The sequence below is a fragment of the Trachurus trachurus genome, assembly GCF_905171665.1.
Source record: "Trachurus trachurus genome assembly, chromosome: 5".
Classification (NCBI taxonomy): Eukaryota; Metazoa; Chordata; class Actinopteri; order Carangiformes; family Carangidae; genus Trachurus; species Trachurus trachurus.
This window is the reverse complement of record NC_139896.1, coordinates 33,454,878-33,581,431: the sequence shown is the minus strand read 5'-3', so window position 1 is coordinate 33,581,431 and position 126,554 is coordinate 33,454,878. Positions and strand designations below refer to the sequence as shown.

At 41.1% G+C, this 126,554-nt stretch overlaps 1 protein-coding gene across 2 annotated transcripts; it reads right to left on the bottom strand.

Annotated features, from left to right (window-relative positions):
• Positions 1 to 19,857: 19,857 nt before the first annotated feature.
• tox2 (TOX high mobility group box family member 2) lies at positions 19,858 to 123,115 on the bottom strand. 2 transcript variants are annotated; one of them, XM_083971413.1, is made up of 10 exons: positions 122,898 to 123,115; positions 88,147 to 88,239; positions 68,823 to 68,882; positions 51,320 to 51,601; positions 33,998 to 34,264; positions 32,311 to 32,541; positions 27,029 to 27,109; positions 23,025 to 23,435; positions 22,775 to 22,923; positions 19,858 to 22,016 (listed from the first exon to the last, which is right to left on the bottom strand). In XM_083971413.1, exons 1-10 carry the CDS (start codon positions 122,988 to 122,990, stop codon positions 21,974 to 21,976), a joined length of 1,710 nt encoding a protein of 569 aa, XP_083827539.1. In that variant the 5' UTR covers positions 122,991 to 123,115; the 3' UTR covers positions 19,858 to 21,973. The 2 variants fall into 2 exon arrangements, with proteins under 2 accessions (XP_083827539.1, XP_083827540.1); XM_083971414.1 differs by lacking the exon at positions 33,998 to 34,264.
• Positions 123,116 to 126,554: the final 3,439 nt, after the last annotated feature.

Here is a 126,554-nt window from a genome sequence, read left to right as displayed (position 1 = left end):
GGTCATGACACTTTGTGATGGCAAGCTGTACGGTTATGACAGCTTGCATCTTAATGTTTTTAAGCTTGAAGTCCCAACCATTTGATTTTTTTCCCCTTTTTTTTTTGTCCCATTGTTCGGTTTTGTTTTGTGAGATGAGTCACAGTGGGCCTTTGTTATGAGCATTCTTTCATCTTTCAATCTTTGCTTTATGTGCCATGAACAGTCATTAAAAAGTTATCACACAAATGTCCTGATTGATGTTGGACAAGAATTTCTTTCTGAAGGCAGCTTCAGTGGAGTGACAGGATGACATGACTGATCACTGCATGATCAACAGTCTGTACTGAACAATGTACAGAATACGACTGTAACAATATGCTGTTTATGTGGATACTTGAGTTGCCTTTACCCCGAATGTTAATGAAAGAAGTGAAATGCTTTTTGTTTAGACAATTTACAATCTGCAAATGGCAAATCAAATTTATTTTCACTGCAACTTAACATCGTACTTTATATTTGTCTTGTTCCTCATCTTCCCCTGTTTTGAGCATGCTTAATCCATGGCCTAACAAAGAGAAAGGACTAACAGAGTATGATATTATTTGGCTTTTTTTTTATTGTGTTTTTTTTTTTTTTTTTAGCTTAACCAATAAATTAGATAAAACATGTATCTGGATGGCCTTAGTCCGACAGTGTGACTCTGCAGTTTCATTTGATTTCAGCCCATGTGAAGTAGAAAATGTGAGCTCTTGAGCTTTTTGGATTCTTATCAACAAAGGTTGTCACGTTATCATTTATTGATAGATGGCAAACAGTTGGCTGAAGGAGTGCCGATCCAGCAAAGCATCTTCTGTATGAATAAGCTTTTCAAATAAAATACTGAGTCTAGCTCTGAAATAAACTTATTTTATAGTACTATGTGTTTTTCTTTGTAATTAAGTTAACAGGGAGAACAGAAAGGTTTTATCCTTGAGACCTAGTGGTGCATTTTACACAATATGTCCAACATCTAAGTAAGTTCATTTAAATATGTCAAAGATGTTAAGTTGTTTACATCATGATGTGTTTGGTCTTTTTTCTTTGTTACTTTTGTCAGCTGAACATCTACAACTTGGGGCCTTCTCTCTCTGTCCAACACTAAACAGACTTGTATTAATATATTTCAAAACTAAAACATGTTTGCTTTCAAGAATAAAATGTATTGTATATTCTTATTTAAACAAAGGTGTGCCTTGCAGGGTTGTTTGTATATAAATATAATAAACTTTGTTAACTTTTATTGTTCACCTAGAACGTGTTTTATTGACAAAGCATAAATGTCAGTCTTTGATTTTTATCACTTGATGATTTGCTTTAATGAAGATTGATGCTCAGCTCAGAATACAGGTTATTACACTCACAAAATAGTCATTTTCTCTTCAATATGAATCTCTTAAATCATACATAAAACAGGATTCATTTCAAATTATGGCACTTTTTAGATGTAATTATTTTGAGTTATATGCTTTGCTGAAAAAAGTACTCTACACTTCTACAAGACTTTTTTTTTTTTTTTTTTTTTACACATTTTACGATCTGAAATGTCTCTGAGGCTGACCAATCACAGCCCAGTGTGCTCTGATTGGTCAGCTTCCTGGAAACACACCTTCACTTGATAGCATGTGTTTTAAACAAACATTTTGGCGCGCCCATGCACCAAAAAGCTGTTTACAAAGGTCATTAAACAACATCTGAGACAGAACAAGGAGAACATTAAACAAATAGTTGTTGCGCAAAGCATCTTTTGCATGAATTGTTTGGGTCATAGTCCGATCCTTGAGAAGAAAACGATAGTTTCTAAGATGAACTATGGGAGCCACCTGCACCAAGGAGAAGCATGGATGGAAATGGTGGACACATGCCACCAATAAAGTCTGGATAGTCTGCACGGAATTTAACATCACACTGTTTATAACTAGGAATACTTGTCTTTTTCATCTGTGGACACAAATGGACTAAAATGATGCAAGTAGACTGATCCAGGGATGGACATTCACGGGACCTCATGAACCAAGGTAAGTCTACATGCTTCATCCTGCTGGTTTATGATGCTGATATATCTGAACATTTGAGCGCTTAGTTACCAAGAAATAGGCAGTGTTTAAATATTGTGGATAATTCATTGGAACTAGCGGCATATGGCGTCAATATTGCTGTATATGTCTTTGTTTGTGTCATTTATGTGAATGAATATTAATATCATAATGGATCTTCTGGTTGAATATGAGACATTGGGTTTTTGCAGTTCTGTACTGGGCTCAGAGTAGATCCAGGCCATTGTTTTTCAGTGAAGGGAGTTTTACTGGCCATTCATTCTTCACTCTTCAACTACGGTAGTTGTGTGTTGTTGTGCAGCTTGCATGAATTACACTACACTGAAGGGTGCTCTGATGTCAGTGCTGGAGGAAGTAAGGCCTAGACCCCAACAGCTGTGACTTTGGTGTTTGCTATGAGCCTTGTGACTTGTGACTGGCTGTTTACGTAACAGACAAGTGGAAAAGGGAACACCAAAAGAGCACGATAACCAATATTCTATATGTATTTATATTGTATGAAAGAGTAGGCTACATATGAATGGGAAAAAGAGCATCATGCATCATGATAGCTGACAGAGAATTTTCACTTCACTCTGCAATTCATCCGGGACAGAAACGACAAAATACCAAACACATGGTAATATTGCGTGTTTGCTGGGTGTAACTATCAGACTGTTTGCTACTATGTTTGATGAGTGATGTGTTTTGAGCTTGGTCCACCCCCAACAAGTGGAAAAAGAAAATCAACTCATGCAGCTTTGTGCTCTGGAGAAACATGAACATACTGTATAGTGTTGGTGACCTCAGGCTCTGGTTCCTGAAGTGTTCCTATTGTTTTGAAGCTTGAAGCTTGAAGCTTGATTCACTCAACACCAGTGTCTCTTTTATCTGGAGAGAGAAAAATCAAAACTGGGTCAAAGGAAGAGGAGGTGTAAGTGGAGATGACACCTGTCAATCAAGCATACTGTCAAATCACATACTGTATGATCTCTACATGAACTCCTTAACCGACTGGTTGTTCTGACTATCTATCTATCTATCTATCTATCTATCTATCTATCTATCTATCTATCTATCTATCTATCTATCTATCTATCTATCTATCTATCTATCTATCTATCCATCTATCCATCTATCCATCTATCCATCCATCCATCCATCCATCCATCCATCGTTCTATCTGTCATTCTATCATTCTATATGTTCTATCTTTCGTTCTATTATCGTTCCTTCTATTGTTCTATCGTTCACTCTATCTATCATAACCCCCAACAGCCTTGTATTGTATTGTATTTTTATTAGCACATGGAAGATATATAAAACAGCATATTAAAAAGTAGAATAACAACAACAACAGCAAAAAACATACAAAGTATACAATTACAGTATAAAGCAAATGTGCAGGAGAAACCAAAAAACCCTAAGGGCTTGTCAAGTGGTCCTCCTAAAGATAAACATTCAACATACATTTAATTTACAGTAATGTTAAGAATAACATAAAACAATTATAGCTGCTGCGCAGCGATGGGTCGGGTCCGGGCTACTTTTGGGCAAATTTAGGCAATTCTGAACAACAAACAGGAGAATAGGAAGACAAGACAGTTGACCTTGTAATGTTCAATTTGCATCAGTTGAGGATTGAACCCACAACCTCGGGAACCAAAGACCGTCGTCTATCGCACTGAGCTAATTGACAAGTGGCAGATCAACAGTGGCTTCACAAATTGAGTAAGCCATTCACTGTCGTGTAGGCAGATTTGAAACCACAGTAAAAAGAAAAATCAGTTTTTGAGGTAAAATAATGATATTTGTCAAACATCTACTATGAGTCTAAGATGTTAGGAGCCTTCGCGCATGGACCAGTCCAAGCTATTTGTTTGTTTTTTTTAATTTAGAGGCTTGCTGTGATGCCACCATTAGGACAATTGTCTTGTGTTTCATATTGAGGTCAACTGACATTTTGATCTGTCATCATCACCATCACCCTTGCTGGGTCTCGAACTCACAACCTCTGACACCAAGAACCAGCTCCTAACTCGCTGAGCTAATTGGCTGGTAGTGAGACCTGCTGTGTAGCTTCATTTATCCACTCAGGGAGTCAGTGCCCAGGCAGCTGTTGTCAAGGCAGATTTCAGAAAGTCAGAAATTCTATTATCCAAACAAAAATCTGTTAATAGGCTACATAAATTGCATTTAGACAGCAAAACAGCTTAAGGACATGTGACATTTTGATCCATCATCATCATCATCATCACCCTTGCTGGGTCTCGAACTCACAACCTCTGACACCAAGAACCAGCTCCTAACTCGTTGAGCTAATTGGCTGGTAGACAGACCTGCTGTGTAGCTTCATTTATCCACTCAGGTGAGCCAGTGCCCGGGCAGCTGTTGTGATGAAATAGTCAAAATGTCAATAATTCAGTTATCTAAACAAAAATCTGATAATACATAAATTGCATCTTGACAGCATGGAAATGTTGGTGATTTGTTTTTAATGATAAGTGTTTTGCTTCATAAGAGAAAATATGATGTTTAAAAATTCCACACTCACATTGACTGCAGTTGTTCCCATGAGAGCAGAATTCAAAATGTTCTCAAAAATTCAGTTTTTGAGTTAAAATTCTGATATTTGCCAAACTTCATCAACCATGACTCCAGAATATTCTCATTTTTTTTCAGGAAGATTGAAAATGTATTTATCAAGAATTTGATGGTATATGTTTACAGTAGTGTTTACAGTCAAACGTTTTCATGTACTGTAGGCTCAATTTTTGCTTAATCAAAAATCCGAGAAACAAGTTTTGTGGAGGACGGTCTGGAGATGCTCTGTAGCAAGTTTGGTGACAATTGAGCAAAAATTGTGGGAGGAGATACATTTTAAAAGTTTTACAGTTATTGAAAAAAACAGAGTGATGGACTTCATAATTTGTATTAAGTTTAAGTGGACAAAAGTTTCAGCAGTATTGAGGCGACATTGTGGTGAAGTTTCAACACTGTAGCATCTACCGTTGGTTTGGTAGGAATTTTTAAAGTTTTTAAATTTAAACGCTTATTGTGCCCCCCCTAGGAGGGGGGGGGGCATGTCCTTGGAGTTGAGTGAATCTGGCATGGGACTGAACCTTTGTGCAAAGTTTGGTGAGTTTTCGCCCATGGGAAGTATGACTTCCTTGGAAGAAGAAAGAAAGAAAGAAGAAGAAGAAGAAGAAGAAGAAGAATTCCTAGGAATACAATAGTGTCCTGTCAGCTGCGCTGCCCGGACCCTAATTAGAAAAGAGAGAGAGAAAAGCAATATTGTGTGGTGATGTAAAGAAAAAATATGTGGGTTATGCATTGCTCAACTGGGCCAATAGAAAGTGAATTATTTGTTTCTTAAATGAATTTATGCTTGTGCAGTTTCTAAGGTGAATTGGTAATGAATTCCAAAAGTGCAGACCTCTAAATCTAACTGAGAGGGAATTGAACTGAAATACAGTCTGGAAACAGATTGGAAGTAACTTGTGAATAGATTGATAAACACAAATACATAATTGAAAAGTATTTACAGCAAAAATAGGAAGAATACTCAGGGATTGAAACAGGGCTGTGGATCTAGTGAGTCTGTTAGAAAATGTTATCATTTTGATGAATCGTTTTTGTAAGGTGAGAATACAGTTGAAAGTACTTGCCCAAATAATATTACAATATGAAATGAAAGGATAGATCTTAGTATTATATAAATTAATCAAGATTTTACCCGGCAGTAGATGACGTATTCTTCTGATTACTCCAATATTCTTTGCAATCTTGTTTGAAATAGACGGAATATGACTTTGAAGTCCTTTTTTTCAGTCCTAATGCACTTCACATCCAGCTGCAAATTTTAATGTCATATCTTACGGTCTTTAACGAGTCGTTCCACTGAGCTGCTTCAGACAGCAGATCTGGCCTTCATGCCGTCTTTATTTAACAGTCCCAGTTGGTGGTCTGACAGTTTTATTAAGTCCAGACAGATCTGTAGAATGGGCAGAGCAAAAGATGATGATGAGATGCTTAAGTCAGTGGGGTGTGTGATAGAGACAGTTAAGCTCGCTGCTAGCCATTGTAAAAGGAGCAAGCAAACAGTCCCCTCTTATATGCCGTTGCAGCCATGAGGCAGTGTTATCAGTGAAGCGCAGATGCTGTTTTGTTAGTGTGCAAAGTGTGTGTCTGTGTGTTTGCACGTGCCTTTTAAGCACACAGGCATTTGCATGTGTGCGCCTGTACAACAAATAGAAGTGGGAGAGTCGAGTAATAACAAACCCAGAGTTGTATATCAGCCTTTCAAATCAGAATGGAGTGTTCACATTTGATCATATCTTTCCTCCCTCCGTCTCCCCTCCCTCCCCTCCCCTCCCCTCTCAGCTCTCCGTCCTCTTGTTGAGATGTTGCCATGGCAACGGCAGGGAGCTCTCAGATTGGCTGTGTCCATCTCCTTCCTCTGAACTATGGTTTTGCTGCCGAAATTGCCAATCAGCCTCTCAGATCCGCTGGAGAGGAGGAGGAGATTGTGTGAATATATTTTGATTAACAAAAATGGAAGGGCACTTAGGAGGAGGAGAAAATATGATGTTGGGGAAGGGGCCAAGAGAAAATGTTGCTCTGGGTGGAACACAGTCTACAGCTCTATTCTTTTGTGTTGAAGGCAGGAAAACAAACATTATGACATACAAAGAGAAGGAACATTGACTCTAAATAAGATCGGATATGGCACCGTTACCTTCTAACCAATGGGGTATTACTGTCCGTGCTTGAATTCCCACAATAAGCAGGAATATTGTGTGGATGTTGACATGAAAGGGTGAAGAGAACAGAGAACAGAGATCATGCACAGTCTGTTCTAAAAGGACCATAGTGCTGTTTTTATGTTTGACATGAAAACCAATGCTTTTTCCAAAGAAGATTCTACATTTGTTTTCCTCTGTGGACACAGCTGTTAGTTTTCATTATTTTTTACACTATGTACTACTCTGTCTATTTGTGTAACTTGCAGTGCAGATGTTCCTCGTCATTCATTAAAGATTATTAAATAACCACAGTGGAAAATGGATTCCTGTTGACTTTGGGAGACAGCAAAAATGATAACAAATGTAGAGAACACAACAGCTTTGTAAAATGTTTGACACAACAGGATTTTGAATATAATTATTTATAATTTTTTTTTAAAATGCAACAACACAGTGATATGGCCCGACCGTGTTCCATTTCTGTAATTGTGTCCATCATATAAACAAGGCATCAGTGGATAGAAGAAACAAATTTATTATGTTGTGCATTTTAGTAATTGGTTGCACTACTAGCAAACAAACCAGATTATCATTTGAATGGTGAAAAGCACCAGCTGCTGCATATATCAACACAATGTTTCCATAACCATAACTGTGGCTTTACTCCCTCTGTCTCCCATCCTGTAGATGTTCCCAACTCCAGACCTATGACAGGTTTTATGTCCTAAATACTTTATGGCTCCAGTAAAAAAAAAAAAAACAGTCCTACGTGCACTTCTGCGCTAGGTATTTAAAGGTTTAAATGATTAAAATCAATGACATTTTTACATGTTCCTTTTTGTTTATGATAATTTGTACAGTGTCAGATTCTTTGTTAAACCACTAAATCACACAATGATGAACACTTTTATTTGAGTGAAGCACGATTGCAGTGGCTATCTCATTTTGACGTGCCAAAATGAAAATGTCTTCTTAAACAACTACTCGGGAAACACCCTGAGATGGCATAGGTCCAGCACGTCCATTAGGCTTCATCTTCACACCAGCTTGCTCCACTAGAGTTTCAAGTGAGCATTGCATTTGTAAATTGGCCAAAAAAAAAAAGTACTGGTAAAAGTAATGATGAAAACCACTATAGCACAACTACTCAGTTGGTGTGATTAGTGTCTCTATTACTTCCCGTCAGCCAGTGTAATCACTGTGATCATCATCGTCATTATGAAAGCAGCTCTTCATCCTATAGGGTCTGACTAATACACATGGTTGCAGGCTTTCCTCAAAATGCACCGTATGGCTGTGAATGCAAATGATCTCATATAATAGAAACATTTATAACTCTGCAGTGCATGCACCTGAGATCAGTGGTGGACAGTAAGTAAGTGCATTTGAGATACTTGTGCATTTTTAGAGGCATAGCTATTGTTTTTGTTTCAAAATCCACTTCATTTGTCTGGCACCTAATTACTTGGCTCGTGCACATTTTGCAACACTTGATTTAACATTTACATTTAACAATACGGCTGATAGTGACACAGACAGGGGCCTGCATAATACACTTTTTGAATATTGTTTGTATCTCTCTAGTGAAGTACACTTTATTGTGACATACACATACAGTTCATCTGTGAACGTGATAATTATCTTATTAACAATTTTAGTCAGATGCACTATGTCTTTAATCAGTTTAGATATAGGATTTGATCCATCAGATGTCTTGTCTCATCACTAAGTGTTTTTCCTCAACTCTTCTGATATGAAAACATTGTGAAAAGATAATAAAGGGTACTCTTTTCAGAAAAGTGTACATTTTTTTTATACATAGGGGATTAGCTACTATATATTTGAAGATATAAGTGATATAAATGTCTCGTGTACATGAAGCATGCACCAATTCTTGTTTGCAGCACACTCTGTTGTGCCTTTCACAGCAGACAGATGGCAGTAGAGTATTGATGGAGCAGAGGAAGGTAGAGATCTGGCAGGTTTTAATGCACCATCAGAGACAGTAGGGGTCTCTGTTTCTCCATACAGAAACATCACAAAGAGAGTGGGGGGGGGAGAGAAAGAGAGAGAGAGAGAGAGAGAAGGGGGAGAGAGAGGGAGAGCATTTAAGCTTTGATCGGTTCTGACCTAATTCAGAACAGGACATCCCACAATATTCAGTACTCTATTTCTTGTTTTTTCTCTCTCCCCCTATCTTTTTTCTCCCTCTTAACACAAAAGGACTAGAGAGAGGAAAGGGGGCAAGAGATTAATACTAAGGCTCAAGCCGTGCAATTCATATTCCAATTGGAAGAGCATGTTATCTATTTTCTCACACTCATTCATTGTGCTCTTCTTCGTGACGCATTGGAATCAAAGGAGGATTCAACAGGAATCAAACAGGGACTTTCAAGGAAGTGAACAATGGCGACAACGTTTCGTCGAGGTAGAAACATTTCAGCAGAATCCAAAGGAAAAGTGCGCAATCACTTTTCGCATCAACTCCTCAATAACCATGTCAAATATGAACAGAGGGATGGGGGTGAGGCTACAGCTGAATCCTGTGTCATTGGAAAGTCATTCATCCAAGCTTAATCAATGTACGTTGTTTGATTCAATTCAAACTGCCCCCCAGGCAGAAGAAGAGAGGAAAAAGAAAAGCAGAAAATGAGAGTCGAGCTGAGCTGACTCTTTCTAACTTTGACAAGGCTCCTCTCCATCTCTTGTGTCCTTCATTTTGCCCCCTTTTCCTTCTTCTTTCTCTCTATCGTTCTCTCATCCTCCTCCTAGAGGCACGAATTATAGGTACTCATTTCATGCTATGGCATAGCTTGGATTTTTTTTTTCTTCAGTCCCCAGTATTTTTTAATATTGTTATTACTACTGTATGTCTTAAAGACCAGGTTAGGGTTATTAAATATGCCAAAGCGAATTGTATTTTCGCTCAAGTAAGCTCCTTGGAAATATTCCATCAGGGCACCCTTTTATTCTTTCCAAATGTAGTTATGAATTTTAAAGCAGACTTGTATTACTAGAGGAGAGGGGAGTGTGATCAGAATATTGAGCAAAGCCCAGATTGGAATTCCTTGTTCGGACCATTGAAAGGGAGACTGTAGCTGTCAACAGTGCTTGGAATAAATAGATAAATAAAAAATAAATAAAGGGTAAATGGAGGCTAATATTGGCTGCGGCTGATGACAAGTACACTTAAGTTTTCTTTTCCTCTATTTGAGGCATTGGGAATTAGACACATTGCTTTCAGGAAGGTGTAAAACCAAAACACTGCAAGAAAAAAAGGAGGAAAAAAAGCATAATACAATAATGAAATTACAATAAAATATGTTTGATTTGTCAAAGCAAAGCTGCACATTTTCATTTCCGCTTGTGCTTTCTAGGGCAGAAACAACACCATTATATAGACATTCTGATCCAACATCTCCAACCACCCCACCCGTTCCTGTCTTCATTTTTTGGTATTCATGAGCATATGCTCCTGTGTGAAGTCCCCTGTCAATAAATATGCACAGTCTTAATTGTTCCCATCGTAATTAGAATACAGTTCTGTTCTTTTTGGCTCAGGTGTATGTTAAAGCTCTTTCTTTTGTCTGTGGTTTGGCGCCTCTGATGATTTCCATGACAATGATTTGAGTGAGCGAGGAAGTGAGAAAAGGGGGGAGAGAGAGAGAGAGAGAGAGAGAGAGACAGAGGGAGAGAGAGAGAGAGAGAGAGAGAGAGGAGGTGAGAAACAGTTGCTGGAATAAAGCCCCATCTCAATCTGAATAGCTTATTAATAGAGCTGGTCCCAGGCAAACAGATGGCAGCTGCCAAAAACAAACACAGAAATCACAGAAATGAAAACTCTAATTCAATTAGGTGGGAAGCATTCCTCACTGCAGCAGTTATTGAGCAGTTTCCATTAATTTGATAATCCATTTTTTAAAAAGAAATGTAGGCCTATTAAAAAGTGCCTTTTCCCGAACGTTCTCATGTGTTTATTATCTGAGGCTGACAAGCAGAGAAAGAAGAGGCCTGGAGCTGCATGTATGTGGGTGTGAGAAGAAAACAGGATTTAAGTCAATGCAATTAAAGTTACTAATGAAATAATTCAATTGCAGTGTTTCTAATATGAATTTATGGTTCAAATTAAAGTGGCTCTCTCGATTAGCGAGTTATGTTGTGGTATTTCCACATGCGCTGGCATCTTACCTTATTAATTTCCTAAGTATAATACAGGGCTGTCCATATTGAGGTTTTTAGTCTTGATGTGATTATCAGACACTACACACCATGGAGCAGCGTGATGGTTTACTTGTGATTTGCTTCTATTTCTGTCGACTCTTTTCCTCTACTGAAGTTAGCATGCTAACCAGCTAGTCTCATATTGTCACTTTGAGTCACTGTCGCGTTCGGCCGCCTTCAGTTCAGCATGAGAGGATGAAGAATTAGCTAGCGATGCTAAGAGAGCGTATTACAATATCTTGTCTATAGATCTGTGGTTAAAGTGCTCTACAACACCAGCTACTCCTGGCAGCAGCAGACAAATTGCACGTAGCCTTGCTGTAGCACCAGAGGCCTGAATCCTAATGACTTGTCCATTCCCTGACTGTTTCATCTTGCACCACCATGAGGTCAGTTCAGTTTGTTTCATTACTGTATGATTTAAAAATGTAACACATGCTGAAATGCTAAACGTTCCACAGACATTTCATTTACTCAACCTCAGCATCGGTTAGTAAAGCACTCACAGTACAACATTAACTCATCCTCAAGGAGACACTAGCATGTCTGATACTGACGTGACCTATCACACCTAGGTCAAACATGGAGTTTTCAACTTTCCTTCTCGCTCTTTAGAAACAGCTGCAGGTGAAACAACCATTCTCAAGATCATGCAATATTACAGAAAAGCCGAGCTCGCTGATAAATGGACCATGACCAGAGGTTGTCATTTTTTCTTTTCAAATTCAAAAATGAACTTTGAAACTCAACTTTCAAGCCAATATGAAAAATAAGTACTTTCAAATTTAAAGGTATATTTAGGAATTACTGCCATCTAGCGGTGCGGTTGCATATCAGAACGTATTCTTGATGTTGCATTCACGTGAAATCGGGCAGACGTCAGACTGACAACAGACGCTGCATGTAACAGGATAAACAAGCCTCTATGTAAACAAGTGGTCCTCCAGCACGAGGCAAAACAATACAGGCGTGACAATATGTTGTCATGGTGATGTCGTATTGTTTACCTGACCCACGTTTTACCGTCTTTCTCTCGTCGAGTAAAATGACATCCGGTTGGTTTGCCGACGGCCGTCTGCCTGACTGCACCTGAATGCAACATCAGTGCCTCCGTCCTTCCTCACACTACACACATAGACTGTAAAAAGAATGGACGTAGCGTCCGTGACGTCACCCATTGGTTTTGGGGAGTCTGTTTTGTGCCGCTACTACGGGGGTTTGAACCGCGCCATGTTGGATTCTACTTGCCATATTTTGAGCGGTGCGGCCGTTGGCCGGCCGAGAGCCCGCCCACTGGCCTCGTAACAGCGGTCGCCGGACCTGTCACTCAACGGTTCTGCGCCCTAATTGGCCAGAGCTTTAAACCTAATAATAGTAAAACTGTAGAGTTTAAAAAAAATTCACCCCCCTCAGAGTGTGTGCGGGGGTAGAAACTATCGATTGAGACCAAAAAAATAAAATGTACCAGGCTGTAAATATGTTTTTTTAAGCTGTAAAATCGGCTATTTTAACATGGGGCTCGATTGGAGTTGCTCCCTTCTGGAGCCAGCCCCCAGCGACAGCCGAGGGGATTGCAGCTTTTTGAACGCGGAAGTGAGCTTCACTTCTCAGACCGACAACTGCCCCCTTGACTACACAGTGGTGACAGTTTTAACAGGCCGAGCCCACAGCTCCGCTGAGTTTCTATGGTTACCTACAGTCACACTGCCACTGAATGTAAAAAATAGCGATGCAACATGGCCGCCTCGGTTCGGTGCGTCGCCCACTTATGTATTTGTAACGACTTGTAACAAGTCATTCTAAGGTACGAGAAAGCTTTCATTTGTATGCGGGTGTGATTCGACTTCAGTGAAATACGTTTTTATGAAAGCAATATTTGATTTTTGCTGATAAAAAGCCAAATAAGTTACATACTGGGGCTTTAAAGTGTTAAACTTCAATCAGGAAGACATCCTCACCTGGCATGAGGATAAAAGTAGGCCTATCATATGGCAGTAATAGTGATGATGTGTTTACTCAACAGGTTTGCATGTAACTGCTGGCTGGATTGGTCAATTAAAAGATTGGATAGATAAGGTCAGAGGAAGACGGAGGTCTGGGTTAAATATTAACAAAGTCATTACATCCTGTTTTGTGTTATCGCTGGAATCGTTCCCCAGCTATAACCTTGAAAATCAAGTGAACGTTGTATAGCATGAGCAGCTGTTGTTTTGTATTTTCCTGAACTGAACATTTTGAGAGTCAGCGCTCTCTCAAAACGCATTTGCTGTTTTTTGGGCATAAACATTATTTCTGGGCGATAGCAGCATTAGAATGTTTTCATACTTAAGATCAAGTTCACATTGGGCAAGCCAGTAGAAAGTCAGTAGAAAATCAGTTACAGTGTTTCTCAAAACTTGTGAAAACTTTCCCAGTCTTAGCCACACTGCACATGAACTCTGTACCTGTCACACACCCAGGTGAGGAGCTGCAGCTCCAACGGCTGCTGCCCGTCTCCATGGCAAGCCGGCTCAACACTGGGAAGGAAAAAAAAAGTAATTCTGGTGCAACTTTACTCACTGCACTGACAATTTAAGAAATGGATTGAGAACAGTGAGAAAACAGGTAAAATGCCTTTAACAGAGAACAAATATTTATTTGTGAAAACACACAACTTGTCACCATGTGTGGCCTTCGTCTTCGTTTGTGTAGCGGTAGCTGGAACTCTCTGTGGAATGATTTCGCCCAGGATGTTCCTTTGAATTGGATCCAAAGTTAAAATTCAATCCACATTTTTCACCTGCTCCAAGTCTTTTAAGTCCATTTCTTTAAAACTAGGGAGACTGATTGAAAACACTTTAGAGTGATAGAAAGTATCATTACTTGGAAGAGAGGCACAAAGGGAGGGAAGAGGAGGAAACCATTCTTGTGTATTTGATTCTAATGAATTGCAGATGCACCTGACAAAAATAAACGTCCCTTGGGTAGAAATAAAAAAGTTTGTCACTCACAGATAAATAGACTGAGTGGGTTTACAGATAGAGGAGACACAATATATTTCATTTGCAATATGAAAATTGCCATCATGCGTTCTTGTTTCTGCACGTACGTACACACCGTAGGAGAAAACTAACTTCCTTTCAGTTAATATTGACAGGATTTCCTTTTTGTCATGTTCTACAATCTTTTGAGATAAACAGATACAATGAAAAAAAGAGTACATTTACACAGATGTCAGGTTTATCTTGGAATAGCAAATGTTAGAGAAGCACACTGTTGTGTTGGTATAGCTGCTAGCCAGAGCTAGCATCCTCATAACAAAATGCTGCTTCATTGTCGGAGCTGGCCGTTTGTGGAAAGAAGGATGTTCTCCACCAAGGGACCAACATGCATCATTGCTTAACCATATACGGCACGCTGCATGGCAGAAGCTGATTGTTTTCCCTGCACAAATAAGCTAGCTGCACAAGCTCATTGTGTTATGCCCTAGAAGTCATTGTGGTTGTCTGCTGCTATTGCTGAATCTCCCATTTTCAAATAACCATTTGATAGATCTATTTTCTTAAATGGCTCCTAAAGATTTTGCACTTGCATGAGTAGATTTAACTGTCTGGAAAGTAAACCAGCAGTGTCAGTAAAGGATAAGTCAGTCAAGATTATTGTGAAGTTACATTTACTGTACATTGGCACACTATGTTCCAAAGCTTGGTTGCTATGGTGCTGCTTTTAAGAACATGGACCTCCTTTTTTTTTTTTCCATCAACCAAATGCCAGGACTGTGTATTATACAACATGCCAACATGTTGCACTGTTGAATCCTTTCCCAATCTCATCTTCAAGCCTGTTTAAATAGTGTTACATGCCATGTGCATGACGGAGCTGAATAACTAACTTCCTGAGTAACTATATTGTATTTTCATAACAAGCCTTTAATCCTGAACATCTGGACCAGAACCTTATTACAATAACACAACCATTTCTCTCTAACACTCTCTCCAACATGCAATTATTGGGGGATCTAAGGTGCAGCATGTGTGGGCGATATTGCACAAATAGAGCAGCTGCTGTGTTTAACAAACATCTGAAATGACTGCGTATGGCTGTTTTTTTTTTTCTTCTTTTTTTTTGTGGCTCCAGTGTGAGGTGATCCAGGCCATAAAGAGACCTGACTTTCACAGACGACTGCACGGGTGATGAGAAAATAGTTACGTGTGCGGCTCTCAATCTGACTCATCTCCACTTCAAGTCAGGACTTAGGAACTGCTGAGATGGAGAAATGTGAGGCACCATTATTTTACCTCTTAGTCAGTGAGCACCGCAGTTTCTCTATAGGGATGTAGGCTCCTGCCCTGTACAGCCCACAGCCAATTGAGAGAGAGGCCGAGAGAGAGACAGAGAGAGGGGGAGACTTCACTTCCTATCAAACAAGTCTCTCTTCTGGCCACCGTTTGCTTCGGGCTCTCCACCACGGTTTCCATGTATCCATAAAGATCAGAAGTGCAGGATCAGCCTGTTCGCGTCACCCTTCTTTTTCCTGAACAAAGAATCCGCTGCACACACACAACCTCTTAAATATCACATTCATTTAACACAATCGCATACAATAGAAGTGAAATATACAGTATGTATGCCACCACTGATTATCATCAAATTATCATCAAGACACAATGTGTAATTTGCGTCTTCTGAAACATTTCTGTGTTTTATGTTCTTCTGAAGATAGTGAGATCATGGTGTTAAACCTGTGGCTGTCCCTTTAAACAAAGACCGACGATGTGATGGCGATTTTACAGTATTATTGGATGATTATAGGGTAGACTGCTGATATATTATATATAGTTTGAATATCAAATCTTTTCAGCAATTTCATATTTATTTTTCTTTTTTTGTCATTTGCTTTTTATTGGTTTTTGATTTAGCATGAACGATCAAACAATCAACATGAAGACCTATAGAGAGTACAAAAAATATCAAGAAGAAAGTAAAAGCGTACATAAGAGGACTGGTAAACACCTCCAGTCGTGAGAGTGAAAAAAAAAGGTAAAGAGAAAAATAAATACATAAAAGTATTCTGAGATCTGAGATTACCTGAAGTCTGGTCTCATATTTATTTTTCAGCTTCATAAAGTCATAAAGTTTTAACATCATAAAACCTTTTGCTTATTTCTGTGTCTAAACCTGCAAAAAAAAGAGAAAAACAATTGTCTATATTATTTATATATATGCAGCTCATATCGCAAACTTAGTAGTTACCTCCAGCATCACATACAGAGCAACATTGCTGTTCATCTGGTTTCTCATACGTTCATTAATATTCACTCTGTTGTAGCTCTGTGTTTGGTCTCCTTAACTCCTGTGAGACATGTCTGTCCTTATAGCAGCACTATATCCACCAGCTATAGTCATTAAGTTTGTCCGTCTGCTGTTTGGTGCAAGGTGCAAGATGGTTTTTTAGACACCTCTCAGTGAAAACAGCTGCATGTTGAAGACAACAGTCAAGCGAGTGTTGAGAGCGAATAAAAACAATGAGCTGAAACAGTGTGAAGCTCGGCACAGCTGAGGAGAACTGATGCAGGTGATAATCCTCTGTAGGTTTATCACTGCAAACAACTGCTTTCACACACAAACAGCCCATTACTGACAAAGTGATATTGATTATAGTAGCATTAAAGTCTGGTAACTAATATACTCGATGAGGAAAATACAATGTTGTTAGGTAAACTTTTGAATTTTTTCCAGAAAGTCAACGTAATGACCTGCCATATTTGTTGCACTAGTGACTTTGTGCTTTGACAAAGAGAGAGAAAAGCACAAACTGGAAAAAGGTATTAAAAAACTGAGAAAGAATGACTGGGCAAAGGGGATTCTCTTCAACTCCGAGATCACTCAACCACAACTAAAACCAAGAGAGCTGTACAGAAGATGACCAGTGTGCCTGACCCTGCACCACTCACCAGATTGTGAGGTTGTCATCCAAAAACCTCGAACTTTATGTGAGTTTCTGAAAAGTAACTGCGTTATTCTTGGACACAAGATGTCACAAATGTTACCGTCTTTATAATGACTCCGCAAGTTTGTGAAGAAGAGCAGCCAGACTGATATTGAGACATTCAAATTTGGTTTATACTAGTCATAGAGAGAAAATCTTCATCACCTGATGTTTCACTATGAGTGTGGGGGAATGTTATGCACACACACACAAAAAAAAGTCAGCCATTGCCCTCACTTCAAACATTTAATCATGTGTGGTGTTAGAAAACACAGGAAACGGACTTAATTTCGGCAACGCAGGCCACAACAACGTGCACATGCTGGATTATGTATGCAGGTGTGAATCCGCAAGTGTGCTTTGAGTCTTATCTGTTAGTTACATGTTAGGTCCTGTTACATTTCTCACCCTTTGTTCGCTTCAGTGTATTTGAGAGAATTTATGAGTATGTATGTATGAAAGCTGCAGCTGTCATGCCAAAGTTTATTACCAAAAAAAAGAGGAATCTGCTACACGAGATATTGTGACGAAATGATCAATAACGTAACGCTCAACATGTTAAATCGAGAGTATTGCAGAAAATATTCTTGTGTGGGCTTATTGCACGTATTCTACAGGTAATATTGTGTTCTGTACTGTACTATTTATCGCAGTACAGTCAGCATAAAAAAGAAACCTTAACTGATTCTGAACACAAAGCGAAACCCATTTCTTGTTAAAACCACCCACATTTCCTGCTGTTTGTTGCTCCACCGCAGCACCAAAGTTGCAACTGAAACGCTTTGCCTCTATGTGCTCTAGTAGCTCGGCGTGTTTGGTGTATTTCAGTGAGTGCACGAGCCTTGAGTTCAGCCGCACCACTGACCTTCTTGCCTGCATCAGTTTTAAATTCAAAGGACAGAGAGGCCCCGGCTCGCTTAGCTTTGTCATGTGGCCAGATTAATCACATTTATATTCACGCTTAGTGATGGTGCACACACCCACCACAACAACGAACAAATAAAGTCCTTTTTTTTCTAAAAAGAAAATAAGAAGCTTTTTTGACAGAGTGGCTCTTACATGTTGTTTCTGATAGAAATTGTTCCACTGTTGGCTGAGAGAGTCCACAAACAAACATTCACACACTGAGGTTGACCTCACATTCATTGTCTACTCAACCTGTTGTGTATTCATGCTTTTATTTTTGATAGTCCCCCACAAATAAATTCACTGATAACCAACAACCTGAAAAGATGAACAAGAAACAGTTCAGCAGACTGTTTTGTCATCGGCTTGAATCATTAATTTCAAAGGGCATTAGATACTTTTTAATTGTTTTAAATTTCAATGGAATAATGTATTAATAACCCCTCAACTCTAATTAAGGAATCTAAAGCAAAACATGTAGTTTTACTTGTTAAATATAAAACCTGATGTCCGTATAAAATATGTCCAAAAAGACACAAAATAAGACAGGAGGTGAATTTAAATGTCAGCTTTCATTTGGATTTGGTTAAATAATTAAAAGCTAACCAGCAGAATGAATAAATAAAAGTGAACTAATCTAAATCCCATTAAACATCAACTATAATAAATATTTAATTAGAATATTTGCACTTTTGATCTTGTATTAAACGGTGAGTCTATTGCAGGTTTGTGTGACTCTTTATTCTGCTGTCTCCTTGATGGACACCACACTGACCTCGTCTTTGTCAGCCCGCCCGCTGTTATTGATGTCATCCATTTTGTTGCTGCACTGGTCTTTTTCAAATCTATGGAAACCAACAAGACCAATGCATTCACCTCTCCTCCGCCATAAATTGTAGCTTTTCATTCTCCGTTGGCCTCATGACTTTGACTCTGAGACGAGGGATGGGATTAAAGGCGCTGACAGAAGGTGTCAAATTGATACTGTCTCCTGGCAGTATTTACTACAGTATTACTATAGACAATGACTGCCACGCTGCTGTTGATGGCAGAGAGTAAGGTGCAGGAAATGAGTGAAAAAAAAGCTATTTTGTCTAAAATGAGAAGAGAAGAAGTGAAGTTATTGTGACTAGGTATGCACAAATAAAAAGCACCGGCAGCACCTAAACACAGAAAAGAGGAAAATGCGTAATATCCACCTATAAACACATGACTGTATGTACACAAAAGGCACAGAGACCGAGCTGCGTGACTGCACCCAAAACCTCTTTTATCTGCCACTGCATTAAGAATGTATGACTGTGATTTTCATATAATGTGTGTCATATCACAAAGTGGCAGGTTTTCCAATTGTCCAATAATGATCTATTTGCCAATTCAATACTATTGAAGAAGAGACAGCAGGCAGACGTAAAATGAATAAAACATTGAATGGAGGGATCGTGACAGTTCCATTTCAATCTCTCCTTCTCTCTCTCTTTTTCTCTCTATCTCTTTCTGAAAAGTCTCTAAGAAGACTTGTGTGCAATTGGGGTAAAATCAGTACTTGGACGGTTGCCTGAGTTTGTGTGCACATTGCATTTCTCTGTTCTCTTTATCTCACACTAGACGCCTACGATGCACCACTTTCACAAGCAAAGCAAACGTCTTCTCGCATCTGCTCTCTTGTTTGTTAAGATAGTTTACTGGCAATATCCACGCTGGCTGGTGTAGACTGTATCCATGGCTAATTAGCTAATGCCATCGGAGCCCTGAGCTAAATATAAATATAGGATACAAACGCAACCCTCTTAAGTGCAAATTCACTGTAAGGTACAGAAAGTTGGGGGTGTTAGTGGATCTTTAAAACAACGATTACCCTGTTCTTTTTTTTTAATCTTAAAAAAAAAAGGTGTGATCGTCTCATTAGAGAAAGGGACGAAAGAATAAGTCAGCAGGGGAATTAACAGACATCAGGCGTATCCACTTTTTAACTTTTTTTTTATTATGCAGGTTTGAAATAAAAGAAGCATTGTGACACAAACAGATGCTGCTGGCAAGGAAAGAAAGGAGCAGCATCCAAAATGTAAAAAATAAAAAAAATAATCATTGCTGTGGTCATCATCATTTTTATCAAACCAAAGGAAAAAAGAACAAAACAATAAAATAAGAATAAAAATACACCTCCATTGTAAGAAGCAAAAAAGTGATCTAATTTCTTTCATAAATAAGAAAACCTGTCAAATGACTGATGGGCAACTAGCGAAAAACAATATATTGATAACCATTTAAAATATTTATCATTACTGGCTTTACAAATAAAATAACTACAATTGGCAGGGTTTTTTTTTTTCTTCTTTTTTTTTTTACACAACTTAAATTTTTTATAGTTCTGTAACAACTAAAACTGAAATGATGCTACAGTAAAGAGATAAAAACAGATGTCTTTGTCAGCAAAATGCATTTCTGTTAATCACACAAAAGTTAAAAAGATGAGATCAATACAACCAAACACCGACTACAAACTTATAAAAATCACTGGTAATGTGGATGTGATGGCTCCATTCACATATTTCATTACTTCATTTCTGCATGTCGAGGAGACAGAATTGACATTATGGTCAGACAAAAATAAGAACAGGGAGGGAGTGGTGGAGGAGGGGGAGGGGGGGGGCGCATTTTGAGGCAATATCTTTTTTTTTTCTTCACCTGCAACATTATATCTCATTTTATCTCCCAGCGTTTCTTTCTTTCTTTCTCTCTTTCTATGTCCTTCCTCTCCATCTCTCACCTGGCTCTTTCCATTTAATGATCTGCAGGACACATATTGTGTATTCAGTTTTAGATTGAACTTTATTGGAAAAAACACACCAGTGAGCACAGATTTAATGCAAGAACGAGAGTGTGAAATACTCCTCTGAAATCCAGCTGCACAGGGCTGTTAAAATTCACGAGAAAGACTCGACACTCGAATACTGAGACACTCTCGCACGCAAAGTGTGTGTCCGCGCACATACACACACGCACACTCAGCTGCACACCGTTATGAATGGGGTACATTCTAACGTCCAGACGTACACACACACACACTCACACACACTCACACACACAAAATGACTTACATGTAATATTAAAGAGGAAACAAATCTATCTGGACTTCCAATTCCCAATTTGATCCCATAAAAGTGATATTTACAATCACACTGTGACAGCTCAGTAGACCTAAACAGGTCTTTAATATTAAAAAAAGATTCTTTTTGTTTTGTTTCTGTTCCCCACCCAAGCTTTTTGTATTAATTTGCAGGCCCTTAAGCAAAGCTACTATAACATCAAGGCCTGTGCTGAACCTACTTGAAGTTAATATTTCTCTACAGTACAGGGCTCAACGCTTATTGGCAAAAAAGAAAAAACAAAAAAGGGGGAAAAAAGAACAATTTTGCAAGCCAGAAATAAATAAAACAGCAATAACAACAACAACAACAAAAAAAGGAGAAAAAACACAAAAGGAAAATTAAAATGATTAAAGAAGAGGAAGAGTAGTTATTTTTCTTCTCATTCTAATTAAAGCTGGATGGGGTCCCTGAGGGGACTTTGATGGTGACATAGAAGAGGAGTGCTCAACGGCCCGGCCTGTATCAGAGAGGGCACAGACACACAACTCAAGAGGGGAGGGGGGAGGGAAGGGTGAGGGTGGAGGCAGCAGGAGGGAAGTGGAGGCGGGGAGGGAGGGGGGGTTTTATAAGTGCTTGGCAAATTTAAACAGCAAGAAGACTGCTAATACATTAAGTGGTACAGACAGTAGTCATCTAGTCAAAAAACTCTGGTCACAAATTCTTCTAGAAACTGAGAGAAATGATAGTTACATTGACAAAAAAAGGTGGTGGTGATGGTGTTTGGGAGGCAGAATAATGTGTGTGTGGGGGTGGGTGTGTTGTGTGTGTGTAATAGTATGTAATTGTATGTTGAGTGTGAACTGTATGTGTGCATCAGAAGAGGGTCGGGGGCGGGGGCAGGGGGGAAAGGGGCGAGGGGGATGGGGATGGGGAAGGGGGAGGGGGGGTGGTGGGAGTAGACTCCTCGGTGTCGTATGATCTTCAGTTTCAGGTGAGGTAGAGTGGCTTGTCCCTGCCTATCATGCTGCCACTGGAGGAAGGGAGAGAGAAAAAACACAACACAACAACAGGCACAGGTTAGATTACAAAAAGAGAAAAATAGATGATGTTACAAAAGGGGACGGATAATACATTTCATGCCCACAATCTAAAGCGAAACACCCCCATTCCCTCTCTGAGCTTTAACCTCACTCTAACCAAAGCCTGTTAATAAATGCAACATCTCATACAGTGCGTTAAGCGTGCTCAGAATATCCTCGGTGTGCTGCAGGACGGCACAGCCCACCAAACCATTTAGTACAATAACAGTGAAAACTTGTGGTGGGAACATCTGTTTTTTTTTACTGCTGTCTGACAAACACATGACAAGCTCTATTATCTCACCATTACCTCTCCAGCTGTCTCCCTGTCTCACTGGAACAGAGCTGACAATTTTCAACACTCGTATTGTGAAAGCAGTGTGGAGACACGTCTGCCATGGAAATACGCTATATGCTTATTTCTAATGGAGTTCTGGTCTAAGGTTCAGATTTATGGTAAAAAACATTCAAAAGAAAACATTATAGCCTATACTTTCATTATCTTAACGTATACGGTTTTTGTTTTTCAATATATTTTGCCCTTTTCTGAGCGTAAATGAGCCATGGTTGTGCACAGTTGGTTCGTTCGTCTCCTTTCCGTGTGTTATTATTCAAGCCCATGTGATTTGATGAGTTGCAGTAACAAAGGTTATTGTGGAAAAACAGACTGTGGGAAGCAAATAAAACTGTCTCCTCAGTTTCCACTGACCTGCAGTGGTTGCCACACTCCCGATTGCAGTATTCACTGTCCCAGTCATGGCTCTGAGCCACTCCAGGGCCTGGACCAGGGCCAGGAGCTCCTGGAGACTGGGAACCCCCAATGCTCTTCTGATACTCTGACTGGAGGTGAGAAAAACCCTGGAGGAAGGAAGAAAGAAAGAAAGAAAGGAAGATGAAGCTCAAGACTTAATACGCAAGCTGCTCCACAGCGGCAGGTGTGTCTCGGTTTGTTACTCTACCTGCTGCCCAGGAGGGGGGGAGTGAAGGGAGGCCTGCAGCCCCATCTGGTGAGGGATGATTGGCTGGGACTGGACCTGCTGCATGCGGATAGGCTGGTTGAGGAGCGAGCTCTGGTGCAGGGAGAGCTGCTGGTGGGGGTGAAGGGGGGGGCTGATCTGGAAGGAGGAGGGGGGAGAGGCACTAATGCTGGGCAGCATCTGCGATTGGCTGAGCGTCTGCGACAGGGCGTGGCGAGGGGCGTGTCCGGCGTAGCTCTGCAGGTCGGTGAGGGGGAAGGCCCCGGGCCCCAGGTAGGGCGATGACGGCTGGGGGGGAGGTGGCACGCTGTACAGGGGGGGGTTGGCTGGCATCATATGTGGAGAGGCCTGGCTTGTTTGGGCACTTTTTGTCTCCACCGGATCATTATATGTCTAGACAGGAGAGAGGAGGAAGAGGATGTTTATGCAACACCTTTGTATACTTCACTGTATCTAATAGAATACAGATCAATGAAAGCATGGAACTCCTTAGCACTGCCAATAACTAAACTCACACACAAACTAACATTCAAAAAGCAAATAAAAAAACATCTTGGAATTTTATATCTGTAAAATAACATACGCACACATACACATGCACACACATTCACACATAAGGGTTTTATGTAGGGTAGTAGGGTTTCTTGTTGTCATTTTCATTTGTTTTACCCTTTTATTTTATTCTCTTTTATTTCATAACCACTGTACATTGGAGTATCTTACATACGTTCTTTGATGTGGATGGCCATCCGATTGTGCAGATTTAATGTAAGTTTTTGTTGACTTGTCTTTTTCGTGTTGTGATTGTAGATGTTTAAATGTACTGGTTTTAAATGTGGGCCCCAGGAAGACTAGCGATGCTCTAGAGTGCAGCTAATGGGGATCCGAACAAATAAAACTATTCATAACCTAAAGTCACATTTAGCCATGTTAAAGGGACAACGAGGAGTTTTTGGAAAAGCGAAGCGTTTTCACACTACATTTATGAGCCTCCGCGCGCACCGTACATTTCTTTGACCGGCGCAAGACAGACTCATGTTTTCATTCATCAAGAATTAAAGTCAGAGGTTCGAAGACGATCACATACCGTCGTAGTTCCGACCATAAACGGCGATTCGGCGGCATTATTCTCATGACTCGCCACGAAACCGAAAGTAAAGAAACGCTGGTCGGCTCAACCAGCATTTCCGCCACCACTAATAATAACAAAATAACGATAGAGACAAAACGATATATTTATCGAAAATGGACCCATTAACAAGTGTGGGTAGCGTAGATTCATCCACATTAATGTGAGACTTTTTTATAACCAAATAGAAACTCCTCGTTGTCCCTTTAAATGTGGACCCCAGGAAGACTAGCGGTGCTCTAGAGCACAGCTAATGGGGATCCGAACAAATAAAGCTATTCATAACCTAAAGTCACATTTAGCCATGTTAACGTAGCCGATCAAGTTAACAAGTAACGTTAGGCTAACGTTTTTGCTAGCTAGCAACAATGTAACGTTTAATCGGAAAAGCACCCGTTGAAACAGGCTCCCAGGATCCTGACAGCACACTTACAGTGGTGTAGCCTGTATATTTAATTGCATAATTAATTATTCATTTTAATTTCGATATCCACAGTTATCCCTATTGATTTAAATCAGTTTAAACTCAGTTTAAATTCAGTTAAACTGAGTTTTACTAACCTGAGATTAAAGCAGAAGTGAGTGATATATTTGTGTTAATATAAGTCTTAAATAGTTATATCTTCCGACAGCAATCACTTACATAGAGTGTTTGGACTGAAACACGGGTCTCTCAGTCCCTCTGCTCTGCTCTGAGCCGAAGAGAAAACATTTATCGTATCCTACAGTTTTTATCCAATGAGGAGAGAGAACGGCATGCAGGGCTGTGTGTGCAGCCAAGGAACGCTGTGAATGTGGTGACGTAGGGACGAGGACTGTTATGGTGCGTTCAAGGAAACTCGTATTTTTCCGACCGTGAAGTCGTACCAGTTCGATCTGGTACGAGTTCACCGGTCGGAAGTTACGAGTGGCCGTTATAGTGACTTTCACCGGTAAAACAGGTCGGAAAAACACGAGTGGGTTGCCTGAAACGCTACAAAGTCGTAAGTTGTGACTTGAAGCTGTAATTTACGATTTCAAAAGCCTGCCTGGAACGCAGCATTAGCGAAAACGACCGGACCACTTACTTCTGCTTTAATTTTAAATGGTGCAACAGAGCTCTGCTTAATTTTAAACCTGGATTAACTCATTTTAAACATAGTTTTACTAATCTTAGATTAAATTAAACCTTGTTGGTGCAACCCAGCCTTAGTGGAAAATGCTAATGGTCACTGTTCTGTTCTTCTTCTCTATTCATTCCACACAAACCCTGTTGATGCATAGAGACTTAACACACACCCACACTCTTATTCTGCTGGGCTTGCTGTCTCGCTTTTTTTTTTTTTTCATGAGGTGATGTGTGTATGAAATACATCCAGTGTTTCTCATTAACTGTCAGGCTGGCTGGAGTGATGTGTGGTGGTCTGCTATTTAGTAATGGCTCACATCCATCCCTCTGTACCCCTGAAATAATCAATGGAAACGGGGATGGAGGGACGGATAAAGCAGAGGGACAGACGCAGTTTGCAGGGACACGTGGGGGAGAAGGGGGAGGGTGAGATGATGGGGGGTGATTAATGTTAAAGCATTGCAAAAAGGGCTTTCATATGGACGGCATATATTTCCCATGTTATGAGGACTTGTGTTTTTCATCGAGGACTTTTTCAAAAACACATTCTGTACTTGGGGAGTTTTTTGGATTTAGCTCGACACAAGAAGAAGTGCCATGACTTACAGTGGGTAGCAATCAAACTTTTTTTTTTTTTTTTCATCTTCTTCTTCTCCCAAACAAACCGACATGCGCCACAAAACAAAAAGGCAACAGGTGCACACTGAAGATGTGAATCCTTCAAATGAGACTCCAATTACCTCTAATTCCACCCACCCCAATTCACGTTGAAAAGACTCCTTCATTGGTAATTAAAAAAAAAAAAAAAGTCGTGTTGAATCGGATTGGCTGGTACTGAATAAGTGAAAGGGGGGGGTGGTGGTGGTTGGGGAGTGGCAGGTTTATTTTTGTCAGTCAGTTTTTTTGACTGGCAATCTCCCAACGTATAGTATCAATCAAATCTCTGTATAGGGAGCTCTGACGTGAATGTCTAATTGCACCAAAGACAAGAGATGAGAATGGTCTTTTTAGTTGAAAGTGCGCCACAGTGAAGAGGCTGATGAATTAACTATTCATGCTTTAATCAAGGTGCTTGTTTTCAGCCCATGAGCGTGAGAGGAAGTGTGGCGGTGCGCGGGAGGGAGGGAGGGAAGGAGGGAGGACAGAGTGGGGTGAAGGCGGGAGGGAGAGGGGGAGGGGGAAGGAAAGGAGGAGGAGCTTGGCATATGCTAATGCAATTTAGAGTTGTGTTTCAGAAAAACAATGTGGACACTGAGAAGAGAAACGCTGCGCACCGAGTGAACAGGCGCGCTACCCCCCCTATTACTGTGGTAACGCTGGTAGAGGCATTGCAGATGTTGGTCGGGGGTGGGGGCTTTTACAATGTGAATATGTTTTTTTTCACACAAGCTTCTAGAAAAGTATTAATGTTCAGGTCTAAACTGGAGTAACCTGCAGCAAAGAGAGAGCAGTAGGTGTGAGTAAAGCTCAGCCAACACATTAGCAGCCCATCAGTAATGTCCACTTCTGCTCATCTGCTACTTTTCATTTCTCCCCAGGTTGCAAATCGGGTTGTGTTTGAGGCCTAATTTTCACAGTTCGCCTTTGAGCACATGCACACGCACGCACACACACGCACGCACTAACCCTTTAGTGCAGCAAGTGGACCCTTTCCTTGGAATAAAAGTGAGAGGAATTCTCTGTCTAATTTATCATCCCTTATATCGCTGCTGACCCATGTATATCAAAGATGTGACCCCATGCGGTTACCTTGGAAACCAGGCTGGCTCTGTAGGCGGCCAGGGCTTTCAGGTACTCCTTCTTAGCAGCCTCTGTTTTCCTCTTGTAGTTCTGCAGGAGCAAACACAACAACAACAACGATTGATTACAAGGTGATGCCAAAGGCTAAAATGACCGTGTGATCCACACTGACTGATGTAGACGTGGGGGGGTTTAGGAGCCATAGTGTGATTGTTGTGACCTGACAGTGCACCCTGCAATGAAAAACATATAAGATGCATTCACTTTACACTTATGAAGTCAAGGAGCTTTGACCGTCCGTGCGATGTTGCTGCGTTTGAATCATTTCTTCCTTGAAAAACGTCCAGAGCGAAAACCTGCAAGCAGTTATGTTGAAAATGGGAGTTATTAAATATTACAGAGCTAAATGAGGAGTGAGAAGCTGTTTGTCATTTTGTGTACTGCTTTTCAGCCTTCTCCTCTGTCAAGGCTGTTGCTCATCTCTTAATCAGAGCTGATGTCCCAGCAAATCATTCAGACGAGGAAGGGGGAAAAGAAAAAAAAAAGAGAAGAATTCAAAACAGCATTAGCAAAGAGGCAATCTCAAGCCTTCTGAATGAACCTCAAATGATGCGTGTAGACAGGGAATTCGAGTTAATGTCATCACATGTCACTCACGGCCTCTTTATAGCTGCCATTGCCTTTCTGATGCAGGGAAAACAAGTTGCAAAAAGTCCACCCTTAAATCGATGAGGAAGACTCAGATCTCAGCTTCTCTCTGAAGCATTTTAATATGAAGGAGAATTTGTGTGTCTTTGTGTGTGTGTGTGCGCGTGTGCGTGCGTGTGAATGCATTGGGTAATTACTGATCCTCAGTGAGAGACTGTCTGTGGCTCCATGGATGGGGTCATTTCTTTCAAAGAGGTGGGGTAGAATAACCATTAAGCATTCATGTGTTGCTGAATGCACATAGGCAGAGACGGCCGCTAGCTCTCTCTCTCTCACACACACACACACTCTCTCTCTCTCTCACACACATACACACAGTACAGTCAATAAACAAACAGACATACACACAGAACAGCAAACAAATGGGGATGAAGACGGATACAATCTCCTGCTCAAACAGCTGATGTTTATCCCCTCACTCATCCCTATTTACATTATTATTATTATTACAGCCCCCCTCCTATGATATACATGGAGATATTTTGGACGGAGACTCGTTTGAATGAAGAACTCTGAGCTACAGATTTCTTAATGGAAGCAGACAGTATGTACTCGCAGATTAATTGGAGTTGTAGTAAAGAAAACATACACAAAAAAGTGACAACCTTAGCCCTTTCTCCTTAAATATTGATAGAGCCATGGCTGCCTCTTTAATGAACCCCAAACTACTCCCAGCAGCTTTAATTTCAAATTAATTTAACACAGCTAATGATTTGCGCAACGACGGATACTTTTAAATAAATTACCATGCCTAAGGATGTCTAATTATTCCAAAGTGAGTGGATTCATTAGCAATTGAAGCCGTCAGAGGCTGCAGGTCAGTATGAATTAAAAATAACAAAGCTGCAAGGAGAGAGCATATGCCTCCATCGTAATCCTGACACAGAGGTGTCCCGCCTGAATTAGCCCCTAATTGTACCTTAATGAAATGTTCTTGTTTGATAACCAGTTAATTACAGGAGACAATAACTCCGCACCCTGCTGACACTGAAGGGAGTGATTACCCCTACGACCGAAAGACCGAGCAACCGGTGAGAGGAGGAGGAGTGGGAGGAGGAGGAGGCGGTGGGAGTGGAGGAGGAGGAGGAGGAGCAGAGGAAACGGACTGGAATTGTAGAGATAGAGGAGAGTGGATAGGGAGGGATGAGAAGAGAGGAAAGAAGAGGAAAGGATAGGTGTTTTGTAAGAGGAAATGGGGACGATTACAAAAGAAAAAGACATACAGGAGACAATGAAGCAGGAAACTGCAAAAAGAAAAAGAAAAACAGATGGATTGATACTATTGAACAGCTACTAATACTCAGCCAGGATGAACTGTTTGCTCCATTTAGACAAAGTGACTGCTTTTATTTCCTTCTACCTCGGTCCTTCTACCTTCACCAGTTACACAACGCCAACACAGCACACACAATTAAATAAAGCTACTGTAAGGTCTCTCCTCCCCCCTCTCCGGCTGCATTATCATTGTTCCCTCCCTGCTCTTGTAAAAACCGAAAATTGATCTTAATCTTGAATAACAAAAACAAGAAAAATGTTCTTTTGTGTTTCTGGGGCAGCTTTAACATGTAGTCACCTTGAGGAATAACACAGCCCAAATAATACACTGATCTTGCACAGTAAAGCAAAGGCCTTTGGGAATATATAAAAAAAAAAAAAAAACGAAGAAGAAGTGTATAGCGTGCAAGCTAAGAAAACATCTTAATAAAAAAGAAAATATGAACATAAACATGAATAAAAAAAAACTTTGTTCTCTGAAACTCAAGGACGGCACTGGAGAATACACAAGAAGAGAGGAGGCAAAGGAGGTGGGGGGTGGGTGGGGGGGTAGACGACAAAAAGAATCACCAAAAAGAACAGAATACACAGCAATGAAACTTCTGATCATTATTTAAATACAATGCAGCAATAACCCGCGTTGCCTTGGCTGCGTCTGCGTGAGTTGGGCTGTGCAGCGGTGCGTTTGAGGAACCCTACAGGTAATTGGAAACAGGGGCCACTTTCTAGTTAAAACAAAGATGTGTGTAGGGGAAGGGTTGTGTTTACATTCTGCTGCTCCTGCGTGGCTCCACAGGGTCTGACTGTGACATTATAGAACACACCTCATCGGTCCTATAGAGATGACGTGACAGACAGTGTTGTGGAGGAGGAGGGGGGTGGGGGGCAAATAATGGCAAATTCATCCACTCATCATGAGCAGGGGGAGATAGAAGCCTTTAAGCTATGAGATGTCGTCATGGAAAGTTTTTACATATTCCATGTGCATTTTTCTGGCCAGCAGTTGGGTACACAGCAGGCTGTGGTAAAATATGTTTTTGGATTAAACCAAGAAGAGAAGATTTATCGTTTAATGCGTGTTAACATGCAATTGCTAAATTGGTTACACTCTGCAAATGCACAGTTATCAAGTTTGCCCATTTGTTGTACTGGAATAAGTGACAGTGTTAGTCACTGAGAATAATTAGAGCAATCACAGTGTTATTGCCCAGAGAGGGTACTACATTTCAGTCCATAATGACATCATTACCTCCAGTTAATTATGTGTCTTGCGAGGTGACACGTTTGATTAAACACATGAATGCACAAACAAATCAAAAAATTAGCTGTGGAATGACACAACAAACGGATGGATTTTTAATGGCGGAGCTGCCCTTTTGTTCGTTTCAGCTCTGTTCCCAGGTAAAACTGTGAAGGACAAATGCATTTAGGGGGAAGAGGGAGAGAGACAATGAGACAGGGAGAGAGCAAGAGAGGCAGAGAGAGAGAGAGAGAGAGAGAAAGAGAAGGAGAGAGAGAGAGAGAGAGAGAGGGAGAGGGAGAGAGAAACCTAAGGTAAAAAAGAAGCCAGGACACAAAGGGTTAAGAAGCACAAACAATAACATTTCAGGAGCAGATGTCCTTGAGGCGAAACCAAGGACAAGGCAATTGCTAATCTTGTATTCCCAGCATGATCAAATCACCAGGCAACAGATATAAATAAAAGGACAGGAAATGAGGAATTCACATTCAAGGGTGTCAGCGGCGAAATGAAGATTCATGGTGAAGAGCCCCGGTGAAGGCGGCAAAAATTAACTGCAAATAAAAGGGACAGACGGCCTCCAAAGTCCAGCGTATAAAGTAGGTTTGGTGGGAGAAAAACACACACATGCTAGATAGGGTCTAGTCGACAGTGGCTGGGGTTGAGGAGAATGGGCTGCACTTTGTCATCGAGACAGGTGCTTTTATTTGACATCCAATAGGCTGCGCCCTGACTGGATATTCTAAAAATATGAGTCTGCGCATGATCATCAGACTGTCTCGTTTTCCATTCATTTCACACCATCATTTGTTACAACAAACACATAGAAACCTTTTTTTTTTTACTTTGTCTGTTGTACTGAAATGAAACAGAATATGTGCTGGACAGAAATGCTTTCCACAAATGTTACTGCAGTTCCTTATGTGCAAGTGAGGCTTCAACAAAATGAAATTGACTCCTGAAAATATGCTGTCAAATATGTCTGCAGCTAATGAAACCAAACTATTTATTTCGGTCACTATGTGATTTTTATTTTATTTTTTATTTTTTTATTGCATTCACACAGGATAGTGACAGTATTTGATTGTGTGCTATCAGAATCGTTCATAGATGCATTTAGAGCTAAAACAAGACAATAGACACATAGTTTCAATCATGGGCCGGAAATTATTTAGCTCACAGTCACAAGTTTAACTGTTTTTGCCAACAGTCACCACTCAGATGGAACCGCCATGTTGTTATTTGAGCAAAAATGCAGTGATGCCTCTGGACGTCTTTCTAGACATGATTTCTCTTTGTTCTGCTTAATACATAGTAAAGTTACATTTGCTATAAGACATGGGGGGGTGGGGTATGTGAATATGTGAATATGTGGAAAATGTTCACATTATTGACAAAAACTATGCCTCACTTTGGACCCCCTTAGCTAGTACTTTTATAGGCTGTATTACATCAAAATGACCCACAATTATATAAAGTAGACTTAGACTTTTTATTCTTATTTTATTCTTCTTAGTTATGAAAGGAGGCTACCACATGCTTGAGCTTTACACCGCTTATATCAGGACAGAAATGTCCTGTGGTTTTCAGCCTTTAATGATTATATTTAGCCTACTGTTTACAGCTGAGAACATCTTTGTTCCCTCTCCATTAAATAAAGTGCAGTGAAAAAGTATTTACCCCCTTCCGGATTTCTTACTTTCTTGCAGATTTGTCACACTCAAATCATTCGTTTTATATTTTTTTAAAGTATTTTGGTAGGGCAGCCATCTAGGGAAGGTTTTCACCACTGTTCTGAGCTGAGCTTTCTCCATTAGTGGATAAAGGCGCCTCTCACCATGGTTCACTGGAGTCCCAAAGCTTTGGAAATGTCTAAATGTCTATATTTGTTTTTTCATCTGTTCTTGAATTTCTTTAGATGATGTGTTGCTGTTTGAGATCTCTCAAACAGCGCATCTGCATTGAAAGTTATGGATGGCCATGCCTGTAATACATTAGATACACAAATACTGTACGGCATCATCAATTGGATTAGAGGATAGAGTAAAATGCTAAAACATGACTCTACCTGTTTCTGCTCCTCTCCCAGTCCGTCCCACATGGAGGCCACTATCTTGGACACGTCGCCAAAGGTGGCATTGGGGTTCTGTCCCTTAATGGCTGCCTGGGTGTCTCTGAAGAACAAGGCGTAGGCTGACACAGGCTTTGTAGGCTCATTGGGATCCTTCTTCTTCTTCTTTTTTTGGGGTTTGGGCTTGGGCTTCATCATCTCTGAAGACGGTCGTTTCTCACCTGTGATCTGGAAGACCATCAGAGAGACAAACACACAAAAACAGCTTTATTGACGCTGCAAAAAAAAAAGAAAAGCTTTCACAATTGAACTGCCTTTGGAGGGAATAATTGCATCTCTGATGAATGCTTGTAACATTGGGTCCAGGTGAAGCATGTAAACTTCATTAAATCCATAATTCAATCTCTCCGTTCGACAGCCGTGTCGTCGGCGTTTGAATATTGCGGCGATGTTTCACTGACAGTCACACTCCGACACAGGCGCTGGTTGACAGCAGTTTTTCTCTTCTGCCTTACTTTGTCAAAAATAACATCTGTTAGTTGAATTTATCAAACCTTTTCAAATCTTTATTTTTGAGTTGTTCAGCAAGTCATAAATTCTGACTTTTCATGCCAGGGGTGAAAGGAATTTTAAATCGCCTGCTGTATCTGCTCTGGCTTTGATGTGGTTTCAGAATGAATTGGAGAGAGCAAATGGAATTACTTACTGATAGGAGAGATGGTAATCATTTTTATTCACACACACACACACACACGGTGCGAAGTACAGCAGAGATGTATGAGTTGGGAAATATATTTTTAAAACTACAGGATCCCCCTTCTTGTTATACAGTGTCACTGCGACCCAGCATTTAAATACACAGATGGATCTGTAACACTGTGGACCAGGCAGATTAAATTACACACTCATTCACATTTCCCTGATAGAAACCAAGCAAATCCATGGAGACACTGGTCTGTGTGCAATTTATGAAAGCAGTTTTTACAGATTTACATAAACCAAATGAATCTAAACAAGTATCCTTCTCTTTTCATTTGGATGAATGAGTGATGTAAATGGAGGCGTGGTAGGTTTCAAACAGGGCTGTATGTAACAGAATTAGATGGGATTGCCAAAACCTTGTATCTGCGAGGATGATCAACCCATTAAAATATCCTTCACATCTGTAAATAACATTCCTGCAGCTATACACACATTTCAACAACTGCATCGTGTAAAGAGATTTCACATGGTGTCACGTGCGTGTGAGGCATGCTGTGGATTGTCAGCAATTCACAAATGTGTCAATTTGTCTGAGGGTGAAATTATTATTTTTTGCACAAAGAGAAGATTGTGTCTGAATCATATTTAAGAAAAAAAAACTAATTCCTAATGTTGCTTTTGATTTAACTGTGCAGCTCAGAATAAAGAAAAATGGATGGAAAAATTAAATTCAATCATGAGCTATATATCTCAAAGCAATTTTCTTTTCAAACGTGAGAGCTAACTGCACCACACCACTATATATATATATATACTATATAGTACACTGTAGGAAAAACCATAGCTAGAACTCCGACTCCCAGCAAATATATTCAACCAGGTCTGACTGTCCCTGTTTTCCTACAGCGAGCATGCAAACACTGTCGGGGCCGACCTGCCCCTGCTACTCCACAGCTACAAGCCAGACAAGCCGCACCAGTACCTTCGAATGAGGATCAGTCTCCTCTTCCTGATTGGAGCTGGAGGGGGAGGGTGTGGCCGATTTACTTCCGGGAGGTGAGGGGGAGCCATGAGGCAGTGCGCTCCGGCTGACCTGAGAGTTTAGCTGGGACAGTGCACTCATAGGGTTGGGCAGTATCGGAGGTGAGCTGTTTATCATGGGGTGGTTACGGGCAGGGTCATAATGAGCGCCGTCTGGGTGCTGGTGATGGTGTTGCTGTTGGTGGTGGTGCAAAGCCATCTCCTGCATCTGGGGCGAGAGAAGAACACCAGCTTTACTATCTTCTCCTCTACTCAAAAGGGATAAAAGTTTGCCAATCAGCCAAATATGCAATTACTCAAAAGGTGGAGATGACATTATCAAAATTGGAGCAAATGTGTATATGTATTGGACAACAGCTAAAGACAAAAAAAAAAACTACAAAAATTTAGATGTGAAGAGGGAAATATGTCTGAAAAAAAAACAAAAAAACGGCTCTTACAGGTTTTGCAGTTCAACTTAGGCCGGTGGTTAGAGAGCTTCTGTCCTTTTCACCGCTGTCTTTTCTTAGGACAGTAACATACGCTATACAGTAGCCTTGTGTGGTCAAATTTATCTGTTGCTTGTTTGGTACCTGCCTTCAGCACTGACCTTATTAAGCACGGCTATGAAGGTTCAAGGTTTTCGGTAAGCTCAACCAACTGAATAACTCACAAAAATAAGACGGTACCACTTCTCAGCTCAAGCCAACGAAGATAAACTCACTGCAACTTCATTTTAGACACTCAACGCTGCACCGTATAGTATATTTGTCTCCTGGGAGCTAATACATCTAAAAAAAAAACCCCATAAATGTATCACCTGTTACACCCATTCTTACAGTAGTTGTCTCTAGTCTCATTTTGAAAGATGGAGGGATCTGTGCTTGTTGCCTGCCACAGTCTTTGTCGGGTTACAAGATGTGAAAAAACTACATTCTCCAAGAGGTGGAGCCGGGTGGAGGCCTCATGTTGGATACCATGACTATGCGATTACATGCTGTCAATCAAGCAAATGTGACCCTCACATGCCCTTTTTAAAAATTTGATTTTTTAAAATGATAAATTATCTTTAAAACTATCATATGACTACGTGCATTAAAAAAGCACATGACAAGACTACGGTTCCCCTCAGCTCATTGTTTTGGTTTTCCAGGTCACCATCAATAATTATTGTTTTTGCAGACCAGATTATAGAGTAAAATGCTCCCACAAACCTGAAATAACAATTCCTGTTTAGCACCAAATAATGGACAGATGCAGTTAATGACTAGAAGAAAGTGGATCATTTGCCAGTGAAAGATAGAGATATTTTTCTAGTGGTTAACCAAAAACAGAGCTAAAAGGAGAGTGAATGTAATTCATCAGAAGGCTAAGGAACACGACTGTGAATCAGTGCTAATGTTGCTGTATCTGGCAGATGTGAAAAACGAGCGGCTGTTTGCTAACAGTTTCGCCACATAAATTCAAAAGGTGATAATATGTCAGAGTTGTGCTCGGTTGTTTAAGTGGAAGAGAAAAAAAAAGTCAATTATTGCAGGTATGTCCGTGAAATAAAAACTACTTTGCAGTTTGTTCCCCATACTATTCACATTCTCCACGGTTATGACTCGTATCTCAAGGCACTTTTGCATTGCTTCAACATTCGCCCACATACCACACAGGCATATTACCACTTAACTTAGAACGATTTAATATTTTACAGGAGCTCTCTCTTACAGTGTAAAGGTACAATCCATAATTTCTATTGACTTCTAATGACCTCCACAGTCGGCCACAAAGCTGCGGCCCCTCCGAGATCCATGAGACACAGCGGCCAGGTCGGTGCCTTCAGTTCTGAAAATTTAATTTCTTTCTGAAAAGCCAGAGTGCCCAGCAGATGGTAAAGCGATCGTTGAGTCAATGGCATTGATCAGAAACCCTATCAATCCCCTGCAGATAAATTAATACACCGACGGCCATGTGCCATGAAGGAGAAAAATATAAGAACACCTTTTGCAACACTCAAGAACCACGAATAGAAACAGAAACGGCGCTCGCAGCCGGAGAATGACCCGCACACTGAGAACACCCTTCAGAGAGATTACAGAATCAGACTCTCACAAAGTTCTGCTCTAAGCAGCCTTAAAAGATCTTAAATAATAACTACATCAAAAGCTTTTCTTCAAGATTCATCAGGATACAACATGAACACGGACCAAAGGATGCTTTTAATGCAGGCATAAATGGGAATGTTTGGCAATTTACAGATCAGAAAGTGATGAACTAGCATTTGTTAGCTCTTTTAAACATTTATGAGTTAAATAATACATTACACATTAGTGCAGCGCAAAAAAAGATCAAATTGAAAGGGCCCGAGCATATGAGGTCTTGATAAACACAAGTTAGAGGTTCAGAGATGAAGGCTCAGCTCTCTAATCATAATTGGTCCCAGTAGATTGCCAGAATAAAAATGCACAACAAAGTAATGTTGTACGAGGCCCTGGCCTGCTTTGAAAACTCATAATATTCACACGACATTAGATTCTGTGTTTGCCTCAGCAGCTGCTCACAAAAGGCAGCCATGAACAAAGACATTCCTTTTGCATTTCAAATAACGAGCTCGAACCTCCCCCCCCAACCACGGCAATCTCCAACTTCCAATCATAATTCAAAACACCATCACTATAGTTCTTAAAACATGAGGAAATAGCTTCAGCAAAATAAGTAAGACAGAACAGAACAAGAGGGGGAGAGGGAAATAGAAATCCATTAATTTTCCATTTTCCATGGACTTGCTCTTTAAGGGTCCTCTTCTCACAAACGAGGAAGCATTGAAAAACCAATTAATCAAACATGAATGGCCTATCATAGATATAGCAGACGCATTTCCATAGCAACAGCCTCCAGGCAAAATTGTCACCTTTTAATCTGAGCCACACCATGTTTAATATAAACAAGAGGGAGACATGCAGAGAAGTGGGAGTTCATGGGGAGGGAAGACACCGTGTCACCATGGCATCGTGGGTACCGGGTGCTATCAGCCTGGTGAGGGTGTGATTGGGTAAAACCCTGGCAGTCGGCAAAGGCTTTAAATCATTTAGGCTCCTGGTTTTACGTAATTGATTTCAGACATAAATTGTAAATTGTGACAGTATGTTCTGTACCGAGTCATCTTAGTTTTTGGTTGGAGGGAAAAACACGAAGGTGGTGCAGAGTGTTTGTTGATTTGTTCTCAAACCGAGGACATATTTTTTCTGCCATTATTTATAATCGCTGTCATGTGTCATCGCATAAATTACATTTCTATTGGAGCTCAGTGCTCTGTCCTGATGAACGGAGCAGTTGGTCATTGGAACATATGGAAACATAGGAACTACTGTACAGTGTGAGGTCTATAGTGGGAGTCTGAAGCCAATAGTGTATGTTGCATTGTATAACTGGGATGTAAAGCAGAAAGAGTCCTACTGTAAGTATGAAAGTGCCTGTTCCATTATTACACATACTAAAAGCTGCTATATGCAGTATAAAACCTAAAGGACTAGTGCTCATTACTCCAAACGCTCCTACTGTTATAATCTACTTCTAACAGTCATTCCTGTGGCCTTTTTCTTTTCTTTTTTGAAAATGTCTCAGAGTGCTTTTAGTTGGTGCTTTCACCTTTGCAAGACTGAAAGAGCAAGAAGTTATCACATAGTGCCATCAAGCCTGAGCTAAATAAAGCCAGCGGCAGACGGCTGTACAAATATTATGAAAGAATCTGACAAAGGTTGCTGGTTGCCATAGGTACTGTATGGTAATTCCTAATGGTATCATCCAAATGGCCAAAAGAGAGTGAGTGAAGAGGGCGAATAGAAGAAGGGGGGCACAGTGAGTAACAGGATTTAGTTGGTCACTGCTCTCTGCCTTTAGCATGTAACACATACTGACTTTTCATGGATTCTCAGTGTGGACAATGTGTTTTTTTTTTGCTGTGTTTTGCGGCGCAACTACCAAGTGGAGCAACATAGTGGCCTAAATTTGTATATTTAGAATATTTATAAAGTTGGACTCTGAGTTCTCTTGGGTATAGTCTTGACTATGCTTAACCTCCTAGCAATTTAGCTGTTTGCTGTACTGTAAAGCCCCCAGGGATTAGGGTCCGCTCATAAACAGGAGGAGGAAAAGTAGGAGGAAAGGAAAGAGGACACAGGAGAACTCCAGAAACGACAAAACAAAAAAAACACCTCACATGACCTAAGGACTAAAATTCATCTCCAAAGTTAGAAAGGGGACAGTTGGATATTGCTTTTTGGTGATGAGCAGCCAGGCAGACCTAAACTGTGATGTAAAGCCAGGAAACTCAGTGTGAGCGTGTTCTCCTGCCATCGTTACGCCTGTCGTGTTTGTATTCACATCTTGTACATCATAGTCAAATGGGAGTCAAATAACAAAGGCTTTCCAATTATGTGTAGCACATTGTGTGCGAGATGGAATATCACAAAGCCATTGTTCCCCTGCTCCTGCTGACCTTACCTTTGAAATGGTTTCACGGCCGCTCCAATTGCCTGCACCATTTGATTTAGCTAAGGGGATTTGACCACCAGCACCGAGATGAGAGAAGGGGAGAAGAGAGCTCCGAGCAGCCACAAGGAGAAAGAGAAAGAACGAGTAAAAGCAGCTAACCTTGCTTCATCCTCATGATGATTATACCAGAGTGGCATCTGTTTCATCAGTTTAAATAAGCAGGCTGATTGCTGTGTAAGATTTTATTGCACTGGCATCATAATAAAGTGGCCTGTCCATGCTAAAGAATTGGTAAATGCTGTGGTCATGTTTGAGCTTATTAGCACCATTTAAAGGGACAATGAGGAGTTTCTATTTGGTTATAAAAAAGTCTCATATTAATGTGGATGAATCTACGTTACCCACACTTGTTAATGGGCCCATTTTCGATAAATATATCGTTTTGTCTCTATCGTTATTTTGTTATTATTAGTGGTGGTGGAGATGCTGGTTGAGCCAACCAGCGTTTCTTTACTTTCGGTTTCGCGGCGAGTCATGACAATAACGCCGCTGAATCGCCATTTATGGTCGGAACTACGACGGTATCTGATCGTCTTTGAACCTCTGACTTTAATTATTAATGACTGAAAACATGAGTCTGTCTTGCGCCGGTCAAATAATTTCACGGTGCGCGCGGAGGTTCATAAATGTATGAACGCTTCACTTTTCCAAAACTCCTTGTTGTCCCTTTAAAATAAATCTGTCAGTAATACATTATGAGAGGTCTGTGGAGCTGGAGTTCATTCACTTCTAGTTTACTCGCTTGAAAATGGGACTATAGTGTAAATGGGAACTGAAATTTCCTTAATAATAGTGAAGTGCTTTTTTTTTTTTACCCATAATGCAGCATGGTGTCATCCAGTATTTAACATCACCTGCTGATGGCTTTTAATCTGACATTTGGACCCTTTGTCTACCCCGCCCTGCCCTCTTCCAGGCAGTAATCAATGCTCCTGTGAGTCCTGAGACTTTCCTCTCCTCACTCCCTGCTTGACTGGAACCATCTTGTTTAGAGTGATGGCTCACTCACACAGGTTCACGGCTGCTATTGTAAAATCACCCAGCGTTTAATTGAAACAAATGACTATAATAATAGAACATTATCCCTGCAGGCACCCAGCCATGACAGCTTTAATTAGAGGCGCGTTCAAGACTGATCCTTCAAAAGCACAGCCGCCGCGCAACACGGTGGTAAACACGCCTTTAGGTGGGGAGCCAACCCCGGGCCTCACAGCCCTCAAAGCTACTTCTCATTCACCCTGAGGGCAAAGCACTAACAACTCTGTTCCTCAAAGAGCCTCCGAGCCTTCACCCCTCCCTCACCCTCTCCCTCTCTCTGTCTCTCTCTCTTCTCTGTCCCTTCATCCATGTCTTTGCTTTATCAAGCTTATATATACCCAGGAGGGTCATTTACACAAGCTGAGGAGAATTAATAAGAGTGTGGATTTATGAGTCACACGCTACTTAAGTATGAAAGCAAAGGCAAAACGCTGCTTCTGCCTACTTGTGACATCAGACAGATGCTAAGTAAGGAGATATGATGGGCATGCTGGGATGTTTAAGTAAAAGGAAAACACAAGTGTTTTAAGAATTTGTTAGAGCCTAATTGGAGATGTTTTTAGGGAAGTCAAGATGAGTTTATTAAATATTTTTTAATGCTAGAGGCAGATTTTGATTCAAATGTAATGTGATGTTATGATCCAGGTGTAGTAGCAGCCAACTGCATTTAGCAACACGCCATTAAAACCTAATTTTGCTTATTAGCTCAGCAGTCGCTCCACATTGCCAAAACAAGACACTATCAGGTCACTTTCAATCGTTCCAATTACATGCTAGACGAACGGAGGAAAAAAAAGAAAAAAAGTGAAATACTTGCTCCTGTGCTGAACTGTGATCAAGTAATTAATCTGGCAGAAAAAAACAGCAATACCTCACAAAGCAGCAGCATAAGGAAATAATTATGAGTTTTCAGCAGCAACTTTAAAAGAGAGAAAAGGCAATTTATTCCAAGAACGGCTTTAAGTAGCCACACTGTTGAAATGAACTCTGCCACCACCATCTCTCAAAGCCAAACAGACTCCATGCCAACGCACCTGATATTTTCATAAAAATGTGGAAAACAACTTTGAAGTCGTGCCATATACAGATAAACTTTAGAATAAACAAACACACAGAAACAGAAGTCATAACAGGAGTGCATGGTAAAAGGGTCAAATTGTAATTTTAGAGACCCTTTTGTTGCATTTCCCTTTGTGTGTGAATTGCCTTTTTTTTTTTGCTTGTGGCTCCAGCTATTGTTATCATCGCTGTCGTCATTATTGGTTATTAATATTATTATTAAAGCGTAGCTGGGAGCGTTCGCACAAAGAAGCTGATGTTCTTGGTTGTGATTGACTGTCGGTTTGAAAAGTACAGTACCACCCTGAACGCCTCTCAGAGTGAATCTGTGGCAGCAACAAGGCTGTGGTTGATTTGCAGATAGTAATGTCATGATGTCCCCCTTGGCACCATCCTCCATGTTCCTCATTACTGCTAATGTCAGAACCTACTTTGCTTTTATTCTCTCTCTCTCTCCCTCTTCTCCTCTACCCCCCCTCCCAACAGTTCTCTCTCTTGTTCCTCAGTCTTTTTTATTCTCTCTCTCTCTCTTGTTCTCTCTCACTGTCTCTTTCTTTCTCCCCCTACCTCCTCCTCCTCTCGCTCTCTCTCTCTCTCTCAGCCCGGGCGTGTCTCCGCGCTCACCTCACAAAGCACAGCGTCAGAGAATCAGAGCCTTGGCTGACATGACATGTAGGAGATGGTTGTGAGGAGCGGTAGGGACACACACTCTTGACAGCAGAAGGCAAGGCTCCTCTGCTCCCACTAATGAGACTCCTGACTGCCGTGTCAAACGCACTTTGTGTATATACTATATATGTGTGTGTGTGTGTGTGTGTGTGTGTGCACGCACAACAAAAAAAATGAATGTAGATGCAGAAATAATGAACACAAAAACAAGAAAGAGCACGCAAAAAAAGAAGATGCAGACAGTTGTTGTATATATGCCATGCAAGCCGAGGTCATGACAAGGTGATTTGCATGTGTGTCCAAAACCTGTCAGACAAAAGAATTTCACACATTTCTGACAGGAACCACCTTCACCTTTATTCTCCAGCTTTGAACTATAATAAATGTTAGTGACAGCGGATTACCAAACAAATGAACCTCTTGTAATCACAGTATATGGGAAAAGTGGGGGTTGGACTTTACACTTTTAGTTTTTTTCCAATTTTCATTAAAGGGATAGTTCACCCAAAATTCAAATTACACTCATTATCTACTCACCCTCATGTTGACTAAGAGCTGTGAGAATTTTCAGAGTCCTCCGTGCCTTCTCTGAGTTACGGGGGGGGGGGGTCCGCGCAGCAATATTTGTCCATATAATGGTTGTCAATGGATAACCTTGCTTCATCCTCATGATGATTATACCAGAGTGGCATCTGTTTCATCAGTTTAAATAAGCAGGCTGATTGCTGTGTAAGATTTTATTACACTGGCATCATAATAAAGTGGCCTGTCCATGCTAAAGAATTGGTAAATGCTGTGGTCATGTTTGAGCTTATTAGCACCATTTAAAGGGACAATGAGGAGTTTCTATTTGGTTATAAAAAAGTCTCATGTTAATGTGGATGAATCTACGCTACCCACACTTGTTAATGGGCCCATTTTCAATAAATATATCGTTTTGTCTCTATCGTTATTTTGTTATTATTAGTGGTGGCGGAGAAGCCCCGACATGAGAATTTCTCATGTCGGGGCTTCAATACAAGAGGGACATTACAGACGAGCAGTATGGAGGTATTTGGATGTTTTTTGGTGTGTCTTTTTGGACAAAGAAAGTTGGTATTCATTGACAACCATTATGACAACCCCCCCCCCCGTAACTCAGAGAAGGCACGGAGGACTCTGAAAATTCTCACAGCTCTTAGTTGACATGAGGGTGAGTAGATAATGAGTGAAATTTGAATTTTGGGTGACCTATCCCTTTAATTTTATTGTCAGTTAAAGTTATATTACTACAGCGAGAGCTCAGAAAATACTGACAATTTGCCATAACTCTTGTCATAAAACTCTTCATACAGTGCCTTCAGGAAGTGTTGCTTCCATTTTGTTATGCAGCCTCGTACTAAGTAAAAACAAGGACAAACCTGGAATATTGAATTGGCATCAGTATTCAAACTCTTTTTAATGATAGCTGAAATTTAGTTCAAGTAACTCTAACTTGTCTTGATTGACTTTGAGGTGTTTCTGCACCTTGTTTGGAGTCAATTGATCTGATTTGGAGAGGCACGCGCCTGTCAATACAGAGGAGCTGCTGTCATTGTCTCACAGCTGACGATGCATATCAGAGCAAAAACTGAGTCATGAGGTCGAAGGAACTACAGTATCTGCTGAGCTCAGAGACAGGATTGTGTCAAAGGAATGAATATATAAAAGTCTGGTTTACACCTGATTTTTTTTGCTTCTCCTCTCCTCAGATGTCACCTGTTTCATAGAGACACCATATCCCCCTCTGAAATTGTTTTTCTATAGGGATCACTGTTGGTTGGGAGTGCTATTAAAAAAAAAAAAAACTGAGCTACCGCAAAGATACACTCAAGCTTATGAGCCAGGATTCTTCCCCGTTCTGATATCAACTGTGAGAATCATCTGTGAACATGTTGAGGATAAACCTGCAGCCTATACTGTATGGCTCTCTCTGGTCAGAGTCCCACCATGAACTGTGCTACATGAATACACAAAGAGTTTTAATCACCCTGGCTCAAGCCTCTCTTGTGCACATTAGCAGACAGAGTGGCAGTGTTATGCTGAACTGGTGGCTGGCAGCACAGCAGGGGAGACGTCCCTGAGTGAGATGACATGGGACGGCTCTCCACCGCCACCAGGGCCAAATATTCCTGGTGGTGAAAGCAGAATGAGATGATGGATGGTTGAGATAGGGCACAGTGCAATATGGACATGATTTCATGGCATGATAAATCTCAGCAGGGGCCCCTGGCTAAGTGTAATATGAAATCCCTTATCTATGTATCTGCTTCATAACACCAGCTATATCTGCTGCAGCTGAATCTGCCTTTGTTTCTTTAGCCTCTGTTGATCACATCTACAGTACAGAGGAGGACGATGACAACAACATGTGTGTGATAACGCTTTTTTTTCCTTTACTCTGTTGTTTTTGAAATATGATGTGATAAATTATCTAAATTGAAAATTGTCACTGTGGAGATCCTCCTCCATTACCTGTGATCACAGTGATAAGCAGCGTTATTAGCCCAGGTTTTTTGAACACAACGCGCCACGCTAGACAAGCTGCCCTGTGTTTGTGCAAAACAAGTTTAAATTACAGCTGCAATATAAATGAAATGCAATTTGTCTCACAGAAGTGATCTCTTTAAAGTTCAGTGTGTGTGTTATTTAATACCATCTCTTTAGAATTTCTGATTAAAAATAAAGAAATTAAGCCGCCACCGTATCCTCTGATTAGCTTAATCTGATAGGTTAATTGACTTTATCAAGCTGGAGAGAAAAGATGAGCTTTCATTCCAGCCTGCAATAAAAATCCCCCCAAAATGATGAAATTGGAAAATAACCTATATTTCTTTTAAGATATTTCTTAATATACAACTACAGTTTCATATCACATTGCCAGAGAAATAAGGCACTTTCTCCCAGGAGATGAGAAAAGAATTGAATTTTTCCTTATCGGTCATCTATTTTTCCACAGAATGCTATTACTTGCTGCCTGCCGTTGCTAGGCAACAGGAAATATTAATAGGACCTTTTATTAGCTAGGCTTTACCAGTGGAGTACTAAAATGAGGAAGTGGAAAACATGAATGTGTTACATAAATCTCTGAACCTTTCAGGGTTTGCACAAGTCTCTGTTTGTCCAGTGATTTATGGCTGTGATGGTTCATTTATGGGAGAGGGGGGTGTGAAATGCCAAAATGGAACATTAGCCCAAGGGACAATTTGAAAATAAATAATCACAAAAAATAAATAAATAAATAAAAGCAGAAGGGGGTGGGGGTTTAAGAACAGCCCTCCCCTTTCACGTAGATTTCAAGAGGCCATCAAACAAGCAAGTGATTTTTGTCCTGCCGGAAGCATTGATCATTCAAAATCATGTATGCCTGGATCAACATTGGAATAACTAATACAAGTCCCATTCTATCACTAAGCTTGTTGAACTGTGTAGAAAAGCGACAGACATTCCATCATTTTCCCGCAGACGCTCTAATCCCTTTTAAAAAATGACTGAAAATGAAGGTCTTTCAAAGGAGAAATAGGTTTTCTTCATCTGTATGAAAAGTATAGAAGAAGGAAAAGCCTCAAAGAGCAGAAAGTCTTTAAAGGCAAAGGTAAGACACATTTAAAGTCCATATTGGAAAAGTCTAAACACATTTAATTAGAATATTTCTGAGAAGTCACTTGATAACAGTGTGGGTGATATAATATTCAGTCTTTAGACTTAAAATTCGGTCCAAGATTTTTCCCTACGAATGCACCACCTTATCTACGTTTTTTTTTACCTGTTCCATGTTTATACAAAAACCAGCAGGTGTACAGTATGCGATAATACGTTCGCCGCGACCCTCCATCAGAGAGGGAACACATTAAAACACACCTCTGCTCTCTTATCATTAATTCATCCAAGCTTGTCTGTGACAAGTTCAGTTGACATTGCAGCTCATATTTCATTCACACAGGCTTGAGGAGCGAGCACCTGCCAGGAGCACTTAATACCCCGCGAGAAATAACACCAGAAAGAAAAGAAAAGAAAACGCAGGCATCCACCCAACTTAACATGGCAATCAGTGTGGGATTAATACTTGATAATTAACCTCAACAACTGTGGATTGTGAGGAAATTCTTACATTTAAACACCGTAACAAAGGAAATACGAGCAAGAATTTGAATATGAATATAGGAGGCAGATCTTCGGGGGGGGGGGGGCACAACCTTCTTTATAAATGAACTGACCCCTCATTCAGGCAGATTCCCGTCTTGTCTCGTGGAAAATAACAAATTAGATAATACCTGGGAGTTTGATGGAGCTAAGGCTGCGTCCGCATAGCTCTTTCTGCTAATACATGGCCATTATGCGTAACATCCCCCAGCTGATAATACATTCATCATCTGTTACATATTCACAACATCACACTCGAGCTGGTTTGATGATGGCTAATATTGCATGCATCATTGAGGAACATGGAGGAGGGAAAAAAAGGAAAAAAAAAAACTTAATCAAAGATAATTTATTCAGGTCATATGAATTTGAGAAGCGTTTTAAATATACCATAATTGAATCTCTTTTCAAACAGATTGCAGATGTAGTTGTCACAGTGCAGGTGTGAGGCTCTTATAAATATATCTATACAGCCGTTAATAAAATAGTTTAGCTTTAGGCCAGTTTCAGTGTAAGTGAAGATTCAACAGACAGCAACAAGGCCACTCGGCTTGTGAGGCCAGAAATGATTCACTAGAAGCAGTAGAGATGTGCATCTTTCTAGGCTGTATTGATAAGATCAATGCAACCTGAGCATGGCTATTAAATGTCTAATGTGTTTTGGAACTTGTAGATGCTATGACAGTGGGGGCATTAACAGAGAGAGGCAGAGAGAGAGAGGGAGAGAGGCCCTGCCAAGTGCATCAGAGCATCAGAGAAAAGAGCTCTCTGAAAGATATCAGGTTTGGCCAGGAGGGGCTTCACTCCACAACACACACACACACACACACACACGTTTGAAAAAAAAAAAGAACACGTATGAATTGAAAATGGCCTCTTTACAAAATTAGAAGAGCACAGTCAATGATGTCTTTCAGGTTTTGAGAGTCAGCAGAGTAGAGGAGAGAAAACCACAAGAAATGGTTGTTAGCTGTTTGTAACGTGACTTCCATCAGCTCCGGATTCTACTGAGTCTATATTTTATTAGTGCATTATGCATTATATTTATTAGTTCACTCCTCTAACAAGTAAGACTGCTGCTAACCACATTCATCTTCAGTGCTGATGAATGTGGCAAATAATTAAAGTTTCTCAAAAACCAAATGATATCATCCATTTTCTATCACAGTGGTATGAAAAAATGATTTTCACATTTAAGAAGTTGGAACCACTTGTATAAAACCTGACCAACAGAAAAACAACATTAGTCAGATCGACTAATTGATTCACTTGAAGCAAGAATTCCCCGCACAGATGAAGCCGAATACAGTTTTCCCCTCTGTGCCACAGACCTCCATTGTTGTCCAAAAACTATGAAAAACAATGAGCCACATTGATTCTCTGGCTAATGTGCTCCTTCATTGCCATGAACACATGGCACTGTCGTTTCCACATACACCATCCTGCTGCTATAAATACCAAATAGAGGGCAGCCAAACATGTTCTGAAGTCTGAAGCTGAAACTTAAGTCCTGAAAATGTTTGAGGGACATTCAACATGTGCAGCTTCTTTTTTTTTTAAATGTAACTACCACATTTTTCGAAGGAAAAAAAAACAAACACTAAACCTCCTTAAGCTTATTCTTCTCTTCGTCTTTGATTTGCATCTAAGTGGGAATCTTTCTGGTTTGAAGGTCCCACACCCACAACTCGGAGTCAAATCCACTGACAGATCTCAGTCTTAACAGCATTTAGTCCAACAGCTCGCCCCAACACCACCACAAACCCAACACACACTATCTGGTCTTCCAGCTCGCCCAGAATGATCAACTGCTGCCGTAACACTGCTCTACTCTAAATCCTTTCTGTTATATAATCGGCCTATTTATTTGATGTTTATATTGTTCCACCTGCAGTGGAGTACTTTCAAACATCCTCGTGCTTGAATCACGTAGGCTCCTATTTAAAAACCAGAGGCTCTCCGGCTTTTGTTGAGGCAGAATAACCTTATTTCACTCAACTGAATTATCTCTAAAATATCTAATAATGAAATCCAGGAGGTACAGAAAACCTGAGGTATATGCTCATTTTGAATAAGAGTTACCTCTTTCCACTTTGCAATTTCTTCTTGCTTTCCTCCCCACAATACCACCCCCACCCCCTCTCTATCCTCACCCCTCCTCTCTTCATCCAACTCTATTGCACTCTTTTCATTGCCCAGCTCACGTATTGAATCTGCCTGATGAAAACAGATCTCACTGCAGCACCACAATAGAATGGCTGATGCAGGAAAGATGAACCCTAATGGATTTTTTTTCAATGTGCTCAAGATTGAATATAAGGCCTGACCTCCAGATGTAGTGGATCCATTTCAACAGCAGAGATATTGTTTATAGTGAAGACACAGAAACACATAGACACACTTGGACATACACACATAACAGTGCAACGTCAACAGCAGCAGCAACATCCCCCCGAAAAAAAAAGGAACATTTTTCTATCTACATAAAACACTCAAACAGTATTTTTTAGCTTCCAAAACAGTCTAAAATTAGAATTAACCCTTGTTATTTATCTAGCCATGTCAAGTGAGGTATTCATAATGATAGCATCTCATGTTTGAACTGCAGAGTTTGCCTAATTACTCTGCGCAACAGACTGTGTCAAGGTGAGGCACCGATTTAATAGACACTCTGCTCTCAGCACAAATGAACCTCTGCTACGGTTTGGTAGTTTCGCCAGGCAGACTATTTGATTTAGAAATTTCTGAGTTTGCTTTATATGCTGCTTTCTGCAGCAAAGTTGAAGCAGTGCCCTGAAAAAAAAAAGACCTTCTATATTGCCGAGGAGTTTCTACTCTCAGAGCCCGTTTGAAATATTGAAATACCTTCAAACATCAAGATTTGGGAGGTTTACTTGCAAAATGTAACCACTGATCACTTGCTTCAAAGCATTTTTTGATTCAGTCTTGTCATTTTTCTTTCTTAATATATTTGCGTTTTGTGTCTTTACTTGCAGAATAAAAAAATAAAAAAACACCCTTTAAACCACCAAGGACTAGTTGTCAGAAGAGCAATCACCGGCATCTGTAGTATATCTTTTAAATATATTTCCATTGTATGCCAGCTGAGCATTTCACATCTCATGTATTTTTATCACACAACCTGCAGTATTCAATCTATGAAAACCAGCGAGTAGCAGTAACAAATATCCTAGACTGCCGAGTGAAAGACTGGCCAATCAACCACTGTCTCTACAGTAAAGGTCATGACCAAAATGTGAAATGGATATTAAGATAAATGGAACATGAATCCAATGCGTAGGAGGGTAATATTCCAACATTATATAGCATGTTTATATTTCAGATCTTTATCAAGCCATATTTTGGCTATGTGCTGACTCTTGTTTATCCTTCTTTCCTCTGTTTATGGTGAACATGATCATACACTCTGCTTGACCTTGATATCTATCTGCATTTGTTGAATGTATAGCGAAGATGATTGATCCTCTTTACCTTTCATTAACGCACCCAAAACACACTGCTGACTTATCGTTCCTGATCACGCCACAAAACAGAGCAATATATAAATCGTGTGTACTATATTATCAACTGCATAGTGGTAATCTATACAGTGCAGCTATGTCTGTATCTGTTTTTGATATCACAGTCAATATGGAGGAATGTACTGTATGAAGAAAATCTGACCTGAAATACCACACAAAAGACACAAAAATCTTTGTATATGTTAATATTGTTGACCATTATGTTCTTTCTTCTTCGCCTAAGTGACTTTCACTGCTGCAGCCCATTAAAAAAAAACCATTCACTTCTGTCCATGTATCAGATGTTATATGAACAGCATTGAGTGCACATCTAACACTATATTTACATTTTATAGAGTAGGATAGAAAAAAAAGCAGGCATTTATTTAAAACCCCAGCCTCAGCTTTACTCAACTACACTTTTAGGGCTACATGTGTTCCATAAAGAAGACAGCGAACTAGTGAGCCTTTGGTTATTGCAACCCATGCATTATGTCACACGCATAAGCTTTACATATATCATTTGTTGTAATAGAAACCTGCTCTATTTTCTGCAGTTCTCATGAATGCAATTATGGTTTGGAGATGCTAATTTGCTGTGGAGCAGGTCGGTGTGGAGCTGAGGGAGTAATCAGCGCGTATTCATGTTTGAAGGCTTGACAGATTGACTGATGCTTGCTGTCGAGGCAGATATGATGCTGATGGATTTACCCACAATCCTTTTTCTCCATGCATCAGAGCTGACATGGTGACCACTGAACAATCATTCAGTTCCTCACTCAGACCCCCCCCCCCCCTCCTGCCCATATTCATGTTTTGAAAATTACATCTACCTTATAAATTGTTTTATTAGATTTTTTAAATTTTTTACTTAAAGGGTGGACATCCTTTAAATAACTGGTTTTGGATGATTTGCAATATCCCAAATTGGAAACCTTTTCCAAAGTCACACTTGTCTGATCTCTCATGTACTCCATTATAATTGCAACCAAGTTTCTGCTTCAGTGTGTGTGTGTGTGTGTGTGTATGTGTGTGTACACATGAGGCCAAATAGTTTTTCTCTCATGTCATGCTGGATATCTCTGATACAAGCAACAAGGCCTTCAAAGTCTTAGAACCCTTTTTTTAATGATCTAAACTAGTGCTCTAAAGCACATTTAGGGTTGTGTCCAAATCCACTTTTAACGATTTAAAGGCGGGAGAAAAAAATTGTAACATGAACTAAACCAGTCTGAGTGCCTGGTGTGTCTGCACCTGATTACAATCTGACAGGGATTTGTCAGGTAGTAGTGAAGGAAGTTTTTGCTTGTGCACCGACAGGCCGTTTGCAGCAGCAGCAGCAGCAGCAGCAGGATTCCACCAAACAGGCTTGCAGTGGGTGTAATGCATTCTTTTACACCCTTGGTTTAATATTTTTGCACCCTCATTTGAAATTTGAATAATAAATGCCAAGTGCTCGGTGGTGGGAGCACAGACTGTGTGGGCATCTCCATGTAGCCCATAGTTACTGTATATGGAGTTCTAACCAACCAGTCTGATGTATGTAGAGGTGTGTGTTGATTCATGTAGCTGGCTGTTGTTTTCAGGTGATTTAATGACACAGTCAACTGTCATGTGTAGTGACACTGTGCTCTGCCTCAACAATGACCACACCTCACTTTGAGACCAACCAACCATGGATCTCAACATGGGAAACTGACGACTGTGTTGATTTGAAACTAGCAAAGACGCAATAGCCTTAAAGGGATAGTTCAACATTTTGGCAAATTGGCCCATTGCCATAATCCCTATAGTCATAGCAGTAGGTTTGCTACCTTTATTTGTCGGTGCAAGCTATTTTTAGAACGGCGGAGCAGAGCCGCGAGCTGCTCAGAGCTACGCTACGGAGGTTCATGGGATGTCTTGGTTTCCCTCATCAAACTCATCAAATACACAATCCAACAACTCCAAAACGCTCTGGTGGACAAGTTGTGACCTGCACATTCACCACGCTATGAGATAATAACAGAACATTACCAGACAGAGTTGTTTTAGAGGGAAATTGCACCGACAAATAAAGGTAACGAACCTACTGCTATGACTATAGGGATTATGGCAATGGGCCAATTTGCCAACATGTTGAACTAGCCCTTTAACCTTTTCCTAAAAAAAGGGTTACATTTAAGTCCAACCCTTTTTTCTTTGAATCTTTTCTTTTTTTTTTTTTTTACTGTCCCAAACATACGTGCCCATTACTGAGCTTTCTGGGCTCTCGGGGCAGCCATGGAACGGTCGAGTCCACAAACGCTACTCACCGAGGGCATTTGGCTGGAAACGAGGTGGCTGTCCTGTGCCAGCATGTTAGACATCATGAGTGTGGGCAGCTCTGGGTAGGAGTACGGGTTGATGAGTCCATTGTGTGGCAGCGAGTGGCAGAGGTAGCCTGTAGAGTCGTGCTCCATCAGGTGAAGAAGAGGAGGCTCGGGGTGGTTAGGTGGAGTGATGGGAGGGATCTCATAGTCTTCATCTCCGTTTCCACTGCCGTTGCCGCCACCGCCGCCTCCTCCCCCGCCGCCACCAGTCTGACCTGTGTAGCTCTGAGTGGAGGGAGAGAGAGAAAGACAAAGTGGTACATAAGATTAGACCTGATAAAGGAGTGTAAATAAGCAGATCAAAGTATTTGGTTTACAGTATCAGAGTTGCAAAGTGAGCTTAAAAAAATCATTTTCCATTTCCCCAATAGGCCATATTGAGTAACTGGAGCTCTTCCAAGGCTTGGGCAGGCATGAGGCTCTCTTTATTGAATCATCAGTATCAAAGAAGACAAAAAGCTACATAACAAAATGTCTATTTTTTTGAAATACCAAAGGTAGAAAAACAGAGATGTTGTGTTTTGGAAAGAAACATCCAATCACCAAACTTAAAATCCTTTGTCTTCTCTGCTAATGGTGAATAAAAGTCAAAACCCAGCACAGTAGTAAAGCTAACAGGGGAACCAGTGGCCCCAGCTCTGAGAAGCTGCCTATATCCAACTACCAAGGAAGTATTTGTATTGAACTTTCTGATTGTTGCTGATTGACAGGCATCGTTTAAAGATCTAAAACAGGAAACACTTCAACCACTGTTCTAGATCAGTGCAAAGTCGTGGTTTCCAGTGCAACTTCACCTACAGTAACTGTAACTGTCACTTATGAAATTCACCTAGGGAAGGAAATGTTCACACCCTTCCCTAAGTTCACCGTATGTGGACATCTTGTTGTTTATCATTGTTTACCTCACTGTAACCCAGTTATAGCCTACACGTACCTCTTACGTACTTAAAATCAAACAGTTCCCAACTGTTAAGAGTAAAATCTTTGACAGGAACCAAGCAACCAACTAACAAATTGAAACCGATGACTAACTTTAAAACTGGCTGTTAAAGCTGTGATACTGTATGAGTGATATGAGTTTTGTGTTGTGGCGACTACCTCATCCATTACTTTCATGAGCCAAGACAACTTGTTGTTTACAGTGTTTGATAGGAAAAAATAGTGAAGACAAATCAGAACTGTGGTGATATGTTTGTGATTGTCTTGTTAACATTTAGCCCAAAACAGCAGCTAATTAACAGAATTCAGTTATCCTCAGATAAACTGATTACTGCATATATAGCTGCTTTGGTCTATCAAAGGAAAAAACAACTTTAAAAGAACTGCAATATACAGTTGATGCTGATCTGACATCAGAAATCCATTGAAATAATTAATTCTCCAACAATATAACTGCATGGAGAAGAATTTATCTGCTGTGTTGACATCCTGTCAACTGACGTTTTCAGTTTCCAGTAAGCCTTCACCAAGCTTTGTAAACTATTTAAATTCTGATCTGTCATTTTGTCAAAGCTGCTGTGATTTAGTTTCAAACATTGAACATCTCATTTTGGAACAAAAAAAACTCAATGCTCAGCGACCGGTAATAAAGAAGACCAACAGCCTCTGTATTTGTGCGCTGTCGCACTAACACAGTAAGTCCAATCAGATCAGAGTTCTGCACAGAGCAAGAAGAAAAGAAAAATAGCAGGGAAATTCAACGGGGAATGAAAAGCAATTTTGTCTGAGACGATCCAACTTGACTCCCATTGTAATGACTGAGTCAAATTAATCATCACAAATAATATTCTGGTGTCAGCCATTCAAGGGTTTTTTAATAGAATTTTTATGATTCATGTCTAGCAGTATACATCAAACAGTCAGTTCTGCAACATTTCTGAAATCAATTCAATATCATCTTTGTGTAGGCTGTCATCCTCAGCAGCAGAGTGGTCATTTATCTCTCAAACAGATACTTTGAGAAAATAAGGGGCACGGGGAGATGGAAGAAAGGAGAAAGGATACAGGGCACATTTTTCCCCCCTTGTTTCTCTCTAGTATGAAGCTTGGTATGAAGCTCTATTGTGTAATCTTTTGGCCATGTATATTACAGGTTTGTTAAGATCGATAGCAGAAGAGGGTGATTTCTACATGATAAATAAGGATTTTTCCTGCTGCGTGGTATAAAAAAAAGAAAAGAAAGAAAGTCTGTTTTAGTGGAGGAAAGAAATCTGCATCAGCACAAAAAACTATCAGCAATGTAAATTTAGTTGTGGTGTAATGTTGGTGTTTGCTCATTTAGAAGTGGTAGCAGCTTTAAATCCTCGAGGTTTTGTGATTTAGAAGTGGGGTAAGCCTTTTGTTTCCACTTGGATCACAGATCCTAGAGCCTTTATATACATGGTGGAGGACAAGTTGTGTTTTTTCCCCCCCAGTATCTTTCAGCAGAATTAAAATATATCTAATGTCTTTTAAATGAATACTCATCTGAGTCTGCGTGTGCAATACCTCCAGCACTAAAACACCCATTTTTAATTTGACCAGAAAAAGGACGTTGGCAGTGTTTTATTGTGAAGAAAGGAGGCAGACACAAACTCAGCATTAACAGCACACTTTCATCTTCCTACATGTTACACCAAATGGAAAAAACAAGACAGGGAGAAAGAGAGAAGTGTGATTGCTTCAATTTGATTTACTCTGTCCTGATATAGCCTTCAAGCCGGTTGATATTAATTTTCTGGACTGTCCTTTGAAGACAGATGTTTTTGTAAACCTTTGGGGATAGTGTTATTGTTTGGTCTAATGGACAAGAAAACGAACATTTCCTGAGATTCAATTTCCCTCATAATTGTTGGAAGGAAACTAAATTGTCTTCTGTAAACATCGGGGCCATTGTGTGAAGTGAGTCCTTGTGTGCGCGTCCCTCGGAGCCCTGTCATCTTTCCCCGCGCCTCGGTTGCCACTGTGGGTGATGACCACTGGTGTAATCTAAAGACCGACCACGCTTAGTCATCATCCAGCATGTTCATCAACCTTTTGTTTTCTCTGGGTGTATAAATATATATCCACGCTGCAGAAACGTTTCCTGGTCTCGTCCGTCGCTTTTGATCGCGCGGAGGGACGAGGAGGACTGAGTGTGTGTCATGTGTTAGATTGCTGTGAAGGCTCATCCACTGCCCTTGATGATAAAATGTAAATACCAAGGACGTTCCCAGTTGGATTGTGGCAAGATAAATTATTCATACGCTTCTATTCAGAATGAGATTGCATGTACAGAACCACATGTACACACTCTGGCTAATGTATACTCTTTTCTCCTTTAAAAGTAAAATCCAAACAAAGGCAATGTATTTGATGGATTGTATAGACCAGCTTGTGTCCTAGTATGGAATTGCCTTTTCAAACAAAAGCCTCCTCTTCTTCTTCCTCTTCTTTTTTTCCCATGAGCTCCTCGTCATTGGTTTACTCGCAATAGTCAAAGCGACCTCCTCCCACTCCCCCCCCCCCCCAAAAAAAAAGCTGCATTACACAGATTCCTTTTTTTTTCCTCACTGAAACATCCTTTATTTTCCTCCTCTGATCAATACCACACACTATAGGGAACATTATTTCCAATACACAGTATGCTCGGTCTGCGCAGTGGGCGAAACACAATCTGTAACATTTTAATTAAGAGACAGATCTCTCGACTGTAAGTGTTACATACCAGCACACCTTTCATTTGAAAGAAACAGATGAATAGACAGTTGGTCTGGGACTGAGAGGGAAAATAACATTGATTGGGGAGCTTTCCAGCTTGTCTTTTTATTTGGCACAGATCTCTGCCTCCCTCTGTAACACTGCCTGAGTATTCAAGGCCTTCTGGAGATGATATTGACTGTGGCTAATGGCTCATTATCTGTACATTCTCCCTCTCATTAGAATATTGTTGTGATGCCTGTAGAAATCCGGATTTAGGACATAACCCAATTAAAATTACATACATCCTATAAAAATGTTCTGCTGTCAAATGTGATTCACAATGGGGAAAAAAGAGACACTGCATGCCTTTTTAGTATTATTAAAACACATCATGTTCTTGGTGTATTGTTGCATTTAGAGCTGAATCAATTAGGCCTGTAATCTGTAAGTCAATTAATATAAGTTAATTAGAAATAAATCCTATGTATATTGGTAATTGATGACTCTTTTTAAGGCATTATTCAACAAAAAGTCTCAATGTCTGCCTGCAGCTTCTTAAATGAGAGGATGTTCTGTGTTTAATGTCACTTTAATTCAATGATTTGTTGATGTTTGGACTAAAAAAGCAAGTTTGAGATGTCACCGTGGCCGCTTGGGAATTTTTTGCTGCTATTTTTGGACATTTCACAGACTAAAAGGGTTAATGGATTAGTCACAGCCCTGTTTGCATTATTTGCTGCTTTCTTAGCGTATTATCTTAAAAGGAATGCCATTATGCAAACATTATTTTGACAGGTGGCCCATGCACTGTGACAAATTTCCTCTCACAAACTTTAGGCATCATGTCACACGCGCCCCCGTGTCGTTACTTCGGTGCCACACACACATGGACGGACGCACAACAGAGAGTTTTGGAGTCTTCCCAAGTCAGCGTTTGTTTCAGGGGAGAGAGAGGGGCGGGACCCGGCAGCTCGGAGACAGACGATGACAGATCTGCCTTACCACTAATGTGCACTTATCTGCCTATTGGAGAGCTTTGTCACAGTGGTGATTTATGCTTTAAAATCCCCCACACACCACCGCCGCTTCCATCACCTCCCGACACTCTCCGTTCCAACACCTTCCCCGTATCCGCCGCGCAGCACTCCAAAAACACAGAGACAAAGTCAGTGTCCCGTTATCTCTCCTTTCCACGCAGTCCGGTTCGCAAAAGGAGACGCCGGATTTATCTTTGGGAAGAATTTGAGAGCTCCATCTATTTTCATTCACTCTGCCATCGCTCTCCCGAAGGCAGATTATACTGTATATTTATGAATGATCCTGTTTACTAGTGTACACAGAGCTCTTGTTTTAATGTAACGGCAGAGGCAAACAGTGCTGTCAGGGTACAGAGATCACTTACTAATCTGAACAGCATGAACTGTTCTGCTATTTCTGTTTATTAGGCTGTTTGTTTTTGATACCCCCCCCCCCCCCCCCTCCCTCCTCCTCTTGCTCTCTCTTTCTCTCTCTGTCTCTCCTCTTCCCCTCTTGTTACCCATCCATCTCTTTCCGTCAACTCAGGCTTAATTAAAGCCATAGCTGTTCTTCTGCTACAATATCATGTCAAGGGGTATCAACACACCACAAAGCCTTCGCTAGCAGAGAGGGAGGGGAGGGGGGGGAGAGGGCCGGAGATTCAGTTACAGCCATCCTACACCTCCACTCTCCTCTTCCTCCTCTTGCCTGGCCCAACCCCAGCCCATGTACTGAGCCCCAAACAGTTCTGGTCCTTGCAATAACCACTCCCCCCCACCCCCCCACCACCCTCACCCCCATCATGTCATCTCATCTCTCCCTAAAACAGCCCAGCTGCATTATTTATCTGTCACTATGTTTCTGTTTGGAAATCCTGAAAGGGCGCGGTGTGGGTATATGGGGATGCTAAACTACTGTGTACTTGGTTTCTGTTGGGCGAATGAACAGGATGGGAGGATGGGTGGGAAGAGTGGAGGGACGGTGGGAAAGAGAGAGAGAGGGAGAGGGAGATGGGGAGGCAGCTTGGGAGTGAGACAGGAAGAAAGTATTGTCAAAGAAATGCTTTTTCGAGGAAATAAAATCCAGCGACTATCTCCTCGGCAGCAGCCACAGCTATGTGACAGAAACGATGCTGCTCTGTGACAAAAATGCTTTTTATTTATCATTATGGGAGGGAAAATATGGGGGGAGAATAATGAAGCTGAGCACCAACCACCCAAAGTCCACAGATACAGACGGCCCCATTCACCCCGGATACTGAGCTGATTACTAACTAACTTCCCATTGACTAAAACCAGCCTTTCTACGTAAATGCATACATTTCCCCCCTTTTCTTTTATGTTTCCTTTCCGTCTTCTCCCCCGTGTATCCCGTTCCCTTTGCTCGTCTCACTTCTCAGTCAAGGTCAGGAGGTCATCCTCATCTGATCGTGTGTCAGAGCAGATTAAAATCAGAGCTTTTGTGCCATGTCATATTTCATTATGCATTTGACTCATCTCGCAGGTCAATGGGTCAGTGTGATTTGATTGGATGACAGAAATGATATAATTTGTGTTTAACCCTAGGCTGTATGAAGCTCTGAGTGGCGTACTAATGCATTTTGCAAAGACGGGGCAGGCCCTCTCCACAAGCGACTAATTTGAAGTGGCACACCACAGAGTTGAAGGAGAGCCAGCGCTATTGCACAACATGCTGAGGTTATAAGGGAGGCTTTATCAAATAATAAACACAACCTCCCTTGTGCCTCCGTTTCTGTCTGTCTCTCGCACGCTTTCTCTTTTTTGCTCTGCAAACTGCTGCAAGTGCCCAGACATTAACTGCTTTCCGCGCCTAATGCCTCACTTTTACCCTCCATTTTTCTTTCTTTATCAATTTGAGTCACCGAAAATATGTCACTGACCCTCTTCTCTCTTGTTTTTCTACTTCTCTCTGTCTCTGTTCCTTCCTCACAGTCTAATAGCACTTGATTTTGGCAAGAGAGGAGACTAATGGAGAAGTGCTGTCAGCAACAACAACCACATCATTATTGCTGTACATTCAACTGGAACACAAACAACATTTAAATAGCTCCCAAATGGAAATGGAATAGAACAGAATAGATATGTAACGGTGACAAAAAAACAAAAAACAATCAGCCATTATTTTAAAGGGGGGGGTGATAACAACAGGTTTTTATTGTTTAATAAGTAATCATCTATTTATATTTTCTTCTGTTGGTTTGTGCCATATTAGAGTTCAGGACCTTGTGGTCGTAATGATATGCAGATGCTGCCCTGTGTTAGTGAAAACTCAACTGCGATCTCCACTAATGCGGTCGGAAAACAAACCATGGGTGCACAAGATAGCTCAGGTTTCCCAATAGTCATCTAGAGTGATTGTGATGCCGATGTTGATACTGCTGTTGGTGATGGCGGAGGGATGGAAAGGGAGGGAGGGAGGGTGGATGGAGTAGAAAACAGAGACGGAGGAGCACAAAAGAAGGAGGGGGGGAGGGGCGGCTCCAACATTTCAAATGAGGACCATAATCAAACTTATTGCCTGACTGGGTGAATCTAGGATTACAATGTTACATTGGCAGACATATAGTCTTATTTCCAGTCTCCTCTGTCTCTTCTGTTCAGAGCAGCCATGTCTCATGGAGAAGGAGGCCTGTTCTTTTTTTTTTTCTTTCTTTCTTTCTTTTTTTCTTTTTTTTAAACTTTGGTCATTGGCACACGACTAACTGTTCTGCACGACTTAACAACAGCCACTGCTACTGCTGACCACACAGAAGCTGCCTGGAGACTTGACCAAATAAAGAAAAAGCAGCCGGTCAACTGTTTTTTAATTTTTAATGACTCCTCAGTTATCTACTTTTCCTTCGCTCACTGTCAAAATCATTATTAGCATGTAGACAATGGTGCGTCTGTGTCTGAATGACAAACCTAATTATTGTTAGAAGAACAAGTAAATGGACAAAAAAAAAAAAAAACAGCACAATAAAGGGTTGGTGGATCTGTACCGACTGACTCTAACAATGTTGAAAATAACAAAGGGAGCGCTGATGGCGCAGTCATCCAAACAAATGTGCATTATTCTGAGAATTGTTAGGATCCTGTCACCCACAAATAACTCTGCTTTACACCAGGAGAAGGAGGGTGTAAAGTGCATGTGGCTGGTGTATGTGTGTGTGAAATATGTATCTACATGCATTTCTGCCTGAACAAAACTGAGAGTAATAGCTTTTGAAATCTTTTGTGCACATTTTGTAGGTATCCATGATTTTTTTTTATATTTCTGAACAAAAACCTTCTGTCTGCTGTGTAGTGAATGTGCATGTGTGTATGTGTGTGTGTGTGTGTGTGTGGTGTCAGTGTGTTCTTAAGTGTCTCCCCTGCCTGGTTCAGAGTCAATGAGGCTGTGTATCGGAGGCTGGCACAGCTGGTGGGAGCAGGAGACAAACATCTGGACCCTCGTACTCTTGGTGCCATTGTTAATAAGAGGCTGGTGGGGAATGGAGGGGAGTGGAGGAGACAGCTCTCCAGTGTCAATGAACCTCCCTGTCTCTCACTAGAGCTCTGCACTGCAACTCATACTTGATGCATCACAAAAGTGTCCACGAAGGGGCCTCCACCGCATCGCAGTGCATCCACCACTCACATGTCAGAGTTAAATCCCAACAAGCACAGTTAAACGGGCCTGACTGTTGTCGTTTTTAGCAACGTTAGCAGTGTGCCTCTGGGGATGGCATGTCTGACTTTTTTTTATCAACTCCACAACTATTGCACGGATTGCCATGAAATTCGGTGCAGACAGTGGTACAGAGTGTCTGCACCGACATCACTTGTGCATTTGAAATTGTTCAGTACTTTGTTCAGTACTTTGGTTCATGACCAGTTTTGAAATTCCCCTCAAAATGGCACTCCCCCACCGGTCTCGGCTGCACTTTATGTTCAGCGCTAGTCAGCAAATGAAAGCGTGCTAAAATGCTATATCTTTGTCCACATGTGAAACAGTTCTAACAGCTCTGTTATCCCTTCTCTTGTGTTCGGGTCACCGGTGACCCATTTTCAGGTTTTAAATGCATAAAGTACCACATAGATTTGTTTATAGCATCAATGCTTTTTTTTCACAAATTTCTAAAATGCTCTGGTTAAAATGATGACATTTGTGGTGTTAGGGTCAATTTTGACCGGGTTATAACTATAAGAACAATAATGCGAGTTAAAACTTAAATCATATGTGCAAAACCAACCTCTTCATGGATAAGGAAGCCTAACAATGTAACCAAGAGATGAGAAACAAATGAGATGATAAATAATTGTTTAAGTGTGTTTTACAGCTGATTTAAGACTTGGGTCAAAACTGTCCCTAACACCATAAATGGTAGCAGAAAGCTGACAGGAAGGTTTGATTGAAGCCAAGGGGTATACTGACAAAAAAAAGGCCCAGGGGCCCACACCAAAAATATTGAAACCAATATTTTCATGGATAATGAAGCCTGACAATGTAACCAAGAGATGAAAAACAAATTGAATGAAAAAAAAAAGTTTTTATGCGACTACAGACTCTTACTCATGTTAACTCAGGACAGGTCAATTAATCTCTGCTTGACTATTGTCTAAACATGGTTCACTCCACTTGTGTTGCACTACTAAAGGCTCAAAACCGACGCATAAATATAAATATAATCTAAAAATATTCTGCCGTTGGGCTACTTGCCCAGCGCTTTGTACCAGTATCTTTGCTGTGTGTTGTTTAACAAGGTTAGCAAGAAGAAAAAAAAAAACATTATCTCTGAAGAGAGAGGAACTAGCCTAAGTCAACACAGATTGATGTCAGCTCAGGGCTTTCTTTATACCTGCGTCAATAATTAACCAAGTATATTTGCGAACAAATCTTGGTTCAATGGAACATTTTCCTCTCCAATAACCTGTAGGTTTTTTTTTTCACAGCTCTTAGGGCAATGCAGTTGAAAGCAACTTTTCTTGAGTTTTATTTTTGTAAGAGATCTCTGTGGTTATGAAAACGCTAAACAGGCACTTGGCATTTCATGTCGGCCATGTGATCTAGAGCATGAGTGAGTGTTTGGTCTCTCATCATTCTATCCAGTGGGGTGAGAGGCCTAGACAAACACATTAAGGTTGCCATTAGTTTCATCTGATCACCTGGGGCAACAGGGGGATGGACAGCTTGGCAGAGCGAGGGCCTTACACAAATATACAGCTGTGCATTTATACGTGGTGCCATGTCAGATGAGTATTTCAAACAGAGGGCTTTTAAACGGGGCAAGAGCGTGAGAGGAGAGTGAGTTGGGTTGGGGGGGAGGGCTTGGGGAGGGGGGGGGTCCAAATGACTGTAAAAAGGCCACGGGGAGAGAGAGCTTTCCATCTTTCTGCTGCCGCGACAAATATGCCTGCACATCTTTTTGCTTTGTCTCCGCTCCCTGCTTCGTCAGCGAACAGCTATAGAAATATTTTGGCAGGCTGCTCTTTGTTTTCATTTTCACAAAAGATGTAGGGAGGGAATGAGAGAGAGGGAGGGAGAGAGAGAAAGAGAGAGAGAGGGGGAGGGGGGGAGAGGGGAGAGGGGAGGGGGCAGGTGAGAGAGGTGCCGGGTAGGAAAGGTGAAGGGATGTTGTCAGAGGCTCGGGGAGAAAAGGAGGATGAAGAGAGGAGAGAGAGATTGGATATAGGGAGGGAGGGAGGGGGAAGGCAGGAGGGAGAGTTGAGGGGAGAGAAGAGAAGAGGTGAGGCAGGAGGAGAAGAGGAACTGCTGGGAAGTAGGAAGGGGAGGGAGGCTCGCAAATGAACCATGTACCAAATAAAGCAGGTGAGGTGGCATTAAAGGGGGAGCAGGCGGGGGATTGGGAAGATTGGGGTGACAAGTAGAGGGTGAGGCACAAAGTGGGAGAATCAATAGGAAGAGGAGGGGGCAGGTGGAAGCGCAGGGAAGGAGGAGCCTGCCACTCTGGTCCCCAGCTCCAATCTAAACAGCAGGAGGAAGCTGTAAATCAGACTAATGCGGCCGAGCTGTAATTCAGACCAGCAGGGCCAGGGCGCTGGTGCAGGGACCCCGAACGGCCGGAGTTTACAAAACGCCGCCGCAAGGCTTTAATCAGCGCAACGATCCGAAGATACCGTCTCCCCCAATCAGCGGGCTTCCTGTCAGTCACACACGGCTGAACCCGACCAATCACGCTCGGCCGTGGATCCAGACATGCCGGCTGGGCTTTGGGCTGCAGCCAAACAAGAGAATTACTCATCTAAACTGGAAAGGTGGAATGGGCCTTTAATTCAGAGCATAGAGGGACGAGGTGATAGATTTGTCAAAGGTTGGACATAAAAGACTGCGGGATCATGTTCTACAATGGTTCATCAGAAACATATGGGGGAAAGATGAGAGACACATGGGAGCCGTAGAGGATGACTTAATCATATTTATCAGACTGGAGTTTCTAGAAGTTTAAGCACTAAAACTCAGCAGACATCATATCTGTTAACAAGGGCTCTTACACCACTAAATCTTTCATTAGAAGCGTTTAGGGAGAATAAAAATAACGTGAAGACCTCATTATAGTTCAGTCTGTCACAGTGTTTTACAAACTTAATAATAATCACATCTGTTTGCTGCCGTATATATATATATATATATATATATATATATATATATATATATATATATATATATATATATATATATATATATATATATATATATATATATATATATATATATATATATATAAAAAAAAGACTTCCCATCAAACTGTGATCTGTCTCTGCTTCTATGAGTCTCACAGATTTGCTGCTGGCACTCGAACACCTCCCTCTAATTACGATTACAACACCCCAGGGGCCAGCACAATCGTTGCCAGCGTTGACTTACAACATAATAACTGGGATGAGAAATGGCATCAAAACTTACGGTACCAAAAAAAAAAAAAAAAAGCATTGATTTGAGCTCCCGACATGTAAAACAGGCAGACAAACTTTCAAATCGCTCGTTACCAGGAGCTGCCTTTTCATACCTGCATTTTTACTAAAAGGGGAAGGAGGGCAATGCATTAACTTAAAAGTGAGTGGAAAATGCAAATGTAGTCCACTTTATCATCGGGCATTCAAACAGACCCTTTCAACTCGGCAATCCATAATGTTTCAGCTTTGATGCTCAGGAAATGGCCACAGCTTGGAGGTAACGCCGAGCTGGATTCTGCTCCACTTGTAGTGGGACTAGTGTGACTGGCTGGGCTACACACATACACACACACACACACACACACACACACACACACACACTGTGCATGTTAAAACCACATGCAGCGTCTTGGCAGCAAAGACGCTACAGCGGCAGCCAATCAATAAAACCTTGTTACGCTAATTGCAAGATCATAATCTCCGTTCCTACTTCTGCTGAATATCCAAACAGTCACTCCATTAGCCGAATTATTCCCCTGCGCAGTTTCTCCATCTCTCTTTCTAACCCCCCCACACCCATCACCACCACCACCCTCTCTCTCTCTCTCTCTCTCTCTCTCTCTCCTCCTTTCCATTTCTTTCTCGTGTTCTTTTTTTTTCTTCCTGTGACATATTTCTCTCAAACAGCAGTTCTGCTAAATGAATTCATAAGTCAGGGAGAAACACATCAAAGCGAAGCATTGTCAAGGTAAAGTGCTGATGAAGTATACTGTTTCTTTCACTTTGCTGCGCAGCTATGAGAAGGCATCTCCACAGTGCATTATCTTTGATCGCATCGCTTCTCCACTGTTCTGGTAAGTGTTAGCAAGAGAAATCCCACTTCAGGTGAAGGTCTACTAAGACCTTTATAATAATAATAAAAAAAGGCTCTCTACTCAGGAGGTGCTCTTCCACTTCCCACTGTTGAGATTTCATGTGTCTAGTGTGTCTCTTTTCATGCTTGAGATTCACATCAAGCCTCTCACAAACAACGCCAAAATAAAGCTCCTCGTCGCTGGCTACTCTCTTCTACATTGTTGCCACGACAATGGTCAGTGGCCACGGGGGCAGACAAAGAGCTTGTTGATGCCAAGACCAAGGTCCCTGACCTTGTCATTGAATCACTAACACTTTGTCACTCCGCCGGGGGAGAGGAGAGAGACAGGAAGAAGCACTGCAGAGAACTACGCAGGGTCAGAATACGATGTTCATGGGAACATCGATATGACAATGGCACTGACCCTGTTTCCTTGTGACTCATCACGAGAACATACCCATCGAAGCATTTCACTATCTGATGTGGTTACTTGGTCTGAATTACCACGCTTTCATCCTATGTGAGTGCACCTATGTATAAGAAACGTATTGATATAGGTGTGCCAGATTAAATAGAGCAATTACATGGAAGTAGGAGACAGCCGAGCACTGAAAAACACACTTTCACACAGTTTGGAGGTGGAACCGCTGACCCAAATGCATTTAAATGCAATGGAAGGAGGGAGATGGGGGGGCTAAGAGAGAAAATGACTGAGAGAAAGAGCAAAAGAGGGGGAGTCACAGAGAGAGTGGGAGAAAGAAAGATGGAGAAGAGAAGTCAGATAATAAAGCAGCAAGCACAGAAAAGTAAGCTTTAGGCTGTATGATTTGTTTTTCTTCAAGATGGAATATATTAAGGATAATGCAGCTAATGTATACACTCTACAACGTGTTTCTTGAGTGAAACTAGTTAATAAACAATGATCCCTTCAGCTATCTATCCCTAAGTTTCCTTCACCAAGTCCACTCGCAAACAATGCAAGCATAAACACAGTTACAGTTTCTTCATGTACTTTAAACTTAACTTTAACCAGTCAAGCACCTAATCTGCAGAAACATGCTTGTTTATCTACCGTACAGGCTGCTTTTTTGTTATTGGCATAGAAGAAACTAATTTTCGTTGGACACAAAATGATGGACCATCATTTGTGATTGGGATCCATTTTACCAAATCTATACTTTCTTCTAACTCTCAGCAGGTTTTGAGTCTGTAGTGTGTTAACAATGAAAATAGTATAAAAATAAGTACACAAAACAATCAATGTGCACACTCAATCTGTATGAGCAGTCTCCCACAGTGCTGCTCCCAAAGGAAATGTAGGAGCTGCTGCTGTAACAGCAGGACAAAGTTTCACACTGGTGGATGGCGGTAAATGAGCTACAGGAACATCTCAGAAAAAACTAACTGTTAATTAATAAATACAAGATAATTGCAGCCTTGTTTAATTAGCAGTATTGTATCATTTCCTGTGTGGAGTGTTTAAATATGTTAATTTCATGTATGTACATGTATCTATGTATGTATGCATTAATAACCATGTTAATTTAATGCATGTTAAGATTAAAAACAGTATTTGCTATGTACATTTAGTATACATTATTGATTACAGATCTTACTCCATCAAGCATTACTGATGTTTTTTATGTATGCTGTTCCAGCCTGGACACACTACAAGCTTAAAAGCTGCTCAAAAGAAAGTGGAATTAGCTAAGGAGGCGCATATCAGTGTTTTTTTTTTTTTTTGTTGCTATTTCTCCCATCTCTATGTGTTGTTGTCGGCGTGTGTGTCCACCCCTAAGGCCCTCCCTGGTTCGAGCTGTCAGAGGGAAGGAGAGGCTAAACTTGGTGAAGCGGAGAATAGAGCAAGGCACATGTCAAATATGAGGGGATCTTGAGTAAACAAAGTCTAACACAGAGCAAAGCAAAATCGTCTCTCATCCCCATCACTTCGTCTTTCATGCTGTTTCCCACTCTTTGTCATCCTTGCTTCCTTGATCCCTACCTTCCTCTCTCTCTCTCTCTCTCTCTCTCCTCCCCATCACCGCTCCCTGTGTCTGTCCTCCATGCAACATTTGCGATATTTTATCTGTCCCCGTGTAATTCAGCAAAAACACATTGTGCGCATCAGCATGACTTGTAATCAGTCAATCAGCACTGCAGTAAAACTTCATGTGCCGAATCAAAATAGGCGATAAAAGCACTTGTTGAGTTCTTTTTCTTTTCTTTTTTTTTTTAGACAGCCAAGGATCTGCATGGTGAATCTGTCAGATAACAGCACTATCCTACTGAAATTCACTTTGTGGCAGACATATTTGTTCCCAGAGATATCTCAATAAACTTTAGGAATCATGGAGCAGGAGAAGCAGCATTAGCAGCTCTGTCTCACTCTAGGCCCCCAGCCACACTTTAACAAACCAGAGCATTAAGAAATTAAGCAAAACGGCGAATGCAACAGAAACTCACAACTACTGTAGCCTATGGGTCGGTCCTAATAATTGCAATTGACAGGGACAAATTCCCTGTTCCCCAGTGTATGTCAGATGGGCTTATTCCCAAACTCCACAAATCCCTCTGTCCAAACACAACCATATGGTCTCCCAGTTGTTCACAACCAGCTGTGCTACAGTGTATCTGGCATGGTTGCCATGTTCTGTAGAAGAGCACGGACTCCCCCTCCATTGTAACTTAATAAATCCTTTGTAATGAGGCCAAAACTCACTCAGATGAAGCAGCCTTTTCTGCTTGGCTTTTACCAGCGAAAAGCCAGAAGTGAAAATAGAGTGCGCAGAGTATGATTGCATAATTGGGATATAGTGAATTTGAATTTTATGATGGCATAGTTAGCTTAAAGGTCCCATATTATGCTCTTTTTAATCAATTTCACTCAGCTGTCAGACGTCCAACTAAACTGTATTCGAAATGTATTGCCCCAAACTGATCCGTGGTCCTGAATGGCAGCTGTCTCAAAGTCGCTCAAATGAGCTCTGCTGAGAACAAGCTGTTTCTGTGCCTGTACCTTTAAATGTTAATGAGCTCCGTCTGTCACAGCCTTGCCTTGCCCCTCTCAGCCAATCAGAGGCCTAGTAAGGCGGGTCTTGGCGTGGCCATAGTAGGAAAGATTCTGCCTCAGGGACAGGATGTGGCTAACGATAGCATGGGCTAATGTTTATGGGTGGATGTATCACTATAGCCAGAGCGATTGATATAACAGCGTGGCGACAGCTCTTGACGTCGCCGCCAGTGCGGTCTCGTGGTTCATGTAGCTCACAATAGTCCCAAACTAGGCTTGAAACAACGTTCAAAACACACACAGCCAGTATCACAACTAAGCATAAAGTCCGCTTAGCTCAATGCTAACGTATAATGTGAAACCTCATAGACGGGCTAACAGAAATTAGCATCGGCTGTCGCCGTTTCGCGGCAAACGAACAGCCATAGAAGCTGCTAAAACCCTGTTTTAATTCAGGCTTTTAGCACTGTTAACACGTCACAGTTTTAATATTTTTTAATGCGAGAAAGTTTAATCCAGAGTCTGTGGTCAGTTTGCTCCGATGTCTGTCCTGGGAGAAGTGCAGAGTCTGTGTGAGCCCCGACCGGGGACCAGGGCAGCGGCTAGCGGCTGCTGCTGCAGCAGCCGCTCTACTGAGCTGATCTGCCGGCACGGACATCTGTCCTCCTCCCGGAGGAGAAAACGAGCGAAGTAACGTATCCGCATGCTTTTAGAGGTTTACCGCTGGCTGGTTCAATTATTTTTAGGAGATTAAATGCTGGTCTCATTGATGAAATTTTACAACTGTGGCAGTGGCATTAGTTTGTTTGAATGAAAAGTGAGGAGGAGCTGGGCTACTGAAATCACCACATTTACGTAAATAAAGCGGGGGGGGCGGCGACAGCGGAAAAGCGACCAGACTTGCCTAGTTGTTCATTTTAAAACATTTATTGATTGAAATGTGGTGATATCTGATGACTTTGGCGCTGTGTGTGCAGCCAACAACAGAGCAACCGCTTCTTCCAGGTCGTACATTCGCCATTGTTTAACCACAGCTATGTTAACAAGTGGGGGAAAAAATGGCACGGTTTAGAAAATTTCTTCAGGCGTGGCAAACCTTCACCTGGGGCGGTGCCACCAACCTAGGGGGTGGCGTCGAGTCTGTCGGTGACGTCACCGACAGACAGATCTTCAACTGGCCTGTTTAAGCACACATTTTCTAAAGACAGAGAAAGCAAAAAAGGGAGAGGATGAACTTTTTCCATACCAGGGGGGATTGTAGACAGGCCGGGGATGCATATTATTGATAGAAAACCGCTCTAAAGTGCATTTTGCATAATATGGGACCTTTAATGGTTGATACTGTCAGCTCTGAGGAACAAGGTCCAATACTTTCTCTGTAGACTCTGTAGATGTGGGGATGTTTTTTTGCTGCTTTAGAAACTCTGGTATTCTCATACGCACACAATGTAATTATGACTGTTTGATGTACACTACTGTATGACTGACTGTCAACCTGTCCAGAGTATTTCCAAGGCCTCAGTACATATCTACAATTTCATAGGATACATTTTACTTCACAGTTCGAGAATCTCTAAAAGAGAAAAAGTGAATAGTTTTGACTTTTAGAGCAAAAGCATTCAACTTTGTTCAGTTTCAAGGTTCTTGAACTGTGAGAAATGTACTGTATGTTTCTATGTACAACACTGTGCCCACCACATACAGTATATTAACAAACCTGAGTTACAGAATGTTCTCTTACATCCGTCAGTGTGAAACACTGGTGAACTAATTGGGGTTTTTATTTTTTTTTGGTAGGGGGGGGGGTCGGGGTGGGGCATTATTTCCATCCTTTTGTTTTCAGCTGATGCCATATAACTCTGCGGTGGTTTCGGTAACAGCAATTTGTCGTCCATCCTAACAAGCAATAACAACAGTGGAAGGAAAATGGCTGCACTGCAACTCAGGCAACAATCACGGGCAGCAGATGAAATAGCAGGTACTCCATTAGGGCCAATTTGAACTTACCTGGTTGGGCGGGAGGAACTCATGGTTGTTTTCATTCATGTACATGTTGTCACCATCAAACTGCAGAGAGAGAGAGAGAAAAGAGAAAACAGTTAGGCAGACAGAAACACATCACAACAACGAGCGAAAACAGAGATTTTCAGTCAGTCAGTAGAGATACAGAAACAGTGTAACACAGCAGCCTAATGACTCCAAGTCCTCGGCTTATAGACCTCGATGCTCTGGTGGATGTCAGTAATTACAGTTCATTAGAGACAAGTATAATTAGGCCCTGTCAAAGCTTGTGTAACTCACACTCTTCGCCTCAGCTTGCCTACAGCCTGAGATGGTGTGTGCGCCAAGTGTGCACACACCTAACTGCTGTGATACCACGAGTGTCACAAGGCGACAAAAGGGACCACAGAGAGATAATCACAACACTGAGTGCTTAACACTCACACGTTGGTTAGCCATCTATCAAGTTGTCCAGTCACTCACCAGCAGAGCTGTATCAAAAGTTTACAATGTTTATCATTTGGTCGAACAAACGCCGTGGTCCAAAAACACACACATCACAGCTTCTTTTGGGTGAGTTACCATTACATCCTTGGTGACAAGGTGATGAATATTATTATCACGTTACTTTCCCTCTAATGCTGTCATGAGGCTCCCATTTGCAGGTTTGAGTGAAATGTCTCACTAAGCATTAGATGTATTGGCATAAAATTAGCAACATATATTTGCATCCCATGCATTCTGAATGAATTATAATCAATATGATTCACTGATTTTTAATTTGGCACCTCCATTAGGTTATTTGTCCGATATTTTTCCATCAGGTTTGTTGGTTGTACTTTGTCTGTAGTGCTAATAAATGCTAACATACTGAATTAAGAAAATAAACAGGGTAAACATTGTACCTGCCAACATCTGGATGTTAGCATTGTTACTGCTATCATCCTGATGTCTACATTTAGCTTAAATTACCTGGTGCCTGTGGAGCTGCTAGAGCGTCTTGGTCTTGTTGCAGTTTGGATGCACGTTTTATCTTTTTGTATCTGCTGCTGCACCTCTCTAACATGCACAAAAGCTTTTTATGTGATCAAACGATATAGGACAGGTAAGTCAGCCAGAAAGTTGACCCAGAAATTGATTTGCTGTGCCATGCAGTTCACCACCAAACAGCTACAGGAATTTCCAGAGACCTACCTTCTGTGTTTCAGAACTTTTGTTGAAAAGCTGTAGGAGGTTCATGCCTATCGCTGTGATCAACATAATTTGTGCTGTAGTTATGGGAAAAGTGGTGGTGAGTCAAGTTATGTCATTGCCGATAGTCTTTAAGAGACAAAATTTAAGAATCAGGCCCAGACCGACAGATCGACACTTCAGTCGGCCAGACACAAAGGCTGTTTCCTTCCCTCTACAGCAATCACACAGTAACATGGCTGACTAATCGCACATCAACACATTTCCCAACCCGGCTGCTGGCCAGCCACCCAGCCATAGGGAGCGAAAGACCACACAGACTCCAAAGAGGTGAGAACTAGCGAGCTCACCAGAGGAACAAGGGCAGAACAACCCCACTGATACATATAGCTCAGAAACACCGACCTCAAGAAGCCCAGAGGGAAGGTTTAGGCTCAAGTGAAGGTGATGGTTTGAGGTCATGGAAACGAGAATGACAAAGGCGAGGGAGACCGTATCCCTGAGCTAAAAGGCAGAAGGGGTGGGTAAAGATCATGTGTAAGTGGGAAGTAGAGAAGATACTGTAACTGTAGGGAGGGGGATAGAAAGAGAGAGGGAAGCATAGATAGAAAAGAGGAGGACTGTAACAGCAGTAGAGGCAATAGAGCCTGTGGTTGTTCTGGCTGTAGTGTGATTAACAGTGGGGTCACAGCCAGAGGCCGCAGCTTGAAACACAAAAGCATTCAAACACACAGAAACAAACACACAGGCACACTCACACACGCTCCCAGAGGCCTTCCCTGCCTCTTAGTCTGACACTATTTGGCACCAGCCATTTATGAGGAAACAAAACACACCTCAAGACAGCTAGTATAGCGGCTGAGATAAATTACTGCTGCTACTGTAAGGTCAAGTAAAGGGATGGGCGTGCCTACAGTGACCTGCTAGAGGTGTTTCTCAAGCGGTGGGCAAAAAGAATTATAGCTATATTTCTCTATGTGTAATGAGCTAGATGTTCGGTGGACGAAATCTGTGTATTGAAGATTCAATGTCAATACAATCTTGCATTTGTGTTTGTACATGGCACAGTCAGGGCACCAAACAAACTACAATACAAATGCACTTCCTTGCAACATTATTCAATTTGAAGCCCCAATTCCATTTCTGCGTTATCATTCGGCCTCTAATGGAACTGTTACTTCTAGTGCAATGATTTCTGTGTGATAGCACTATTAGTTTGCTGGAGGAACAATCATTGTATTCTGCAGTGAAAATGAAATCACTTTCTTTATTGCTCTTGGAAAATGATTTTACATGGTGTCCTAATCACATCGTGCTGGATGTGATGGTGTCTCGGAATAGGTTATTTTCAAACCAGCAAACCAGATCTCTATGAGCAAAACAGGGTAAGTAGAAAACAATTATACCAAAGTCAAAGAGCAGAGTGCGGTCTGTGATGGGGCTTCTGCTGCACAGCGGGAAGGCTGCATCACTGAGGGCAGAGTTTGTTAATAATGAACAATAAATTGAGGGGCAAAGGTAAAAAAAATAATCATTTCCTGCTTCTTTGTGGTTACAAATTGGTCAGTAAAGCTCTTGGTCGACTAAAATCCAGAGGTAAATTTGTTTTAGATAATGTGCATTTATTAATGTTCTTGGGGCACAACATTGATACCACCCTCATTTCAGGATGCTGGAGTCAGCAAACTGTTAGCTTTAGCTCAACACAAAGTCTGGAAATAGGGGTAAACAGCTAGCCTAGCACTGATTGGCTATTTTCTTTCTATTCATGGGTTGCAGTGACGTCACGTCGAAGGGACCGCCGCCATATTTGTGTCCGATTTGACAGGTCTCCTCATATGACAGCATGCAAACCGCAGGATGGAAATGACAGTTTCTTGACAAAATGACAGGGTTTCATGCATCCTGTCTGGGTTTATATCTCTATAACAACAGACAAACTCTATATTATCCCACTTATTACACAGTTTATGAATTAATTAATTAATTTGAGACGTAATGTTGATTAAAGTCCGAAGTCCGGTCACTTCTCCGCTGTTTGCTCCTCACCCTCCCCCCGGTCGACAAGGTTCAACGAGCTTTTGATAATCAATCAGTAGATTGATGAATTATCATGTAAATGTTACGATGTGCACATTTATGTAGTCCTGTCTGTCATAAGAGATGACGGTTACGGGACACGTTTGTGTCACGGACTCGCGGTGGCACAGACACAGCTGGTCACAGCTGTGACACTGCGCTGGCCCGTCCGCTCTGTCCGCTCTGATCGCAGGTTTGGTTCCAGCAGCGGTGAGGGAGGCAGAGAGCCTCCACTCTCCCTCTAACAAGCTACAAGTCATTTTTCTAACATCACAATTAGTCTGAAGCTGGTAAAAATGAAACACAAGGTAAAAATCCTGGATAGTTCTTCTGCCCTGCTCCGCTGATCAGAGCGGCGTCCCTAGCAACGGCCCGTTTTCCTTAGCAACGGTCTGTTACACAGAAATAAAGACTGAATGCATAATCAGTGAGTAATTAATAAGAAAGTAATCAAAATGCAGAATTCAATGTATCCATGTTATTAAAAAAAAAAGTGAATCCCCTCTTATTGTGAGACTTGTCACAGCCCATGCTGCCACTGATAGACTGCCTGCAGTCAACCATTTATTCCGCCTATAACTTTACGTCTTTTGGGATGGAATAAAACTGCAGTCCGGGGTTTCTTTGGCGACAGTCAACAGCACAATATAATCCTGGCATCTTTCAAATAACGTCAATTTTCGGTCTCTTGCTGATTTCCTCCTACTACTCCACTTGTTCTGGTAACGTGACATGCTGTGATCTGTGCCCAGGTTGCCCTGATTCGGACACAAATATGGCGGCGCAGAAACACAGTGACGTCATGTGAATCTAATGAATATTGATTCTGTGTTAGAGTACAGTTTGGAGTACGGCAACTTCCAGCCCTTTTTGAACACAAACAGGACAACAGAAGCTCTGAAACAACCACAAACATTGTAAATGTACTGCACTAGTATCCACAAGTTTCTGAACGTCATCTATGGGCAAACCCGGAAGCCGGTTTTGCCGGTTTGGTGGAATTGTACGGTTACGTTTCCATGGTTTTCAGTCGTTGTCATAGTTGCGGTAAACGCATGGATCTATTAACGCTGGCTTTTAACACGGATGTCAATTTGTGTGATATCCACTGTTAAAAGCTGGTGTGATGATCCATGCGTTTTACAGATTTTCATTGAAAAAAAAAATTAAAAAAAAATCCATGCATTTACCGCGACTACTGAAACCATGGAAACGTAAACATAACATTCCACCGGAAGAGCAAAACCGGCAAACAGGCTACGTTTTTGACGTTCGGAAAAAGGTGGATAGAGAATCATGATCCCAAATTGTGTATGGGTTAAACTTACCAAACCACATAAGTAGAATAATCAACAGGGGCTCTAAAGCAGTGGTCAGGGAAAGCTGTTTGTGTCTGCCAGAAGGTGTTTGTTGTAACTTTGTGTATTTAAAATCTTTCTCTCAGGTAATCTGACTCATATTATTTATGCATATCTTATCTTTTCTCCAGGAGTGATAATGTGCTCGGTGTGAACATAAGAGCAGTCGACATATGAGAGGGAAAGAAAGAGGAGGTTTGTAAGGGAAGGGCGAGCTTAGAGTGTCTCTCTCTGTTTGCTTTCCTCAGGCTTTGAGGTCATTAATCATAACGGTCAAATCTACAGCAAAACAATTGAGCAAAGGAAAACACTGATAGAGGGAGGGAGGGAGGGGAGGGGAAGGGGGGGGTGAAGGTGAGCGAGAGGTGGAAAGCTACAGTGAAATGGAGGAAAGTTGGTGGGGGAGGTGGGGGGGGGGGGATTTTGAGATAGATTGAGGCTTGAGAAAGAAAAGGGACAAGCAACTGACGCACTTGACACCAGACTCCTGTTTGCATAGCAGAAATGCAAATACATGAAAGAGAGAGAGAGAGAGAGAAAGACAGAGAGAGAGAGAGGGAGAGCAAGGGAGGGAGAAAATAAAGTGGGAGAGATGCTATAAATAGCTTTGTGTTTGCGTAAAGCCAAACCAATGTCAGTTTGATGCAGGAAGTGCACCACAGTCATAGAGGTTATAGAACAACTGTTGACTGGAACATAGCGTATCAGAAATGCAGAGCTTTCCAAAGCCTTCAAACATGGACTCGCACCTACAGTGGTATCTTCAAACTGTCAGTTTTATCCATCCGTCAAGGTGCAAGTTTCTCTTTTGCAAATTAAAGCCTATCTGAAATTTTTTTTTAGGATTTAGATGCCATCGAATGGTTTAGGGCCAAAATACATTTCTGATGCTGCTGCTGTGTTTTGAACCTTTTGAGCCTTGCGCATCATCTGGGACAGGTCTGCTTACTGTCCCCAGAGTCGAAGCTAAACATGGAGAGGCAGCGTTGAGTTTTTATCCATGCACGTATCTGAAACAAACTTCCAGAAAGCTTGAAGTGTGCTCCAACTCTCAGCTTGTTTAAATCCCGGCTTCAAACTTTTCTGTTTGCCACCAACTTCTATTAAATGAAATTTGGGAATATGCACTTTCACTGTACTGTGACTTCTCCTCTCCTTTGCTTCACTTTCTCACTAACTTATTTTTAGCTTCTATTTTACTGGGCTCTAAATTGTCTTATTAAATTGTCTTTTGCCTCATGTCTTGATGCTTTTTATCTTGTAAAATAGAAAGCACTTTGAATTGTTGACACATTCTATTCAAACTAACTTACCTTTTCTTTCTCTTGTCCTTTTCCATTAGTAGATAATTCTTGCTATCTTGTCTTATTTATCTTAATTATGTCTTTGCAGATCCCATTCTGCTCTGATTCTGTGTTCATACGATCAGAATGTGTGTCTCTGGTTTTGTGGCAGGCTTAGTTTGTATGTTAATTGTAGGTTGTGTATAGAATTGGGAAGAAGGAGTTGTATGCTTGGTCAAAAAAAAATCACCTGAGGTCATGTAGTGTTCACATACAGTGAGTAGTATTATTGGGTTTAATTTGATCACTTATAATGCATTAAAAATTTAGTATTTCCATATTGAAGTTACTTCAATACACATTGTTTTAGGAACAATAAGAACCTACCTAGATCTAATTTTTTCTCTACCAATTGAAAACAGCTAACCTCTGGATGACTGCCAATACATAACTGATTAGATATCATGGTAACGCTTTATATTAAGGTCCTTGTAATAAGCATTAGTTAATAGGTAATAAGGCCCTTATAAGTGATTATAAGATGCTTATTAACATTATTATGCATTTATAAGACTATATATGTATTAATAGACTCATTATAATACAGTTAATAGCAGACTATAAGAGATTTATAATAACTTATAATAAACTTAGTTAACTGTTTGTTGATGCTTATGAACATTAATAAAATCCTTATGAGTATCTTATAATTGTTCATAATAACATTACAAACACATATATTGACTCAACTAGCCCAATCATTATGTCTTTGTTATGCCTTTATTAATCTTAAGGTCTGTGTAATAAGCGTTAGTTAATAGGTAATAAGGCTCTTATAAGTGCTTACAAGTATTAATAGTCTCATTATAATATAGTTAATAGCAGACTATAAGAGATTTATAATAACTTATAAGAAACTTGTTAACTGTTTGTTGATGCTTAAGAACATTAATAAAATCGTCATGGGTATCTTATAATTGTTCATAATAACATTACAAACACATTGAATGTAGCCCAACCATGATGTCTTTGTCATGCCTTTATTGATCTTTTTTGTTTGATTTATTAACATTAATATATACTTTATTGCTAATCTATTATAAATTAACTATGCACTTGTTAACAGTTAACTATGCTTTTTGCAGGTACTGGATCTAAAGCGAGAACAATGTCTTATTAAGGCTGATAAATATTTTATTGTGCATTATTATGCCCTTATTATCAGTTAACTATGCACTTGTTAACAGTTAACTATGCGTTTTGCAGGTACTGGATCTAAAGCGAGAACAATGCCTTATTAAGTCTAATAAATCTTTTGTAATGCATTTATTAATGGTTAACAATGATTTTCACAAATTCCACATCTGTAATGAACAATACATGTGCTCAAGGTTGATAAAATGTAAAGAAAAGATTGCATAGTAATACAAATGTTTCAACAGTGAAGCCCAACATTGTTTTATTCATTGCTGTCAAGTAAAGAGACATTTTACTAAAAATGTATAAAAATAAAAATCACCTAAAACAGGTAGAAAGCACCTTTAAAACATTTAGGCATATTAGACAAAACATAATTTAACTCAAAAAAGTGCAATTTTGCAAAGTGCAACATGATTTTTATACTTAAAATGTATAAAAATAAAAATAACCTAAAACAGGTGTTTGGGGAAAAAAAGTACACTTTAATTTTTTTTTTTTTTTTAATTCCATTGAACATTTAATTGCTGCTCTTTTGCACTCTTGTTTGCATCAAAAGCAATTCCCTCTTCCTCTTCTTCTTGCCATCATCTGAGGTTGAGGAGCTTGAGGAGACTGGGTCTGAGGAGGGGTCGGTAGATAATGAGTATAGAGGAAATTTACATCTGAGTTTTCATACTGGCATTTTTTTTTTCATATATATATATAAAAACATAAAAATAAAAGTCTCGATATATCCTGCAATAACACTTTACAGTTGAATTTTCAAGCGTTTTAAATAGAGTCTTAATGTAGCACATTTCATTAAACTCAAATGACTGTGCTGAATGTACACAGCAGTAAGTAGGCCTACAGAAAAGTGTCAACATATCAGACAGTGCACAACGAAAGAGAGAAGTTATATATTTCGACAATGTACACTGTATGTATATAAGCCTAGCTGGAGACAAAATAAACTTCATTATTTTAATATAAAAACTTTCTCAGTGATACACAGAGGAGCGCTTCCGTAGGGCAGCAACAGTCATGAGGCGGCTAGGTCTACACTAGCTTCGGCTAACGTTAGCTATGCATGTTTGAGTTTGTACTAACTAGTTAGCAGCAGTTAAACTTACCAGAAGAGTCATCCTCCGTCTCACAACGCTTCCTCTTGTCAGCTGCTTCTTTTCGAAGCCCAGAATAGGTTTGAATTCTATTCGGGGGCAAAAATGTTGGGCAACTACCTCCATTTTACACATGGGCATGTGTTAAGCTATCAGCTGCTAGCTTAAATCGGAACTTCCGGTTTTACTGTTTGCCTTCAAAATAAAAGCGAAAGAGGTAGACGAATCACTCAACAGCATAGACTGTACAGACTGAGAAAAAGCAGAAAAGAAGCAGTCCCTCAAAAACACTGGAAGGAGGAGGAAGAAAAAAAAGTGACTTTGCCAGACACACAAAACAAACTCAGAAAACTGATTTTTGAGAAGAAACTGTGCAGGAGTTTCTCTACAAGTCTGCTCTTCTCCTCCGACGCACCTTTCTGAAAACCAAAATCAAATGCTTAATAAAATATTTATCAGCCTTAATAAGACATTGTTCTCGCTTTAGATCCAGTACCTGCAAAAAGCATAGTTAACTGTTAACAAGTGCATAGTTAACTTATAATAGATTAGCAATAAAGTATATATTAATGTTAATAAATCAAACAAAAAAAACATTAATAAAGGCATGACAAAGACATCATGGTTGGGCTAGATTGATACTCATGAAGATTTTATTAATGTTCTTAAGCATCAACAAACAGTTAACACGTTTCTTATAAGTTATTATAAATCTCTTATAGTCTGCTATTAACTATATTATAATGATTGTAAGCACTTATAAGAGCCTTATTACCTATTAACTAACGCTTATTACACAGACCTTAGGATTAATAAAGGCATAACAAAGACATAATGATTGGGCTAGTTGAGTCAATATATGTGTTTGTAATGTTATTATGAACAATTATAAGATACTCATAAAGATTTTATTAATGTTCATAAGCATCAACAAACAGTTAACTAAGTTTATTATAAGTTATTATAAATCTCTTATAGTCTGCTATTAACTGTATTATAATGAGTCTATTAATACATATATAGTCTTATAAATGCATAATAATGTTAATAAGCATCTTGTAATCACTTATAAGGGCCTTATTACCTATTAACTAATGCTTATTACAAGGACCTTAATATAAAGCGTTACCGATATCATTGCTCTCATTTAACTTCCATTTAATCTCACTGTGTGGAACTCATTGGGTTAGATAAGACATGCATTAAATGTGTAATCTGCAGGTCAGTAACGGGGGGAAAACACCCTCACTTATATAAAAAAGAAAGTAGTGGTTTCAGATCAGTGCTGTATAAATTCCATACTCCTGCTTCGATGGTTGTTTTGCATTCTGTGCTATAGTGCTGCTATAACCTGCCGTGATCTACACGAGAGGCTTTTCTCATAAGGTCGCTGCGAGCCCAGCTGTGCTTTACTGTACGTACTGAATACTAAATCGTGCAACCATCGGTATGACTGCAGCCGGGGATGTTTTAGATTTAAAGCGAGATGAGGCAGGAGAGACGGAGAGAGGAGAACTTAACCCTCCTCCTGGTCTCTTTTCATGGCAACAGCGTGCGCCTCCCTAGTTTTTCACCCCAGCGTAACTAATCGCATGTCAGTCAATGTGCCGATGGAAAGAGGCAGCAGTCAAAATACCTGTGTCAGGACTGTGGTCATTAGAGCATTCAATGACTCGATGGCAGGCACACACACACACACACACACACACACACACACACACACACACACACACACACACACACACACACACACACACACACACACACACACACATGAATGCCCCCCTCCCCACACACACACACATACAGTATATACATACAGACATAACCAAAGCAGAGGGAGTGTTGGGGGATGGTGTGCTGCGGACATATGGAATGCCTGTGTGTATGCGTGGATATCTGCTGCTGCTTGTGTATTTCACTTTTATGTGTTCCTTATGTACGTGCACGTATATACAACTCGTGTATGCATGCATTATGTTCTCGGCTCTGAATGTGTGCACATTGCATGCATGCCTACATGCTTGTGTAATGTATCCTATCCAATAATACACACATTGATCCCTGTGAGATAAAGATAACAAAGTTAGACCTTCCATAATATTTATTTTCCCATAACATACTTGCTCAGCCACGCCCAGCCATATAACTCCATGCAGATGAAATATGGTCTTCATTACATCTAAACCTCAACACACAGAAACTAGTGAGGAGAAACAGGATTGCCCTTCTTTCTCGACTGAAAGAGCACGAAATGAATTGGAGCAGCTGAGATTTTTTTTTTACATTACCATGACAAATACGGCGAAATGGGGAGGACAGAGAGAAAGGGAGAGATAGAGAGAGGGAGAGAGAGAGGGGGGAGGGAGGGAGACGCATGACGACAGACAGAAAAGGGCAGATCAGACAGAAAAGACCAAATTGTGTGAAAAAAACACATCAGCTCAATTTGTGCTTGACTGTAAGCTGTGAGCTGAGAGGAGAAATAAAATAAGGCATTTAGCTGGGGATCATGTTAAACCATGCAAGTGAATGAGTCCCCAGAGAAGAGTGTTCCCTCTCTCGCTTATGATGGACTTAATTGCCTCTATCAGTGTTAAGATATAACATTCATCTCAGGTTTATTGCTCGGCTTTATGGTCTTGTCCATCACACTGAGGGGTTTCAAGAGGCAGGCCACACCTCAAATGGCACCTTAAAATAATGAGACAGATTAGAAAGTAAAAAGGGGAAGAAGTGGAAAAATGAGAAGGAGAAGGGGGGGGGGCATCATTTATATTTGGAAAATGAGAGCATTTTACAAGGACTCTGGATGAGCAGATCTGGTATGTGAGCGAGCTGCTGAAGCAGAAGGGTTTGGATGGTATGCTGGATGGATTACTCTTTGCTTTCTGGGTCTTTCAAAATGCATGGTTCGTCGGGCTAAAGGCACACACATCTCCCCCACCTCTGACCCCCGAAAGCTCTGGGTAGGTGTAGGGTTTCAGATGGCCACACAATCGTACCATTGTGCCCCTGTTAACACAATGAAAACAAAGCTAACACATCGCTGACATTCAACTCCCCCCACTCTGTCTAACCTTGACTTCCAAACACAACTCAGGTGGAACACAGGAACGGATAATCAGGCGATACACAAATCTGGAAAACAACATACCAAAACACACTGATTGTGATGTCAAGATAAATGCAATGGGCTTTTCACTGGACAGAATCAATAACGTATAATATTAAAAAAGCTTATCATGCTTCCGTAGTAACGCGACATTCACGTATCAGTTCATTTCTTTAAGATGTGGTTCTGCGTCTTAAAACAGGCTGGTTCCCATCACATGAGGGTTTGAGAACCATGCCTGTGTGTTCCATTAAATCTATTAAATCCACTTGCATTATATCATAGTGCTTACCACACAATAGGGGCCTTTCAAGGGCAGTCCCAGAGGAAGCCAACAAAGGGCCCTCTCATTCAGGGACTAGTCAAGTAATTCAGAAAGAGCCAAACACGATTTCTGTGTGTGTGGATCTTCTTCTCCACCAGACCCACAATTGGCAATTTCACCAAGTCAAGAAAAAGACTGTCAGAAAAGAGCAGAATAAGAGAGCAGCAAGATACCTGCTTTTTTTCTCACAAGTGCCGTATTTAGAAAGATACAGGGCCTGAAGTCTTCCTGCCTGAAATAGTGAGTCTGTGGGACCGAAAAAGAAAGACAGAAAAAGCCTAGAGAGAAGTGCCAGGTAGCAAACGGGGGATGATTGAGTTCAATAAATACACATTTTTTGCCTGCATCACTATTGTTACGTTGACCACGGAGGTTGCGCTATTGGGGGCTAACATTAGTTAGCATGCTAAGCAGCTAGCCCCGACCTCTTCCAGCCCATCGTGTCGCTTTCTGATAGCAACTCACTAAAGAAGCAGCGCTGCCCAGAAGGCAACCATGGCCAAAGCTCTTGTCAAGTCTCCATCACCACCACCCACTCCCAGCAACAAACAATGCTGCGCAGCAGAGAAAACTTACTAATAGCCAAATATGGCCTTAAGGTCGCTTTATCATGCTGTACCATCCAATAGTAATATATGATGATATCCATTTGGGCACTCTGCACCAGTTTCAATTTGTCCAAGAGCTCAGAGCTCAGAATTATCAGTTAGTTGAACGGCCAAAACATTTAGCTGATTAATGTTTTCATTCATTTCATGAGCAAATATGCCAAAGATCTGCAGGTTCCTCTTGTTTTAATATAATGGACATTTTTCTCTGTTTTCTATATTTGAAAAATTCCAGATTGATAAAGGTTAAGAAAATAATCAGGGAACTATAGTTGCAGCTCTAATTTCACCAAATTTCATTTCGCATGATTGGCTTTTATGTCATGAGCCCTCTATTAAGATGATACAATTCAATGTATTTTAGATTGTGCCGCCATGGCAGAGGTACATGAATACCTCCTAGTTAATAATGCATTTTTGAGGAAATTTTAATAAAACATGTTTCTCCTTTTAAATTTGTGCAAACAGTGACATTTCTGACCTTCTCCATTCAAATCACAATTTCTGCCTCTTGCTTCAATCTGCAGCAGTAGAGCACACAGTCACTTCATCTGTTTAAGAACTGCTCTCCCAAGAAACCAACCTGGTGTGCACAAGTACAGTAATTTAAAAACACACAATACAGCACCACTAAGAAAAAAAGAAACAGTCTTTCTGTATTTGGGACTTCCCCGTGTATTTAAATCTAAATGCAGCATCCAGTACCATCTACTTCTGTCAATAGGGCTCAAAATAATTCACTGTTGTTTCATTCACTGCCATGCTGACTCCACATCCAGCCGCTGCCACTAGCATTCAGGCAGAATTTTCTATTACCAATCTAATTGCACATTCCACCCTGACAAGAGCTCATTAAACCTTAATTATACACATGTTGTTTTCTACAAACATCTCCATTTGGGTCTCTCTGCCTTGTAATTGTTCAGCAGGGACAACCAGTTGAGATTTCGCAGATTGAGAATGAATACGAGAGCAAGAAAGAGAAAGGGAGAAGGGGAGAAAGAGAGGTAAAGGGAGAGAGAGAAATAGAGAGAGAGGGTAGGGAGAGAAAGAGAAAAAAAAGCCAGAGAGAGAGAAGTAGGTCATGCCTCTCCATAAACAAGGCATGGTTTCTAAAATAATATACCCATCCAGTGGAAGTAATGCCAAACAACTGAGTGAATGTGGAGCTCATGTAATATTTACAGAGCACTAATACATAGATGGCAGGTCTTTTTCTCAGCCCCCCCTCCCACCCCCCCATCCAAAGCCAGAGGTTTCTTTTTTTTTCTTTTTTGTTCCTCTTTCCATTTGAATTTCAAAGAAAGCCAACTACATTGATATATCTGGCAGGGTGGGGGTATCGCGGGGTGTTAAGATGTTGAGTTTCCCCTACTTTCTTTTTCCCTTTTTTTCCTGCCTCTCCTGTTCTGTTCCTCTCTCTCTCTCTCTAATACTCTCTGTCTCTACCCCTCTCCCTCTCTTCTTCTCTCGCCATCGCACTCTCCACATTGGCTTTGGCTGTGATGTTTTTTCACACATTTGTTACATTTTCGCGAGGGAAAGCGGGCCTTAATCCAGACTCTTTGAGGCATGGACGATGATATTACTGTGGAGAATCGGCCTTTTAAAGACTTCTTTAAACTCCAGCTGGTGCTGTAAGGTCACCAAGCACTTGTTCGACGTCTGGCCCAGCATGATGCTTCTGGGCTCGGGACTAACTGGCTGTGTCGACTCTAGGCCAGGCTTTCTGGGCTTTAGACAGTGCCTGGCAAAGCTGCTATAAGAGGGAGAAGGCTGCAAAAGAAAAAAACCTCTTCAGCATGTTTGCAGGTCCGAATCCTCTGAGAAAAACTGTGTCCGCTGATAATTATGTTTGATATGCAGGAGACTTGCAGTAGCCTCTATGATTTGCTATAGCTAAAGGAGGATGAGTGGAAATAGATGCATATTTAGAAATAATATGGACAGTGCACTTACAGTAGACACAGTTTAACTCAGCCAGAGCAAAGCTGTGAGTGTTTGTGGCTACAAAACACAAGAATCCTAATCTTAGATAAATAAAGCCAATTCTCACATTGCAGTGCAGTAACAGAGGTTGGATGTCATCTAGTTTTGAAACATACTCATCAACTGGGAAATTATTACATTAACCGTCAATTGCATTTTCAAGCTACACTGTAACACTACTAACATCAACTGTCTCCTCGAGGTAACAGTATCATGTGTTTTGTTTTTTGTGCGTGTGAGGTTTTTTCTTCGCTTTTTTATGGTTAGGATTTTTCATTGGCTGGTTCCACTTTTTCTTTCTCACTCTAAAGACGTCACTTTGAAGTACAGTAAACTCTAACAGACATATTGCAATATCATCAAACATGTTACAGAAAAGAAAAACGGAATGTTGGATATGAATAATGAAAATAATAATTAACTGTCACTCTCTCAATATATATTAATGTGACTCATGTAAAGCACAAGAGTCTAATTTGTTTGGTGTAATGTGATCATAATAACAGTGGAAAAAAATCATTATTAACAAATCTGATATTGATTTTAGCCCTGCCAGTGGAACTTACTGCAATTACAATTTGATGTTTACAAAAAAAAAAAAATCATAAGTGTTATTATGTTTTCAAGCTGTGTTACTGTGGCTTACACTCATGACACCTTAATATCAGAAGTTGATGACAATCTGTGGAGGCATGAAGTGAGATGTCGGTTACAGACCATGCCATGTCACCACCACTTAGCACCCAAAAGTGTCCGCGCCAAGCCTCTCTGTCATAGCCGGGCACCCTCTCAGCCCGTTGACACTTCCTGTACGCTTCACTGATATCCACCCAGCAGCAGGATGAAATTAAAAAGGCTGTCATCATTAAATCACTTCTGTTTTGCAATATTACAATTATCTTGGCAGTGTTCTTTTTTTTTCTTTTCTTTTTTTTACAGTACACATTAGTGTTGTGTCTCTGTTTTGTTTGTTTATTCAGTGGGTTAGTTAAAATATTCCATTTTTAGCACAATTACAGTGGAACATCCCACAGTTTCTCGCCAACATCAAACACACTCACTGTGCAGTGTGATGTGAGCCATGTCAAGATAAACAAACATGACATATTAAACAGCAAAATGAGTCACTCTTATTATCTCACCAAAATAAATCTGGAAAACACTAATTATAACAACCTGGGCCTGATCCTGACTGATTCACCCCTGCGCTCTGGCAGTCTGTGTATATCTACAGTAGGCTATATGTGTGAGTGTGTGTGTGTGTGGAGTTGTGTGTATGTGTGTGTCTGTCACATTCTTCTCCTGCTGCTGCCTTAATAGGCAGTCTCTTAGATATTCGCTACAGAATAGCGCTCATGCAATATTAATATCACACCAAAATATGGAAGCTGGAACCCCCACTCCATCTCTCACTCCCTCCATAATTGACTATGCAAGGCTCCAAATCAGCTTGGAAAAAGAGAGAAAGACACAGAGAAAGAGGGAGAGAAAGCAGGGGAGGAAAAGCGAAGGCAGAAACCAAGAGAAAGAGGCAGAGAGAGAGAGAGAGTGAGAGAGAGAAGGAGGAGTCCCGAAACGATCCTGTCATCTTCTTTTCTGAACCTTCACCCTATGTATCACTGTCAAGGCGGCGGAGCTAAAACAACAACAGCAGCTACGATGTTAGCTCTAACAGTTTGACTCCCCGCAAAGAACACACTGATGCTCATCCAACCCGAGCTAAAACAAACCTCCGATCCTGCAGCTCTGAGAGTCACCGTGCATCACCTTAAACACGCAACAAATTTCACTGTCTCTTGTGATTATGTAGTTACACTGCAGGTCATGATAGTCACTGATCAATGACAAAATTGAGATTCCTTATCAGAGTTTGCAAAGAGAAGTTTTTGGGTTAATGTGTATGGTACGAAAAACTACTAGAATAGACAACTGCAGAGTGTTCGGTTAGAATATGAAGAGTTCATTTGCAAAAGCAGATTAATGCCATTTTGAAAAAAATGAGCTGATGCTTTTGAATTATTCTTCGCATTGTGTTGTTTTCAATAAAGCTTTATTTTTTTGAGCTACATCTGTTTTGTTATGTATCATCTCCTTGGTCAAAGCCACTCAACTTTGGTTTGACTGATATCACCTGGTGTAAATAATAGTTTAAAGCATTTTTGAATTTTTTTGAGTTATCTGCTTTTGCAAATGAACTCTTCATATGTAAACCGGCCTTTTTTCACTTTATTGTTCTGATATATTTGTCCAGTTCATTTCCAGTATATGACCAGTAAGATATTGGGTTTAAGCCTCTTGTTAGTTGCCATTGGTTGCTGTGGCTTGTGGTTAGTTAAGACATTTCTCTGAGGGTCAGATGATAGGCTACCTCTCCCGTATTTGTGTATGGAGCAGGGGTCAGGGGAAGGTTAGCTTAGCATAAAGCTCAAACAGCTAGCCCAGTTCTGTGTGACACCTGATTTTACATTATCATGCTCTGTAACAGACATGAATATTGTGTATTGATGAATGAGTGGGTGCTAATTTGTGGATTAATTTTAGACATCCATGGGCTAGCCATTTCTGCATGCTTTTATTCTTTATGCTAAGCTAGGCTAACTGCACCTCCCTCCCTACTCCAACTTCATACCTCACTTTTCCTTTGAGGTTCATATCTTAAGCTACTGTGCACATCCATGACTAATGGCCGTTATTCATTGTGCACCTGTGCATATGAGACAGATTCATCCACATTCCCATGATTGGGAAGAATTAATATGCCAACCCCCCAAACACACACACACACACACTCGCACACAGGGGTCATGCCCTCTGCACTGAAGCATTTTGAAAATGAACTGTAGGCATTTAGAGCCATAATAGATGTTGAAAGAAAGAAAAGGAAAAGGTTGCGGGGGCAGAGCCGGTGGCTGGGAGGAGGGGGGGAGGTGGGCAGTGCACCTTGACAGGAAACATAGAGGTGAAGAGCAGGAGTCGGAGGTTAGTTTGACAGAGAGAAAAGAAGTGGTGGTGGTGGGGGGGTAAAGAGAGAGAGAGAGTGAGGGAGGGGGGGGGGGGGTGGTGCGGAAGTGCCAAGCCCACTTTTAACTGAACTGAGGGTGGTGAGTGGTGGTGGGGTGAGGGAAGGGGGGAGGGACAGAGATAGAGATCAGGGGAAAATAAAAGGGGTGTGCAGGGGAAGGAAGAGGGGAGGAAGGAGAGGATGGGTGAGACGAGCTGGGGGTTGAGCGAGAAGGAGGGGAGGGAGGGGGAGGAGGGGGGGGACCTACTGCACCTTGACACTTGCTCTCACCGCAGCACCTGATAAGTGCAATGGAAAAACGTCTGGTTTCCTCCTGCATGTTAAGTGGTTTATATTCTCCTCCTCTCCATGCAGCCTGTAGCTACAGCGTGCTACTGTACTGATGCTGCACCCAGGTAATAACAGACAAAAGGAAATGACACAGAAACCAAAGAGTGAGGCAGAAAATAGCACATATTGTCTGCCTTATGATAAATTCCAATCTGTGCAAGAGATGCAATCTTAAATTTGTCATAGAGCAAAAGCAAGAACCAGCAGGAGGAGATTTAAAAAACATTTTTCTTCCCCAACATTAATGTTTATCCGTCATTGTTAACATGCTGCACATCATTTTATAAACAACTTCTGCACAGATGCAGAGTTGAATTTGCACAACACAGGATCAGATGCGAGTGGATATATATCTTTAACTACCTCACGCATGTCCTGACAAGGAACTCATTCCCATGATTTGTAAGTGGGTCTCTTCACAGAACAGCATTAACAATATTCACTTTAGATAACGTATGATTCCAGGCCCTGGGAGAGGATGGGTTTCTCAGAAATGCTTTGTTAGCACTCTCCCCCTTGATAAATGATTTAGGACATGTGGCCTGAGACATCAATACAATCTCTGTTGTAATTAAAAAAGGTGCGCACCAACAATATTATGCAGCTTTTGCTTTGTCTGTCTCTCTTACTCTGTCTCTCCCTCACTCACCCACTCTTCCTCTCTTTGAGCCCCGGAGCAGTGAAGAGATAATTCAAAAAGCACTTGCATGAAGTGAAACATGAAAAAGGGAGACATATGAAATTAAATTCTCTCTTTTCGCTCTATTGTTCTTTCATTTTCTCTCCTTTGTTACATAAATGCATAAATGCATAAAAGCAAGGCAAAGCCAGATTCTAATTATGATTTTCACAATACTGAGAGATTTCATTTTTTATTTAGAAAAAAAAAATGAAAGAAAGGTTTCACAAACAAATTAGAGCGACTGTTCCAGCACTTTGTCAAAGTCGAAGTGCTGCAAGTGCTGCATCACTAAACCTCACTGAACTTTATCTTCTTCTTATTCCAAGTGTCTTCATGAACATACAGTATAAAATAACAAGACTGTGTTGTCTCAAATACAATAGAAGGGATAAGAAAAAGGAGAAAATTACCAAAACATTAAAGTTTTTTATACTTACTTGACCTTTTTTTTTTCTTATTCTAACTAAAACAGATCAGAGGCAGAAGAATTGTATCCAAAAAGCCACAACACAAAAACAGCAGCAGACAGTTAGTCGGCCTATCAGCTGCAGCAGCAGCAGCTCGCTTCTGTGAAAAGCTACCAGGCTGATACCACACAAACCACCAAGTCAGATGGGTGCTTGTGGTGGCCAATGATGGTTTTGGGGATGAGGACCGAGCAGGTCTGTCAGAGTGAGCGTGGGAAGAGCCCATAAGGAGACTATAGCGGCAGTAGCAGCAACTGTAGTAGTAGCAGTAGTATTGGTGGTGATGGTGGAAAAAGTGGCATTCGGTGTGAAAGAATGAAGCTGAAGGTGGCGTCGTGATTTGAGTTCAGATATTGGTGATCATGTGCATCAGCTGTTATGAGCTTTTTCTCTCATGGGAATTCCCAGCTACTGACCCGTGTCTACACTGACTCTGATCCTGTATGGACTGTCTCACTGTGCAGATGGGAGAGGAAGAGGCTTCCATGAATATGTGGTATTTTTTGGTGCATGGAGGTATAGATGGTGAGAGACCAAAGGGGTGAGGGTGGTAGGGGGTTGGGGGGGTTGGTGAGTCTTACCCCAGTAGAGGGCAGTCTCTTGCCGTCAGGGTTTGGGCGCATGGGCAGGGAACTGTAGAGCCTCACACCTCGATCTGCAGCACCGTATCTGTTCTGGAGGGGGAAATAGAGAGAGAGAGTGCATATATAAGTATATTTGGTTCACTTTTGCAGAGACTGATGCAGAAAGAAAACACTGAACAGATACAGACTGGATATTTCCAGCTAATTTAGTTTCAGAGTGACATACTGTTCTAAAGAGCAGGTATCAGTAAAACCATGCACTGCACTGCGCTTGTTTTCATGATTTCTCATTTTGTTTACCCATGTTTGTTTCATTAATTTCTGCCACGTCACAAAGCCTGCACATTGGCGTGTTAAATCGCATCACCTCATGGTGATGTACCACACATAATAACTGGATCAGGTTGGCTCATCAGCGGCACTAATGGAACTAAGCTCTTGTGTTTGGTAGCCAGGGCTCCTGCAGCTACCGCCGTAGCGCACTGACTCCTAACTTTCTATATGTTACACAGCTGATAATTACAGTGCAGCATGCTCTCTAAGCCTTGCCAGCTCTTCCTTTGCACTTCCCTATGTGGGTTTCAGCTGTGTAACACAACCCGAAGGAGTGGTGCCGAAGCCCTCGGTGGTTGGAAAGCTAATGATTCGCAACAAGTGGTCCCTGCCAGGGAAAGACGGCGCGGCTCGGTGGGGTTCGCACCATGGCCCACAGTCACAGCGGGGGCACATCCCGGGATTTCTCCTTAAATATCACTTTTCTCTGTCTCACTGCTCGTCTTTATCACTCTCAGCTATGCTCATCTCACCTCACCTCTGTGATTCCTGCACCGTCGTCACATGAACGTATCACTCCAGTAACAGCTGGCCAGCATTTTGCATGTCAGTTTTCGAGGGGTGAGAACCAAAAGGGCGTAAGTGACATTTTTGGCGAAATGGAGATGTATATATCAAATTAAAGCTCTTGATCAGCTCTTTCTGCTGCAAAAAATAACACACATGAATTCCTAATCAATTTAGAGTTATTGATCAAAAACCAAAAGACTTAACTGTCATATAACTAAACCAGTTAGTGCCAAAAGGGCGTAAGTGCACTTACGCCCTTTTGGCCCTGAAAAATACATGTAAATACATGTAGGACCCACATGTTGGTTCAGAGCCAGAAGGGCGTAAGTGTAGTTATTGCCCTTAAACAGCATTGAAAATGGCTGAGAAAACTGCAGACATGGAACTGGCTGAGGCAGAAAAGATTTTGATGAATATTATGAAACAAACTGATGAATCCTATATTAAAGAAGTTAAAGATGAGTCAGAGTTGTTTTTGAATGTATGCCCTCACAAGGGTGATTACAGTAAGACAGAATCATGCCTTGAGAGCCTTACTGGGGTCATCCCTATGTTCCCCGGCTCCTATGTACCTGTTATGTGTGTGACTGGGCAACATAGAACCCTTTCATAGAAAAAGGGTCCTATGTTCCCCGCTTTTCCCCAAAAAGACCAGGGCAACATGCCATTTTTTGTCCCATACCTGCAGTGGAGTTGTGACTTTGCAGATTTTTGCCTATTTTTGAGTGAGAAGTTGAGTTGTGACTTTGAGTGAGAAGTGTAATTGTACAATTGGTTGGGTTTAGGCAATGAACAAAGGAGTTGGTTAAGTTTAGTACAGTAAAAAGACCAGGTAGAGGCTAGACAGGCCAGATAGATGGATAGAGTCCAGATAAGTAGAGAGAGTCCATCGACCAGCAACAGCGGGGAACATAGGACCCTTTTAAAATAATGAATGAATGAGTTACATGACAATTAATTACTTATTCAAGTGTTAATTATTCAATCAGTTCAATGCATTGTTCAGCAGATACGCCCAATATGTCCTAGAAGACTTGGAAATGTTTGGTGCCAAAAGGGCGTATGTGACGTTTTTGACATATTTTTTTGATTTTAAAATGTTTAAAAATATGTTCATTGTGTTAATATGTCATAAGTTTATTACATAAATACTCATTCATATAAGCATGTCTGTAGTTGCAATGTTGTGGTTTAAGGTTAATGAATACAGTTGATTGAAGTCTGGTCAAAATTTTGTTTTGCCTCTCCTGTAAAGTTTGTCAAATGTCACTTACGCCCTTTTGGTTCTAAGCCCTCGTTTTGTCACCTGATTTGTACAACAGTGACAACCCGCTGTGTATTCGTGTTAACCGACAGAACGAGCTACATACTTTTGTCCCTGGTGTTGGAGAGTCTATTTTAGCTTTTGAACGTTGCCTGCTGTTAAAATAAATGCTGCAGCTGGTGATGTAGAAACTGGTAATACAAGAGAAAGTGAAAAAGAAAGAAAAAATACTGAATTTATATTTGGAGATAACTACGGCTGCAGTTTGCTATGCATAGTGCTTAATGGCTTTGCCACACTTGATCCATGCAGTCTGCTAATGAGGACAAATACCACATTATCTTTTTCTCACACTTCCTCTTTTACTTGCGCTGCTCTCTCCCACCTCAACATTCATTCCGTCAGAAGATACACACACAAATACATTCAAGGGCAGGGTTTCATACTGCTACGCAGTGAGATGTGCATTGTTTAACTATATTTAACACTAAAGTGAGAAATAATTCCTGAACCAACCAAAAGTGGCCTTGCCTTTCATTTCTAACACTCTTATCACATGGTTGGAGCAGTGAGGGCCCCAGATTTTACAGTGGAACTGCTATAAACACACCTTTGCAGATTGTGTTTATGGGCCTAGATGCACAGCGATTGCCACGCAGTGAAAGCCACAAATCAATGTATGCAGAAGCTTATGTAACATACCATGCATGAAAGATATTCAAGAAACAGCAGGCTCAAAGAGCATGATTTATACCCTATATGCAGGAGCAGCGCATCGTATGAATTAACAGTATGCTCGTCTCTAATGGTGCAGGCCTGTCAGTGACTGTATACAGTGTAGGTTATTCCCCGAGGGAAGGGTGAGTGCACTTTGCTGCGTAAGGTTTTGATTTCCTGTGCTCATTATGAAAGGTGAAAACAGATGAGTAGACAGCGGTGGCCATCTTGTCGATAAGGTTCGCATAATGATTACGAGCCATTATCAAAAAGATCTTTCATTTACAGCTTGACTCAACACCGCGAGGCCCCGGACAACCAGCAACTCCTAAAACAGCAAAGCAAGTTCCAAAATCCTAAATTTACACTAATTGATTTCAGGATAAATATGCAAATTTTAACAGTGTTTAGTAGAGTGAGAATCAGCAGCCAATATGTACATCTTCTCTTCTGCATCCTCTATAGTCAGACATTTATTTTTTTCTTCCTACCCAGCACAGGAGCTACTGTACGCTAACTGCATCTCTCAGTGGGGACCTTTTCTTTCGTGGCTTGTTAGGTAGCTTGCCAGCATCGCAGCTAAATGAATGCCTCGCAGAATAGTTGCTTTAGCCAGCAAAGGAGCCACAGTAAGTGAATGTTTGATATTTCTCCAGTGTGCCAGGCTAATCTGGCCCTGTGGCATGCCATTACGGGGCTAATAACAGCTGTCTGCGGCCTGGAGGGGACACAAGAAGGCCTGGCTGCGCTAACTGGCCCTGACAGACTCATTAGGAGTGCTGGCACCCAGAACAGCAACAGCCAAACTCCTCACATTTCCTTGCTGGCTCACAACAGTTTGCAAGTGCAAGAAGCATTGTTCTCCACACTTGTTCTCTGACACCTTTCTTTTGTTTTCTAGCCTTCACTTCAGACACTCTCACCCCAATCACCTCTCTTTCACTTTCTGGCTGGCTTTAGGTTTCTGTGATATTTCTACCAAAACCAGATGCTGCCAGTCGTTTACCATCTCTATTTGACACCATGTCGAGTCTAACCTCTTCTTTTTTTTTTCTTTTTTTTAAAAATCTCACACACCCACACTTGTGTTCTGACCGAAATAGAGCAGTGGCAGAAGAGTTGACTTGTTTGCTCACATGTTGGTGTAATCCTCTCTAAGAACAGTGAAGGTGAAATAAATTGCACTCATAAACAGGTTTCAAGCTCAGTTTCTAACTAACTTTGGTGTGCAGCCACAGGAAGATGATGCTGCACCACACCAGGAAGAGACTGGCATCCTCTGAACTTTGTATCAGTTACTGTGGCTGGGCCTGTTTGAGGACAAGAGAGGGACTTCCCCTCCCGGCAGACAGCAAAAGCAAACATTGTCCTGTCGCTCGGTCAGATCGAGCCAATCAGCACAGGCAGATCAGGCAGACAATAAACACAAAGACCCAATGATGGTCGTCTGGATCTAGAACCATTAACAATAGGGGGAGGGATGGGGATAGGAAGTCGGACTGTTGTATGCTCTCGCGCATGACTCCTGCCATGTGACAAACATTTATGCTCCTGTACAGATTTATGTGATACTCATTATACTGATGCATGTGGCAGTTTCACATTGTGTCTGACAAATAATGTTGAAAAAGCACATTCGGGGGCCACTGTTTAGCTAGAGCAGGCGCCTCGTGTGCATAGAGGCTACTCGCCGCAGCCGGCACCTGTATCGAATCCCGACTTGGGCGGCCCTTTGCTGCATGTCATTCCCCCTCTCTCTGCCTCCCCATTTCCTGTCTCTCTCTACTACTACACTATCAATTAAAGGCAAAAGGCCATAAAATATACTTTTAAAAAAAGAAAGAAAAAGCACATTCACTCAGACAAGTGGCACATTTTAAACTACAGTGAGTAACTGAAAGGTCTTACATCACATCATTTAATCAAGGCCAACTAACACATTGCTGAAGTTATTGTGGAGTCCCATACTATTTGACTGATGTATGATTAAATATAAGTAAATTGTAATCACATATATAATTCCTGTTGTTTTCATCTTTCATAATACAGCAGTCTATGGAAATATCTTAACATATACATATCCTAACCACATTAAGTTTGATAATGTTGTGTTTGGTTTGGAAAGAAGATTGGAAGAAGAATCTGATTTTATTCTCAATACCCAATCAGTAAAAATCAGCATGGTCTTAAACCGCCGCAAACACTGGGATACATCCACTCATTAGATATGAGTGCTGGCTTTGCCTTTTTATAGGCTGGGCTGGTGGGGCACTGTAAAGCCAAAGGCACAGCTGTGGGGGTATAGTTACCTGTAACGTTAGCTCTTGCATGTTATATTATTTACGCAGATCTGGACTTAATGGAACACATGTGTGTGTCTGTAGACGACATTCTTCCCAGATTAGCTGAAAGGCTTGCACACATCAAACTCCACCAATGAGAGGAATGCAAGGCCTAGAGCGGCTTATGGGGAAACTCTATCACTCATCTATGGTATACAGTACTTACTATGCACACATATATATACACATACAGAGCAATGCATGTGCACAAATGCTGTACTGATACATTGTGGAGACACTGACCCTCACTGTATGTACAGTATGCTCTCAACAATGTACATGGACATCAGAGGATCAATAATACCAAATAACTCTCATTTCCAATAGCCATCAGCCTCACGCAGCTCAGTTCTGCTGCCTTCGCTGCCGATACTGCTGATATTTCAACTCATAAAACACATTATCCTGTCAATTCTGTTGCATAAACATATTACATAATATCAAGTTTGATTTCAAGCCGTGATGGTCGAACAGTCAACATCAGAGTATGAATCACTTCTTTTGTGGGTTTGATTTTAGTCTGAGACAAAGCTTGCTACAGTGTGCAACATCGTTTCTGCAAATTGCAATGTGATGCAATCACTTTACTTGATGACAACAGATGATATACCAGTATAATTTCCAAGGTTGGGTTTGAGTTTTAGCTATTGCACAACATGTGCTGAATTTAGATTTTATTATAGAAAGGTGTATGTATTTCAGTAATTCTTATTATAAAATAATTATATGAGCAGAGATTTAGACGTTTCAGCTTCTAAATATAAAATATATATATATTTTCCAGGTCTTTGTGAAGTATTAGGTCACATATATATCATCCCTGCCACCATCTGTGAGTTCTAGCATATAAACCTTGACATTTAAGTGTTGTTTATTTCAAAGATAAGAATGGGAGGAAGTATACAATATACCAGAAACTAGAATACAGGGAGAGGGAGGGGAAGGCGTTATTATATGGCTCAAGGCCCAGCAGAAAGAATATATATATATATATATATATATATATATATATATATATATATATATATATATATATATATATATATATATATATATATATATATATATATATATATATATATATATATATATATATATATATATATATTTATATAATATATAATAGGAGTCCATTGTGAACGCAGTACTTAGTAGTAGTAATATGATGAATCAATACAATGCATTGATAGGCTGAAAGCAACAGACCTGAATTGCAAAAACATACTGATGTGTGTTGTAGCCTACGTGTGTGCGTATTTGTTATTGTTTCGATGTTTCACCCTTCACCTACATCAATAGTTATGTTATGTTCCATAGTGAATTCTATAAATGCATTTTGTTTATGTCAGTGTACCTGCAACGAGAGTCGTGTGTTTGTCTATGTGTGTCTTTGTGTGTTTGTATGTGTGAGAAAGATGTCAGCTACAGCCTCAGCAGCTGGACCATAACCAGGACATGTACCCAGGGGCTACCTGCCTCAGGCCACTACTGACACTCAAACTACTGATCACACCAATGGGAACATCCAGCCAACACTAGCATTTGAGCCGAAGCTATTTATAGCTGACCGCGTGTTGACTCTCTTTCCATTCCTGGTGTAAACATGTGAGTTTATATGTATTAACACACTGGTGCTTGTCGTTCTATGGTGGGAATAACCACTGGAATAAAGTAGAGACACCAATTCAGCTGCTTCAAACACATGATAGTAAAAGGTAAGAGGTCTCAAGTTTAATATTACTATAAACAAAGTGACCAAGGTGGCAGAAATATTGCCATGGTAGGCTGACAATCGTGACCCAATGAGATGCTGAAAAATTCAACTGTGCTTTCATCTCACATAGACTGGACTTTTGCTGCGCACTGATGCGTTCACAGGTCGCAACTTATCTAGAATTCTGCTACTAGAAAACAAAGCAGAGAGCGAACACATCAGCGAAGTCTCAGGTATACACTGCACTGGCTCCTCGTATCTACTACAATTGATTTTAAAGTCCTTCTACTTGTATACAAAGCTCTCAGGGGCTTAAGACAGGCCTACATCACAAATTCCCTGTTGCTTTATGTTCTTTCACGAGCCCTCAGATCCTCCACTGGTGGCTTTCTAGCAACCCGAAACCCCACCGAAGCAGCATTTTTTTTTTTTTTTTTTTTTTCCAACTCTGCTCCCAAACTGTGGAACAACTTGCCTAAAAAGATATTAGAGGCAGGCTCTGCTGAAATCTTTAAATGACACTTATCACCATGTGCGTGCTTCACGTGGTGCCCCACATGCTGCTTTTATTATGACTTTAATACATCTAAATTTCTTGGTTATGATTTAAAATGGCTAAAATGTCTGTTTTCTTAGTACTACCTGCCTTTCAAATGATTTTCTATTTCCTGTTTTTACTCTGTTTTCAAAATTAAAGCATTTTGGTGTATATTAGGGTTCTGTTATCAAATTTAATTTAACACAGGTTTCATCTCGCATCTTCACTTGTCCTCTTCTGTCGTCTTGTCCCTTCTTGTTTTTTATCCCTCTTTGCTGCGCCTCCACCCTTCCTCTCGCTGCCCTATCTTGTGTTTATATTTCTCCAATAGCTTTTGTTGTTCCACTAGTCAACACAGATCATGATTTACACTGGAGCACAATACATCAGCTAGAAATTCTCAAGCTGAACCACTAACATCGGCCTCTCTCATTCTCGCTATATATCAATCTGTGTATGTATCTATCTATGCCTACGACTGTGTCACACTTTTTTTTTTCAATTAACCTCCATCCTCGCTTCAGTCAACTGGCATTTGAAAAAAAAAATGTGAAAAAGCAAATCCGCACACATGTTGTTTAACACTTTTGCAGTGGAAAGTTAAGGTGAGAAGGTCACATTTGCCTTTTGATGGTGGCAGTTACTAATGTTGAAGGTGAAGGTTATGTAAACAGTTATCACAGTTTGAGTTTCTGACTTAATACACATTTCTTCAACTATGACACAGATACTCTCCCCAGTCCCACTCCCCACCCTCCGTACCATCCGACTCGTTCTTGTTCTTCTTAACTTAACTTTTGTGCGTCTGACTGCAGTGGCAGACATTTCTATCAGCTGGAACAACAACATAGAGCTTTGGCTGCATGTTTTCAGGTACGATAGGAAATTCAACAGCACCATCTAAAATTGCACCAAAGCTAAGTACATGCTGAGTACAAGTGCAGATTATTGAGTGGATTGAACGCTGCATTTTTGAACTGTCTGCACAGGAAAGTGGAAGATATAGATGCAATTAAAGATTTTTTTTTTTTTTTTCGCTCTAGTCAAATACAGTTTGTTGTAGGATTCATCATAGTGCAAAATTAAAGACTGAGCTGCTTCGGCTCAAATGAAAGGGAAAGTAATCAAGATTCATCTGCAGTGAAGTTGAATGTAGGAGACAAGCAATCAGTTGATGAATTATGTCTCTTATTTACATGAAAGGCAATTTTAAAGATGCAACAAAGGCCTCTATAACACCAACACCTCTTACCAAGGATAACATGCACTGGGATAGAAATTTGCTCGCTTTCTCGCACAGACACACCTGCCCTTTGTATTACACTTGACACAAAAGCGAAGGAGATGGAGCACATTAATAAAGTGCAGTCGGTGCCCTTGCTCTCTCTGATACAAAGGGGAGAGAAGAAACTTTTCATTTTCATTTATCTTTTTTTCTTCTTCTCTGAGCCCCTCATCTTTTTTTATGAGACGGTTTCCTGAAGCCAAAACAACATGGTGTTACAACAATACAACAACAACCAACAACTGACAAGTCAGAGCCGAGACCTCTGCTGTTTGCCGGCCACAACCAGTGTGTTAAAGGCAGAAAACAGATGGTTGCGAGAAGATTTGCTAATATAAAAACAGGGGATTTTCTCTTTCTCTTTCTGTTCCGGTAGAGGTACAGGCAAGAGCTAGATTATTTTAATGCAGCAGAGGCTGAGGAGAATAATTCCCTGACAAATTGGGGATTGCTGAGAGCACAGACTCCCGAAAGTCAGGCTGCATCTGTTATTTGATTTAATGACAAATTCTGTGAGTGTGGTATAAATGTTCTCATGTTTCCTTTAGGGAAACTTAGACAACCTAAGAGGAAAGGCAGGATGGAGATTTTAGGTAATGTCATATCAGTGAGCAATATAGCAATACTGAAAAGACAACAGTTTTTGGATAAAGCATTTACGTATTAAGGAAAATACCTAATTACTGTGATTCCAGTTTGTGAAAGGTGCTTCTGTTTAATATCCCTGCAAACTGAATACTTTTGGAATTCAGAGTTAATTGGACAAAACAATACATCAACACGGGCTGTAAGAAATCATGATGGGAATATTTGACTGTTTCCTAGCAGTTTTCATCCTAACATTTAATTCAGCAATCTGAAAAATAATGAACGGACCACAGAGTGACAGAGGTAAAATGATCAAAACATTTTGTAACGAGACAGTGAGATGTATTATTGGCATGACTTGTGTGTCATCGTGAAGAAAACAAAGTAAATGTGACAGCGAGCAAAGCAAAAGCATCATTTATTTACTTATATGTAATTAAAAATCAAGTATTGTTTGAAACGCTACTACTGTACATTTCTAATTCAAATGTGTATTGAAAGTACTGGATGCGTTGACTTCAAATAACAGTGTTACTTTTACAAGATGTGAGCTGTAGAGGAAGCTGCTTTCTATATTGGGCGGTGTACAGTCAGCTTTAGCAACACATTTAGAAGTTCACTCACACATTTGGGGGAGAGAGAGAGAGCAAGAGAGAGAGAGACGGAGATGGAAAAAGAGCGATAGAGGGAGAGAGTTAGTTGAGAGTTGATATGCTGACTACAGGCAGTTGATTTGGTTTCAGAGAGCATTGTTACGGTGCTTTGAATTAATGCCTCCCAAAGAGTCCAATTGTGATTCTTGGGCTGTGCTGACAGAATATTTGACAGCCTAGGGTGAGCTGCTGATCTCAGCTGAATCCTCTGTTGTGTGTGCATGTGTGTGTGTGTGTGCGTGCGCGTGTGTGTGAGTGTGCACACCGGTGCTCATGTGTGAATGTATGGTTGATACCCAACACATTCCACCTACACATGTTCAGATTCGGTGTGGATGTGTGAAAACAGTCAAAACGGCCGCATGAATACAGTGTATGCGCAGATTCCCACACACACACACACATACACACACACAGTGGACGGTGTGTGTGTGACACAGACCGACACATAGATAAAAAACGTAAGTGACTGTTAACTAAGTGCTAACATTGCAAACAACCCTCAGCTAAATTGAGCACATTCACTCAATCAACATGAAACAGTTTGACCAAGTGTGTTTTTTTTTTATTCTTCTTTTGTTCTCCCTGCAGGAAACATGTTGTCCCTGTGGGTTGCTGAATAAATAAAAAAACACAGACAAGCCCAGTGCTTCATTACAGTGATGGGAAGCCAAAAAAAAAAAAAGATGCTTCATCAAAATAAACCCACTGCACAGGAATGGTCCAGTCTGACAGCAGCACAACATCAGGAAAAATCATTTGTTACACAAACCTGCAGATAGGCCGACGTAGACGTATGAATTATGCTCATCATATTAAAAAGCTTTGATAAAAGACATTATTTTTGCTGTAAAGAGATGGATTGACACACTGAAACTAATGTGTGTTTAAAATGCCATTAACAATGTAGATAAAACTGAGGACTCAATATTAATTTCACACCCAGAGAAAGACAAGTCTATGTGCGGCATATGATAAGTGAATATGTACCTATACATATAGCCTGTAGTGTAGTTCATGCACTTGACATTTCATTATTCACCCTCGCTCCGCAGAGCTTGTTCTGAAGCCTCTGAATATAAAGAGATTTCAAATTTGTAGATGTATAAAAACCGCCCACATGTTTTCCAGCCATATTGTTCATTTTGTGTCTGCACACACTGGACTAAATAAAAAACATGAACTTAAAGTTGTACAATAGTCTTGTCTAGACCTGAAGCTTGGACTCAGAATGGAAATCACAAAAAATAAGACCTGGCCTTTTTTTTGGGACGTTGTAACTCCAACTCATCCAAGAAATAAAAAAAAAAGCATAATTGAATATCTCATAAATTGCATCAGCATTGTTTTTCAGCCTTCAAAGTAAAATGTCTCAATTATAGTTGAAGCAGCTTGTTGAGTTATTCACTCGTCCATCAGCAAAAGATTAATTAGAAACCGTTTTGATCATTGAGTAATCATTTGGGCCATCTTCCTACTAAACAAGGCTAACCATGTGCTGGCTTTACAGACGGGCTATTTCTGATCACTGCACATTCACTTTATGTATTTTTTTTTTACAGTTGGTTGCTGGGAAAATATGATGGGTGGTTTTCGCTCTTTCTGATATTTCATTGACAGAGCAAAAAAGCAATTTAGAAACGCATCGATACTAAAAAAAAAAAGATCATTAGTTTCAGCCCAGCTTCAGATGTGTCATATTAATGGTCAACTTCCCAAAAAAGCACTAAGCTCACCTGAGCCTGTTGCCGGACTTTGAACTTGACTTGACTCTGTAAATTCCTATAATAAACCAATCAATGCAAAAATGATTCAGACTCTTTGGTTTTTAGATTCACTGCATGAACCCCCACCCCCTCATATTCTGCATGTATGACTTGCCACAAGTTATGAGACAGCTGGAATGGCCTGCTGAAAGTAGCCGATGAGTCAGAGGTAGATATTTATAGTTTACACTAAGTACCCTGCTTTTCTCCCCAAGTGAAACTCATTTCACTAATTTGAGAACTTAAACCACTACAGTGTCTTGAAAAGTTTGGTATCGCATTGTGATTAGACTTTTTTGTTTTCATTTCGGCTTTACTGCAGTTTTCTAAAAGAGAAAACACCAACATTTGTCTACAAATCTGGCCTTAATCGGTTTCTAGTAGTAACCCACTTTCACGGTGTGAGTACTTTGTAAAAATTAACTGGATAAAGATAACGACAGACGGAGACACAGAGCGGGAGGAAGTGTAATTGTAATGCAGGTGTTCACTACGGTGTACGGATACCTCCTCTCATCCACCCCTCCTGCTCTCCTGCCTTCCTCCTCTCTTCCGCCTCTGCTCTTTCCATTCGCAGCACCTCTCTGCCTTCTTCTCTCTCTGCCTTTACATCTTTCTCTCCATCTTGAGAGCCGTGCCTCACCCTAATTAGAAATTCCCCCTCCGACCAACTGAAATTGAATTGCCCATCATTTGCATAATGATAGCTCACCGGGCTGACGGCCGATTTACCATGAGATGAAATGTAGCAATCACTTAAGAGAGTGACCATGAGGGAGTGTGGGTGGGGGGAGAGAGAGAGGGGGGGTGGGGGGGGAGTGGGGGAGAGAGAGAATGTCAGGATGAAATGGGATCACAAAGATAGAGCGAGGTTAAAAATCACAGAGCGGGAGAAAGAGAAAAATCCGACAGGTATTTAGGTTATTGTCTCATACAGCAATACTGCTGGAAGGAAGCCTGTGTCCTCAATATGACAGTGGCTGGACGCGACAAGGACATGTAAGGACACTTACGCAACACTGTTCGTCTTCTTCGTCAATGTAAAACGCCACTGTCTTTGAACTCTAATTATCAAGTAGCATATTTCCCACAGAGGTGCTATACTGTCAGAGAGCAGCAGGAGTTCCCAGCATCCTAAATCTATACCTTTTCCACTGGTGCCAGTTACACTGTCTCTAGGGAAGTTGACCAGACTCTTCGTCACAATAAAACATGAGCCGCAAAACTGGGACATGAATGAGACCAGTCTTTTCCCAGTGTCTAGAGTTTGCTCTTTTCTTCCACACTCAACTCAAGATCAACAGTTGTGATCAAGCACTCAACCAAAAGCCTTGTTTTTCAGGTTGAGCCAAGAAACATTTATCATTTATAATCTAAAGCTCACAAGATTTTCTTGATTAAAGGTCAGCAAATGAGCGTCTTTGTTTGGTAAATGAGCAATGAGATGTTCATCGTTGTTATCCAAGCTTATGCGTTTTGCTCTCACATAATAACTTTAAAACTATTTATTACTGAATATCTCTTGAGTTCCATTGTTGTCGTACTGTAAATGCTATAAGCTGTCACGCACTATTTTTAGTGTATAGGCAGGTTCTGACTTTGGCTCCTCCCCCCTCCCCCGCCGAGATCAGCATTGGGAACTCCGGCACCACCCACACTTTATGAGAAGTGGTCAGATTGTCAACTGTGTATTGTCAGTGAACGCCCTGCCAGTTCAGCAGCTGCCACAAATTACTGTAATCAATGATATGATAATCATCTGGTTGTCTCGCCTCTTCTGGGGCGTCAATAACCACATTCCACTATAGGCCTGTTAATTTAATTTGTATTAAAAAAAGAAAAAAGAAAAAAAAATCTTGATAAATCTTGTGTCTGCGATGTCACGTATCGCTACAGGCAAAATCGAAGAACCGCTGTGATGAGTGAGATGTGGTAATACGACAGAGGTCAAGGCTAGTGTCAGAAATCTTCCAGCAGAAACCTACCACAGGGTCCTTCTATTAAAACTGCTTCTCCACAGGAGTGAGTGGGCTGAGCCCAGTGGTGTAGAGGTCATATTTGTTTCTAATATTCAGAGTTAAATGTTGGGCTATCAGGTTGGAAGCTCTGCCCAGAGGCTGATAAGGCCACTGTTTATTGTCTGACTTCCACTCTCTAACCTGAGCAACCTCAGACTCTCACACAAGGTACTTTCCACTACTTAGCCATTACCTCAGTGTGTGCGTGAGTGTGTGTGTGCTTTATACAGTAGTGAGTGTGAGTGTGAGTGTGAGCGTGCGACAGCCCTCGTGTGTGTGTGTGTGATCTTTGGTTTCCATCAAGTCTTGACCTAATTAAAAAGTCCTGTCGATGTTCAATAACTGACAAGTCATCAGAAAGCAAACACACACACATACAGTAGAACACACATGCACGTGCTCACACAGTGCTCAGCGCACAAATCATTTATTCAATTTTTCAATCTCCTCTTCCTCCGTCCATCTCTACATAAGTGATCAGTGATCACATGTCGCATGTTAAAGTCAGCCGGCCCAGACAGGAGGGAGTTAAGTCCCTTATCTCTCCTCCCCAGAAGAAATTCCTACTAGAGGCCTCGCTCTGCTGGTTTCCTGCCTTCTTGCCCAATGCCCTATTTTTACTCATCGGGGCTCTAGAATACCAGGGGCAGCTTTTTCCTTGTCACTAACATATTTCCTGCCATTCTCACTCTGACATTTCTCCCCCCTGCACGCTTCGCTCAAATCGTTCCCCCTCTTTATGGGTCATAACCTTTCAGTCGCGGCCGTTCATATTCAAATGTACCTGACGATGCTGGAACTGCTGCGAGCTCATCCATTTTTTTTTTTTTTCAGTTTGCCTTCTTTCTTTTTCTGATATTCTTTTTTAAACTTACTGGGTGTTAATTTGAGATCTTTCTGCGCGCTGCCAGAAACAATCAGATCCCCTCTGTGCTCTGCTGTCAGAACTGACTTGCTATAGTATGTGACGGCTCATCCACAAAACCAGAAGCGTTCCATAAGTGTTTCAGGATCTGAATAACAGAAATTAACTATATATGCAGAACAGTTTTAGATGTTTGCTTTAAATTTAATTTCTCTTCAGTTCATATTGGCTTTGCAAGAACTGTGGTGATCGGCTGGAAACCTGGAGAGTGATTTGTACCTTTTGTAAAAGTCCAACTACTTGTTTTTTTTGTGGCAGGAAACATAAATTGTTTTGATACTGCAGCCATTGTGCATATTTTTCCATTTTACAAGAATATCTGCGTCAATCTGCTGAATGAGTCTTTCCACATCAGCTGTTGACTGACATTTGAGTCAAATTGGAGCACGTCGTGTTCCTGTTTAGCCTGCAGCGGGTGTTAAAAGAAGATGTTTATCGCCCATTTTCTCCAAGACATCTGTCCCTTCACGACATTAAACATTTAGAGTAGTTGTGTGTTGTGCTGTTGAGTTTTTGTCTCAACTCAGGAAGTGGAAGCAAAGCTAGCAACCTAGGCTCCTGTGATGTGATTCCCACTGGACCTTACATTTTGTTCATATTATTTCAACACCTGCTGAGTCAACAGTAGCTCCTGCTCAGTGTTGACTTGGTCCTGTACTGTAACAAAGGAGGGGCCTCTAAGCTAATGGATCCAGTTGTGGTGATAACAAATGATTGTTCTGACAAATCCGTGCAAAGGCAGGCAGTTCTTTACCTTGTGCTTTGTACATGAACATGTTATAACTTGAACACACACAACATGGGCTAACATTTGCTAAATCACAGATTTGGGCAAGCTAATGATGCTAATCCCTAACTGGATCACTGGAAGTGAAGTGATATTACCAACAGGAGGCTAAAATCTCTATTAATGAATGCAGTTGGGGAAAAAACTCAATAAAATTTAGATTTCATCAAACAAGTAGGCCTAACACACCACAGGATATAAACTACTGAAAGCCAAATGGCTAGTCAACCATCTGTAAACTCCAGCTGAAACATTACAAAGCAGTTCAGTGAATGTCAAGAAGAGTTTTTGTAATTATAAGTACTGATGTTCACCATTTATGGTGTTAGGGTCACTTTTGACCCCAGTCTTAAATCAGCTGTAAAACACACTAAACAGTTTCTCATCTCTTGGTTACATTGTTAGGCTTCCTTATCCATGAAGAGGTTGGCTTTGCACTTATGATTTCAGTTTTAACTCTAATTATTGTTCTTATCGTTATAACCGGGTCAAAGTTGACCCTAACACCACAAATGTCATCATTTTAACCTGAGCATTTTTAGAAAGTTGTGAAAAAAGTTTTTTTGTTTTATTTTGTTTAAATGGAGGTTCCTGACAAAGTCAAAAAGCCTTGATGCTATAAACAAATTTATGAGGTACTTTTATGCATTTAAAACCTGAAAACGGGTCACCGGTGACCCGAACACAAGAGGAAGGTTAAAACACCAATAAGGCCGGCCTTGATAAGCTCTCAAACCTTCAACGCTGTTGTATTCATTCTGACAGCTGGAAGCCTCCCACCAAAGTCGCAAATCAAGAGCCAGCTTTTCTCCCATGCAGCTCTCGACTTTACAGAAGTCCCCGGTGCAGAATGTGCATTTAGACAATTTAAAGTAACGGGGCTTGAGGAGGTCCTGAGGAGAAGAATGAATGGCAGTTTAATGAATGCCTGGGGAGATATGATATCAGTGACTGGCTCCTTCAGCGCAGCTTTCATCCTATTCATACACCCAGCATGGTCTAAATGCAGGTGGATCGATGCTGGTTAAAAACACTAATGGCACATAAAGGGAGCGCACTTCACTACTGTGTTTCTTTCTCGCCAAGGTCCGATCACTCCTGGACTATTAATGGAATGCTTCTCTCAGTTTATCCAGCCAGCTACAGGTGAAAAGAAAAAGTCTATTGTCTGTATTTTCAAGGCTACCTTTCTTACAAAATGGTGGAATTGACATTCTAGACGAAGAGAGTTTGGCTTCTCATTCACATTTGCAGCAATAAATGTGGTGATACTCGCTCTGATGAGTGCGATGTCATGAACCCAAGACAGTGTACACCTGTACTCGGATCAGATTGTCTATTATATTGCTTTTTTTATGCTTTTTTTTTTTGTACTTTTACTGGGTACATTTATGAATATCAATATTATTTCCCAGTAGGAGGTAAATGGTATTGAATGGTTGCCAGGCTGCTGGAGGGGAGACTGCTCAGCTGACTAAAAGAGCCATTCTCCATTTTATCTCTCAATCAGTGTGTGTTTGTGTGCATGCCATCCTACTAGTGTGTGTGTGTGTGTGTGTTTATGTGCAAATGTGTGTGTTTCATTTTGACGAGGAGCAGAACGAGCCAGAGCTTGCTTTGCTTGCTGCACCACTAGGCCATGTGAAAAAAAAAAGTTCACGTGATGCAGGCAAATACAGCCCGTCTACGGCAGGCAGGATGGAAAGTCTGTAATCAAACCATAAATCAGAAATCACTGAACTGCCATCCACCCACCCCCTCTTTCCCTCTCTCCCTCTTTCTTTCTTTCTTTTCTTTTTTTTTGTTACTACCCTCCTACTCCTCTCTGCAGAGCTCCCTGTATTGCATGTTATGTTACATACAGCCATGCATACCCTGCTCTGGATGGTGGCGAGTAGCAGATCAATGCAGAATGCATTTTCCACATATCAAGGTTTGAATCAGGAGATACATGAAATTGTATAGTGACAGAAAAAAAAATCCAATACTTTCCTTTTAACACATCACTGAGCTTCTTCTATAAGCTCTTTCAGAGAAGCTGCAGTTTGGTAAATTTGACTGGTGGTGTGTATTAAAATATCCGCTCTGAGCAATAAAAAACCATTTCCACACCTTAAACAAACAGCCCTGCAGTCACATGTGTGCATGTTCATGTGTTTTTTTTTTTTTTTGACTGCACACAAACACATGCACTCCATATTTGCCTGGCCATGACTTTCACAGTGAGCCACCTGGTGTGCTGTAATATCAGGAGAACAGTGGGGTCATTGTGAAGGAGCTGTGTGATATCAAGGAGAGTGACCCATTTAGAGCCCAGCCACAGAGCTGACAAGCCTCTGTTATGTCTGGGACATCTGGAAGGCCGGAGCAGCTCACTTCGCCGTACTCATACATACGAGTCAATCCTTTTCTAGGGAGGAGGGAGAGACGTCTGACATGGTCACAGATATTTCACACGCTCACCTATAGGTCCTGTTCAGACGGAAGTGCTATAAAGTGGCGCTGATACTGGCGAGGATCTGTTACAGTACACAGAGAAATATGGACGGGATCCAGACGGTATATGTGGAAGCTCCTCTGGTCATCTTGCAGTGATTTTTACAGAGTTGGAATAAGAGTGCAGAGCGGTGCTATCTGCAGCTCAGCAGAAGTGCTCTGCAAAAAGATCAAGTTATCAAGGAGGAAAAAAAGTTCTATCTCATTATTTAAATGAGAATTACTTTTTCAGCAGCTGATTCAATCCGGTGATGTTCAAAAGGGGGCCCTTCTTTCCATTCTGCAGAATAACTGCAGCGGGAGAAACTGACTGCTTTAAGTAAGAAGTAAGAATTCAAAGAAAAGAAATGTTACCATTCATGTATCACACACAATGCTGCCTAAAACGACAGAGATTTGTCCAATGAAGCTGCAGTGTTGCACATTATATAAACGAATACATGAATGCAATGCATAATGAGAGGCCGAAATGAGCCAAGGAAAGCATACTGAACAAAGCCCCCAGGGAAAGGAAATTATTCAGAATAGACGAGGACACAATTCATAATAATATTGGGAAGGGAAAGTTTTTCCTCTCGTTATTTAAAAACCCATGCTGTAAATGTAAAACCAGAACTAACCTACATGTGGCTTACTTTAGCAGCAAGATAAGGATTTTAAAGGATTTTTTTTTCTCTACTCAGTTCAAAGACTCCCTTTCAGATTATAGCCGGGGGTGAGATGGCTATGATGATATATAAACAAAATACGAGCTAAGCTAATATATATAATAGCTCAAACATGAGCATTTGTGCTTTGTACATTTAACAGTAAAAGCTCTGATTATTCACTCTAAAACAATCCCGCTGTCATTTCACTTTTTGTCGCACAAACAATAATTCTGTATCATGAATTGTAATTCATTTTTTGTATGGAGAGGCAATTGGCTGCAAAGATTGAATCATTGGGCCTTGTTCCTCATTTTCCATGTAATTAAATCAGCTTCTGAAAAAAGAAAAACAGTGTAAGCTGGCATACGATTTAGGGGAAATTAGCATTTTTAATCATAGTACATTACTTTAATAACTCAATAAATCTGTGGCAGCTGGAGCATCTGAAAATGTTGTCACAGCCACTTAGTTCTGCATCTGCAACTAATACAGGCTGATGAGAATCAGCCAGAGAGAGAGAGAGAGAGAGAGTAAGGAGTGTGAGAGAAAAAGAGAGGCAGCAGGGTGAGACAGGGAGGACGAGGATCTGGGGAGATAGAGACAAAAGCGTGGCAGGTGAGACACGGGGATGAGCAGAAGCAGAAAGAAAAGAAACATCAGCGCAGACTTTGGCACAGAGAGGGGCTCGGCACTTGTCTCACCTCTTTCAGTTATTAACGGTTAATCCCCAATTAGCTCATCTGTCACCTCCATGTTGTACATGAGACCTGCTTATACCCTCATGTTGCTTTGTTGCTCGGGTTTGTTTGTGCAGCTTAGCGATAGTAGTTGCCAAATACAATAAACAAGTCTGAGCAACCACAGAAAATACTCGTTTCATTTTTAAGGGATGTCAAGAAGCAGGAATCCCCTCAACACATACCGTATATACCAACCCTGTAACGACCATATATGTCCCTACCCCTTGTGTAGAGCGCCTACAGCAGCAGGAGGGCGTGTGCCGGACACTCGTTGTCATGGTTACTATAATAAACACGCGGTTAAGCTGATGGAACGGTCATGGTTTGGTGAGGTTTTGGCACCAAAACAACTTGGTTTAGGGAAAGGTTGTAGTTTTGGGTTAAAATAAGCACTTTGTTAGCACTGTGAAGGTGGGCCTTCGTTGTCACAGTTACAGTAATAAAACATAATTAAGGTGGCGAAGTGTCATAGAAAAAAACCCATGTGTTAACACCAGTTTCACAGAGGAAATGAAGAGCAGTCTCCTCTGTGAACCGTCCATATTTTGTTGACTCATCCATCCACCTTCGCCTCCTGCGGAGTTTGTCACTCCATATACATCACATGACTTCCTGCTTTGCCACTAGAAGTCACGCAACACCAAACCAACCATAATGATGGGTTTAAATAAGCTACCTCAAACGTATGTAGCCTACTACAAATTAAAACTGATGTTCCAAGCCCTGATCCCACAGAAGTGACAGAGTGGTCCCATCAAAGGAACATTTTTAAATCTAACCGTTTCGCATACAGCACAGCTTTAATATCCTGGAGATACCTTCTTTTTTTGGGACCAAACAACAAACAGTCCTCAGGCATACGTAAAACTATTAACAATCTTCTGCGGAACCTGGACAACACTGGTCATTTGTTCACACAGCTTAAAACTACCCACACTCATACTTAGTGCTACAGTAATCCAGACAAAGCAGGCTGTTCACATGAAAAGTGAGGAAGATGGAAGATGGAAGGTCTACATCTCATCTCCTCCTGACAGTCCATTGGTTTTCTTTGGGGGGGCTGCAAATAACAACATTTTTGTTATCGATCAAGCTGTCAAAAACTACTCTGACCGCTTGTTGGGTCGAGAACCCAAAGATTTTCAAATGAACACAGAAAATCAGCAGCATCTGAGGGCCTGGGAGCAGAAAATATTTGCCATTTTCACACCATAAATGACTCAATCCTCGATAAGAACTGCTGTCCGTTCATATTTTCCTATACTGAAAAACAGCCCTGAAATCCCTAAACCTAACCACTGCCTAATAATACCTTAACCAGACAGCCAGTCATCAAACACTGCATTGACAAACAGCCCACTTTGTAATTAAGTTGTGTGAATTTGCTGAAGTCGACTGTGTGGTGGGAGTTCTGGTGTCTCAGGTAGGACCGCGCTCACTCGGCTGTAATGAAAATAACAGTGAGCGTGAGCAGGTGCGTGAGTACAAATGAGAGTGAGAGCAGGTGTCGTGTCAGCACGTGCATGCCTGGAGAAGAAGACTAGTCGTGGTCTCGGTTTGTGTGAACGTGTGCGCGTGTGTGTATCCCACTTGTAAGCTATAAGCTATTCTACTGATTCTTTTCTTTTCTTTTCTTTTTTTTCACTTGTTAAGTTTGCAGAATTGCTCGAGCTGCCTCGTTCTCTCTCAGTGTGCCAGATAAAGCTCTATCTCTCCATCACCTCTTCCTCTCTGTCAGTCTGTTTGTCTTCTAGCTTTTTTTTGCACAAGTTACAGAGGTGCAATACTGGGAACTTCCATTATCATTTGAGAGCTTAAAGGGATAGTAGCATTTTTTTAAAAGTGGGGTTGTATGATCTACAAATAGTACTTTAATTGCAGTAGAAGACTCTCTGCACTCCTCCCGTTAGCAACGCCAGCCCATAGCCCTGCCCAGAGATTTACAACATACATTGTTGTGAATGGACCCAAAGAAACAGCCTATTTCCATGGCCTAAAAGAGGTTTTACCTGAAAAAAAAAATACACAGTTCCATTGTTCGCTATAATATAATTTTTTCCAGCCCCTCAAAGTGCAGGAAAAACGCAGTTTTCATTTGGAGCTAACCAACTGCTATTTGTAGATCATACCACCCCACTTAAAAAACAATGCTACTATCCCTTTAACAGTGTATATATCCTTAAGCCTGGGGTTCACGCATACACGTTTACTCGCATCAACGTGTACAGTATCTAGCATGGCACTCATGCAAGACGACATTAAAGAGGAAGAAAAAAATTCCACGCCTTATTGAGATGTTGGTTTACATACGATGCACATGAAAGAGCTATGGCACACAATCAATGCCCCGAAGGTGTGCTGGCAATGCGTCCGTGCCCATTCGCTCTATCTCCACAGCTCCATTGAGGAGACGGAGGAGCCTTGTTTCCACTGATACACAGCTCCTTGATTCACTTAGCAGGCTTTGTCATGTGCATGTTTTAGGATTAAGCCTCTGACTGAAAATCAGCCGTCCAGCGTGAGCACACAGAACACGCATGATCCACACAACAGCGCGCCCACAAATCTGCAAACAGCCATTAGCACAACAGTGAGTGGTGGACCCCTACTAATTAGCTCACCATCATCATCATCATCATCATCATCTCACTATGGCTTCCCCGCCTCCATCGCTCCGTGGTTCTGGTTTCAAAGTAAAGTACGCTTTGTCACAGAGGTTATGACAGCGTTACCGCATTGGACACATGAGGATATTTCCATGTGCTCTCTGGGGATGAGCCACGACACAGACACACATACACAAACACACACACACACAGGACTTGTAGTTTCCTCTATCGACTCTTTGACTAACACTAAAATAGCACCCGAAGAGGCTAAGTTGAGTTGACAGGACACGTACAAGAAAAAGCTATTATAACGCCATGCCAGGCTGATTTTGTAAGAACAGGCCGGGTGGGCAGCTCGATACATTTGCAGATCAGGCGACATGTGGATCAGAAGCGGCTGGATTTTTATAGGCCTCCGCAACAAACACACAACAACCTAACAGCTCGCATTTATGCCTCTGAATTCATCTGCAGGTTCCTCTTTCTTTCTCTCTCTCTCTCTGTCTCTCTCATAATACAACTGTTTGGGGCATTTTCACGCTGTTGTGACTGGTCAAAAATTGCTATTATTATTCAGCCAAAACAAATGCCTGAAGAGAAACCATGAAAGTTCCCTTGAATGTAAACAGTCCAATTTTCCAAAAAAGATCTCTCAAACACGCACACACGCACAAAAAAAAAAAAGAAGTCTGCCAACATTTGTTTTCTTTATTGTGGTCCGTGTTGCTCTGAGGTCATTCGAAGAAGAGGAAGATCACTTTGTACTTTGAGCTTGATGAGTGCCAAAACAACCTCAAACGTCATTCGTCGAAAGGAAGGAAGTGGTAACACGGTTGACTTCATATGCTATCTATTTATCTATCTATTAGGTATATGATGGATTATGATACATGTCTTTGTTCGTTGAGCAGTTTTATCAATAGCACAGAACCGTCTTATGTAAACTAAGGCTGTAATTTCAGTGCTGTATCTGGCTGCCTCTTAAAATTCTCCCAGTGTCTGTTAGAGCATTTGCAGGCTTTGAGCTCCCACCACAGATACCTTTTGCTATACGTTGCAATCCCTCAGTGTGTATACTGCAGCAGCCTCTTTACTTTCACCCTTTAATTTTTTTTTTCTTTGTTATGTAGTGCGTCCTTGCATAGAATTCAGTTGGTCATTATTTTCAGATTATAGCGGTAAAGTCTGTTGCATGTCCCAGTGTGGGTTGGTTACTTTGCGGTGGAGCAGAGAAGCCGGTGAAAGATTCACACACACACACACTCTATATGGTCTTGTGCTGTTTCATATGTAGACTGGGAGCAACAACTGGGGTTTACACAGGACTATATATAAACATCATCACAAAGTCTGTGTCTGCACCGTGGCCTAGTGGTTTCTGATATGGCACAGTCAGTGTAATGGCAGAGAAGCCAATTTACAGTTTATAACTCAACCACACATCAATAATAGGAAAAAAATAGATTACAGTAAATCCATGGTTCAAAAGCTGCATACCTTTGAAATGTCAAAGGGGAAACCACAACGGATAACTCATCTCAAAACTCATTTCAACTGCACAATGCAAGCTGTATTGCAAATATTCAACAGCCTACTGTTCCCTCCAGGTATTTTTCAGCAAAACACTCTATACATTTTCATTTGAGATGAGAAGAAAAGGAATGTATTTTTTTTTCTCACTGGCTACCAGCCAAACCAATTTAATTACATTCCAAATGGGCACAATCTCCACATAGCAACCAGCCCGTGTTTTATTTCTCAAACTTCAACAACCTCCTTGACTTTCTCTGAGTAATTGAAATCTTCCACTCTTCCACCCTCGTCATTATGCGGAGCAGCAGAAAGCACAACAAACCAAACCAAAGGGAACAAGGAGATCTGGCTCTCAGAATGAGCTGCTTTAGCCAATTTGTAACTTCATCAGCACGTCTTGATACAATTTCTCTGAAGTCAATTAAAAGAATATTAGGTGGTGTATACCTAGTAAAGCACTGACGCCTTTCTGCTGCCAAAAAGCTGGTGATTACCCACGGCTGGTGTCAGCAAAATCCTGTCAGAGTCTGATGAGAGGTCACCACTTTTCATTTTGGATTAATTCTTGCCTCGAGCCACGTACAATAAAAAAAAGAAAGAAAGAATAAAAAGAGAAACCCGCAGAAACAAATCTTTTGATGTGAAAATATTCATTCCATACTTATGAGACTGTGAAAACGCTGCTGCATCGGAACGATATCAAACTTTGCAAACAACTGTCTGCTGTGCCAAGAGGTAACGTTCCTCAGCGCTAACAAGCAGAATTGCCGTAATTAAGAACACAACTCCAGATAACACCACAATTTGGATCAAAAATAAATAAGATGTTTCCCATTCTGAAATGTTTCTAATGGTTTGTTTAACATCCACATCATTACACGGATAGCAAATATTTCCAATTAATGTTTCAGTCCTTGATAAAACATCAAAAGACCTTTAAAAGAGCTTACTCGCAAATCCTTTAAAGTCTTGCAGGCGTTTTTTTTTTTTTTTTTTTTCTTTACTGCAAAGACAAACTATAATCTGAGAGAGGTCCTCCCATCTACCCGGTGGGTAATTATGGGATGGCAGGCAAATAAATCATCCATCCAGACTGGCAGGAGTGTGGATGTCTCTATACAGCTCAGTCTAAGGTCTTGAGGTGACCAAAGTACCAGGCATGGTATCAGTCACACACTGCTGCCTTTTTGCTTTTCTGTGATCAACAGCCACAGAATGAAATCCTACCAAAAGGTGATCTCACTATGTACATAGAATAAAAACAACAACTAAAAAACTCTTAATAAATAAAAACAGGAGCCTGGTTAAGTTTTAAATAATTATCCCATATTTTGGGGCACACATCCACCTCTCTCTCTGTCTCTCTCCCTCTGTCACTGAACCTGTCTGAGAGCCCGGCCACATGCCAGTGCCTTTGTGTCAAAGATTAAGTGAAACCAGGAGAGCCAGCAATGCTGTGTTTGCACAGCGAACACACTCAGTTTTCAGCTGCACCAACACATCACATACCAATCAACATACTGAGGGGCTGAAACAGAGGAGTCACGTTTTATAAAGACACAACATTGTTGAGAAATAAAAATTATTAAAGCACAATACCAAGCACCTGTGCACATTATTGAAGAAATATTCAGCGTAGGTGTTTGTAGAGTTTAAAAACAAACATGTGAGAAGATGGCAAATTACACCGAGCACTGATATGCAAAGAAGAAGACATTTAAGTATAGGGTGCAGGTCTTCTATAAGATTAAGTGTTCTCATTTGACTGGGAAACAAACACAGACTATCAACACACAGAGAGAGAATGGAATTCTTGGAAAGTGAGGCAAAGCTACAATGAAAATATTATGAACAAAGCCCAAAAGTGCCAGAGGTGGTTTACTAGACTGAGGCAAAAAGGGGCCCGGGGGCACTGTGGGTTTGCAGTGATAGGGAGGGGAGTCACACACATACTTGGCTCAGAGAGGCACCGAGACAAACAGCACATGGCAGAGGACCAATCCGTGGTGGCCTCAGCAGCTAACTAACATCCTGAAGTGACTCCATTGACAGAAACGCCACACAGATCACAGGCCGCACGTGTTTAGTTACGTTTTAATGTCAGTGATTTATCTGACGTCAGTGATGTCACTCTGTTCCTGTCCTACTGACTGAGAGGTTGTCGTTTTATTTTGTTTTTTTAAATCTGTTTTAAAGGTACATTGTGTAGGAATTACTCCATCTAGCGCTGCGGTTGTATATCGCAAGTAACTCAATCGTATTTTTCATGCTGCATTCACGTGAAATTGGGCAGACGGCAGACGGACGACAGCCGCTGCACGTAACGGCATAAACAAGCCTCTATGTAAACAAGTGGTCCGTCAGCACGAGGCAAAACAATACATATGACAATATGTTGTCATGGCGATGTGGTATTGTTTACCTGACCCACGTTTTACCGGCTTTCTCTCGACTTCTGTGACTAAAATGACATCTGGTTTGTTAGCGACGGCCGTCTGCCCAACTGCAGGTGAATGCAGCATCAGTGTCACTGCGTTACCGCGGTGACTTTTCACAGACGCCACCTCCACCTGAGCCGACAGCTCCGGTGTCTCCGCTGAGTTTCCGTGGTTTCCTACCGTCACGCTGCCACTGAACGTAAAAACATGGAGACACCACATGGCAGCAGCACCGAGCTTACCCGCTCCATGTAGATATGAATGATATGAACGGCTAATTCAGAGCTGAAAGGAACACTTTACTTTGTTGATGGGGTTGATGATTACTGATTAATGAAAAACATACTTTTGAACCAAATAATCGATTTTCGTGAATTAGATAACAGGAGAAGTTACACAATGTCCCTTTAAAGTCACATGAAAATTACAGAAGGAAGCGCCTAGATGTGTGAAACTAAAAACAGTAAAACAAATAAAGCTTACTTATCTTTCTAATCACACATCTTGCTAATACACCCGTCTCAACCAAAAATAATGACTGTAATCGCACTCACAGTTTATTGAGTGTGTTAAATGTGATCTCCAACTGCTACATCTGAAAACATTCATTTTCTATCCAAGCAGTATTCGCTACAGTGGTGGGTTCAGGAGTGCTGCTGCTGCTGCTGCACAACAACAACAACATCAACAATGTGAAAGAATTTTTGTGGTCACATGTGTTTATTTATACCACGAGCAAGTGCGGACCTGCTCACATCTGCATGTACAGTACAGAATGCATGCATCTACCTGCACGTATCCAAGCATGTGTAGCTACTCAGTGGGCCCATGGTCTGTGAGCGTAGACCTGAACCAGTCATCTCCAGTTCTATTTGCACAGGACATGCCTCAGGAAGCTAAGACAACTGTTCGTGTTTGCCCAGGCTTGCGAACCCCTCTTAATACACCCAACAGCTGCATTCTTCGACAGCACACACACTATGTTTATCAATGTTTTTATACATTCGTCCTATGGAATCTGTTGGATCACGCAATCCGTGCAGACCCTCTCTCCGACGTAACACCCATTAGGAGAGGAGCCAGGGGATTGAAATGCCAACAAATAAACCACATGCCATGTTGCTCCTCTGACAGGCAAATTTCCCCCGCGCATCTTATAATACAATCTTAGACTCTATATAACCTGCACCTGGATCAGGTGTCAGTCTTTAAATTCAAACGTAATTCTTCAGAATGGGAGAGTAAAAAGACAATTCTGATGATGAGTTTCCCAATCATTCATCCCGATGGGAAACACTGTCCCCTCCCAGAACAGATACGATCATTGGAGTTCACAACCTGCCAAAACTTCCACACTCTTGACCTGTCAAGGTGCCTCAAAATCACCCCCCCCCCCCCCCCTCCCTCCCTCCCTCTCCTTCACTCCTTCCTCTCCTTAGTGTTTCATTTCCTGTGCAAAGACTAAACGGCAGCCTCACACCATTTCACGTAGAGCCTTTAACTGAAAAGAAAAATCATGATAGCGCTGAAAAACAGAGGCCATAATACGCCGCTCCCAGAGAGCTGAAATGAAAAACAAATTGTTGGACGCACTGTGAGATCTTAGCAGAGTGGCGAGTGTGAAAGTGAGAGATGATGAGCTCCGTCTGTGCTTGTTTAAAATGTTGATATGGTTTTCTCATACAATGATTACGCTAATTTATGTACCAAAGCCTGGTATACACAAATCTGCCAAGGCCAATAACTGTACTCATAATCTCCTGCATCTAGAAGAATCACTTTGTGGTCTCCTTGTTTATGAATGAAATGAAGCAATTATCCTAATGAAGATCAGCTTTTCTTGCACTTGCTGGAGGAATTGTAGCATTTAAACACTACGGAAAATGTTTTGTCTTTGTCGGCCGCGTGTTGCCGTGGAAGATGAAGTGATCATGAAGCAACAGGAACAACAATGATGTTGCTCTGTAATAATTAAGGACATGTAGTTCGCAGTAGGGATACCGAAACTGTTGCAAAAAAAAAAAAAAAAAAAAAAGATCTGCGCACTTCCTGACCTACAGTCTAAACCACATGCATGTGGATGATGCTAAATGTCAGCAACAACAATACGTTTGGCGAACCAAATATATAAAGTTACATAACAGAAGGTCACAGCAGCTTGAATATTTAATATTCTTGTTGTTATAATTTTAAAAAAAAGCAGCAACTGTGCAAAAGTTTAATGTAATTGTCTCTATTAAATCATGATATACTGTTTTTTTTATTATATACTTAACAACGCTGAATTTATTACAGTTTATTATATCTTGTGCTAATAGAAAGAAGAAAAGAAGGACAGTGAATGTGCTTTGATATGCTACATTTGAAGCACATTGAAATACAGTCAGTTTCATCCTCTCATCAGCAGGCAGAGCCAAGAACAGAGCACAGAAATGGTTAAATAAATCACATGAAGCAGATGCCCCCCTCTCTCTCTCTCACTCTCCTCTCTCTTTCTCTCTCTCTCTCTCTCTCTCTCTCTCTCTCTCTCTCTCTCTCTCTCTCTCTCTCTCTCTCTCTCTAACACACACACATTCTTTAGTGAAATCCATCAATCAGCATTTCATGCAGTTTGGGCTTGAACCACACCAAATGCACTAAAACAATAAACGTCTGTCTTTCAAGTCGCTATCTGGACTGGAACACATCTGGTGGCAAGGCTCATTTTGGTTTCCACATCGTTGAATGACATTACAGACTCAATGGCGAGCTGAAAAATAAAGTACCCCTAAAAATCTCTCTCTATTTTCCCTCCATCTACGGCCTCTCTCTTTATTTCTTCCCCTCTCTCTCTCTCTCTCTCTCTCTCTCTCTACACACACACCCAAATCTACTTCCCCCTCCCTGCACTAACCAGCTAACCTCTCAAATGCTATTCCACCACCCCATCCCCCAACCAATCAAGAACTGAATATAAAACAGCACAAGGAAACTGGGCTGAGGAAGGAGGCGGTAGAAGAGAGGGGGGTGGGGGTTGGGGGTTGGGGATGGGGGTGGTGGTGGGGGCAGACAGACATGGAGAGAGAGAAGGAGACAGACAGGCAGTCAAGGCTATTGCTACTGAGGAACCAGTGGCCTCTTGAGGTGAAGACAGTCTAAAACGCTTTGGCACATTGGACTCCTTTACACAAATTGAGGGGATGAAACACACACCCAGCATCCAGCTGAGGAGCCAAGAGTCAAGCCTGACTGCAGTATTTGGGTTTCAAGGGGCAGTGACGATAATTAGGGTTAATGTGATTTAATGAGGGGCACGAGCCGGGGCCAGAGCCGGGGCCGCTTCGATTCCCAATCAACGTCAAAATTGGAATTACTCTGACGTCTCTGTGATACGGCGAGGAGGGGAGGGGGGTTACAGTTTGCCGTTCGTGTCACCACCACGCCTGAAAAAAAAACCATCCCAAAAAGCAGTCCGGTGATTTCTTTTAATAAGCCGACTTACTGGCTGATAGATTACAGCGTGATAGCAGCATAGAAATGATTTGGATCGGAGCAGTATATCACAAAAGTATATTGGGAAGAGTTTTAAAAAATGCACTGTCATGACTGAATTCTTTGCAGTTAATGCAATCAATCACCGACATAAATAGCCTGTTTCTATGGACTGAGGTGATTAAGTAGCTAACCAGGCAGGATAAACTATACTATCTATTTTCAGCCATACATGACTTATGACCCTCTTAACACCTCTAGTAGCTCTGAGTCATGTCTGGACTAGATTATAAAGTGCAGAGCAGAGCAACGGCGAGTGCAGCAGAGTCGAGAGTTGAGTCTTTGTCACCTTCACCATCCTGTAGGTTAAACTGAAGTCCACGGTGGTAAATCCCTGTTATGGACGGTTGCTGTATCCATTCACCTGTTCTCTAAACAGCCATTTGCTGTCCTTAAAATACCTCCTGACACCTCAAGTAGATGTAGCTGCAGAACAGAAACTACAGTATCATTGATGTGGTGGTGCCAGTGTCGGGCTCTTTCTCCCCCCTTATGTTGTAACTGCGCTGTAACACAGGTGAATAACATGAACACTTGCGAATGTGGCTCACTCAATCATCAATCTGATTCAGATGAGAGGTGCACTCAACACGGGCCTGTATACTTCCATGCTTTTCTTCTTTTTCATACCAGCGATCAAAACAGAAAATCTTCATAAATAGTGCAGTTTTCTCCCACTGTAATGGTCTATGCACCAAACACAATCTAAGCCCTGCTGCTCCAGAGAATAACACTGTAGCTACTTATCATTAACTCAAAGACACAATCAGCCCCAGGCGATCCGGCTTCCCTCCATAACCTTTTGACATTGCTGCTGGGAAGGTAAATGAGAGAAGAAGTTAGATGCAGAGAGGGAGGGAGAGAGAGAAAAGAGGGAGGGAGGGGGGGGAGCAGAAAGACTTGATTATGAATAGTGCCAGGAAGTGGTTGAACCAAAACAAAACAAAAAAACGTGAAAAACTAGACTGTTTTAATTTATTCCTTCTAAAAACAGAAAATAATGTTCATTCCACAACTCCGTATACCACGTTATCTATTATCTGCTCACCGTTAACCGACTGGAACGGCCTTAGAACAATAAACTCGCCACTTTTGAGTATTCCCAGTTCCACCAGCTTTATATGCATGTGCTTTTCCCCCTCTGGTGTGTGCATTTTGAGTCATGCATGGGTTAACATTTTCCCAGTGAGAACGGTTGGGATATTGCAACTCGGACTGGCCAGTCAGCAGAATGTTATGAATGGGCACAATGAAAAACCCCAAGTCCACGCTGTCGACCCAAGAATGCTTGCCTCCATGTAATTAACTTCTCTCTGTGTACAGAATGAGGTACTGCTGGAATAACTCGTCTTTTTCTGTTTCTATTACCATCATGTTTTGAAGAGAGAGAGAGAGAGAGAAAAAAAACATTCTGAGAATTCAACATGGAAAATATTTTTGCCTGTCCATACTTTGAAGTATCCCATGACTAATACAGTGATTTGGATAGCAGTGGAAATGGAATGGACCTCTTGGGGAGGGGGTGCTCTTCAAAAAAAAAATCCTCATTGCTTGCTACGTGTAGTCATGTAGTAGACGTACAATGAGGCAAAGTGTAACACATGTGGGAGAAACCTGGATCAATGTATAAATGAGGGTTATCCTGTTAACACATGTTTCATACATCTTGCCTCAAGGTATATTAGCAATTAGGAATGCGCAGCACACACATAGGCACTTTGCACGCATACAATCCTGAAACAGTAACGCTTTGATTGAGATATCACTTCTGTAAGTACACGCACTGCACAAACAAAACTGTATCAATAAGACGTTTGCTGCGCACTGCGGTGAAAACAGCTCCGGCATATATAAATAACGTACAGTGAGTTGGAACAGACTGCAACTATGTAAAGAATAACATCTGCTAACCATTGGATTATAAACCTACAGTATAACTACAGTATAATTACACGAGAGCCTCTCTCTTGGGCACTGTGCTGTTAGAGGGAAGAGGGATGAGGAGAAAGTGGAACAGCTACAGTAATCTATCCAACTTCATTTCACCGGAGTGATTCTGCCCGGGGGTATGCACAAGTCATAATGCATTTGACAAATAGTCTCCCGCTAAAACAGGCATTTGCGAAGAAGTGGCCTTCAGCGCTGGTATACGCAGCTGAGTGTACGCTGAACAAACAAGCCTCCCACTCAGCCAGGAAAGATACAGAGAGGCTTCAAAAAGATTAGGAGAAATCTTGGGCGAAAAGTAAAGATGACTCACGGTGATTGTGCAAGTGCAGGACAATGCAAGTTGGCTGGAGTTGAGAAGAGCAACAGAGCCGTGGGGTTCATACCAAAATACAAATCAATGCGTTTCTCATGTGTTGTTCTTTGCATTGTTCTGAGATGTGGATGCTCAGGTTGTTTTATCAAGGAATTTACAATGAAATGTAGAAAAGCACAATGGCATTTTTTGTCTTGTCTCATTATCTTCTCATCATTTTTCTTTTAATCATGAATGAGACTTTGCTTTGAAAAACAGAAATCAAAGCATCGCTTTTTGATTGTAGATATTTAATGATCGTTACCCATTATGTATGTTGTTGTTGCTTCATATCTAATTGCAGAGAAACCAGCACCTAAATTCAAAGGTCAAGTGCATTCATAGATTTGTGCTTATTGACTTATTCTGTCAGTGGGATCCATATTCCTGGCATGCATCAATCAATCATCAGCCTCGATGTGGCCGATCAGCTCGGACTGACTTCAGCTTACGCATTCTTTACGTTCTTCAATTTTTAACCCCTTCAGGTAGAGAACAGAATGAATACAGGTCCGAGTATATCTACACACGTATATACAGCTATTCTCACAAAGCCCAACAGTCCCTCTCAGAAAATAGATGTGTTTAGACTTTACACCACTTGAACAGGAAGTATTGGGCTTTTTATATGGACTGTCCCACTTAGTATTATGTTCACTTCCTGGTCGGTTTGTTTGGTACTGTACGTTAATGCATAATGACTGAGTTTCACTTTTACATACTGTAAGGGGACGGTTCTATTACGTGTACATATAGAAAAAACTGTCATTGTTGCTTGTGACCGTACATTGTGTAAAAATAAAATGGCATGAACAGAATAGCTGTAATCACCCATATAATAGTTGTGACATAAAAAAGAACTTGTTTTGTATCATCTTTCCAAACTGCACTCTGAACACCTGCAGGAGAAACAGTATTAGACCACTGCCGAGCTGTTGGCACAGTGCTATTCCAGGGGGTCAACTCCCATTATGCTCTTGAAATGAACCTGCCATTAGGATGAACTATTGCCAAAATGTCATACATATCCCCTCTATCACTATTCAACAGTTATGTGTAGCAGCAGCAGCAGCACACTACAGATAATGTGTCACTTTACATCTTAGTCACAGCTGTTACTTTAGTAATGACAATGTTATACGAGTCTGCCCTTGAAACCTAAACCAGCTTCTTACCAGGCCAACAACCTCTATACGCTCGCTGAATCATGATAACTAGTACAGTTCATTGTGTTAACACTGCAAAGACCCGGGACAACAGGGTCCCAGTCAGACAGAGCCAGGTCCCATTGTGATCTTAAATATACATCTGCAGCTGCTGTGTGTGTGTGTGTGTGTGTGTGTGTGAGGAAAGAAACAAGCGTATATGTGATTATGAGTGTGGGGGGAGGTTGTGCATGTGCAGCTGACACCGTGTGCACACGCATGTATATACATACAGGTGACTGTGTGTATGCACAGGAGGCGATTAACAATTCAAATATTGTACTGTGTTATAATGTTTCACTTTGTCATCAGCAAATGTTAACTGCCTGCTGGCCTCTCTCCAGGTGCTAAGGCAAGCAAACCTATTTGAGTGGCTGTGGGTATAATGTCTCCTTCTCACTGTGCCCAGTAGTTACTGACAGATGTTTACACAATGTTGTATTTTGACCACTGAACGAGAAACTACCACCTTGTTTCAAGGTGTATCATTTGCAAGTATCATTTGTCTAAAACCTTTTTTTTTTAAATCAGTAAAGCAAAGAGTCAGCATGAAAAGTGTGGAACAGACAGAGGAAAGTGATCACTTTCCAGGTGGCCCCATGAAATTTAACAGAAATATCAATAAGTGACTAGTTCAGGAAACTTGGCATTATTTAAACTGCTCCTTCCAATAGAAGTTTATATGTTACAATATATCCATGACACATTTACGAGTTAACCAATCAAAGTCTCTGAGGTTACTGTAATATTTTGTGCGTAAAACGTTTTGCTATCAACACAAAAAGAATACCAAACTTCAGTATTTCAATGTTTTCTAATTTAAAACTATCCTTTTATACGCTCCTGATAAATGATCAATTCCTGGATAAAAGTTATCCTGTGATGAGATTGGATGTATGCGCAAAAAAGGTGTTGAGAGCCAACAATTTCAGAATATGCATCTGTGCAGTTTTCATGGAAAGGCATTATATATAATGGAGCATTGAGACTAAATAACACAAACGAATGGAGACTGGTCAGTCTCAGGACGCGTTTTATGTTCCGGCTCAGAGCATCACAAATAGCCCCGACACGTAACGTCACATTTAGACGTAATCTTGATAATTGTTTATCGGACAAATTGTGCATTTACCCATGTGGGAACCCGTGTGAGGCAGATAAGAGCCATGTGTTTCCGCTCTTAGGTCGGAAAGATTTAAACTGCAAAGGGGACAATTTGCTGCTCCACATACTACCATTAAAAGAAAAAAAAAAGAAATTCAATGTGAGTCCAGTTTGTTTCAAAGCGAGGAGCTTTTCGCCGGCGCTGCTTGTGCTGCACGCTGGAGAGAACTGCTGCGCGCTCCAACTCTGCGTACAGGACAGCCACAGCACGGCGTGGCATGGCGAGGATTTATCCAGGTGAGCACTCCAATTAAAACTAAACACACAAAGAGAGCGAGAGAGGAGGGAAAAAAACCGCGTGCACGTGCTCGGAGCAGGTGTCTCGCGTGGCTTTCCGCAGACTTTAATATGACAACGTGCAAATCACAGGAAAGCGACAAAAGTTGAAGCCACGAAATCAGCCACGTCCACTCGTGTCACACACTCCTTCATCCCCGGGGGGAGCGGAAAGTGCAGCACTGGCCACTATAACGAGGGGTGGTGGGGGGTAGGTGGGGGGGCACCATGTGTAACCAAAGTACTTGTGCGCGCGTCGTTCATCATCACCATCATCACTATCACCATCAACATCATCATCATCATCATCATCAGGCTGCACATCTGACCCACAGTAAGCGCGTGAAGTAGAGATCATAGTTACCTTGTTGGAGTGGTAATAGTCCAAACCGGAGTCAGTCGGTAACGTACATGAACCCACGCTTGAAGGGGGAGCTGGATAAAATCTGACGTCCATCTCAGAGTCCGCAAGACTGACGGCATGAAAGCGTAGCTCCAAAAAACCTGTGCGACTTCTCTCTCTCTCTTTCTCTCTCTCTCTCTCGCTCGCTCTCTTTCGCTCTCTCTCTCTCTCTCTTTCTCTCCTGCACACACACACACACTCGCACACTGTCTATCCGTATCTTTTTCTCTTGTGTATCAAACCCGAACACAAGAGAAAAAAAGTAGAAGTAGTAGTAGGAGAAGAGTCTCTCCGGTCGTTCACTCTTCACGTCCGTTCACTTTAACCGTATCTGGAGGTTGAGCGCGGTGATGCTCTGATATAACATCCCTATAAAGTTCACTTGGAGAAAGAAGTGGGGGAGGAGGGGGAGCGAGCCTCCTCCTCGCAGAATAATACCAAAAAAAAGAGAGCAACAATGAATGAATGTGTCGCTTGAAGTATAGTTTTGTTAAGCCGGTGCTGCGGGGTAAAGACCGCACGGGTGATCTTGTCGACGGTTTCTCCAGCTCAAAAAAAAAAAGAACCGCCCGTGCTCCGTTCCTGGTTTCCAGACGCGCTGTAGCTTTGTCAAGTGGGAGCGCTCAGATCCATCCATGTGTTCCCGTCCACACGGCGGCGACGGCGGCGGCCGCTGCTGCTGGGCTGCGACCTCTACCGGCCACAGGGGGAACAAGCCGGGGGGGGGAAGGGGAAGGGGGAGAAGAGGGTCAGTAGTGGGGTTGGGGGGTGGACTGACAGGGAGGGAGTCCTCCCCAAACTGAGTTCAGGTTACCTCTCCACTGCATGGCGGGATAGAGGACGTGTCTGCGTGGACGTGACAATATTACAAACCTACATTTTACCTGCAGTTAAAATAAGTCCTGGTTGAGTCTAATGAGTCTGACTTCAACATAAACAGTTTCTGATACAAAAAAAGTAACTGATAAAATATATATGCAGTAGGCTATATATATGCAGCCTGGTGCCTATGCTTCACTTTATGTTGTTGGTAAATAATGTGGTTGTAAAAGTAGTGGGCTAAAGTTAAATTATTTTGTATGCACTAATTCAAGGGTCAGAGCTATAAAGAGACATTTTACTTTTATATTTCATTAGATACATTTTTTTTTGTTAGAACCACAATTGATAAATATATATTTAAGTGAATAATGAATAGCTTTTGTTAAAGATAACTTTCTTTGCCCAGTAAATGAAAATCATGTTGGAACCAGCATTGTCTCCTCTCTTGCAGTGCCAGAATCTCACCTACTTTTAACCTCAGACTGTCACAATGATGGATCAGATGTCAGACTGCCTCATTCTTTCAGTTTTAACCTGAATATACAAGACATATTTGATTTTCCCAACGATCAACGTATACCGAACCGAACAGAAACCCGTGACCACAAAACCGTGAACCGAACCAAACTGTGGATTTTGTGAACCGTTCCACCCCTAATATATATACGTATCTAACAACTAGTAAAAATGAGGAAGAGATCTCCTCTGATTTGTAATTTTATTTATAACAAATTATCACACTGGAAAAAACACACCATTACAAATAAAACACATCAAGGAATGTGATATGATTATGGTGAAACCACATTTGACAATTCAATGTACTGCTGAGTAGTTTAATCTATAACTTTGCACCACATGTTATGAGCTTATAATATGTTACGCATGTACAATCATTTGCAAAATAGCGAATAAGGCAGTAGTGTAGATTTCCTGTAGAAATGCTGGACTAATAACTAATGAAGACTAATAAATACGTGAGACTGAGTAAAAAGTAGCTACTTAGTTACACTGCACCTGCACCACAGGTCGATAATCACATGTTGTTTAATGTTACTTAGCATGGAATTAATCCTACCAGTCAAGATTTGACTGTGTCCAAATATGAGTGGTGCTGTGTGTGTCAGGAGGGCTTTTATGCAAATGCGTATAAATGTAAAACATTTCCTTTTAATGCAATGCAGCGTTTGAATATTCAACTGGAACCATCCATTCAATGTAAACATCATATAGCTTCAGCTCAGGAAAAAGAAATCTGATAAATAATAGATTTTGTTGTGTGGTTATATAATGTGAAAATATATTTTTGTATCTCTGCAGCTCCAAAATGTATGCGGTGAAAATCAAATCCTGTTCTTATTGTCATATTTTTGCTTTTATTTCTCCCTGGACTGTCATGGACATCCACTGACACAGTGTCTTTTTTACATAATGTCTAACATGAAAGTCAGTGCAGCATGAACCCTTGTTGGTGAGCATTGTAAAGCAACACAATAGAGGTTATTGGCGAAAAGATAAATATTAATTGCCTCTAAACATTAGGAAAATACAATACCAACATAATTAAAGTCATAAATTGCTCAGTGAGCTTCTCTGTTACTCCACTAACACAGCCACACCTATTTCAGACAGCTTCTTTATTCACTTTATCTTATTTTGAGGCCTGTCTGCAAAGCCAGTAGGTGATGGAATATCACATTGCTTCTGTGCTCCAGCTTTGACCCTTGGCACACACAAACACAAACAGACACGCACATATTCACACACACACACATACACACACAATCACAATCCACACATACCTGGACAAACGCGAAACATACTCACACAGCGGTGCACACAACAGGATGTAAACACAGAACAATGTCCAGCCCCAGAGCTTCAAATAAGTTCAGAAAGGAAAAATAACCTCGCTCACGGCCAAACGTGGATCACACTGTTTTCAAGAATGAGGTCTAGTGGTGTTATGTGCTCACGCATAAGTGTCAGAAAGTGTCATTAATGTGTTTTTTCGTGACACCGAGCGGCATGTAACCTGAGTAATATATTCCTAATGTGGATATTTTTATATTTCCCTTCATTTGTTGGTTGTGTTGGACTTTTTTTTCTCTCTTTTTTTTTTTTTGTACAAATGTTTGTGTTAACCAAGCTGCATCACAGTGGGTGACTTGTTGGCCCCCTCAGGACTGTGCCTATGTCTACATAGCTATTGCACAGCATGGTGGTTTTCGGCCCTGGGGTGATAGGCTGCTTTAATACCAGGCACAGATGGGTCGCACTGTGGGCTCGCTGTGGCGGTCTGCCATCAGCTGCCAGCTCAGGCTGTCCTGACTCCAAGCTCATAAGGTTAACTGTCACAAGGATACAGATTTCTTTCTCATTCTGTACCTCTGTGTCGCTGTCTGTCTGATTCCTCTCTGCCCGTCCTCTCTCCCTGTCACTTCTTCACTCCAGTCCCTGTTATAGCAGAGGATACAGTACACAGGGGTGTCTGGCATGAGTCGACCCATGGCTTCATGGGAAAGGAATGTGTGTAGTTTTTGTGTTGCAGCCGTGCGTTAACACCAAGTATCAGCCAGACAGACAGAGAGGGAATTACGCCACGGAGGAGGGAAAATGAGTGATTTTTTTCAACATATACGTATATATATTAAACAAAAAGGTGAGGTGGAAGAAAAGTCATAAATGGAAATAAATGATGAGACTGTGGTGGAGGGTGGAACTAGTTGTGGGGTGGAGGGGCAGACAAAGAAGGGACTCTGACTGGTGTAATATGTAAATAAAGGGGGGAGATGA

Excerpts from the sequence above, each read along its gene's own strand:
- tox2 (XM_083971413.1), bottom strand. The coding sequence starts at position 122,990 with ATGGACGTCAGATTTTATCCAGCTCCCCCTTCAAGCGTGGGTTCATGT. Across the intron at positions 88,240-122,897 it reads ACTATTACCACTCCAACAAG|AACAGATACGGTGCTGCAGA; the intron begins GTAACTATGATC and ends TTCCCCCTCCAG. Across the intron at positions 22,017-22,774 it reads GAGTGTGGCAACCACTGCAG|TGGCAGCATGATAGGCAGGG; the intron begins GTCAGTGGAAAC and ends CCCTTCCTCCAG.